General features: G+C 39.9%; 5 protein-coding genes and 3 non-coding genes across 9 annotated transcripts; 5 read left to right on the top strand and 3 right to left on the bottom strand.

Moving 5' to 3' along the window:
• The first annotated feature begins 12074 nt into the window (after positions 1-12074).
• Positions 12075-23853, top strand: med1 (mediator complex subunit 1). Its single transcript, XM_085416526.1, has 16 exons — positions 12075-12246; positions 13912-14018; positions 14614-14692; positions 14774-14828; positions 15119-15251; positions 15574-15602; positions 15770-15841; positions 16151-16225; positions 16863-17026; positions 17114-17225; positions 17387-17511; positions 17619-17746; positions 17976-18177; positions 18274-18369; positions 19153-19258; positions 19342-23853. The coding sequence occupies exons 1-16, from the start codon at positions 12126-12128 to the stop codon at positions 23165-23167; spliced, it is 5430 nt and encodes a 1809-aa protein (XP_085272652.1). The 5' UTR covers positions 12075-12125; the 3' UTR covers positions 23168-23853.
• A 15915-nt stretch (positions 23854-39768) lies between these two features.
• LOC146663686 (SH3 and cysteine-rich domain-containing protein 2-like) lies at positions 39769-75988 on the top strand. 2 transcript variants are annotated; one of them, XM_085416524.1, is made up of 11 exons: positions 39769-40164; positions 59050-59425; positions 60574-60668; positions 67138-67222; positions 67415-67527; positions 67648-67711; positions 69708-69751; positions 69916-70004; positions 72341-72392; positions 73715-73852; positions 74100-75988. In XM_085416524.1, exons 1-11 carry the CDS (start codon positions 40075-40077, stop codon positions 74196-74198), a joined length of 1245 nt encoding a protein of 414 aa, XP_085272650.1. In that variant the 5' UTR covers positions 39769-40074; the 3' UTR covers positions 74199-75988. The 2 variants fall into 2 exon arrangements, with proteins under 2 accessions (XP_085272650.1, XP_085272649.1); XM_085416523.1 differs by having other exon boundaries at positions 69708-69763.
• Positions 75989-90315: 14327 nt separating this feature from the next.
• On the bottom strand, positions 90316-92521 carry LOC146663685 (large ribosomal subunit protein eL19). Its single transcript, XM_085416522.1, has 6 exons — positions 92473-92521; positions 91389-91495; positions 91177-91299; positions 90856-90976; positions 90650-90760; positions 90316-90560 (listed from the first exon to the last, which is right to left on the bottom strand). The coding sequence occupies exons 1-6, from the start codon at positions 92475-92477 to the stop codon at positions 90434-90436; spliced, it is 594 nt and encodes a 197-aa protein (XP_085272648.1). The 5' UTR covers positions 92478-92521; the 3' UTR covers positions 90316-90433.
• A 380-nt stretch (positions 92522-92901) lies between these two features.
• gpam (glycerol-3-phosphate acyltransferase, mitochondrial) lies at positions 92902-110203 on the top strand. Its single transcript, XM_085416521.1, has 21 exons — positions 92902-93201; positions 95999-96136; positions 96315-96434; positions 96963-97036; positions 97832-97945; positions 98118-98267; positions 98365-98464; positions 99790-99926; positions 100317-100416; positions 101951-102163; positions 102396-102509; positions 102610-102695; positions 103542-103654; positions 104650-104720; positions 105180-105447; positions 105646-105803; positions 106244-106321; positions 106470-106607; positions 106733-106922; positions 107216-107274; positions 107361-110203. The coding sequence occupies exons 2-21, from the start codon at positions 96053-96055 to the stop codon at positions 107475-107477; spliced, it is 2484 nt and encodes an 827-aa protein (XP_085272647.1). The 5' UTR covers positions 92902-93201; positions 95999-96052; the 3' UTR covers positions 107478-110203.
• Positions 110204-110731: 528 nt separating this feature from the next.
• Positions 110732-115692, top strand: LOC146663683 (FERM domain-containing protein 6-like). The gene is made up of 13 exons (XM_085415299.1): positions 110732-111070; positions 111335-111425; positions 112169-112248; positions 112772-112830; positions 112975-113200; positions 113284-113439; positions 113836-113901; positions 114006-114074; positions 114198-114372; positions 114556-114708; positions 115001-115132; positions 115226-115248; positions 115332-115692. Exons 1-13 carry the CDS (start codon positions 110852-110854, stop codon positions 115371-115373), a joined length of 1491 nt encoding a protein of 496 aa, XP_085271425.1. The 5' UTR covers positions 110732-110851; the 3' UTR covers positions 115374-115692.
• A 1810-nt stretch (positions 115693-117502) lies between these two features.
• trnaq-uug (transfer RNA glutamine (anticodon UUG)) lies at positions 117503-117574 on the top strand. The gene has a single exon. It is a non-coding gene; the product is annotated as a tRNA-Gln (tRNA).
• Positions 117575-117779: 205 nt separating this feature from the next.
• trnal-cag (transfer RNA leucine (anticodon CAG)) lies at positions 117780-117862 on the bottom strand. The gene has a single exon. It is a non-coding gene; the product is annotated as a tRNA-Leu (tRNA).
• Positions 117863-118115: 253 nt separating this feature from the next.
• Positions 118116-118198, bottom strand: trnal-cag (transfer RNA leucine (anticodon CAG)). Its single transcript has one exon. It is a non-coding gene; the product is annotated as a tRNA-Leu (tRNA).
• Positions 118199-128168: the final 9970 nt, after the last annotated feature.

The following is a 128168-nucleotide window of genomic DNA, read 5'->3' as shown; positions in this document are numbered from 1 at the left end:
AATATTTGGTTTTGAAATGTTATTTTCTTCTTATCTGTGTTTTGTAATGGTTTATGACTGCAGTGAAAGAAGCGCTGAGAATGAGATTTCACATCGAATGAGACATGTCTATGTGTCATTCTTAGGCTGCGACTGCAAGGAATGAAAAAATGAAGCTAATATGGAAGTAATAAAAGCTTACATTTTATAAATGGCTCCAAAAATGAGCCATTCCTCATGGATTCCCACGTTACAGCAGAAATAAGTATGCTTGCAGCCTGCAACTTCATGACAACTGCATTCTAATCCTCCTGTTTAAAAGTTATTAACTCTTACAGGCATGCATTATTAGGAAGCTCACTTATGTGATTAATAAGTAGTAATAGTAGATGTCTGCAATATGTTACCTCACCTAATTTGACTTATTGAATGTCCTTGTGGTTTTGGTGCATTTTGGAGCATTTTAAATCTAACAATCTGATAACTAACAGGTTGTCTGTGCTTAGATCAGGGGTTTCAAACATGTGTCCCCAGGGCCAGAACTGGCCTGCTGAAAAGTCCAATTTGACCCCACTGGTAGGCTTTTCACAGTGTGAAAATTGCAGTGAAATCACCAGTTACTCCATATGTGGATTGATCTGAAAGCAGGCCTGCCTCAGCTAAGCATGACAGAACCTGACATTGTTCCCCAAAATGACAGGTCATGCCAATAGCTCTGAATAGCTGTCAAGGAATCCTGCACTCTATGCCAATAAAAAAATTCCATCCTACCCCACCATCTTCTGTTATACATGATGATACTAACCCCACAGTACTGCGATGGTTGCTCACTGGCCAGTGAAACTCTGACCTCCCTTTATTGAGCAATTTGAAACCTCCCTCATCCACAAAAATACATTTATAATGTTTTTCACCAGCATCCAAAAAGGACATGTTAGCAAGAGAAACACTGATTACAGTACAATGATAAGGACTCTCACAAACAGGTTTCTTGAAATTGAACATACCTGTGCAGTTGTTTTACTCTGTCTACAGGTTTGTTTTTTTTAATGGACACTGCGTAGCTGTTTTAGGGGCATTTGTTGTATTTTAAGGATCTGTGCAGTGGGTGGCAAACCTATTGTTTCCACATTGCTAAAGATGTCTTTATTGAATCCTCCTGTAGTTACGCTGCAGTAAGTCTAGGCTGCAGGGGGCTTTCCATGATGCGGAGCGATTCTTCTTCACTCACTATGTGTTTATTCACCACTCTGCATTTAATCATAGTTAATATTAATCTCTGGCTCTCTTCCACAGTGTGCCTATTGTCCTGTCTTCCTCCCCTCACCCTCAACCAGTCATGGCAGATGGCTGCCCCTCGTTGAACCTGGTCCTGCCAGATGTTTCTTCCTGTTTAAAGGGAGTTTTTCCTTGCCACTGCTTGCTGACAGGGGAGTCATGTGATTGTTGGCTTTTTCTCTGTATTATTGTAGGGTCTTTATCTTTCAATATAAAGCACCTTGAGGAGACAGTTGTTGTGATCTGATAAATAAATGAAATTGCACTGAAAAATTGAATTGAAATGTCAGGGATATAAAATGTATTTTTAAGATTTTGATAAATTGAATCATAAAGTGTAAAATAAGTAAAAACTTGACGTGTGAAGGTTTTGTGTTTTTGATGAACCACTGTGACGCGCTAGTCACATATCACATAGAACATAATGCTTATGCTGGACTTTTTTAAAACATATATCAGGCTGTTCATCATCTGATTTGGAAATGTGGTGGTTCATTAAAAGAGAATGAATGATTATTATGCAACTCTTTTACTATTTCAGCTCACTTGAGATCAGATTGGACTCAAGTAAGGCCCAGTAACTCAAGTGAGGTTGACACTCCTGGTCTAGCTGCACCATGCTCACAGCTTCACAACAATCTTCAACGACTGTTGCCATCTTTTATACACATACATGTTGCAGTATATATGGGGATTTTTTAAAAATGGCACATTATGAAGGATTATGGCAGCAGGCTGGCATATTTTATACTGGCTTAACATAAAATACAGTGACCATGTGCTTTGTAATGAAATAAGACATCATCCAGCTTAAAGGTGACACATGAATGTGTTTGTTTCTCCAACAAGAGAGCTCAACTGCTATAAAAGGCAACTCTTTGATCTGTTGGCTTAAAAAATGTGATGATTACAAGAAACACTGAAAATATCATTAGACTTAGCCTTTGTCTTATCTGATGATGAAGATGGAAAAGCCCATCAGCAGGCCCAGCAGCCACGTTTCAGCTGTGGTACGGTTGAAAAATCAAAACCAGTCAGAAAATGGGCAGCCATCAGAGCTGAACATCAGAGCGAATGAGGAAGTGCATCAGTAGCCACAAGGATGAATAAATCAACACTTTCCCCTAAATTAATCTCTCTCAAGTTGAAATTTTATTATAGGCGAGCTTGGACATCTCCATGGTAACAGGAATTCCACCGCCATTCCCAAGTGGATTCACAATCAGCACGTACGGACTGACAGCGTGACATGCTGTGCACACTGCGTATGCTGTACACCTGTGCACAGAAAAGGAGGCAAAAGGCACGCAAACTCACAAATGATCACACACGCGCACAGTTCCATCTCCCATCAAACTGTACAGGACGTCAGAGCTGTTGTTACGTCGCTTGAAAGTAAAAATCAATTCTTCAGTTTTACAAAAATTATTGCTCCAAAAAACTGACAGTTTAAGTTTTCTGCAGGTAGAAACAAATGCACACACACACTCTCCCAGACAGCACACAAAGAAAGAGTGCACTTTGAGTCTGCTGTTTTCTTAGTCTTTCCAGTTGGCGGCGGCCAGACGCGGCAGAGTTGGCACAGCCAGAGTCAGAGTGCCAGGGGGAATGGAGCGCCACATGGCATGTTCATGGCAGGGCCAGCTGGGGGGAGGGAAAGTGAGGGTTGTGTGTGTGTATATATACATGCATGTGTGAGTTGCATGGGGGGTGATGGAGGGGTGGTTTTGCATCTTAAATTCCACAACATCTGTTCAATAGGCAGAGCCATATATACCACTGAAGCTGGTGTGCTCACAGGCAACCATTGTAATTGGGGGGTTGGTGTGTACATGTGTGTGGGCATGTGCGCCTTCTGTGCATGCCTAGGTGTTGTAGAAGAGGGGAGATGAGGATGGGAGAAAGAGATGATGGGTAGGGATGCAGAATATTGAGGGTAAGTTTCAATTGTTCTCCTCTTGGCTCAGCAGCTTTCAATGAAATAAAGGCTGGCCCAACAAAAAAAAGGAAAAAGCACAAAAATCAAACGAGCGCTATTAAATTCCCCTCACATATGGCCGTTTTGCTCGAGGCTGATTTATGGTGTCTGACGTGAGGATCACAATTTGTAGTTCATCACAACAACTGGGTTACGAGTAATTTCAGCATCTTCTTCATACAGCCTTGATGCCAGCAAGCTAGCTGTGTACTGGCACGTGGGGAGTCATCACTCTTCTCCAACGCTGGAAGTCCACAGACAGACACTGAGTGGGCACAAGGCACTGGGGCAGCGGCTCCTCACCCAGCTCGATGAGAAGCGGGAGTCTGAATATGGCGCTTGCTTCACACATGCAAGGCGGGCACACACATGGAGACGCAGGCACACTCGTACAAGCACGCTAACATACATCTAGTCCCCCTCCTCGTCATCCCTGCTGGCACTTTGGGGAAAAAGTACCTCCTCCCACTCCCATTTATCTGCCCCCACTCCACACCCCCCACCCCCACCCGTGGCAGCCGACGTCCCTCGCAGCGTGGCGTACCATCTGTTGCCCCCCCTCCACCCCGCCCACCCCCAATCTCTCCCTCCAACACCATCCCAACCTACTCCCCCAAACTTCCTCTGCCTTCCTGCGCCATCTTAGCCGTACAACACCTCTCTAGACCAGATCTGGGAACCACCAAAACAGGAGGACTTTTACTATACGCATGCATGGATGCACCATGACTGAGGAAACACCTTCATGTACTGTTTCAAAAGGCAAATAATTACAAAGTCATTGCATAAAAAGAGAGCACACGCCACCCAGGCGGATAATTCAGCGACATAAACCTTGACATGCAACACTATACTGCAAACTACAGATGAAGTTGTACAGCAGGAGAGAACACATAGGGTTTCCTGATTGCTCTCATGAATGTTTAATCGGTGAGGCTCTAATAGGGATGAAGTCTGTAAAACCTCCTCCAGCACCTCCAGGCGAAAAGTGAAGCCATGCCAAAAGCCTAATTAAATGTTTTTTAAACCTTTCCCCTTGGAGAGGACACAGAGTAGTTTCACCCCAGAGTGTGCCTGTGCTTCAAAGAGGTGGGTTAGTATGGGCTGTATGTAGCCTACCAACTACATAAGGGCAGTCTGTGGTAAGCTTGTGCACCCAGGGTGAGAGCAACACTCACAAAAACATTTTAAGAGTCAGTCTTTCTATAATGCACCAGAACTAAACTTGTATTCATGACATTGAACTCCACTGTGTCTGAAGGGTATTGATCACATGACAAACTAGCACGTGTTGGCATTTTGCCTCTCTTGCCTTTCTAACAGAGTGCAGAACACACAAAATATTAAATGCAGTTACTGTTATAACTGCTGATATCCTACTATCCTAACCACAAGGTCACCTAATGTCCTAACAGCATTAATTTACAGTGTTATTTGATTAATTCTCTCTAACCAAAATAATTAAAAATGAAAATTCATGTAATTTTGTTAGCACCTAATGCATTGCAATGAAAGTTAATTGAAAAAATCAGTTAAAACCTTCCACTTTGTGGTATAATTTCCACAGCGTAAAGAGCTCTGGTTATCCCTGGTAAAATGCTGGCACTCGGGCTAAGGGTCATTCCAGCTGATTCCACAGATTAACGCAACAAATTCAAATTTATACGCCACATTTGCCAAATCAGAAAGTGGCATGACTCCTGACCTCAGTGACCAGTCCACCCTATTTCTACGGGAGCTGGAAAAATGGGCTGGAATTTAATATGCATGTTTCGGTAAACCATTTAGACTGACATACTGATTTGGCACAGATCTGATATTGGCTTTTTAACATAAACATTCCAGTCAGTGTGCTAACATGCTGTATTGCAGGTTCTTTGAAAGCTTTGTATGAACAATTTCTACAATGTCTGTTTTTTTAAATAAATAAAACAAAAATCCAACTGTTACATTTCTTGCACTTTTGAATTATTTTCATCATTGCAGCAACAAGCTTGGCAAACACACAAGTATTGTCTTCTCGAGTCTATAATTAGACATTCATTTTGAAAAACCAATATCTGAAAAGCCCTTTGCATGGGCGGATGTAGGGGACAAGTGTGGACAGCAGAAGGTACCTAAACAGAGGAAGATGGATAGACAAGGAAAGAGCCACTGCTGTTTGTCCATTCATCTCAGGTGTATGTAGAAGAACTCAACTATGACAACTCATCCATCAGCCACAGGGAGACTACTGAGCCTCCTGGAACGGAACCAAAAACCACCTCTATCCATCATGCTTCTCTTCTCTTCTCTTCTCTTCTCTTCTCTTCTCTTCTCTTCTCTTCTCTTCTCTTCTCTTCTCTTCTCTTCTAAAAAACAAAATCAGGTTATTTTTACTTTTGACTGAGATTGTGTCCGGTGCTGACAAGCGGCCAAAGCGCAGCTCTCGTGTGGGGTGAAAAGATTAAATATGGAAGGGGAGCCAGAGAGACAGGGCAACAAAAAGTGACAGGCCAGGAGGAAATGTACAAAACAATGACTAAGGAAAAAGCTTTAGAGCATAAAGAGTGAAATAAAAAGGAGAATGACAATAAGAGTGTGAAAAACATGTGTACATATATGAGGAAAGGAGAAAGCGGGAGCAAGGTAAGCAGCTAAACAGCAGCTGTCGACCTAATTCCTTCTTAACGCAGTGCTTGTGCTCTGATTAAGAAAGCGATCTGGCCTTTAATTTTCTCCTGACACTGGCTAATGCTCTGTATCTCAATTGCCCATCCTGGCTCTCCCTCTCACAACTATATGAACACAACAGCTTGCACCGCTTGTCGGCATCCTCCAAGCTGACTTAAAAAGTGTAAGAGATATTTTACAAAAGGAAATCTAAAACTCTCTTGCAACTGTGTTCAATCTTTAATCAAAAGGGAGTAATTGTATTATAGCAAGATAATGTTTTCCCCCAGACAGTCATAATGCACAAAATGAAGAAACATAACTTAACATGCTGATAAAAATTATGAAAGCAACAGAAGTGGAATGACGTGACAGCTAAACCATCTCATAAGGAAGGACACAGATTCAAGTACCTAAGAACAGTCGCGTGTCTTATAGTTGTTTTCTTTACAAATGTGAGTAGAAAATTTTACTCTGAAATAAACAAAACTCAGCAAATTCTAAGATTTCATGGTCATTTTATGGTTATCAGTGTCAAACCATTAGCTGGTACCCTTTGAGTCCCTTGCGCCAAGTTAGTTGTACAGGCAGCCAGATCAAAAACTGCAGTGTGAGTGGGAAGTGAGAAAATCAATTAGGAAAAAAAAAACATTCTCACATGCTGTGGGGGGGAAAAATCTCATAGTATAAACTGCTACATGTGTAAAGAGTTTTGTACCGATACTTTTTAAATGCTTCTAATTGAGGAGGAATAACTTTTTATCTCCAATTCCGCAGCTCCACCAGTTGAAGTGTGTAGGGTGCTATATGCTCCAGCAAAAAATATCTGTGTGTGGTATCAGCTCCAGTAAAAGACATATAGCATAGAGCAAACAACAACAGAGATAACTGCACGTGTTGCTCTATGCAGGAGAAACCCAACACAAAACAGCAAAATTTAAACAATGTCAAAAACAAGTAAATATGACACAAGCAAAATAAAAATAAATAAATAAATGGAAATGTTTCCTCAGTCAGAGGATTTCATCCATGACGCTTTGCATATGAACAGAGCACTGAAGTGACTGAGAGTACTGAAAATTAAAAGGTGGAAATAAACCCTAAAATTCGGTCAACACAAAAGAATAGATCTACGTTATGACACACATATTAATTTGATTAATTACATGCTTCACAGAGAGACATGTTAGAGTGTTCGAATACAAGAAAGAAACTTGTCAGCTTCCAAAACAATCCCAAATGGGACTAGGAGCTTTCTAAATTTATGTGTACGCACATTTGTGCATGCTCATATAAATGCTAAGGAGAGCAGACGGAAGAGAAGCCAGAGAATTACATGCAACCAGCATCAGAGCATAATGTGGCGAATACAAAAAAATAAAACTGACAATAAATAAATGAAGTAAAATCCCACAAATTTTGTGGAAAAGTAGTTGGTTGCATGTTGCAATCTAACAGTGATGCGTCATGTGATATCAGACACTGATTTCTCCTCAGTGTCTGATGTGAAATCAGGTGCTTTAGATTTGTTTGAAGTGAAATGACAGAGAAACGTGAAACTCCTCTTAACGGTCTCTGTTACCATAAGAAGTGACTGAGTGACGAATCAATTTCCAAGTACACACAATTAATCTGCTGGAGGTGAAAAAAAAACCAGAATAACATTTTAAAAAGACTAAAAAAAAGCTAAGTTTAGGATGAAGCTGTAAACAGTAAAGTATCATACAACCTGTAGAAATGTCAGTAAGTCATCATGATTAAAAATATTATGCATTTGAAAAGGTAAAATGATTGTAATCATTGAGAAGTAATAGAGTTGTCTCACATGATTTAGTAAAGAACACTGTTCAAGGCGGCATGTGCTTGAAACAAGTTCAATTATTCCAAACCGGCAGCCAATCAGAAGTCGAGAGAGAAAGAGGGTTTATTGAAATTGACATTTTTAATTTTGTTTTCTTTTGAAGTGGCAGAATAAACAGTGAGCTTTCACACTGTGGACAAAGGATTTACGATACGACAAACAAACATAAGAGCGGCGATAAACCTTCGTCAAACACGAGGTGTGTGTGTGCGTGCTTGGTGCAAACACACATGCCAATCGGACTGCCATGTGGAGTGTATGCGAGAGAGGTGGCGTTGCTAGGAGCACCAGGTTGTGTGCAGACAGTGGTAGCAGAGTAGAGACGGCAGCAGCAGCCTGGCAGTGGAGAAGAAAGGAGTGGAGCAATGCCAAGAAGATTCCCCCAGAGAGACCGTAGCAAGGAGAGAATGAGGCAGACAGAGAGGGAGAGAGGCACGGAGAGGGCATGCTGATATGATCATGTGTTTCCACCGAATGACGGACGAGCAGTTCACTATCCGCAGATAAACATCTGAACCCTAGTATTAGTGTACTGTGACTTCACTATGAGACTAAGAGGGTCATTAAAAAGCAAAAGCGCACTTGCTGCAGCTTTGAGGAGATATAATGTTAAGGCATTAATGCTAGGAAGTGGTGATGAGGAGAGGGAAGCTACAAGGTTGACTGGAGGGATGAGAAAGCCCCTTCATCTGGGCTCATTTTTGTCACCACTCCTCATGTCACCTATCAGTCAAAATATAAATGTTTGCCTATTTCCAACCAGGCTGCATCACTGCCTCACCTCTGCGTGTTACCCTGCTGAGCCTCTCCCTTGTTTTCTACGTGTCATCTCCTTTTCCAGTTTCTCTCTTCCTTCTTCCTCCCGCGCTCTTCCTTTCCTTATTTTGTCTTTAAACGGAGAGTCGTGTGAACAGGCTATGCAAATGAGATGGTTATTACCCCACTGCTCATCAAGCCGCACAGAGGAGACATTAATAGGCTGATGAATATGCATGTGAATTTGTTAATTAAGTTAATTATTCTGCTGAAAATGCATTCGTCTTCCAAGGACATCTTCCCCAGGATTTCAACCTGCTCCACTCATTAGTCATGCGATATTTCATACACAGAGTGAGAATGAGAGAGAGGGAGGCAGACAGTGGGAGGGAGAATGAAGGGGAGAGGAGACAATGCTGTTTTTGGAAAGTGGGTGCCATTAACATGTGGGGTTATAAAAGTATGGGGTAAAAATAATGTATTTTAATGTCATCAGCGCTCACAATGGGATGCGTCATAACTACCCATAATAACAAACCGCATCCTGCTTTCCAGATATGGCACATTATTCCCAAAAAGACCTAGTTGGAAGTTTATACATTTAGAGTTTTTTACGTCTATTTTTTGCGCTTGCTTCTACCTCACTGGTTACTTCTCCCTAATTGCTTATTAAAACCCTCTTAAATGAACTTTTTGTGCCAACTTTCCAACACATTAATTAATTGTTGTAGCCAATTAAGTGCCGTTGTGCAAATGAGCCTCATCACAAATGGTCCTATAGGGCTAACCCCTCCTTTCTCTCTCCCGCTCCTTGTCTCTTACTCTTCCCTCACCACCCTCCCCCCTCTAGTCTTCCCAGCTGCCCGAGCACTTCAAGGCACTCGGTGCCAAAGAAGCAGAAACTGTGTCCTGATAATGCTTCACTGTTTTCTGGACTGCTTCCAGCCTTCAGGCTCACTGATCTCAAACTTGTACGATAGGTGGAAAGCAAAAAGCTCAGTTGATTCCTTTTTTGTCTGGCACATTTGTACAAGAGCATCTTAATAAGGCCGCTTCTAAACCCACCGCCAAACCATATAGAAAGTGCGCTGATTGCATTGTATGCTTAATTTGTCTGATGGCTATGAATTTTCAAGGAGGCATGCATGCATCAAATAATTTATCTTTATTCATTGCAGGTAATATGAGAGTTCACCAAGAGAGGCTGTAGGGAAAAAAAGAAGGAGGGTAGTTAACTTCAAAGCGCTCAATAAGGTTGCCAAGCTGTTCACACATCTTCATCCCCTGTGTTAAAGCTGGAAACATGCAGAGGAAATCAAATACATGTGTATAAGGAGATGTTCTACACAACAACACTGTGAAAATATACAAAATGTAAAAACACTGAAAATTAGTGGTTGACATACAGTATATATATGTTCACCACCCCACACATACAGCTTATATGTAGGTGTATGCATACATATAATATGTATATTATATGTATGCATACACACATATTATGCAAATCTTTTGTGTACTGGATGTAAAATCAGGTTTCTTTTAAAATAATGACACATCTTTGCACCGAATGCGGAAAGCAGAAAAAAGCTGAATCGGATTAATGGGTATGTCTAACATTTGCCTTTAAGCATGTGCCAAGGTAAGTATCTTCTGTTGATTTAGGCTGTCTCATTAGCTTCTGCTTCTTTATTCAGTTCCACCCTGACTCAGTGATGTTGAGACCAGTGTTTTGTGGAGGTCATACCATCTGTTGCAGGACTCCTTGTTTGTCTTGCTGAAGAAAGTTCTTCGTGACTTTGGTTGTATATTCTGTGTAGTTGTCAAGCTGCGAAATGATTTTGGGGCTCTGTTAGGCTACACCCTAATGGTGCCATATGATGAACGAGCACCTAAACATTTAAAGTGTGTAGAAATGTTGCATAGCAGTGCACTTGGAGCGTATGTATGTGTTCACATGTGTGTGTGTGTGTATGTTTTATCTATTCATAAAATAATAAAATGTGATAATAAATGGATCGGAGGACTCAAAATGTGCAAAGAAGCAATGTAAATTTGGCCTAAATGTAAAATTTGTAATGTGTATTATTGTGTCAAAAATGTACTGCCAATAATGCCTCATGAGATAATACCTTTTCTGATTAATGTGACAGTTCTTAGATTTTTTTTTTTTTTTACTGCTGTTGTTGTTGTTTTACTTTGGGGTTTTCTTTAGCCACTGTGGCATTCATTTTGTAGTTGAGACAATGTGAACATTTTTCCATCATGTTAACAACATGCAGAGAAGCGTTTCTCAGCACAGGGGTTGAACTTTCTCTTCTTTTCTCATGCCTGGCTCTGCCCACTCTGCTGCCATTCGGACGTGGCACTGATACACCCACCAGGAGGATTAGGGAAGGTTTAACACCGGTGCCAGCCTCACTCCCTGTGCCACGCCATCCCTCGGCACAGAGGGAGGTCCCGCTTGGCATGGCAAGGTGAACTAGCCTCTGATTGATGGGCATGGTTTCAGCCTGCTACTGTGCTCCCTAAGGCCCGTGCCTCCTTTTCCTTTTTCCTACTGCTGTCTTGGCAGCAGTGCCCAACTCCTCTTCCATGCCAGGCAGCCAGCTAAAGCTCCTGGTGGGCACATCAATTACATAGCGGCACCTCCCCTCTTTTCTCATGTCTATCTGTGGGTCTGTCTACTGTCTCAGACGATGCCAATCTGGTCCCACTCCATTTCCACTGCTGTCTATAGCTATCTCCTGTGTTTGTGTGCATACTGCTTTATAGCCTACCCATGTTCACAAATACATCTTTGCATATGCACAAATGCACATGAATCTTATTCACGCACACACCCCGTGCTTTCCTCTTAGGCAGGTCATAATGGTTGGTGGGAAAATCCTCCCTAGAGAGCACTCTGCCACAGGCTCAGCTGTACAATAGGCTCAGGTGTGTGCCTGTAGTATGTGCTTGTGTGTGCAAGGCATGGATGCTTTTGCTCTTTAATCTTTTTTTTTTTTTTAATCTACTGCTTGATTAAACGGCCTATTTCTCTGACTGCTTTATAGTAGAGGGCAACAGTAGGAACAAACAAACAAACAAACAAACAAAAAACCATTAGTAATGTAGTGCATTATTTACATGATTATTTCATCCTTCCTTTGGATTTTGCCTGTTAGTTGCTGTTGGCAAATCATGAATCATTTACTCACAGCGACCATACGCCATCTGCAGTATTAATTTTGCCACTGTCTTACTATAAGCTGAAAAGGCTTTTATTTTTTGAAGCGATAAAGGCAGCTGTTTCGTTTCTCCTGGAAACGTTGTGATAAATAACCCAAAGTAATTGTTACAACGTGCAAAATGGTAAGTCGGAACCTTAAAATGTTTATACTATTTTAAATGTGCTCGTGTATGTTATATATACACACAAACATGCAAAAAAAATTGATACATAAAATTTAAAAAAAAAAAAAAGTCTGGAGAATACACACAAATAGAGAAAGGACTCACCCAAGAGAAAAAAAAAATCGCTGTTCCTCTCTTGCTATGACGAGTTTATAGTAGTACGGAAGCCCGGAAGGGATGCTAGGAACCTGAAGCGGGGAAGTCGAAGTGGAGCAGGGGGGTACAATGGCGGCGGGGCCTGGTGTTTCTATGCAGAGCTGCAGCCCTGCGAGGGAACTTTCTGTTTCAGTTCAGCAGGGAGGAAATCAGACTCATGGCGATCGGGTTAAAACCGAAGAAGTAACGGGTAAGAACGCGACCCGTGCTTTATTTCTCGTTGCTTTACTGATAATTTATTTTGGGACTTGGGCTATCAATGGCTAACTGCTAAATCAGCCCACTATGTTGGCGAGTACTGCTGCTTTTTGCGTATGTTTTATAGATTTGAAATCCACCTGTGGGTACCATACACACACAATAACTCCAGATTGATAAGTGCGGTTTATCTGTACAAGGATTGGTGTTATTTTTTGGTGCGCTTAAAGTCACGTTAGTTGCCTATCTGTAATCAGCTAACGGCTAACGTTAGCAACTTGCTAACGTCAACTTTCTGCAAACACTGATGATAGGTAGGTCGTGCAAAACAAGGCTCTGAAAATATAAACACCACAGAAGTTTTGCTTACCTATTCAGTGTGTAGAGCAAAAAAATGCCAGTCTGTCCATCAGTTTGGCAAACTGTGTAATAAGCTGCAACATTGTAATAGCTCATTATCGACATGTTTTGACAACACTAGACATCCTAGACTAACAGTCTGGTAAAAGGATCCCAAAACTTTTATTAAAAGTTGTTTTTTTTTTTGTTCTTTTTGTTATTTTTCCAAAGAGCTGACAAATCCTACCAACCAGCTAATGTATAAAAATCATGCCAGTCGCCTACCTACGTGAGACATCTGCCTGGAACACAAATAGTACAAGTGGGACATAGATGATGATAATGATGTTGTTGTCATGCTCTCAGGTCACTCTTGAAAATATAGAGGAAAGAAAGTATTTTTATACTTATATTTGTTACAGTACACATTTGGCTTCCAATTTGTTTGGAATACGTAAATGATGATAATGCCTACAACACTATTAGACCTTGGTCCACCAGGATTGGCTGAGATCTATCTATCTATCTATCTATCTATCTATCTATCTATCTATCTATCTATCTATCATTGATCAATGGTCTTTGATTAGTGGTCATGTCATTAAACAAATGTACTTTTTGTAAGGTTGAGGAAACCTGCAGTCAGCTGAGACTGAAGAAGTCACTTGGATGAGTGACAAACTGCTTCTCCCGCTGAAAATGCTACATTCAAACAGAATCCACTTTTTGGGATTCCTGCTGATCTACATTCAAAAACACGCACAAAACTTTTTTTTCCTCATAAAGTTACACTAAAAAAAATGTGTTTGTGTGTGTTAAGTTGATATTTTATTTCTTTAAGTTTTGTTTTGTTGTTTTTATTGCCTTAAAACATTGAAGTTACCACATGTAGCTTTACAATGTTTACCACTTCTTAGACAAATGCCACATAGAAGTTTGAACGGGAAGTTTTTGTATAGCCTTTCACACAGGTGTGGATTAACCAAAATTATTTCTAAACAGTATAGTTTGTGGTTGTGTTTTTCTCAGAATAACAAGGATAATAGAAACTCCCATAAAGATATACAATATAGCTTAACAGCAACTCAAACTGCAGCTGTTAAACTGACAAAAAAATGTGTTTGTTTGATGAAATTAGTTTTTGCCTAGAGGAATAGTAAAAACTTTGTCTTGTTCTAGTTTAAGTACTTTTATTACATAAATATGGTTATTCTGGGTGGCAAAAAAGATCATAAACCTCTTTTAAAATGCAGAACAGAATAAGTGTATGAAATTTGCTTAAAAGTTATCTAAATGCATGTATTTCTTTTTTATTTAGAAGCAGAGAAGCAGAGTCGCATGGCTGCTCTGCTGGAGAGGCTTCATGCCAAACACAATGCTTCCCGGCCATGGCAGGAGACCTGCAAGGTTGTTCGTCAGGCTATGGTGAGAGAGAGACCTTTCTACAAGTGATTTGTACAAATTTCAAAAGCATTATTTTACATCAGTAAAGGCAGGAAAGAGGCATCTGCAGCAAGGCCCTTACGATAAAATCTGTGGTGCCTTTGTGAATAGAAAGCGAAAAACATCCTCAACTCCATTTCTTGAAACAGTAATAGGCACCACCTAGTGGTGCAGTTTAGCTCTACAAAAAAACCAAGTGTTTTCATGACTTAGAAAGACTTTAAGGGGAAAGTCATACAATATATTCTACAGTGGTATAATATACCAGTTTTAGAAGGCCTTAACAACATTATAAACACACACAATACCCATCATGACCCATCTATTTACTTAACAATCCCACATCAGGTCACAATGAAACAAGTAATCACAACAGAGAACACATTTAATGTCATTAAACATATAATTGCATAAAAGGTATATTCTTCAGTAACTTAGCTTCTGGATAAGTAAAGCTGTAATGAATTTACATTCTTGAACCCAGTGGAGCAGGTGGAAAACAAATTTTAGATCTTGTTGATTAAGCACATTTTTTGTTTTATGAACTTTCTCTTTCTTTCCACATAATGTGTCCCAGGAGAAACGTGGTGTGATGAATGCAGCAGGTCACCAGCTCCTGCTCAACTGTCTGGAGACCCTGCAGAGAGCTTTGAAAGGTGAGGACGTCAGTTGATTGAAACACAAGGGAGAGCGAGTTGACCTTTTTGTTTAGAAAAACAAACTGCTTTCTTTTTCAGTCTCATCACTTCCCTCCATGACAGATCGTCTGGAATCCATTGCTCGACAAAACATGTGAGTCTCTTACAGTTACCGAGGCCGGTAAACCTAAGCACTGAAAGCAGTGGAAGCTTTCAGTGCTTAGGTTGAAAAACCTTTAGTTTAATATTTCAAATGAGAATGAGCTTCTTTATTGGTTAGGAGGGCTACATACAACACATTGCATGATGTTCTTTATTTTACAGTTTTGATGGCATTTATCCATTCCAATATACTAAAACTGTTTTAGCTAAAGCACAACAGGAAATGGAGTATAGAAACGTCATAGCATTATTTTGTCAATTTTTTTTGTCTTGTTTATGCAGGCTGGGCTCCCACCTGAGTCCCTCTGGAACGGAGTGCTACATCACAATGGACATGTTTTATGTGGAGGTGCAGCTAGACACCAGTGGCCAGCTAGTGGATGTTAAAGTGGCTCATCAAGGAGAAAGCCCCACGGTCAGTCTAATCACTATGTAGTTCCATAAATTAGTAATAGAAGGCCTTGGTAACACAGGTCTAGAGACCATTCAGTGCACCATTGCAACCTCCACCTGCTAGGAAAAAAACTAACCAATCACAAGGAGGTTTCCAATAAAGCGCAGTGCCAGGAATCTTTGGCAACCGTTTGGAATACACATATTTTCCCTTACAACCAGTGGTTGCCGTGGGTTGCCAACTGGTCTCTAGGCTTGTGTGACTGGGAGAGGCAAATTACATTAATCTAATTCCACTAGTGAAGATTCAGTAATCTTTTTTTGCATTTAATTTTTGGTCACAGAGTTGTCCTGAGCTTTTTCAGCATTTAAGGTGAGTAGAAAGCACATGTGTAATTGAAACTCTTGTGGATGATAAGAGACAAACCTGTAGTGCATGGTGTTTCATTTCTGTTAATGATTAAAAGTTAAAATTGCAGTTACCTGTTAGAGATTCCTGTTTAATAGCTGATTGAGCCACTTTTGTTTTCTTTTTAACAGGGAAAAGAACTTTGAAGAGTTTTCTAAACATCTCAAGGGACTTGTTGATTTATACAAGCTTCCTGGAGACAAGTAAGTAGGCTTGCAGGCTTTGACGTTTGGTTTAGGCTTATCTAAAAGCACGAGTAGATATTTCGTTCCACGTATAAAATTGAATTTACATGTGCTATCTTCCAGATTATGAAAATTATCTTTTCTTAAATTGTTGAATTATGAATATGTAATGTATTTAGGCTTTTTAACTGCTGAGAGACAGGAGAGCTGAAAAGAAAGCAATCAAAGACCAGATTAGTGATATTATTTTTTTTATAAGATGCATATGCCATACATCTCTGAATATTGTTTTCATATGTCTAATAATATTTCCTTTCTGTATATAAGTAAACTGAAAACCAAGATGTACATAGCACTCCAGTCTTTGGAGCTTGATCTTACAAAGATGATGCACATGTTTAGGTAAGTTCAATAAGTCTTTGATTTACTGTTTAAGTTGCCTTTGGGATCTTTGGACTTTTCATATTCATCACATTTCTGAGGACTTTGGTTGTATGCTATATGTATGTGCTTCTAGAAAATGCATGTTAAATAATAAATCCCTGAAGATTTAATCAGTTTGAACCTGTGGTACTGTTAAAAGACTAAGTACACTAAGTACATTCCTGCCTGTGGCCATCTCCCTGTACAACGCATCCACTTAACACACTGTTTGCTGCTACAGCTACACATGTTTCTTTTCCAACTATTTATTTATAAGTGACTTATGTATGTATGTATGTATGTATATATATGTATATATTGTACTATTCTTAGTTAGCGTATTGTCTGTCTTGTCTTAATGTTGGTTTAAAATGGAGCACTGTAACAAAAAATAATTCCCCCCAGGGATCAATAAAGTATTCTGATTCTGATTCTGACACTAATTTTATGAGGTGTTGGGACACCTATTGTTAAAGATCGCAAGGGTCATCTCTTATTATAAGAGACTGTATCTCTGTACATTTGCCTAAATTGTATATATTAATAATTATGACCGAAGCACTTAATTTGATCATCTCTATTTTAATGCAGTCTTCTTTGTTTTTATGTTTTTTAGGTTAGCTACCAATGCTAATACAGTAGAAACTATTCTGCATGGGAGTGTGGGCTTGCTGACAGCCAGAAGTGGTGGTCACCTTGTTTCTCTCCAGTGCTATGTGTCCCCTTATGACATATTTGAAGAGGGAACAGGCACACAGCTCAACCTAATGGACAACAATGGCAAGTGCATGCAGGGCATTGATGACCTTATCAAGAATCATCTACCAGTCACGACCTATGTAACTTACTGGATGCTTGTTGTTACAGTGCCGCGCTCTCTGGGTGTCAGTGTCTCTGTTACAATTGAAGGAACCTCCTCTGTCTATAAGCTCCCAATTGCTCCACTGATCACAGGATCCCACCCTGTTGACAACAAGGGGTAAGAACATGTTCACCAGTGTTTACAAAGTCCTCCAGTGAGCAACTCTAATCTGTGTAAAACCTGCAATTATGCTATACTGGGAATTGTTTACAAATTCACCACTCTTGCAAATATTAGGCAGTTATCATGGGTAATTGATTTTTTTCTCTTTATTTTAGGACACCTTCCTTTTCCACTGTGACCAACTCCAACTGTGTGGACCTGCCAGCTTGTTTTTTCCTTAAGATGAACCAACCCACACCCTTTTCACTCTCTTTTATCCAGAGGATGGGCAATGCTACTTGTGAGTTTACCTAATGCATGTTGTATTCACTATTCATTAACACACATAGAAAATATTATTCTTTATTTGAACGGTTTAACCTTAATCTCTGTCAATTTTTCCCCCAGCCATCCCAGTGTTTGAGACCCCACCAATCTTGTCACCTCTCTACCAGTTAATTGTCCAGAGCCAGCTCCAACGTCTTGAGGAGGGCAGCTCCCAGCCTCCACCCCCACACAACATGCACTTTTATTCTGTGAGCAGACATTACTTGCCTCCACAAATATCAGCGATGTGTTGTAAATCTCTAGAATCTTTCAACTTGCACATTATTTGGTTTAGTTAAAGGTCTGTCCACCCTCGGTGGTTACCCCCAACCTCTTCTTTTGGCTTTAGAATTGTCTCCATTACTTGTATTTATATATCACAATTATCACAATTTCTGTCATTGGAAGTATCTGAAAACTTCTATTTTGCTGTCTAAGGTGTTACCTGATCAGCAGCACTGTTACTTCCTGAATGGCGATGCTCCAGTGCAAGATGGTCGATCTCTTCAAGGAGCACTGGTGTCCAAGATCCCCTTCCGCCACCCGGCACAAGTACCATTCTTGTTGGATATCATTCGGCATCAGGCAGCCTATAACACCTTGATTGGCAGCTGTGTGAAGCGGACTTCTATCAAAGAAGGTAGGTGGCTTCTGATTTCCTGTATTTATCTTATTAACATGTGCTCTGTTTTCTATCATATTAAATTACTTATAATAAGTGTCATTGTTATTTCAGACAGTGCAGGCCTGCTGCAGTTTGAGGTGTGTCCTCTTACTGACTCAAGTTTCAGCGTTTCTTTCCAGCATCCAGTGAATGAGTCCCTGGTCTGTGGTAAGCACATACTTTTGCTCTTTTTTTTTTTTTTTTTCTTTTTTTTGGGAGGTTTCGGGGAATAAAGGTGTTTCACTAAGATAGATGCATTTAAAAAAACATCACAGCAAACATGATGTTTTGTAACAAGTGGATTTGACACAAATGTCTTTATACTACTTTTTTTTTCTCCCCAGTAGTCACTTGCTACAAATACTTGAAATCCTGATAGAGAGCTTGAAGTTGAACTTTAATTTGTTTATATTTCATATATTCATTTTTAAGTCAGAAGTTCTGACTACTGAAATTGATGTGACACTGTTGGAGTGGTTGATATTAATTAATTATGTGGGAAATTGGTCTTTTCTGATTGTATAGTGGTTTTACAGAGAACTGTTTTTTTACATGGTAAATTATCTTTGGTTGAGTATATAAAGGTTTCCCCAACTCATTGCCCAGAAACACAAAACCAACAATTGCAAAGTTTTTATAAAATTGCCATTGCGTTAAAGTTCAGCTAAACTGGTATTTATTATTTTAACTGGAGGACTCAACACATGACTGCAGCATGTTGAACCTTTATCTCAAACCTATGTTTGCTGTCTGTCTTTTCACTGTTGGCTAATATAAAATGTTGACTGAAAAAAAAATATCCTCTAAGTCACTTCAAGGTTGATTAGCAGGCAGCCACTTTACACTTTTAGCTTTGGAGTAGATTTCAGTCTAAAGGGGTTCATGTGTTAATCTGCTGGAATATCTTTTGTTTTTTGTGTAACTCTATTCTATGTGATCTTTTTCCTTTAGTGGTGATGGAGGTGATTGACTCCAGACAGGTATCCTGCAAGCTATATAAAGGAGTGTCAGATGCTCTAATCTGCACTGATGAATTCATCACCAAAGTGGTCCAGAGGTGAGATACTCACCATAACACCATAACTGTGTGGTTATGCACAGTTTAGTACATGGTTGGTAATTGTTTCCTTCCTCTTGTAGATGCATGTCCATCCCTGTAACCATGAGAGCAATTCGAAGGAAAGCAGAAACCATTCAAGCAGACACTCCAGCCCTTTCCCTAATTGCACAAACCGTGGAGACTATGGTGAAAAACAACCTTCCACCCTCTGGTAGTCCCACCTATAATATGGTAACAGCTGATGGATCTAATCCCATGGGACTGCCTGGGCTTACAGGGGGCAACACACCTACTGGAGGAGGGCCCAATTTTACAGGTCCAATCACTTCTCTGTATGGGATGTCCCGAACTGACAGGCAAGCTCAAGGAGGAGAGTGCCTAACCCCAGGAGCTGTGGCTAGCCAGCAACAGATGCAGCAACAACAGCAGCAAGGTCAAGGCCATTCAGATGACTATAGCAAAGTCACACAAAATCCCATACTAACAAGTCTGTTACAGATAACTGGAAGTGTGGGTTCTAGTCCCAGCTCCCAGAATGCACCACAGCCCCACCAAACTCCACCTCCAACATCTTCCCCTGCCAGCAACACCAAGAATCACCCCATGCTGATGAACTTGTTGAAAGACAATCCCACTCAAGATTTTGCTTCCCTGTATGGGTCTAGTCCATTAGAGAGACAGAATTCTTCTGGTTCTCCACGGACAGAAGGCATGGGCGGAACCTGCCCTGGAGGTAGCACGAAGGGAAAAAAGAAGCGCCCACGGGGGAATGAAAAGGGTGGCATGCTGCCTGGAACAGCTGCTGGTGTTGGAGGCGGTAGCTTAGGCATGAAATCTCAACAGTCATCTTCCATGCCACAGCACCACCAGCACCATCAAGTCACTCACGAGGATGATTTCCACCGTGAGCTCCTCTCTATGGATGTGGACGCATCTCAGAATTCTATCTATGATGTTAACCTGACCAGTGATGGCTTAGACACGCCCCATAGCATTACTCCTGCACCAAGCCAGTGTGGAACACCACCATCTGGTCCCAGCATGCCTTATTCACAGTCTCATGTCCAGTCTCAGCAACAGCAGCCACCAGGTACCGTACCACCTCGTATGGTCCGTCTCTCCAGCTCTGATAGTATTGGACCTGATATCACAGAAATCTTGTCAGATTTACCTGAACAAACTGGCAAAGGCAGTGGTGGGAGCCATGGGCAGCATCTAATGGGCAGCGGTGGGGAGGATGGAGGCGCACTAGGTACCCCTATCCGTGACTCTTCGAGTTCAGGTCAGGGTAGTGCAGTGTTTGACTCAGCAGATATTTTCAATACCAACAGCAATGAGAATCCCTTCACAGACCCCGCTGACCTGATTGCTGAGGCGGCCGGAACTGTTACCACTCCCACCAGTGACTCTTCTTCTACCAACTTCTTCCCTGATGCCGCGGACTTCAACCCTGACCTTCTTACCTCAGGCCATGGTTTCTCCCAGAGCTACTTTGATGACAGTTCTCCAAGTGCTGATGGAGACATGGACCTTGTCAAGAGTTTTGGGGGAGGTAGCCAGCAGAATACCCCATCAGGAACGCCTCAAAATCCTACTCCACATGGACAGAGCACTCCAGAGCCTTCACTAAAGGAGCCTTTTGATATTGGGATGGTGTTTGGAGGCAACAGTGGTAGTGGTAAACCACTTCTGGGACAAGCTCCTGATTTAGGAGACACACATGGTGGAGGGTCCCAGAGCCCCCTTTTGAGCATGGGCCTTGGAGGAGCATCTGGTGAACCAAAAGTTAAACAACAACAGGTTCTCATGCGGCCAAAAGATGAGAATGGGGGCAGCGGTGGGAGCAGTTCTGGGATGGGAATCGGGAGCAGCTCAACAGAGGGAAAACAGGTGAAGCGTAGCAGGACGCCATCCAGTGAGGGAAAATCTAAAGATAAACCTCCCAAACGCAAAAAGCTCGATCCTGATGGAAAATCCCCTTCTCACAGCTCAGGGGGACGGCCTTATACACCACCTAGTGGTGGCTCAGGCTCTGGTAGCAGCATAAGTGGAGGCGGTTCCAAGTCTCCTGGTAGCTCAGGACGGTCACAAACCCCCCCTGGAGGTGCCACACCTCCAATTCCCAAAATCACTATTCAGATCCCCAAAGGGACCATAACTGGGGGCAAAACCTCTTCCCATAGTGGATACACCTCCAGCAGTTCAGCCACAAGCAGCACAGGAGGAACTGGAGGAACCAGCAGCAGCAAAAGCCATCATTCACACTCATCGTCCTCTGGAAAGATCAAATCCAAGGAAGGCTCCATGACACAAGGCAACAGCTCCAAACCAGGGAGTGGAGGAAGTGGGCCATCCCAGTCTAAAGGCTCCTCCCAAGGGATGGGTGTTGGCAAGCCAGGATCTTCACCAATCACCAAACATGGCCTGTCTGGGCCTGGAGGTACTGGCGGAGGAATAGGAAGTAGTAATAAAGTTAAGCCTCAGGGGGGAAAGCCTCCTGGTTCACTTATGAATCCCAACATAAAGCCCAACATTTCACCTTCCCATTCTCGTTCCAGTAGCTCTGGTGAAAAATTATCCTCCCCTATGAAGATGCAGCAGTCCCAGGTTCCAGGAACTCCACCTTCTTCCAAGGCCAAATCCCCCATGGGCTCAGGAGGTGGCAGCTCCGGAGGGTCCAAGTCTTCTTCTGGTGGAGGCATGAGCTCACAGAAACCAGCTGGGGGAAGCTCTTCATCTGGTTCTTCATCTTCTTCATCATCCTCCAGTTCCTCGTCATCTTCAGGTTCAGTTGGCTTCTCAGGAGGCTCTCAGTCTCAGTATGGCAGTGGTGGAGGGGGAAGTGGTGGAGGTGGTGGAGGAGGCAGTGCAAGTGGGGCTGGAGGTGGCAGTGGTGGAGGGGCTGGCCAGAATAATGCAAATAACCCAAACGCCAAAGGAAAGTCTCCTAGCCGTAACAAGAAACCCTCTCTAACAGCAGTCATAGACAAGCTGAAGAGTGTTGGAGGAGGAGGAGTAGGGGAGGATGGTTGTGAGGTAGGGCCACCAGTAGGGGGAGCTGGTTCGTCATCTACTCCTGGCGGTGGGTCTGGAAATGTTCCCAGTGGGCCTTCAAACATGGCACCATCCAAGCATGTCTCATCCTCTCAAAGTGGTGACTATAAGCGGGAAAAGTCTGATAAAGAGGCAAAGGCAAAAGTGTCAGTGTCAGGGGGGAGCAGTGGGGATAAAAAGTTGATGGACCCAAAAACAGGTGGGGTAGGTTCGACTGCTTTGGCCAAGATTATAATTAGCAAACCAGACGGTGGCTCTCCAAGTATCAAGGCTAAAGTGACCCTACAGAAAGCAGGAGAAGGATCTGGTGACAATATGCGTCCTCAGATTTCTAGCCTGAAAGCTTCTCCACTCTTCAGTGGCTCGACTCCCAAACATGACCGCTCCTCCCCCAGTCACAGCCGCTCACCAGGATATACCCCACTTAACCAGGATAGTGAGAGCGAGTCAGGAAGCAGCTCAGTGGCTGAAAAGTCTCACCAGAACAGCCCCAGCTCGGACGATGACCAGACCATGCGCCCACTTCCTCCCCAGGACTACATGAGCTCTATTCCCCTTAGCTCAGGTGAGAAACATAAGAAACACAAGAAGGAGAAAAAGAAGCAGAAGGAGAGGGAACGGGAGAGGGACAGAGACCGAGAACGGGACAGGGACAAAGAGAAAAAGAAATCTATGTCAATGGGGCCGTCTTCTCATCCAATAAAATCGGACAGTTGGTCAAGGTCTCCCATCTCAGCTTCAGATTCATCTTTGTCCATGTTAAGTTCAGATCGGCCTTCCCGGCCGAGCCCAATGTATATGAGAAATGAAGATGATGACCTCATGGACTCAGCCCTCACCGGCAACCTTTAATTTGATGTAGAAAGTGCTTTGATTTCACTCATTTGTTGTCAAATTTTAACTCATTCCTTTTAAAACGTAAAGTAAACTTCTATTTATTTCAATCAAGCTGCAGATTAGAGCTGGATATAGGAATATTAAAGCTCTGTAGCTGATCATTGAACTGTTAAAGCTGTATTTTAGTTTTGTATTTTACTGTATGAATACCGATGTATGATGTCGGGGTGGTTAGGATGCCAGGTGTATGTGAATGTGAACACTACACATAAAAAGCCACCTCCGAATTGAGAAATTAACCATTTTTGTCTTTCCTGTGATGTCAGATGTTTTTATTTTTTTTTAGTACGTTTCCCCATTTCTTTATCCATGTAATCCATGTACATTCTGCTTCTGTCATAAAAAACAATGGGTTGCTATTATACAGTATGACATCTATTGGAAGTTATTGTAAAGACAGAAAGGTACAGCATTTACTTGCCTTGTTTTTCACAAAACCTTCAAATTTGTAGATTTTTGATACATTTTAAATTGTTAACGAGTAAATTAGTGAAGGTAAAAAGACTGTAACTGATAATGATGATGATGATGATGCTGATGGTGGAGTAAAAGAGACATGCAGTTATTTTTTATAACTGGAATTGTTTTTGAAGGTTGGAATAAAAATTTCACATGTGAACCCTATGTGGCACTAGATGGCAGCAGTGTATCAGGCTCTATTTCTGGCTGCAGAATTACAGGGTGCGTTATAATGAGTCATTTTCCCAAAGGTAATGTGTGGAGGTTAAATGGATTTTCACATCTTTATTCACAGGTATTATAAAGGATGATTTGTAGATTCAGAGTGCAACTAAAGGGTTTTTCTTTGCTCACAATGGGCTCATTTTGAGCCTCCAAATTGACAGAACTAAGAGATGTTTATACTGTCATGTTTAATATCAGCAAAAAATACTTGTGTTGAGGCAATCTTATTAGGAAACTAACCGGCATTAAGACCTAACAGTACAGATATGCCAGAATGAGTTGGTGTAGTTTTTTGATTTGGTGTTATAAAGTAGTATGACTTTGTAGCTCCAGATACATTTAAATCAAAGCAACGTCTGTGTATCACTGTATGCACAGTGGACATTTAATCTAAAGAGATTAAATGGCCACTGTGCGTTCTTTTTTTCGTCATTGCATTTTCTGCTTTGTCTTTGTGAAATGATTAGATGTAAGACATACAGTCTTTAACAAGCAGCTGAGGTGTACTCAGTAAAGCAAATATCTAATCAACCAATAAGATGGTAGCTCAACTCCATGAACTTATACATGTAGATGGCCTGCTGAAGTTCAAACTGAGCATCAGAATGAGGAAGAATAGTGACTGAAGGGACTTTGAATGTGGCACAGTTGTTGGTCTCGAGGGTTTAAAGTGAATGGTCTGAAAAAGAGGGTGGCGTAATGGTGTGGGAAATATTTTCTTGGCACGCTTTGGGCCCCTTATTATCAACTGAGCATTACTTAAACACAGCCTAGCTGAGTATTGTTGCTGACCATGTCCGTCTCTTTATAATCACAATGTACCCATTTTCTGATGGAGCTACATATAAAGCAAGGTGATCACCCAAGACTAAAGTTGTGGTCAGACCAACATCACCATCCATAGTAGCAAACTTCCAGCACAGCTCAAAAATGTGTTTGCTAAATTAGACTTTAAAAAATGGGGCAGTCTGAAATGTTGGGTTGCTGAGTACTCTGTAATAAAATTTGAAATTGTCAGGACTTTAAATTTGTATCTACATTGCACTGAAGAATGGGATTGTTCATGCCAAAGTAATCAATTAATAGAGGAGAAATATAAATAAATATTATGTGTCACATGACCAGTTCTAAACCTTCCAGTAACATTGCAGTCAAAGGAGCTTGGAAAAACTGACTGAGAACCTTCACAGACATATTCCAGTAACATTGCACGGACCTTTAGTCAACATCAGGCTTGTGCCCGAGAGACGATAAAAGACTTTGCACAGAATGAGAGGATTATGGGAAGAAAAGGAAATATGTGGATATATTCCAAGCAGTCAGAAAGTGTGAGTGACAGGGTCAACAATAGAGAAATTAGCTGTGCTGGAGAAAAAAGGCAGATCAGCAGTTTCAAAAGGTTGGCAGGGAATATAAAGTCAAAGAGCCACAAAGGGAGGAATGGAGAGAAGCTCGCAGCTGGAGGATGGCGAAAAGATGGCCTGGTAGAAATGAGAATGTTGATTATAAAAACTTTGACTGAAAATGCCACTTTAGAGGCTCAAAAAGGAGTTCAGCTCTGGGCTACTGTTCCCATAATGAGGGCACACATTCAACATATCGTTTTAGGATGCTGTTTTCTCTTTTGGTGTAAATGCAATGATTTACATTGATTCCCATGACTAAATATATAAACTGTGTTTAAGGCTATCAGCAAACTGTCTCTACAACATGTCTCTACATACACTGAATTAAATAAGGTGAAAATAAATGCATCTCACAGTTTTGTTTAGTTTTGAAGCCAAAATGTGAAAAAAAAAAAAAACACAAGTCAAATTCCTAGCAGTCATGAAGAAAAGATGCAAATAGGTGCTTCTGAAAGCTGAGACAGAAGAGGAACAGACTGTGCTGCAGCTCAATAGCAGAAAGATTTGATTCCTTTATTATTCACAAGGACATGATAAACCCCATTGGCAGTAATGACATTCAAGCAACCTCCTGCTGTGGTGTCGTAGGGTACTTAGCTGCATATGACACTCTGCATTTATCCTTTGCAAATATACAATACAAAGGATCAGATGACTTTGCTTTGGGGCCCTTCAGATGGGGCACTGGGGACATAGACAGGAATGTGAAGCCAATCAAGGTGCACATGGTTGACAATAGCGTTTTTTCTTATTCTTTTTCTAAATCATTTTTTAAAATCATAAAATAACCCTATTAATTTGTGGAAGCTATAAAGTTTAGCACTGGCTTCTGGGGGGGAAAAAAATCTTCAAAAAACAGCCCAGTCAGCAAACCCAAGGAAAAGTGAGGTAATGTTTCAGAGGATCAGCTTGCTAAAAGGTTTGTATCAAAACTTGGTTTCATGTGTCATTTGAGACATGAGGGGAGGCAAAGGTTAAAAAGATATTTTTTCCATCCATACAGGAATATGTCTTATTGATTTTGTAGAATATCAGCAAAATGATGAAGTGATTTGATTCATCAAAGTGCTGAAACTTACTGAAAGTTACTGCAGATTTGTTGGCTGCACATCTGTGATGTGAATCTCCTATTCACCACAATCCAAATGTGATCTATTGGATTGAGATCTGGTGACTGTGGAGGTCATTTGAGTACATTGAACTCATAGTCATGTTCCAGAAACCAGTTTGAGATTATTTGAGCTTTGTGACATGGTGTGTTATCCTGCTGGAAGCAGCCATCAGAAGATCGGTACAGAGTGGTCATAAAGGGACAGACGCGGTCAGCAACAATACTCAGACTGTGGTGTTTAACAAATGCTTAATCTGTACTAAAGGAGTCAAATTGTGACAAGAAACTATCCACCACACCATCAAACCACCTGGAGCCTGAACCACTGATACAAACTACAATGGAGCCACGCTTTCATCTTGTTAACACTAGATTCTTACCCTACCAACTAAACATTAAACACTGATGTAGACCAGGCAATGTTTTTCCAGTCTTTTGTTCTTAAATTTGGTGAGGCTTCAACATGCATACCATTCTTTCTCCTTTGTGATTATTATGTGGAAAAATCTCAGCAGCAGTTTCTGAAAAATTAAACCATGCTACACTTAACGTCACTAAAATCACCCTTTTTTTTTAATCCATTTTGATGCTCAGTTTGAACTTCAGCAGGTTGTCCTGACCGAATCTATATGCTTATAGTGAAAACACCAAATGTAAAAAGGCTCATTTACACCACTGAACCCTGCTCTCAAAAACTGACATAGACATAACACTAACTTTCACCACTTATTTCTCAAATCCAGATACACAAAGTTTTAAAAACATGTTTAGTGACTTCTTCTGTAAGTTTGGAGCTTTACGTCACCGTCTTGGTTGGCTGGTTGCGGTCAATAGACTTACATCAGCTAGCTTCTGTTACCTACCTAGTAACAGAACCAATAACTTGGGGGGATATAAGGACACTAAAACTAAAAATCAGCTTAAGGGGATCACTTTTGTGCTGTCCCTGGCTGCAACCAAGGTTAAATATAACCCTGGTGTCCACTTTAACACTCTGTCTCTTAAGCAGTAAGTGTTGTTTCGTTGTTTGGCTTGATGCACTGACAGGGGAAACTACACCTGGATGATTAGATACTATTTTGTGTCCCCTGGAGCTTTATTCTTTTACTCTGCAGCACCACCACCAGCCAAAAGCTTAATGACAAGATACAAATTACCTGCCAATTGTTAGCATTCTGATGTTGTTGTTAAGCTAGTGCCACTGTAGCTGATTGCAGCCTGGGGTGCTAAGAATCTTTGCAGCCCAGAAAGGATGCTGGCCAGATTTCATGTTCTGCTGATTCTCTTCACTCCTGATCCTGTAGTACTCATAATTAATTTCATTTCTAATTCCACCATTATTCTGTTCTACATAATATGATTAAAAATTCACTCTCCTCTCCTTTTGAGTTCCCACGTCTGTTTGGTTTCTTCCTGTAGCTCATCCTACACCATCCCTCTCTCCTTCAGTGGCTCTACTTTTGGTTTCTTTTGGACTCCTTGCCTGTCTTCGTGTGCTGCAGTCAGGCTCATCTGTCTCACTTGCTGTTATGCAGCACTGTGCATCATTTTCTTTTCTTCCCAGTTGTAGCAGATTCCTTCAATTTCAGGTGTGTAAGACACATAAGGTGCAGGAGATGACTTCAGCAAACTGCGGTTTACCCTCGAGCACACAAGGAAGAGCTGCAGTTCACGACTGTTGATGAGCTGTATAGCATGGAAATAACCTCCCAGCTTATCCTGTAGATAAGCAAGCAAGAGGGAGGCAGTCATTTGCCAGTTAGTTAAGCTTTATAGCTGCACACAGTCAGCTTTTGGAGGCAATGGAGGAGGAGAAGGGGTTAGAAGAGGATGAAAAGAAGTAAGAAGTCAAAGGAAAGATGGAGGAGAAGAGAGAGATTTATTTATGCTGCATCCTTAACTAGGGATGTTATTATAGCACAATAAGAGCTGCAGACAAAGTCCAGATTATACTGTTTGGAGTATGCAGCAGCTTATAGGCTGAATCATTTTATCAGTACTGAGCGTAACCCGCCAAAAAAAGAGTTTTATATTTATCAAGAATATTCTTAATTTTTCTCCATGTTGCAGTGGTTTCACTGTGCCAGTAATTTACATATTTGTGTGTGCAGAGATGTAGATCAGCATCACTGAATATTAATTGTTCTGTTGAGAAAGGGTAACTGAATGGGCTGCAAGTGAAATTGAATTTAACCGCTTTTCTTAGGCAAGTTGCTGCAACTGAAGCATGAAAGCTGTGGATTAATTTGTTGATGCGAATTCCATTATTCAAACCGCTTATGCAAGTTCATCAGCAGTTTGCAATTTCATTTTCTGTCCGATAGTAAAGTAATCATTCTTGCTTTGACCAAAAAACAACGGCGAGCAGAATCACGTTTCCTTCATGGCATAACATGCTTTGAGGGAAAAATTTATGGTTGTGTAGCTTTGCAGGTCTTTTTAAAATGCTGTGCTGAGGAAATTTTCCCTAACTGCATCAAGTTTTCAAGTAATGCTGAGGCAAACTGAAGTAAGCGGCTGTAAAACTGTGTCGCTTGTGAAACATCAGCAAAAAGGAAGGAAGTGAAGGTACATCTACAGTTCATAGCCACCGTGTCACTATGCATTTCACTGTGTGCTTTCCCTTTTTTAAGAGCTGTTTACAGTGAGAAATCAGGATGAAATATGCACATGACTCAGTTAAGTGACTGTAATACTAGTCTATACTGTCATGAGTGGCAGAAGAGGACCTAAATGTAGACTTCTGAGGCAAAAAGCAATAAACAAACAAACAAAATCAACATTTATTTAGCTGGACTATTGAGTCCATAGCAGAAAATTAATTGCAGAATCCAAAGAAGCCTAACAAACAATAAGACAAAGGCAGACAGCAACTCTGCAAACACAGAATAGCAATTGGGGCAGAGTGGAGACATCTGAGAGACACAGCTGAACTAAATCAGATAACAAGAGGTGGTGAGGTAAAACTAAAACATGGCACCGGAGACAAATGACTATCAAAATAAAAACAGGAAGTAACAAGACAGAAAAACACCACACAGAGACTCTAAGACTTGACAGGGAACAGAGGGCAGGTAAAACACAATGTAGCCTCAAGGACTTAAATCTATTTTATGATAACACAAAAAAACCCAAAATGGATAATCCAGAAACACAATTACACAAATCACAAATAAGAAAACTGTTAACAAAGGACTAAGAACAGCCCAAAAACCCAAAGCGCTGGGTCAAAGAACCCAGGACCACATAAACACACAGAATCATTAACAAGCTCTAAGAGTCAGACTCATTATACTTTTTCTCTTGTATAGTGCTTAACAAATTTGTTTGACCACCACACAGTGGAAGGCTTATATCACATCGGCCCAAAATGAAAATTTTAATGATTCTGTGATGGTTAATCCTATACTATGTGCTGAGCACATACTAATGCACTAATACTCAAATCTAACATTTATCGGTAACCACAAATGTTCAAATTTACTGTTTTACAAAATCCTAAAAAATGGTAAAGCACATTATTTTTTTTAGTAAGATACTTGTATTTCTGAATAGATGAACTAGTTTTACTGGCTAAATGTTGTGCTTGAAGTCCAGTGTGCCGTCTCAAATTTGGGTATCAACACGTGAATTCAGATTGTTTTTTGTTTAATAAATAGCAATATATGTCTTAGTTCTGAACACAAATGTTCAGAAACCTCTGAAAATGTTTGCATTTCCTGTTTTTATTACAGGTGGTCTAATAAATGAATTAAGCAAATGTTTATATGCAGCATTATATCTCTCCATCTCTTTCTCAAAACCTAAAGAGCCGTGGGCACCTGTTTAAACTAAAAGGCAGGTATTTGTGTCAGAGTGGGTCACTTGGCCCTTACACCACGTGTTTGGGAGTCTATTGTCTCTATACTCCCAGTGAGGCTGGGGTGTGAGTCAGCGAGTGGCAGTGCCAACCCTTTTTGGCATGTTGAACACAAATCTCAGTGTCATTCTGGCCAGCTGCCTATCCTCTCCACCTAGCCTTTTCTTTAGCCATCTCATCCCTGACTCGCTCACAGAATCACTGCTGCTGACAATCTGGTTTTTCTTTCAGTTGCTCTATTGCTGTGTACTGCAGACGCATAATGTACTGTGTCCTGCTCCAGAGTGAGTTCGATCGACTTTACAAGAAGACATCTTTTCAAAGTCTATCATATTAGTTATATTTTGCTCTCGTGAGAAAGAAAATATTGCTAAAATGTAAAGATATATTAAAGACTCTCTCCACTTAAAATTACGTTTATAACTTTTCACTAACATAGTGATACCAAAAGCTTGTGTTACCTACAGTTAGCGGTGCTTTTTAGGTACACAGCAAGTATATCATGTATTTTAAAAAGCTGTTGTGATTGCATCTCATAATGTCTTCTGCCAGCATTTATCAGACTCATGGCTAAAATGATAAAGATTCCTACCTTCCACTGCCAACATCACCTCAAAACGCAAAAAGGAGTTTGCATCATTATCCAAAGTAAGAAACCGAGTGGGTGTAATTGTGGACGTGACAAATTTTCACTTAGTTATGACCTTACTCAGTATGAGCAAATGACATTTTGTTATTGTTGACACACACACACACACACACACACACACACACACACACACACACACACACACACACACACACACACACACACACACACACACACACACACACACACTGTAAACACTTTCATTCCACATCTCTAAAATGTTTTCTTGAACCCTCAGCCTTAAAGCTGTAATGACCAAACAAAATAGCTTTCATATTGGGCTGGATTTTGATCTGGATCTCACAGGGAAAGAAAAACACATGTAATCATTGGCATAGAGTAAATAGAGTAAATCTTTAGGCAACAGCAGTCTGTGAAGAGACACTGTTTGGCACAGTAGAACTGCCTGTGAAGCTAAATATAGCTGCCACATTTGTTTAGCGAATTATTCCTATGCAGCATCAGCAATCGAATCTAGTTTTGTATGTCACATCTTCTTCTTCTTCTTCTCCCCCCTTTAGGGATCACCACCGTGGATGATCTGCCTCTGTCTCACTCTGTCTCTCTGTCTCACTCTGCATATCCTCCTTCAGTGCATCCATGAACCTTCTCTGATTTATTCTATCTATCCTTTGTCCAGTATATCCCCTACCCCCTCTTCTGCACATGTCTTAACCTTGTCTTCAAACTAGTCAACCTGAGCTGTCCCTCTGAAATATTGATTTGTAAACTTGTCAGTCCTGATCACTACCAATAACAATCTGAGCATCTTCAGCTCTGCCACCTTTAGCACCAAACTCCTGTCTTGTTTGCGCCACCATACATCCAAGCAGGTCTCACTACCATTTTATAAACCTTCCCTTTCCTTCTTGCTGCTATCCTTCTGACACAAATCACACCTGACACTCCACCCACTCCACCCTGCTTACATGCACTTCTTACCTCTATTGCGCACTGTCCATTGCTCTGGATGGTTGACCCCATTCGACCCTCACTATCTCTACTGCCTGCATGCTCACCTTTCTATACATCTTCCTCTCATTCACACACATGCATTCTGCGTGGGCTTTCATTCCTCTGCAAACATCATAGTCCACGGAGACTCCTGCCTGACCTCATCTGCCAACTTGTCCTTCAGCACTGTAAACAATAAGGTTCTCAGAGCCGATCTCTGATGTAATCCCAACCCCACCTTGAACCATCCATCGCTCTTACCTCACCCTGTCTCGCTGTCCTCATACATGTCCTGTACCACCCTCACATATTTCTCTGCCACTCTGGCCTTTCTCATGCAGTACCACAGCTTCACTCTTGGGACCCTATCATATGCTTTTTCTAGATCCACAAAGACACAGTGCAGCTTCTTCTGATATCCTCAATACTTCTCCATCACCACTTTCAAAGCAACAAAAGCACCAATTGAAACATTTGAAGCTGAAGTACTGAAAATGGTTTCTAAATGAAGTTATGATGATGATTATTTGACTTGTCTGCTTCTTTACAACGATACCAACATCCCCTCTGGCCAGGAGTTTGTTCAGTTAACTCAGCGGTCCCAACCTTTTTTGCGCCACGGACCGGTTTATGTCCGACAATATTTTCACGGACCGGCCTTTAAGGTGTCGCGGATAAATACAATAAAATAAAATTAGTACCGGTACCGAAAAAAGAAGATTTATTCATAACACACGTGAAAAGACCCAGGAAAACCAAGTTAACGATAAAAACGATAACAAAATAACGCTGAAAACCGATAAAAACCCTGAAAACCATACATTTCACACCTGAGCCTCAACTCTCGAGGCCCGGTACCAAACAACCCACGGTCCGAGACCCGGGGGTTGGGGACCGCTGAGTTAACTGACGGCCTACGGTTCCCAGGAGGGAGAGCATTTCACATTTTTTGGTGAAATAAAAACCAAATATTTGATGGTTCACCATCAAATTGATGACTTTCATCAGATGTAAACCTTGGGCTGAATTGGGTTTGAATTATATTTGATCCCCTGTCTTTTCACCACTATCAACACCGTTAGGTCAAATTGTAGATAATATAAGTTATTGACAATAAATACTTTACTGTATGTTTATCTATCATGTAATGGCCGTTCATTTCTTTTTCATGTCCTGCTCCCTGAGCTTGTAGTGAGCTGTCTTGCTCAGCAGGTAATATGCTTTCTTGCTCCAATTAGGTCAGAATCATTTTCACATAATCAGATTATAGTCAGACAATTTAATTTCTTGTTGTTAATAACTTCTAAAATTGTTATTAAATTATACCATAGTTAAAGACAGGTCTGCGTTTGCTCCACCTGTCACCGTGTCTGTTTGCTTCTGCCTCGTAACACAAGAAAGGATGAGTGTGAGTCTTTGATTCATCTTACAGTCAGTTACCTGAATAGTGTCGCACTGATGTTCACAACTGCTTTTTACTGCAGGGAAAATGACACATTCCTTGTGACCTCATGACAGTTGTGGTGTATAAATAAATCATACTGTTTTTAGCAAAGTTTGACATCTCTTTCTTTATATTTATATTAAAAAAATCTTTTTAGAGGACCGCATCTACAGTGTGATCATTCTGAATGAAATAAGATTTCATTCTCTACACTTGACTTGGTTCCTTCTCTCATTTCACCATCGCTACTCTCTCACCCCGAAAGTCTCACTTGGATCCTTTTTTTTTCATGATAGCTCACACTTACATATTTCATAGTTCACACCTGACCTGGTAGAGCAAACACTGGGGACTCTGTGTTTTCACATTGTCATTAAATACTGTCACTTTGTAAATAGAATGAAAATAGAGAACCACACGTGAAGTTGGAATAAAAGAAAGGAAATAGATCCACTACAAGGCAAAAAATAAAAAATAAAAAAATAAAATCCACACAGAAAAAGTGGGCCATGTATTCCATGTGGATCAAACTAGCAATGAAAAACTCTTCAAAGTGATAAATAAAAAAACAAGGCTGTTTCACACACGAGCAAACGTTTGCTTGTTATATCATGAAAGAGATTTGTCTCCTATCAGGAATTAGTAGGTTAACATTTGACCCAGATACAGCGGAGATCTGAGGTTGTTCATTACATCAAAGACTTTAAATTAAGCTTTCTCATTTAAAAAGAAAATGATCTTTAAAATAACACACTTTTTCACTGAGTGGCTTTAAGGCTGAGTTGGCCTCATGAGACAACTGAAATATGCAACTTGTCTCCTATTTTCTTATTGCAGGCTATTCAGATTCTTAATAATCTTCCAAAGCTTGTTGCACTTGGCAACTTTTTGTGCTACAGTGTCCAGCATTGTTATTTCCGTCTCTTCATGGAGAACCTTTAGACCTGTATGACATGTTTTTATTCTGTGAGCAGTTTTCTAAAGATACCAAGTCCTACATACTTCCCATTACACAAAACCATTTAAAACTACAGCATCTCTTAGAGATTAGTTTAGTTTCCAAGAAGTAAGTTTGTGTTGTGATAGCTATTTCTGCTCTCGGGCTGTGTTGGCAGCAAAGAGATTTGCACTGTGTGCAGCACACGAGATAACATGTGACTGTCCTTAGTGACCTGCACAGGCTGGCAGATACTCTCAGACTTTGCTATGTAACTGCTGAAAGTGTCTGTTAATCTATGCTTAGTCTGATCAACGAATTTAGCATTTCAATCCTATGACTGTCATCGCTTTTATAATTGTCACACTCACAGTGGTAAGGTTTTATTTAAAGGAACAAGTGGACCCAAAGGAACTAGAGATACTTTCTTTCTATATTTATACTAATATAAATATAGAAAGAAAGTATCTCTAGTTCCTTGTGGCCTTAAGGCGATGCAGTGGTTAGTACTGCCATTTCACAGCAAGAAGGTCCTGGATTTGAATCCAGCCTTGAGCCTTTCTGTGAGGAGTTTGCATGTTCTCCCCGTGTCTGGGTTGTCTCCAGGTATTCTGGCTTTGTCCTACAATCCAAAGTAATGCATGGGGTTATCTAAACCGGCTAGGGCAGGGATAGCTCAGTAGGGCAGGGATAGCTCAGTAGGTAGAGTGGTGGCCCCATGATCGGAAGGTCGGGGGTTCGATTCCCCTGAACAACTACCCTGAGGTACCCCTGAGCAAGGTACCGTCCCTACACACTGCTCCCCGGGCGCCCAGTGGCTGCCCACTGCTTCACTGAGTGAATGGGTTAAATGCAGAGAGGGATTTTCCCCACGGGGACCAATAAAGTACACTTTCTTTCTTTCTAAAGGTATTAATGTGGATTTAAATATTTGTCTGTCTCTATGTGTTAGCCTTGTGACAGACTGGGATAGTGATCATTGGGTTACAAAAAAAATCAGATAAAAAAATCCCTGCAGTCAGTCACCAGCCAGTGGTTTTTTGTGGTCCCTCACAGTTGTTGACATATTTTTTTCCCTTCTGTGACTGGGACCTAAATGGGAGGCTTATTTGAGACAATCTATCAGGTTTTCTGTTGCATCATTTAAGGCTTTTTTTAAAAGGCTTTATACAGATTTTCCTTTTTTACATATGCAATACGCTTTTGCTGCTGAGAATACAAATAAACAGACTTCAGTATGAATGAAGTGCAGCTGAACAAATACATAATGTAGTTCAATCATACTATTTATTCTTATAATTATATTTGATTTCTTTAATATGACATGGATGAGGCAGAGTGATAAAATAGATATTGGTGTTGCATTTATCTGGTGTGATTCCTTGGTTTTGAAGATAGAAGCAGCATTCAAAAACTGTGGGTGTATAATGGATGCAAGTGGGTGACAATGATAATTAATCTTTTGGTCTACACTGACATGATGGCATTGCACAGCTGCTGTAGATTCATGATGTGTTTGAACTTCACCAGGTTATGTCGACCATGTGTGCATGAAAGAATGGTGAATGAACTGGTACTTTTACAACACATTTTAAGTCAGGTAAGCAATCAAAGCACATTCTACTACAAGTTTAATTCACCCAGTTACTCATATATTCATACAGAACTTTGTGACTTCTATGTCTTTAAAAAGCACTATATAAATAAACCTTACTTACTTGAGCCACAGCTGACCCATACATTGATGCATCCAGTGGCTGGTTGGATATTTGCATCATCAAGCAGTACTTAATATAGAGGCCGGTAAGTGTATATCACTTTTTCAAAATTTAAGTTCTTTTTGCTTCTGAGACCAATAAAAACATTTTAGCTGACAAGGTCAGCAGATGACTAATGCATCCATTACAACTCAATGTTACCCAGATGAATTCTGGGGTATAATGCTTGTTTAATGCTTAATAAAAGCTGTTGGCCACATACAGAGAAACCCCCCGGCCTGAGCAATGTGTGCATTCTTTTGAAGTCGAGGGTCTAATGATAGAAAGATAAAACTTGCATCAGGAAGGTCATATGCAGCATAATCTTCCAATAATGGCATATAAGGACAATGACTAAAGAATTTTGATTGTGCTTTACAATGACAGCAACCCAGCAAACTTACAGTAATCCTCCTGAGGATTATGATAATGTTGACACTATTATCCATGAGTTCAATAAAGTCCAAAAAGTGGATTGAAGAGCAGATAAAAAACAAGGTTGAGTGGTAGGTGTTACAAGAAAAGGTGCTTTAACTGAAAACGTACCTAACAAATCTTTAATCTAAAACAGGGAGCTAGCAATGACCTGATAAAGACAGAGGGAGAAGAAAAGGCTAAATACAGATTAACACAAAGTCAGTGATAGAGAGAATGAGAACCCCGACTAAAACCAATCCAGTTCTTCATCTGTTTCTTACTATATGTAATAAATTGTACTTATTGGTGGCTGAATGGCACCACAAGCTCTGGAGGCAACAAACACAGCCCAAGCAGAGCCCAACTGAAGCATTTCAGAGCAAAACCAAAACTGTCTGGCCACCCAGTGCTGGGAAGCAGCTGAAGTCAGCTGTCTCTCCAGACTGCCTGCTGGGAAAATACAGTTTTACTCCTGGAAACAGATGAGAATCAAAGTATAGATGACAAATGATAATTTGGAAATGAGAGGGAGCGTGCAGATTGACAGATTTAAAAATGGGAGAGGAGAAGGAAGAGAGGCTAGATAGAGGGGAAGCAAAAGAGAAAATAGGGTTATGCTAATTTGAATGGATGGGGAGATTAAATAGAGGCATATCAGGTCATGTGCCTTCTAGAGACAGGGCCCTAATCCCCTTCTCCTGCTTCTTGCAGCTCTACTTCGCAAACATACAGTACAAATGCACACACTCGCACATATTCACATACACAAGATGACGTAAAAAGACTGGTGCACTGTGGAGAGCATTTTAGATGACAGTCGGGAAAATGGAGTAAGACATCTGGAACTGCAGGGAAAAGAAGAAAGAGTGAAGAAACAACATGTGTAAAATATTTTATTTTACTTTTTTCTTCTGTTACCAGTGCACGCTGTTGGTCCTTCTGGAATATTTACTTTAAGCAAACTTCACATGTGATAAGGATTTGTTTTATTTTTTATCTTTTGCAAAGTCAAGGCTTGTAATCAAACACATATTTACCTTTAAACCTGAATTAGACATCAAAAATACACGCTGAGAGACAGAGAATCAGCAAGCATATGGAAGACAGAGTATCATAAGTAGAATGAAAAAGTACTTCCTTAAGCAAATATTAAAAGATGATGCTTTAAAATAGATATCAGCAAGAATCCTGCCATGACATGACAGCAAAGGACATCAACTATGTCTAATAATAATTATTTGGCAACCAAGTGTTTTCAGTGGCTAATAAATGTAGCAAAAATATCCATACAAATGTGGACATTCAGTTGTACATACTTATTTGATGCTCAGCTGATGATATTTGCAAAACAAGAAATAGATAAAAAGCACAGATGAGTTCTGTGACATGTAAAATGATTACATATACCTATGAAGTATCAAAATGTATGCACGAAGGTCATAACCTCACTCTGTTCATTTCTAGAGCTGATACTAGCTCACACACACAGTTACGCAGAGGAGCCCTTGAGAGTCCTTATCAGCTTTTTCATGCATTTAAGATAAGATAATATGGTCTTCAATTTACATAATTTCCTGCTCCAAAATAACACAACATTGCAGCAGAAATTGACAAAGGCAGGCTCTGTCAGTGTGCTGTTAAACTGCTCAAGGCCAGCTATGATTATTTCAGACAACTGCCACTAAAAAAACTGGGACATGGTGTACAAACATCATCTTCCTCAGATAGAATATTTTGGTGAAAATAGATAAATAGGTAGAAAATATTGTATAAAAACATTTCATTGTGTATATTTTTAAATGTGCACATAAATAAAACTAGACAGGGCAGCATCGCAGCGTGATATGTTTCCCCTATGCTCATTGTCAAAGTGTTTAGTTTTCAGTACAGTATCTAAATATTAATGAATCATTAGCAGTCGGTGCCACTGCTTTGTTCTGAGTCCTTTCTATAATTAGCTTGTTTTTATGGAATACATTACACGCTGTATACAGGTTGTTGCAACAAACACAAACGACCTTGCATGATAAGAGAAGTTCTATTATTGGAATGAAAAGAACTTGTCAACTATAAAACCAGACAGTTTCACATGTAAGGCTGATAATAAGTGACAGACACACACACATAGAGGCAGGCAAGAGAGGGGAGGAGCTGTCCTTGGTGCTGAATCAGCCACCTGTGCTTTGCTGCTGGTGCTCTTTGTGAACTGTCTACGCACATAGTATTGTATTGTTTTAAAATATATTCTTATTTTCTTCTTGTTCAATTTTTTTAATTGGACTTTAATTTTAAATACATAAGATAAAATCTATAAAATCAAATACTTGCACATATTTATGAGAAATAACTTGGTATAAGAATAGTATGCAAGTACAAGATAAATCAGTCCTGGGTATGCATCAGATAATTTGCTGATTTGTATCCATACGCATGTCCAGACACCTGCTCACAAAATTTAGAAGTGCAAACCTTTTATAAACACGGTTGTATTTGCCTCCATACCTCCACTATGCTACTTTAGTGTCCCTTTAGCTTTAACCATTGTTCTTGTGGTGTACAAATAAACATTGTATTGCACGAAATTCAGCCTTATTGCCTTTCATTTTTCATCAACCCCTGCATATTGCCCCAGTAGTGAATGCAGTCTTGCTTTCAGGAAACTGAATGAGATCATATTGTACGCAACCGTTTTCAGTGGGGGAAGAAGTTTCATTTCACTAATGAAGTAATAATATTACATTTGCAGGCTTGCTACCAATATCCTGTGCATCAGGAGAAGTGTATTAGCATCGCACCGCACTTAAACATCAACAACATAATCATGCTATTTTTATATGCGATATATTGGAATTTTCTACCACGTGCAATATTGTGGAGATAATCTACTGTTTGCTGGAGCAAATTTAAACAAGTCAAAGTTGACAAAGTTTAATTCCAAATAATAAAACCACTTTTTATAAACACAGTTAGCTAAGAAATCTTTCACTGAAGGAAAATAAGCTGTCGAAACACATCATTACAATGTTGAGCGACCATTCGAGACATTTACACTATTTTATTGGCCCTTACTCTCCATTGTAGGCAAAAGCGTAACAACAATATAGACGCTGAATATCTAAATACGATGCTTATAAGGAGAATTCAACAGCTTTCACCTGAATCTGGTACTGCCCCTTCATCATCATCATTTTCCAGCCTATAGAATTCAGCTCCTCTGCTGCTTTTGGCGTAGTTTCGTTGGTCTCGACCAATCAGGACGAGCGGAGCACTTGTGACGGTGAAATCAAAGTTGTTGTAGGAGCGCGTGTGCAAGTGAGCGAGCGAGCGGAGAAAAACTGGCCGGTGTGAGAGAGAGGAGAGAGGCGGCGGAGGGAAGTGGACGAACCGGCTGGCTGCAGCTGTTGGATATTTTTCCCACCGTGTCTTCAGAGCGAAAAAAAAAGGACAGAGAGAGCTTTAAAGCGTATTCCTAGATGGCTGCTGTCCACAAGTTAGCAGTCAGAATCGGTCCAGGGTCGCTGCACGAGAGACCGTAGGGATGCTTGCACCTCTGCATGCGTAGTTTCCAGATTCCTCTGTCGCTGTGGACTTGCCAGTTTGGTTGAGTTTTCCTGAGGAAGGAAGTTTTTTTTTTTAAACAGAAAATGACAGAAATAAGCGAAAAGGAGAACGAACCTCAAAACCGGGACCTTCACCGACCACAGGCTACTGTGCCTAGTCAACAAGAATCAAAGGTAACGGAACACACCTGTGTAAAAACTGCAGGATTTTTTTTTTAAAAGCAATAATCTGTTACTGATAGAGGAATGTTTTTATATCATTTTCTTTACTGTTTTATTTAGCGGTCTTTCAGTTTAAAAGAAATAATTTTTAATATGTAAATTGGGACTAAGTGCGAGTATTTACTTTCCCACGAGGCTAATTCTGTGGCGGCTTGCATAACAACCCTAACCCGCTTTAATTCAGGTAATTAGCTTGGCCTCAGAGTTGGAGAGCAGAGATTACACAGAGGGGTGTAAGCGTTGTCTGGTATGTGTGCACAAAATATCAAAAGCTGCAAGTAAACAAAGAAGAAAGGTCCTTATTGCTTGTTTAGCTTAGGTCAGAGAAGGATGTCCACAGTCGTTTTGTGTACATGCTGTAAATATTAGAAGTACAGTGTCCCAGAAGAGGAGTCCTCCCTGCTGCCAAACATGGAATCCAGTCGCCCTTTTATAACACCTCGTGTCTAGTTAAATGGATGTGCCAACACTTCTTCTGTGCTTTATCTGCTAATGTTGGCTGTTATTTGATTAAGTACATTAATTTAGGCATTGGCAGTTTGCAGACATATGAGATTACTAGACGTACAGTGCATTAGTTATCACTAATGTACACATGGAGGCTGGGAAGAGAGACTGCAGCAGCCAGCTTTAATAGTCTGCAAATAGAATTAAACAAGTCTCCCCTTGAAGTAGGTTTAATTTTGTTCCACTCATTTGTGCTCCAGTTCTCTCACTTAAATCTATGCCCTGAGAATACCTGAACAAGGTTTGGATGCTAATGCTTGTTTTCAGGGACCCTGCTTGTTTTGAGGTTAAATTGATGAGTCCAATATCCTTGGCTAAATTCAGAACCATTGTCATCGCCATTACTACTGCTCCTGCGATTAGCCTTATTTTAATCTTGTAATATGAGTTCATTGTAGTTCTTTCTGATGTAGTGTTTTGGTTTTCAGCCTTGTATACTGCCATCTTGGCTAAACTTCCAACCTCAGTAGGATTTTCCCAAATAAGTGGGGGGAAAAGTGAAAATAGAAAATTTAAGGTCAGCTTTTTATGGCAAATGGCCTTTCGGATGCAACCCTGAAGGCTTCTGTGTCCTCCAGGATAATAATAATAATAATAATAATGTTAATATTAATATTAATAATAATAATGGTAATAATAATAATAGTAGTAGTAACTAAGAACAACTAAAATTTTTTTTAAAAAGGACATGGAAAACCCTCTTTAAAATAGGACCAAATGATCTGGAAAACAGAGTGGTGCTCACATCAAGGCATCGAAAGCATGGAGGAGACAAACATCTGATGACATGAAGACTCTAGTGACACTTAAAGTACAGGGTGGGCCATTTATATGGATACACCGTAATAAAATGGGAATGGTTGGTGATATTAAAGTCCTGTTTGTGGCACATTAGTATACGTGAGGGGGCAAACTCCTCAAGATGGGTGGTGACCATGGTGGCCATTTAGAAGTCGGCCATCTTGGATACAACTTTTGTTTTTTCAATAGGAAGAGGGCCATGTGACATATCAAACTTATTGGTAATGTCACAAGAAAAACAATGGTGTGCTTGGTTTCAATGTAACTTTATTCTTTCATGAGTTATTTACAAGTTTCTGACCATTTATAAAATGTGTTCAATGTGCTGCCCATTGTGTTGGATTGTCAATGCAACCCTCTTCACACGCTGATAGCAACACCACAGGAGAAATGCCAGCACAGGCATGCAGTATCCATAGTTTCAGGTGCTGCACATCTCGTATCTTCAAACCATAGACAATTGCCTTCAGATGACCCCAAAGATAAAAGTCTTAAGGGGGTCAGATCGGGAGACCTTGGGGGCCAATTAACTGGCCCACGATGACCAGTCCAGGAAACTGTTCATCTAGGAATGCTTGGACCTGGCACCCATAATGTGGTGGTGCACCATCTTGCTGGAAAAACTCAGGGAATGTGCCAGCTTCAGTGCATAAAGAGGGAAACACATCATCATGTAGCAATTTCAAATATCCAGTGGCCTTGAAGTTTCCATTGATGAAGAATGGACCCACTATCGTTGTACCCCATATACCACACCAAACCCTCACTTTTGTTGTTCCAACAGTCTTGGAGGGATCCATCCAATGTGGGTTAGTGTCAGACCAATAGCGGTGGTTTTGTTTGTTAACTTCACCATTTACATAAAAGTTTGCCTCATCACTGAACAAAATCTTCTGCGTGAACTGAGGGTCCTGTTCCAATTTTTGTTTTGCCCATTCTGCAAATTCTGTGCGCCGATCTGGGTCATCCTCGTTGAGATGCTGCAGTAGCTGGAGTTTGTAAGGGTGCCATTTGTGAGTAGCTAATATCCGCCGAAGGGATGTTCGACTAATGCCACTCTCCAGTGACATGCGGCGAGTGCTACGCTGTGGGCGCTTGCTGAATGAAGCTAGGACAGCCACTGATGTTTCTTCATTAGTGACAGTTTTCTTGCATCCACATTTTGGCAAATCCAACACTGAACCAGTTTCGCGAAACTTAGCAAGCAGTTTGCTAACTGTAGCATGGGAGATGGGTGGTCTCGTAGGGTGTCTTGCATTGAAATCTGCTGTAATGACCCGGTTACTGCATTCACCAGATATCAACACAATTTCAATCCGCTCCTCACGTGTTAACCTCTTCGACATGTCAATGGCTGTGAACAAAGAGAAACTTGTAAATAACTCATGAAAGAATAAAGTTACATTGAAACCAAGCACACCATTGTTTTTCTTGTGACATTACCAATAGGTTTGATGTGTCACATGGCCCTCTTCCTATTGAAAAAACAAAAGTTGTATCCAAGATGGCCGACTTCTAAATGGCCACCATGGTCACCACCCATCTTGAGGAGTTTGCCCCCTCACGTATACTAATGTGCCACAAACAGGACTTTAATATCACCAACCATTCCCATGTTATTACGGTGTATCCATTTAAATGGCCCACTCTGTATTATGGAACAACTTTATTACGCACATCTATTTACACATCAAGGCATCTGCCATTTTTCATTTTTCACTAACTAGACTTCAACCAAATTTGCTCTGACTAGTATTTCTTAAACTTGTGCCCTGGAGTGCTAATGTATACTCACCTACATTTAAATCTAGTTTATGGTCTCTGCACTGGTAATGTCACACCAAACGTGACATTACTACAGCACCGTATCCATTTATGCTGGTGCTTGAGGCACTGGACTTGCTGCAGTCTTAAAATGAAGGTGTTACCATTCAGAAGAAAGCTCTGCACCAGCTCTGGAGCAGGAGTAAAAGTTGGGAGGCAAGTTTTCCCTAGAAAGTCTTTTTAAGCTGTATACAGGGTAACAACAGCGAGCATAAACTAGGTGTCATGCTTCTGCCTGCCTTGCTCTGCAGTTTTGTCACCAAAGTTGTGTCGTTGTGAGGTGTAGTTAAATTTTTTTGTCATGTAAGGTAAAGTGGAGGGTTTCAGAAGAGTTTGTTGTGTTTGCTTGTGTTGAACCTCTGGTTTAGATTTAACAGAGGGTTGTTGCCTGCTTTGTAACTCCGAAGTTTTATTTTATTTTTAAATGGATTTGCCAATCCGTTTTTCTCCGAATTGAATCAGAGTAAATTTTCAGTGACTAAACCAGCTTAAATCCCTCACCAACATGGATCTAAATCTCCAACGACAGCTTTAATTGCAGCAAATATCACAATAACAAATCACATTATACTCGTCTTTTGTTGGTCATCACCACAGGGACCTGAAACAGGCCTGGCAGGAAGGGCTCTTTGTTGTTGTTACTTGACTACAGACGGCACAATGGATGGTGGGCAGTGAGGTGCGGCGTGAATTTATGAGACAATCAGCTAGCATATGTTTGCTGTGTCCTGCTAGTGGCTGGGTCATAATTCATGCGAATGCTTGTCCAGACAAAACAGAAATGGGAGGAAACAATCCTCTGAGCTACGTCAGCCATGTCGCCCCGTTGTTTGCAAAACCAGCTGCTGGCACCGTGACCTATTCCCATCTCACAGAAGAATAAGGAAGAGGAAAGGGGAGGGGAAAGATTAAATATGTGTTACAACTGGGGTCTCTTTAAGAGTAATCTACTTGAGAGTATCTGTAGAGATTTACTTGCTTTTTTTTCTTCTGTCACTCTGAATATTTTTACTTAAATCTTTTAATTTCATAACAGTTTCTTCCTTCTGCTCTCGCCCTGTTTCCCCCGTTCTGACTTCTAACAACCAATCTTTTTATTCTTTCTCATCTCTTTAGCAGCTCTCCCTTATGTCTCACTCATTTTCCCCTCTCTCGCTCTCTCTCTCCTCAGTGTCCCTCAGCTCTCAGAGTATTTATTGCACCGCTAAGTGGGCCCACTGGCTTTCTTGAGTGCTTCTAATAGAGCTAGTGACAGAGAATGAGTAGTTATTCCACCTCCTCCACCTACGGGCAAGGTGATTGCTCCAAAAATATTATTATTCCTCTCTACTCACTTGGAGCACATGTTGTACAAGTTTATTCGGTATTGAATTTGCTTTTGCTTTTGGCTTGTTGTGTCATGTAAATGCACTTTACATTAAGCTTAGTTTAAAATTAAGACTAAAAACAGGGAACTCGACATCCTGGCGCTGTCCAGAAGCAGCAAAATCAATCCTTCTAGCACCTCTATGAAGACCAACAACTCAACAATTATGGCACACAACAGTCTCATCGCGGCACGAGTTGTTAAAAACTGTAGTTTATCATGTCTGTAAGGTTGCACGTAGTTATAAGGCTCCAGGCTTTTTTGCCAACCTCTGTATAAAAGGCACCTTTAAGGTTTTCCACTACTGTTTTTTAGCATCACAGATTCTGGAAGCAGCTGAATTTAGCAACCAATTTAGTAACCTTTTAACAAAAGTAAGCTAGCAATTTGCTCCATATTTAGTTATTGTGCTCATTCTATAGCACATTTGATCATGCACACACAGGTATGGAGAGGTCCAAAAGTTGAAGTCCATCCCAGCTAGTTGTCATCTCAAACATAATACTCCCGAGGAACTAAAGACCCAGTCGATTACTTTACATTTGGGTGTTAATGTCTTCCCAATAACAGGAAAATCCTTAATGTTAGCATATAGCTCATAATCTAAAATTCTAATCTGATTATTATCTGATATTCCCATGTAGTATCATTATGTAGTGTTGGCTTTGGCCCATCAGCTGACCCGTCCATTCATCCATCCATGGTGACCATAGCTCAGTAGGTAGAGCAGGTTGTCTATTAATTGGAAGGTTGGTTGACTGGCTGTTCTAGTCTGCATGCCAAAGTATTCTTGTGCAAGATGCTGACCCTCAAGTTGCTCTGCAATGTGTTCATTGGAGTGTGAATGTGTGACTGTTAAATAGAAGGTGCATAGGAAGGAAAAAAGCTGCTTGTATGAATGGGTGAAAGAGGCATGTAAAGCGCTTTGTGCTCAAGTAGAATAGAAACGTGCTCTATAAGCACCAGTCCATTATTGTTATGACTGCTTATAACACAGTTACCTCTTATTTCCATCCGGGTTACTGGGGCAGCAGTTTAAGCAGAGACGTCCAGACCTCCCTCTCCTTGGACACTTCCTCTAAATTTCTGGTAAAGCACTGAGGTCTTCCAACACTAGCTGAAAAACAATTTCCCCGGCTTGTTCTAGGACTGCCCCGGGACCCCTCCCTGTAGGACACGCTGAAAATGCCTCATGCAGGACATACTTAGGAGGCATCCTTGTCAGATGCCTGAACCAATTCAGTTGGCTCCTTTCAATGTGGAGTAGTGGCTCTATTCTGAGGTGTAATGAACTCCTCACCCTTTCTTAGCCCAGAATACTCTACAGAGGAAGCTTGATTCTGCGATTGTAACCATGATCTTTCAGTATCTACCCTCTGCTTGTGACCATTAAATGTTAAATACCTAACTATTTAGTATTTAGTATTTATTTATTTATTGTCATTGTCAAGAACAATGAAATTGCGTTTGGGGCTTCCATACAACCCAAAAAAAAAGAAGAAAATAATAAACCATAAATTATAAATGCCAGTTGAATATGTAATGACTTACACAAAGTGGGTGTCGTGCAGTATTGTGCATCTGCAGATAAGACTTATTATTATTATTATTATTATTATTATTATTATTATTATTATCATTATTATCATTATTATTATATTAACTTCGTGCGGACTTCTGTCACTCTTTGTAGTTTTTTTTTTTTTTTTTTGCACTTTTTAATGGATTTTTTGGATGTGGGGGGGCTTAAAATATCCCAGGAGAAAAACACGGTGTCACAAGTACAATATGAAAAAAAAGAATGTATTTTTTTTTATATCAGAGCATGTAAACCTATTGCTGTAGAAAAATAAAATTTAAAACATGTAACTGTTCATAATATGGGTTCTTTAAAACACCACTTTTGTTAAGTAGTGGATAAAATGAGAGCTGTGCTCAGAATCAGCTGCTACATAAAGTTTAATATTCACATTAGACTTTGCGTGCAAATGCTGACAGTGCTTGGTGCCCCGGTCCATAGGGAGTTACACAGACCACCAAATTTTCAGCCAACACAGAAGACATTTTTATGGAGGTAAAGTTATAGCGCAATTTCTGTCTGACTTTGCCCTTCAGTCACTTCTCAGAGCTCTCCTCCTTCTGCTGTTCCTCTCACTAACTTGCTTATCAGCTTTTTTTCCTCCTCTTTAACTAATTAATTGTTTGCTCTCCTCTTAGAATATCACTTTCCTTTCTCTTTCATAATTACTCTGGGCAATTTAAATAAACTTGTAGTTGAAGTTCATCTGTATATCTTTCTTTTTTAGCGTTTCCTGTGCCATAGCTCCCTATTTCTGTATATGATGACTTTTTCCAAAGTTCAGAGTAGATAGATAGTTATGGGTGGTTGGAAGGATAAAGATGAATTAGGGACTGGATTTCAAGCCGGAGTTAGCAGAATTGACTGAACAAGAGGAAAAGCAAAAAAGAGAAGCGTGACAGTGATCATCATATTATCAATAGCCAGAATTTAGATGGTTAAACTAAACTATAGGTTGCACTTATTTTTGATCAAGACTTTCTTTAAAGTGTTCATTAGAAACATGAATTTTAAGATTAGCAATATTTCCACTTCATGAAACAAACCGCACATAAATGCACTGCAGCAAATTGGATAATGATGATCTTCTTCAATAACATTTTGTATAACTAAACTCCTTTTAATGAGCACTCAGTTCATACAGCCTGATTATACTGTGTAGATGATGTTTCTGGACAAAGTGTATTCCGTCTCCTTGTGTTTGTTTCAGCTGCATTCCTGCTGGAAATATCATTCAATTAAAAGTGAGTGAATGATGCATCTTCCTCCTGACAGTCTGTGATGTGTTGTTTTTTGTCTGTAAGATAGATGGATTTGTCCTTCTGACCTTTGAAAATAACTAGAGAGAAGCTTGCAGGGAAGGCAGATAAATGGTTGGGAGACACAGATATTGACAACAGCAGGATTCTCCACAAACTGCAAACTAATAAAACAACTTCTCATTCTTTACAGCCTCACTGTTATACTTATGTATCTCGCATTGTTTTGATTGATGATGAAGTCAGTAAATTACTGCCCTTGATTGGGTTCAGAAATGCTGCTGATTCAGCAGAGTCCCGTGTACAATGTCAGCGAGGAATAAGCAGGGACTTTGTTTAGTACTGACCTTAGGTTATTGCTTTAGGGATAGGGAACTTCTAGGTTATTTTCTCTTTTCAAATATAAAGCTGTTAATGTAATGAGATGGAAGAATTGAAAGTTCATAATGAATAGTTTTCATCTTCAGCTCTAAATGGCAGACTTGCCTTGACCAAATGTGGGGATATGTGTACATGTGTGATGTAAAATAAGATGAATTTATAACAATTACTTATCCTTAAGTTGCTTGTGTTGCTTGGCAACTATGATGTAACTTAGTCATCTACTGAAGAGGGTACTTCTAGTACTGCATTGACATTAAATTAATAAAAATACAGCCTTGACTTTTTCTCCAAGACTGAGACAAGTTTATCAGAGTAGGACGTTTCTCTTTCCGTGTACAACCCCAATTCCAATAAAATTGATGCGGTGTAAACAAAAACAGAATTCAATGATTTGCAAGTCCCATAAACTTGCATTTGGTCAAATTAGAACATATGAAATTTATCAAATGCTTAAACTTTGAAATTTCACTATTTCATGCCAAACAGTTTGACTCAGTTTAAATTTGATGCAGCAACATATCTTAGGACATAGTTAGGACAGGGGCAACAAAAGGCTGCAAATATGGTGGCCCTGAGAGGTCAAGTGCACTGCAGCCTAAGAAAATGCCAACAAATAGAAAAATACCGCAAAGGCACACAAAGCACAATCCAAGTTGAATAAAACACAACAGAAGCAGAAAATATCAAAACCTCACAAAATATATGGAAGTAATTTAGGGGAAATGATGTGTTGATAAGAAGTGGAGGCCTCGTTGGTGTTCAGCAATCCACACAAAACTGGATCTTGGAGATTCTAGAGCAACTTTTAAAGCAAGTGGGCAATAATTTGTTGACAGGTGTATATGCAGCTATTTTGGCTGCAACCCCAAAATTATAATGACTAGATCCTGATGCGCTCTTCCTTTCATGATCCTTGTTATGAATATTGATCTTGTACAACAAGCTAATGGAACAGGACTGTAGAGGCTTCAAAACTTGACTTTGAGTCCTTTAAGATTTCTTTAGCATTAAAGCAATCCAGCGCTAGTTGTCAATACTTCCACATGTACACAGAAAAAAAACTTTTAATGGTTCATTCAGCTTCTTTATCTTCCAGTAGCTTATGTTGCTATCACAGTATAACTTGGTTTACCACATTCAGATGAACCTGTCAGTCACAGAGGTTGTGTGTGCACTGAATCTGACAAATCACTTAAGTCCCCCTTCTTTCTTTGGACTTTGGCCTCGTAAACTGTCAAAAGTCTGAGTAATTTGTGTAAACAGAATTCAGCTTTCAAAGCAGAGCTGCCTGCAAGAGCACAAATCTGCTGCAGCGTTAACCAAGCAGAAGCTCTCACCAGCGTGATGGCTATTTTGTGTGCTTGGGCTGCGGAGTTCTGCATGTGCAGAACTTAACTACGTAAGTGGCAACGAAAACCTGTACCCGTGTAATTAAATTATTTGCTCATGATTACATTTAATCTTATGTGGGACTTTTGACACGATATAACTCCACAGTCTGCAAAGAAGATGAACAGAAATGTAGAAAATGCAGGTTTTCCAAGATCCCATCAGCCTTACTTTCCATCTAGCTGGTTTAAAAAGGCTGAATAATAGCAGAGGGGTGGTTAGACTGCATATTAATTATTGCTTTAACCAATTAGTTCTTCTTGTGGTTACTGTTTATTTAATGAACTAATTGTGCATATGCCCACCTACAATGGTGCCTTAGTGTTAAGAGGCTTATGTTTGGCCCTTTTTTTTTTTTTTTTTGCACATAAATACTGTCACATGCGATGTACCTCAGTGAAATGATAGGAAAGTATTGGAGAAAAATGATGAACATATAATTAGTAAAGAAAACTGCGTGACTTCATTGTCAGAAATGGTGTAATTTTAAAATGAAGCATCTTTTGGAAACCTGTGCTTTGGATTTCACAAGTGTCAAGAAAATTGCAGTTTTGTATTGACGTTACATCAAAGTAACACCTTGCGATAAGTGTTTTTCCTTAGCATTGTGTGAACATCAAAGAGCCATTGTGATTGTCACCTCATACTAACTACAAAGCTGCTTGTGCAGTTAAGCCCTTTAAATGGCTGGATTTGGAGATGCAAGCTGCTTTTGCTGCACAGTTTGGCAGACAGGCTTGTGGGCTCGTGGAGTCTGCTTGCATGGATTGCTAAAACATAGGACTTCAAACAATAGCCAGATATTTTGAAGCCACACACAGAGCTGTGAATGTCATGAAAATGAAAAGACGGGAGAATTTGCCTTGAGTCTGGCCTATTTCTAATCTTTACTGTCTTATTTCTTATTGGTTGATGGACACAGCCAAATGCCTAATACAGTCAAAATAACTTGAGTAATGTCTGGAAAATTTATAAGCCCTCCAATTTTAACAACTTTCTTTTCTTTGCCATGATTTCATCTTTTTTTGTGGATGTGTGAGTGTGTGTCTTTCTCCAATTTTGGCAGGTCAGCTACATAACCCTTTTACTACCACTTATAGGGTGATAATGCAGATCAGGGCAGATTACTTATCGGATTATAACCACTCTTTTAAAAAAGAAAATAATTACTAGGATGGATCCAACACCTAGCCCTGGAAACAGGTTTGATCTGTAAGCTTATTATAAAGGTTATTTTAGGGAGCTTTAAATTTATCTGCGTCTGACTCAAAATTATATCGTGATTCTTCAAGAAAATTTGTAATACTATTTCTAACATTATAGCTAAAAAATAATGAGCTTTTAGTTGATGCTTGCTCGCAGCAGCATTTATAAATGTAAGTAAATGAAAGGAAATTTCCATCCTCCTTTTCCAGTGAGATTCTGTCACTGATGACACGCTCCCTAATTAGAAGTGTGAATCTACCCAAACAAGGTGCCAGCACCAGCATTATAGTGCAATAGTAGTGACACAGCATGAGTGAAATGTAAGCACAAAAGTCACCTATGTTGTGTTTTCCTTGGGTATTTTAACTGAAAGTATGAAATGACTTCTTCATACTTTAATTTAACAATGACTAATGTAAATTAATCTTTCAGTTCTACAGGAGCTGAACAATATTATCACATAATAAAACTGAAAACTATTTTCTACCTGGGCTTTTTAAACCAGCTGCATACAGCTCTGCTTTTCCATCATGCAGCTGCATCAGTCACTTCCATTCATCGTTTGCTCTTCCTGTCATGTGGAGTGTAACTGCTCTAGCAATGCTCAGTGGAGTCATTTGGTTACTTTTGGGTGGCACGTCATCGGCTGCTAGTATCTCCTCTTCATAGTCTGGCTATGCTTGTTTTATGATTGTTGTTGTTGTTGATGTTATTGTTTTATTTTTTCCATTTTTAGCAGGTACTAAAGGTACAAAATCATTATTGGAAGATGACATGCTGATCTTGCTCTCAGACATTTCCAACCTTTTCCGGTTGTGTGCACTATAGAATGTAAGCAATGATAGCAATTATCTTGCAAGATGACACTAAAAATAAAAAATCTATACTGTTACTACTGTGTCATGGTACTGCCATAATACATACATTTTGTGATGCATCACACTGAACTGTGAAAGGTGGGAAAGTTTAAGGTCCTATGGCAGGCAGGTTGAAGATTGCAGCCCTGGTATAAATGTGAATGTGTGAGGGGAAGTGAGGGTCTCCATTGATGTCAAAAGGAGTCAGGTAGGGAGAAATAAGCAGGACACAGGCAGTAATTTATGACACATTGAGATAAAAGTAAATGCTGTTTCATCTGAATAGGACTCTTGATTATAAACAATGGGCATCAACAACAAAACCGACAATTTTACCTCTCGGAGTGTTTTTTTTGAAGTGACAGAACTTTAAGCGAAGGCTCCTTACACATATACACATGGAAAAACTAGAGTTTGGACTTGTTTGGGAAGTTTGTTCTAATCAATGTGACCTGTGCTGCGGTTTGTTCTGGGAGACATTTCCATTTGCACAAAAGGTTGTTTGAGTAGATGCATTTTTCCCTAATAAGGGCCAACTAATGGAGTGCCTAATGAGGTCACCTTTAATTCACATCTCGGGTCACTGCAAGAGCGCCAAACATCAGACCCCACTGTGTTTAATGAGACTTTGAGAATCACAAGCAGGCAGAGATCTCCTGAGAACAACACTGCAGTGGGCTTGAGATGCGCAAAGGCTACAAGACACTACAACTGTCCTCGTTTGTACAGACAGAAACGATACCAGACCACATTAAACAAGCATTTCTACATAAATAAAATGGTGTGCAGTTATAAAGTGTGACTACTGAAAAATGTATGTTTGTCAAGATAACAAGAAGACTAAAGACTAATTGAGCTACTTGGGGTTCAGTCATTCGTCAGCTCTTAGCGCTTTAATCTTATTGGCCCAAACTGAAGAGAAAGAAGAATTTAATAACCAAACCAGGCTCATAAACCTGATCTAATAAATGCCTATGGATATATTTACGACCAAATCACATAGTTTTATGTATTTGCACCCAGTTCACACTAGGACAGCTTCTTGTCAGAGGAGCCCAGCCAGATTTAAGGCAGCTAAAACTGAATGGGCGGATGTACTGAAATGCTTACAAATAATTAAATTTTTAAATTTATTTCATCTACTTCCATCCATCCATCCATCTTCATCCGCTTTGTCCGGGGCCGGGTCGCGGGGGCAGCAGCCTAAGCAAAGAGGCCCAGACCTCCCTCTCCCCAGCCACCTCCTCCAGCTTATCCGGGGGAATACCAAGGCGTTCCCAGGCCAGCCGAGAGATATAATCTCTCCAGCGTGTCCTGGGTCTGCCCCGGGGCCTCCTCCCGGTGGGACATGCCTGGAACACCTCACCCAGGAGGCGCCCAGGGGGCATCCTTGTCAGATGCCCGAACCACCTCAGCTGGCTCCTTTCGATGTGGAGCAGCAGCTGCTCTACTCTGAGCCCCTCCCGGATGGCCGAACTTCTCACCCTATCTCTAAGGGAGAGGCCAGCCACCCTTCGGAGGAAGCTCATTTCTGCCGCTTGTATCCGCGATCTCGTTCTTTCGGTCACTACCCACAGCTCGTGGCCATAGGTGAGGGTAGGGACGTAGACCGACCGGTAAATTGAGAGCTTCGCTTTTACACTCAGCTCCCTCTTCACCACGACGGACCGGTGCAGCGTCCGCATTACTGCAGCTGCAGCCCCAATCCGTCTGTCGATCTCCGGCTCCCTTCTCCCATCACTCGCGAACAAGACCCCGAGATACTTGAACTCCTCCACTTGGGGCAGGAACTCATCCCCGACCCGGAGTGGGCACTCCACCCTTTTCCGGCTGAGAACCATGGCCTCAGATTTGGAGGTGCTGATCCTCATTCCCGCTGCTTCACACTCGGCTGTGAACCGTTCCAGTGCGAGCTGGAGGCCCTCACCCGATGAAGCCAACAGAACCACATCATCTGCAAAAATCAGAGATGAGATTCTGAGGCCACCAAAGCGAAAGCCCTCCGCCACTTGGCTGCGCCTAGAAATTTCATCTACTTTCTTAGTAAAATAAATATCAGCTTTATACATGCTAGATGACCTGGGCATATTATGTAATCTGCCACCAGCTGCTGGTTCAGTTGAATAATCTGTTACTAGAAGGTTTTTACAAACAAATGATGACACCCAGCAGGGATTTTGTCTTCAAAAAAAGCTATCAAAGTTATTTTGAGGCATTACATATACCTAGCTTAAATTTCAATGTCAATAAAAACTGTTTTAAAAACTGTCAGATAATGTATCCCAATCATTTCAGATTTTAAAAAAGTGCATAAGTTCTGCTTGTTTTCTGCGAAAATAAGAATTTAAGAGCCTTTTCCCCTTTTATTAATAATTATGATGCCGTCTTCGTTGGTGCGTGAGTAATAAATACATTTAACTTTATATTTGACTAAATATTCACTTGATGCTGTGTTGCGGGGGTAATTAGCTGACAGTGATAGACTTTGCCGGTTCATCAGGATTGGAGGACAAGCTTATAGACAGATGCAGATGCTCTGTAACAATAAAAATGGAATTTAAGCTAACATCTTAGCTACCAGTCTTCCCAGATGAATAGATGTGCCCCCCAAAAATGTAAGTAAAGTATAAAAAGAAAAAGAAAAATCAGACACCGCCTCAGTGTGTGTGCAAATGCAATATAAGGTCAGCAAGCGCAAACAGCTTCATACAGAACAATAAAATTGTGAAACTGTTTGCAGCTGATGCTGAAAAAGTCGAGGAATAAGATTTAAAGTTGCATTTAATTATTTATTTATAGCACTCATCATCTAGGAAATGCAGAGACTTTAAATGCTGAAAAATGTCTTAGTGTTTTTCACAAACTTTAGACGCTCTTACACTCTGAACAAAGGTTCAGAGGATATTCCAGGAATGGCGCTATTTTCCAGAGAACTTACTGGTCAGTAGGTAGTAATTTCATACCTGTTGATCTGTAATCTAGAATCAATAGGTAATGTGTCAAAAACATTTTTAGTCTTTTGCCAGTAAGTTAAAGCTTATCTCAATTATGATAAACCTTTCTCTCTGAAGTTGATTGGTGTCAGATTTGTTAATAATTCGTCAATATTTAGGACCACGGTCATAAAATTCACATTAAAATACCATGTTTTTGTAAGGAACCAAGATAAATGATTTCTGATTTTTGTTTTTCACTTTTGTGACCTTTAACCTGCACAATGAAACTGACAAAACAAAAATAAATGTAACTAATATGGTTACATAAGTGTACACACTCTTATAAGTAGGGGTGTAGGTAATTTCAGAATTAATCCAACCTAAACACTTGTCAGTACACACCTGTCATCGGTTAAAGTGACTCTGTTTAAAGTTAAATGAATTCCAGTTGTTCTAGTTGGACTTTCATGACATTTATTTAGCTGCATCTTACAATTTCAAACGGATCTCACGTTTAAATGAGGAGGAGGGTACAAAAGAAGTTTAGATAAAGTCTTTTAAAGTTACTGTGATCCAGGGAATCAGGTGATGGCTACTTTTTGAAAAGAATCAGGAGACTCTTTTCCGTTATTGTGCCAGATTTCAGTTTTTTACTGTAAGGTATAGCAGAGGAAGAAAAGCATTGCATAAGAAAGGGTCGAAATATTGTTCCTTTTCTGCTCAGCCCCACAAAAAGCGCAGGAGCATTAACTCCATCTTGGTGGCAGCAGGATGATTTTACCTCACACAGGCATCTTGTCTGCATGCCCACACCTCCCTTCTTAATAATTAATTTATCCAAGTATTCCCTACAACAGCCTATTTATAGAAGGCTTCACCAAACATCTCTGTGCTCATTTTCAAAGTGCAGCTGAAATACAAGGCAGAGTCTAGGCGGTGGTGCGATATTTTCTTCTCTTAACGTGTTCTTTCCTCCATTTCTTGCTTCTGTTTCACTAATTCTTTCAGTTTCTTTGACTACACACATAGTTTACATGTGTTCTTTCACAGACCGCAGCCTGTTCTAATACACTACATCATAAATGCTGTGATGAAGTAATTGCTGTCAGCTGTGTAGTGTGATAGCTTTCCAGTTCTGTGATCTAAAAATAGACTTTTCACCACCTTCGGAGAGTAATTACAGACAGTAACTGTAATTAATAGGATATTGCTTTTGAATTGTTCTTTCAGAGGGTTGTTATAAGATGTATAAAATCTGTAAAACAGCAGCTGTTCTAACATTATTCAATAATAGATAATAAGAGTTATAAAGCCTAGGAGATCATGAGGATAGTGGTGCATATCCAGCAGAATGCACTGCAGACCCCTAATTTCAGAAGGTCAGGCAGCTGTAATTTTTTTAAATTACTTGATGTATAGATACATTCATTAAATAATTATTTATACCAATTTAATCAGTCAGGATGCTTGAATATTCACAGAGCATGATCAATGCCCCCTGACATGTATTATGAAGTCAGCAGAGCTTAAATCAGACTGAACCCAGTGTGCATCTCAGGTAATGATTGTTCACACTGTGTGGCTGTGATGCATAAATGCACACTGCCCATGTGCATGTGGACTGAATATTTATGGACCAGCACTGACCTGGGCCTTGAAAGTCAGTTTGATATATTCGAGTATGTGGAGAACCAAATAGTAAATGCATATGTGATTAGTGTGCTGGTTTCACAGCCTCCACTCTTCAGATGGCTTTTGAAAAGATTTTGTAACCTTGCTGCCAAAATGCGATTAGTGAGGTCAGCCCCTGATGTTTGACAATAGGGTCATACCTTGATGGGATTTAAGTCAGGCCAGTAAAAATTCTCTTCAGCAAACTGGAAAAAACGTTTTGTTATGGGCTTTGCTTAAACCCTGAGGACACTGAAGCAGGAGAAAGTATTCCTCAAACCGTTGCTGTATGCCATAGTGTTTACATTTCCCTTAGCCGCAAGGGTAAATTTGTTGTATTTGTAATGATTTGACTTATTATTTCAATGAAATACGTGTTTGAGGGAGTTATAAGTAGCTTGTTTCATGTGAAAGAAGAGAAGGATTAAATCTTGAGTGTCTGTTTTAATCATGTGCAGTCAAAAAAATGCAGAAAATGGATGTGTTGACAACTATCAGCAAATGTGGAACATGCTGTCGTTATCATTTCTTAGATAAAAGATAATCACTTTTTTTTTTTCAGGCCACATAATGTATTGCCATTTTTTTAGATGTGAAATTGATAAGACAATGGAATTCAAATTTGGATGAACAACATTATGATTTTTCTTTTTTGTTTTATTCAGGCAGATCTATAACCAGACTCTTGTCAGTATGCTGTTGTAATTTGGAGTACTAATGCCCAGATTTCATGATTACTGAACCATGTAAAGCTACGTACCAGATATGTTTGGCAGTCAACTAGCTATTCTTTCACTTTTTAAAATTGGCTCTGAATCCCAGCTTCTGTCTGTTTTTATTTAATCTCTTTAAAAGCTTGGGGAGATAAATAAAGCCATTGATTATCAGACATGTGTTGTCTAGTTTGTGCTCGAAGAAGTTGTTCCTTTTCCTTGGATGTGAAGCAAAGACAGGCATTCACTACAAAGAAGATTAACAAAGTCAGACAAGTTAAAAATCTAATAGAGAGGAACATCCATTACTGAATGGGCCACCAGTCATGCCAAGAAAAGGCCATTAAGGAAAGCATGGACTCAGTTCCCTGTAGAAAACATTTGCGAGAGGAGCTCACTAATGGGTCAACAGAGAGGACTGTTTTCATCACTCAAACTAATTGGCATCTGTGAATCTGTAGCTTGAAGAAGGAAAAAAGGAACATGCTCAATGATATTGATTGGGTTTTCTGTGAAGGAGTGCAGCTGGATGATTTCAAAGCTCAGAGACACAATAAACCTGATGAAGAGCCTCTCCACATATGAACATAAAGAGGTCCAGTGAAGCTGCAATGCTGGTCTTACTGGCTTTGAAGAAATGTCTCGCCTTTTGCTGGAAATGGTTACACAGGAAGAAAACTAATGCTTAGAAGTAACAAGAATCCAGAATTTAATATAAATTTTGATAGGCTTCAAGTTTGAGGCACTGCTCTGTATATCGCAATGGTATCTTCAACCAAGTCACAAACACAGACCGCTAATGAGCTCTGTGCAAATTGAGGAGGTCTCACGGATCCATTATGTCCTTGCTCCCATTCTCCAGGCCGTTCTCTGTATGAATCCATATCAGTTATTATTTTCCATAAATTGAGTTCCATCACTCCCAAGTCCCTGTAATTATTTGTCATTCTCAGTTCCACTTTATTGTGGCCAAAAGCGCTGGATGGCAAGCATGCAAGAAATTGAGGAAAGTGAAGCCAAAGATGAATACAGTGCTTGCCATGCATCACTGACTGCATCAAATGCATAGCTGCAGTCTGCTCAATAAAACTAATCAAACATGAATTTTAAAGGGTATTGACTTGGGTGGATTTGCAAGGGAAAGCATATTTGCCATCTAAGGAAAAGAGAATAGTGGAGTGGGGTGGGCTGAATATGGAAGATCAGAAGTCAGCCTAGTAGTGCAAGGACAGAAAGGGTACAACTATTTTTAACAGACTAATATTTAAACAAGGCACATACACTTTAGCTGGTTTCCTGTTTGTTGTATCAAAACCCACTGCTATTGTTCCTACTTTAAATCTGCTGCCACCGTACAACATACACGATCCTCAATTAAATACAAGGTGGGTGTTTTAACATTTGAAGTTGCAGTCATTGTTCTAAAAGCACTTGGAAAAAGTATAATAGTCCTTACCTAATCTTTAGTAAGGACATAGAAGTCCATATTAAAGAAGAAATGATTGAAATTATGAATACATTCAAAGATGAAATGGATTGCATTTACATTTTGAAAGAAGTTGTGTTGTCAGCAAATCTCAGCTCTAGGCATCTTTTTTAGGATGTTTTAGCTCACTGTTTTTGGTCCACCGTGTTACTGTTTTGGTTCCACACTGCTCACCACCGACCAGCAAACGACCACCAAAAGCCTAGTGGATGCTAGTGACTGGATGATCAGTATAGGACATTATCATTACAGGCACAAATATATACATATACATTAAACCCCACAAATATTTGGTTAAATGTCCCTTAGCAAGTTGCACCTCAACCAGACACTTTTGGTAGTCATCAGCAAGCTTCTGAAAGGATTCTGTCTGGATATTTGGCCACTCTTCTTTTCAGAATTGAGTAGGGTCGTAGGGTTTCCTTTCTTTGAAACTCCCTTCATTGTGGACAGTGATGCTGGTTTTCCACCACTCCCAGTTCATAGCAGGCTTGAACCTTGGTGGTTTCCTGGGTTGTTCCTAAACATCCTAACCAATTTCCTCAATCATGATAACTAATGAACCTAATAAAGACTGACCTTGTCAAATTAAAACACTGTAATCTTCAGAATCACTTACTAAATGATGTTAAGTGCATGCTTGTCTATATTTGAGACATGTATGATTTTGACCCCGTGTGGATTATCGAAAAATTAAAATTGTGTACTCAGTTCTTGTTTTAGCATGTATGCTGTGCAGTCATTCCACTCTGGGCCTTTTAGTACTTTTGTCGCTTGCTTTCTCAGTTTTCTTGAAAACAGTTATAATCTTTCGTGCTGTTGAAGCCTGACTAAATATCTTTAATGTTTTATGTTCTAGCTGCAGCGGCTGAAACGCTCCCTCTCCTTCAAATCGGTCATACGCAGCAAGAGTGTGGACAACTTTTTCCAGCGCAGCAACGGTGAATCACAGCCACCTTTATGCCTAACTGCCACATCAGCACCACCGGCATCTCCTCCCCCCATGTCTGAGTCCCCTCTGGCCTATGAACACTCTCCCTCTCTCTCTCCATCTATCAGTCCTAACCCTTCGTTGTCATCACACTCCCCGTCTGTCAGTCCTTCAATATATGGGACTTCCAAGATCCAGCCAAAGTGTCAGGCCCAGCCAGTGCAGCCAGTCAAGACCCACTGTTTCCAGGAGCATGTCTTCCGTAGGCCTACCAGCTGCCAGCGATGCAAACATACAATCCAAGGTAGGTCAGTTGTTCCACTTCAAGAACATCGTATTCACAGCAAAAAGATGCAACCATGTTGGCTCAGGGTGTAGGAATTAGATTGTTATCAATCTGTTTTCTGACATTTACCTTGATTTATAATGTTAGGGGCTTTTTTTTTGTTTTTTTGTTATTTGTATCTGTCCATGGTGGAAATAAACATGACAAAGAAAAAAGGCAAATGCCACTTGAAATTCAAAGACAAACTGATATTCTTGAGTGTTAGAATTGAATTGTAGAATTTCTTTACTGTCCCTGTCATGATAATTCATAAAATATCTGAATGATCTGTTTCAACAGATATTCTACCTTTGTGTCAATGTGTGTGAGCAAATATTCCTAAAATGGTCATCTCAGACACAAGCCACACTCAGGACAGGCAGCCAGTCGTAAGAAAGCTGGATTAAAGTCAGGAGACTGAGAGTTAAAGTGGCTTGTTTTAGACAGAGTATGATGTGGAGGAGTGCCAGGATAAATAAGGATTAGTTTGAACTGCTATCTTGCAAAGTTATCTGTCTAGATATAAAAACATGAAACTGGAAATGAGCATAATAGGTACCCTGTAATGGACTATAGCTCATTTCTTATTATTGCCCAGTCACTGTGGGCAGTTTGCAGTCTATTTGCTCATTGGTCCCAATGAAATCATCCGACAGCAGGCTTTATGGACCTCTGTACATGCTTCCACTGGGAGTTGTTTTGCCTTCTTGTTCTGTTGGCATGCTGACCTATCTCAGCAGTGCTGTTTATGTAAAATGGGATTACCAGTAACATCCACCAAACTGATGTCTTTGTGTCCCTTTGTCTTTGGATGGTCATCAGTGTAGACCAATTTAAAACCATGTCAGTTTATGCACAAAGGCCATTTCTGAAGGTGGATATACTAACTGTGCCTAATATGAAACATTAGTTTTCTGTAACATTTTGCACACAAACTACAATGTATGTGAGTGACAGAGCTGGTTTATTTTATACTTGATACAGGAACCACAAATGAGGCACACATCTGGCACACCTCATCTTTGCTACCATTAGAATACCATCGCTAGCTAACGATTGATTCAAAGCTACAGAAATATTTCCTGACAGGCTTATGGTAACATGTGTAATGTTTGGTGTTAATGCAGGAAACTCCAAGCAGGGCCTACGTTGTAAATCTTGCAAGATGGCCACCCACCTCTGGTGCTCCTCCGAGCTCTCCCAGCAGCCCTGTAATGGCAAGGTAAGGCTCTTTGCACCTTCATCAGATTGTTACACTTTAAGGATTGATTGAATGATAGCATACAATCTCAGTGGAAGTGTCTGAAATACCAAGATTTAAATATTTCACAGGTATAAAGTACTACTCAATCACTGGTTGGTTGGCTTTGTCTGAATATTATTTTCAGTGTACCTTAGTTGCTTTGCTCTTTACTGCCATCATCTCCCAACAGCTCTGCTTGATGTAGCCAAAAATTCTTGTCACTTAGTTAATTACCTTTCTATATGATGTGTTCTTGCATAGAGAATTTACTGAAAACGAGCACGTTCTCTGTAGAATGGAGACTAACACAGATTGCATTGTGCCAGCAGCTTTAAACAGCATCTGGATGCTGTAATTGTCTCTGTCACCTGGCATAGTGTTTTGTCTTGGTAATATGCTTAGCCTCAGATCCCTCCATCTTGTTAAAAGAGGATAAAAGCCTTTTTCAAACCAAACCACCAAAGACAAAAAGGTATGGGTTATAATTGGAATCTTTATTGATGATGTCTTCACAGTAGACTGAGACTAAGTGTGAAGCCCGAGGGGAATAAAAGCTGTGGATGACACCTAGAATATACATGGCCAGGTCCAAATATTTTTCACTCTGCCTCTTTGCCCTTCCTCACACATGTGCTGCTCTTCTCACATGACGTCCTCTTCTCTCCCTCTCTCTTGTCTGGATGCTACATTTCCTTCCTCCCTTCTCAACTCAGTTGGAAAATCAATATCTCTCTGTACCAGCTGGTCTGGCTAATTCAGTGTGAAATTCAGTGTGTTTGAGGCGTACAATCCCTTGAGGATATGACACGGCAGGCTTTCGCCAAGCCTTCGGCAGTGTCCTTTTCGATCACTGCGCGGTCATCAAAGCAGGGATTAGGCATTTTACTGAAACTGAATGGAGTTCAAGGCTACATCGACGTACATTAAGGGGTTCACTGACTCCGAACAAAAGCATGCCACCCAAAAGTTTTGTGTACAAAACATACTCTTCAATGTAAATTGCAGTTGGATTACAATTACAGTGTGTCAATTTCTCAGGTACAATTCATAAATGATTTAAAATTGGAGAAAAAATGTAAAGGGAACAAATTAAAGTCGGAAAAACTTACATGTGTGGCAATTCATGTAAAGTAGCCAGGTTTCCAATTTTGTATACATGTTACTAAAGTTAAGTCCCCAAAAAACAGGAGCTCTGGTGCAATCGTAAGTCCTTCCAGGCGTGAACTCCACTGTCTTTTAAGGACATTTAAAATAATAAATCTGTTTAAAAAATCACTTAACATATTCTGCGTTTTGTTTTTGTTTGTTTTTTTATTCATTTTTACACTTTAAAATGTTTCATTTATATTTATGCCCAAGTCTTCAGTGTGTTTATCTGTTCTAGGGCTGCAGCCAGAACAGTAATAACTAACAGAGCCTAACGATACCACCATGGAAATTTATAGTTACTGCTTTTTAATCCTTCTTGACTGGAAATTAATCATAAGTGATCCCAGAAGTATTATTTTTTTAATTTAATGTCATATCATTGTTATAAGAGTTACGTGACCCAGAAGAAGAAAGGAAAAAATTCAAAGCTTAACAAATGAACAGTATATTTTTTCCTTTGAAATTTATTCTCTTGGGTTTGAGTAATGAAAAAAAATCTTAAACAAGCATTATTACATGAGGAGAATGGTCAAACAAAAAAATCTGAGTGGCTTAGACCTTAGAAAGCACAAGAGAGATATTGATGACTGCGCTCTTCTTGGCTCACTCTCAACCCATTTGCTGAGTGCACCGATATATGACCAATTACTTTAAAACATCTCCAGAATCAAGCAGCTTTAAATTGGCTTGGAATCATGACAACTTTTTGCTAATCAATGCTAATTTGAATTAAAGATGAATTACAGTATTATTAGAACTAGGCCTGCTGCATTGCACAAAATCGTTGCTTCTGTGTGAAGTCTTTATACAGTTCAGAAATCTGAATCCAGTTTTGATCTTAAATAGGTGTGAACTTTCAGCTTGTCTGCTCCCCTAAAGACTAAGCCATTCCAGTAATACTGTCACAATCGTAAGATATTGTGATACTTAAACAAAAACCTGTTTTCAGTTAAAAGAAAATATGATAAGGGTTAAATACAAATAAATAAAGGCTGGGTAAAAATTTAAAACATCTGGGGTTCACAGCTGTCCTTGTCTTAGAGACAGTAGGTATGTGTAAAGTGATGGCCTGCTTGCTTTTGAAATATGGAGATGTGCATAGAGATTTAAGCTACTGAGTGATCCGGGTTCTGGATAAATAAAGTTACCGCTCACTCTTTAATGTGAAAGAAAGGTTTGTGTGCTTAAGAACATTTTCTACCTACAGTTTTGAGCACAGTTTATTTTAATTGGGAGCATTTGTTGTATAGTTGAGCCCAGTTGTCTCTCAGTAATTAGCAAAAGTGTGAGAGTGAAGCATTTGCTATATTTATTTACTGAGACGTGTGTGTGTGTGTGTGTGTGTGTGTGTGTGTGTGTGTGTGTGTGTGTGTGTGTGTGTGTGTGTGTGTGTGTGTGTGTGTGTGTGTGTGTGTGTGTGTGTGTGTCCAAATTCCTGTAAAGAACCTTGTGATAAACAGATTAAAAAAGGGATGATATTTAAAATATTCAGTGAAAGACAGCATTAATACCTGGACTTGGCTTTAGTTGCTTATCTGTGTCTCTATGCTAAAGGTACAACAATGCATAAAAAGAAGATTAATGGCATAGACTTAAAAAAACAAATTGTGAATTGAATAATTTAGGCAGTTTAGGAGATGGCACACAGATTCATTAATAATAAAAATACAAAAAGTACAAATGTAACGATTTTATTGAGAACTTATGACTTAGCCTTATTAATGCACATAAGGACAGAGATAATCTGCTAACCTGTAGTTAGTACTAGCAACAGGAAGTACTAATAAGTACTACAAATGACATAATTCTGGGAGTAAAACTATATATTACCGTTGTTAATAAGGAGGTTTGGTAATAATTGGCCTTTTTTCATCAGTGTATGATCATCTGATCTATAGAAGTCTATAGGAGACTATCCAGGGTAAGCTCATTAGCTAATGAGCAATTCAATGAGCAGTTTCACATTCAGATGTGCCCCGTAATCAGACCCAGATTCAAAACAAAACACTGGGTGACATCATGGTAGCTACATCCATCTTTTATCCTGTCTATGGTGCACTTTTATGCTGAACACAGCACGAGTCTATGACTAATAGCAGGGCACAGTGGACGAAGTCACCTCACCGAGAAGGTGTGCATCCGCAGCATTCAGCTCCTTTTTTTGTTCCTGTAATGTCTGATCAACTTTCAGAAAGTGCAGTAATGATCATTGTTTAGTTTTGTAGACCCACCGATAGCTGTGCACACTGTCAAACAGGTTTCATTTCGTTATAAAAGTCAACTAATATTTTGCCAGTCAAATGCCATCAATGGCTGTAATGTTAAAATACAGTGAGAGTAAACATTTGGTTTGCATCCCTCCCCCCGTAACTGTTACCACATGCATTCAGTCTGTAATACTTCAAATACACAAACTGCAGTACTCTCATTAGTGGGTTTGATTAGGCAGATATGTTCAGATATTTATCTCAATGTGTATTTCTGATATTGTCCCTTTTAACAAAAAGCTTCACTGTTCAGTTTTATGCAGTCATTTCTGTCTAGAGCTGAAGGTTATTTTCTGGGAACAAGCAGATTAAAAAAGAAATAAAAAATTCTGGGCAAGATCTTGTCTGTCTGGCCTGAAAATAGCCATCATCTCCTTCTGTACCTTAAAACTGGTGGTGGTCAGAGTCCGGCAGCCTCGCCTCTGTCAGTGCGCCCCAGGGTGGCTGTGGCTACAATAAATGATCACAGCTGCCAGTTTCTTTTATTATTTTTAAAATTGTAGATCCTGGAATAAATCATTTAGTGATAATTGGGGTTGGTAGATGGCAATTGTTTATCAGTAATTTCTGGTATGGTGTGCTTTGACCTTGTGAAATATTTTTGTATAGAAAAACATCTCGTGAATTTTCATGAGATTGTTTTAATCTAAAAATAAAACACAACCTTGAAAGTGTTGTGTTTTTTTTTAAGTACAACTGTGCTAAAAGTAATTCAGAGATTAAAGCGATTTACCTGATATATTATTTTCAGCATATATGTTACATCCCCCAGGAGGATGTCTCTTCTCCCTATTAACCCTTTGTTTTGTCCAGGCTCCACCTCCTCTGTCCTGATTGGATGCTGTGCAGAGTCCGGCTGATTGGTAATCAGCAGAGCACTATTTAAGGCCTGTGGAGCTGTGCTTCTGGGCCCTCCGGCCATTTTGGTTGCCATACTGGTGCAGGCTTGCATGCCTTTGTATTTTGTGTGAGCATTATTGTTTCATGTTCAGACTGCTTGTAGGGGAGAGCTGCCTTTTGTTTTGACACCCTGTTTTCTCCTGTTTATGTGTTGTTAGGTAGGTTATGGTTATAGGTTGTATATTTTGTTTCTTTGGAGTTAGGTAAGTTTCTTTTATTTCTACGTCAGGGATGTTTTGTTTGTTATGTTGGCCTTGGCTCTCCCTGACGTTACACCTCGGTCTGAACCCACGTCCCATCACCAGTATTAAATAAACCTTTTAAATTTACCATCTTGGCTCCTCCTTCTCTATCCACATTTATGTTCGTCCCTTCAACCCCCTAGACTAGCCAGGGGACGTAACAATATATCACAAAAAGATGAAAGAAGAAAAAAATCTAAGAGCTTAAATAAAGCTGAGATTCTTTAGAAACTGTTTCTATTTTGTGTCCCTTTCATGAAAAACAAGGCTTTGAAATTTATCTCTGAGTCACGTCCTGTAGCTAAACATGTTTCTCTTACTAAATAAAGAAACACAATCAGATATCAAAGGAGTACAGTATCAGATCTGTACTGGCAAGCTTCAGTTTGACAGTGACAAACCTTTGTGACGAATTAATGCAGGCACCACGTGATTAAATCTTCCTGAAGGCAGGCATATAAAAGGTACAGCAGTGTTTTTAGACATTTCTCCAACAAATCATCTAATGCTTAGTGTAGTGCTAACACACTTTGCTTGTAAACGTCATGCTAACAAAAATTAACACCTTGTCAGATGTTGACTGCCACTGGTTAGTCAGGGGGGGGTCAGTACTGAACCACTGCCTGCTCATTCATCAGGAATGCATTCCTTCATGCTACAATCCATAAAATTTAAGCCTCTGATGGAAAAATATGAACAATATTTTGCATTTATTGCGTTCAAGACACATGAACTACCTTAGTATGTGCTTTGATAAATATCCCTTCATTTTTGCCATATTTTAAGGTGCACCTTTATAGTCTGTTGTCTCACACGACATCCCAGCAGTAATATTTTGCCTTTGTTACTTTGGACCATTATGCTTTCAGTCACCAGATATGTGTGCATATCTCTGTGATGCTAGTGTCATCTGACAGAAGAGTTGTATTTGATTGCCTGCATGCAAATGTGCTGCAGCAGCAGAAGACCACAGCCGGTGCCACTCCTGGTAGTTAAGAAGAGGAAAAATGAGGCTCTCAAATAGAGTGGTTCACCAAAATTGAACAATAGAGGACTGAAAGACATTGTCTGTTCTGTTGAGCACAAACAACATGAAAGCATGGAGCTATCCTGCCTTCAGCTTTTGGTGGTTTATGGCGGTGATGGTGTGGGGGAAGTTTTCTTGGCACATTTGGGCCCCTCAGTACAAAGTGAGCGTCATTTAAACCCCACAGCCTGCCTAAGTATTGTTGCTGACCGTGTCCATCCCTATTAAGACCACAGTGTACGCATCCTTTGATGGCTGCTTCCAGCAGGATGACACACCATGTCACAAAGCTCAAATAATGTCAAAGTGGTTCCCTGAATACGACAATGAGTTTGGTCTGCGTAAATTGCTTCCAGAGCCACCACATTTGAATCCAATAGAGTACCTTTAAGCTGTCGTGTAACAAGAGATTTGTATCACAGATGAGCAGCAACTGTGGGAGGCTGTCATGTCAATACAGACCAAAATCTCTGAGGAATGTTTCCAGCACCTTGTTGAATCTAAGCCTTGAAGCGCTTCTAAAGGCAAAAGAGGTCTCGTAGGTGTAATAAAACACGTTTTGCGTTTTATTTACTGCAGTATGTTTTAGTATTTTTCACATGGGTAAAAATTAGTTTTATTTAATTTGAATAAAACTCAAAGAAAATATATAATTTGCAGTTTTGAAAAGCACAAACAAGATTCTTTTGAGTGCATTCACATTTGAACCTTTTCAATTACTCAGAGTTCATGAGTATTTTCTGTAAGTATGTATAAGTATGTTCTGCTTTTCTTTGATAAAGCCTACAAAAGCATTTTTCCACTTCAAGTAACATTTCTCCCTTTCTCTTTCCTTCTCTGCTGTCTCTCTCCTGGTATGTCAGACAGGAGCTTTTAAAAGAAACTTCAGCTCTCCTCTTCTTACCATTGATCCACTGGGTGTGGTTAGAGAGGCTCCTGCTGCGCAGGGTGAGTGATGGAAGCACAGACTGATTTATCTCAGCAGCAAATAACTAGACTCCGAGGATGACTAATCACCATGTCTGCGGCCTTTAATGCTTTATACATGAGAGGCGTGCGTGTGTGCGTGTGTCTCAGTATAGTGTCATCTATAAAACTGCACATATGATGATCTTTTCCTTTTCGTCTGGTCATATGTAGAAGCAGATAATAGCACTGTTGATCCTGTGTATGAGGCCTTGCGCTACGGAATGACACTGGCTCAGTTGAGTCAATCCAGCTTCAGCAGTATCTCAGAATCACCCTGTCATGAGGTATAAATGCACACAGGCAGACACACACACATAAAATACACTGACAACCCTCATCATTCAGAAAAATCTATGTTGATATAATTTCTTGCAAGAATATTGTTCTTCCTGTCTTTATCATAGGAAGAAAAACTGCAAGACAAACTAGAAAACCAGCCTATAGCTGAAGAGGATCACATCCCAGGAAGTAAGTTAAATATTTTCTTGAATACAGGAAATGCATTTTGTTATGTTGTCATGCTAAAATTCCTTGAGGATTATTCTTAACATAACATCAGATCTCAATAGGGGAAAACAATCATGCTGGGTATCTGTTTTAATTGTAATGAAAAGTATCAACTTACAGAGGACTTGATTCAAAAACACACTGAAAATCAAAGTGAAAAAATTGATGTTTATTTTGCCAAAATTTAATTTCAGCAACTAATTTAATTGTATAGCCTCCTCAACATTGTCAGGCATGCTTCTAATGAGATGATGGATGGTGTTCTGGAGGTTCTCCTCCCAGATCTGGACCAGGACATCACTGAGCTCCTGGACAGTCTGAGTCAGGGTGCTGTTGCCTGGGCTGTATATGTTTGTGCCTCCCTCTCAAACCATCACTGACCCACCACCAAAACTGATCATGCTGCATTATGTGTTACAGGCAGCATAACATTCTCCAGCTCTTCTCCAGACCTTTTGACATCTCTCATGTGTGCTCAGTATGAACATGCTTATTTCTTTGAAAATCACAAGGCAGTGGACCTGCTTTTATTCTATGGCAAATGCCGGTCGAGCTCCATGGGTAATGAGCACAGGGCAACTAGGATACTGGGTTCTCAGGAACAGACTTCATGAGGGTGGCCTGACTGTTTGGTCAGAAGCATTCACACCAGTGTCCTGCTGGAGGTCATTTTTTTTTAGCTCTGGCATCATCCTGTTCCTCTTTGCACAAAGGAACAGATACCGGTCTTTCTGATGGGTTAAGGACCTTCTACCACCCTGTTCAGCTCTCCTAACTGCCAGTCTCCTGGAATCTCTTCCAAGCTCTTGAGACTGCGCTGGGAGACACGGTGAACCTCCTGGAAAATGGTGCATATTAATGTGCCATCCTAGAGGAGGTGGACTACCTGTGCATACTCTGTAGGATGCAGGTATTGTCTCATGCTACCAGTAGTTTCTTATTCAGTAACAATTTCCCTTTAAAAAAAAAAGACTGGTTAAAATCTCATGCTGGACAGATATAGACATTAGTTGAGTATTTGTTCATCACTGTTGGGTAACTGGTCCAGAGTCCAGGGACGTCACTGTGCTTAGCCAAAAAATAGTCCCTTGCATAACCCACCTTCTTTTCTTTTAAAGCTATTTTTAATTTCAAGCTAACACTAAACAAATGAGACAGAGCATGTCCATGTGTGAGCTTTAGAGCTTCTGGTAGATGTAGTTTACTCTTTTTCTTTTTTAAGTTTTGACATTTTTCCTTGCTTCTGGCAGCTGGGCTCTAGTTTCAGATTGCGTTGCTTCAGACTCGTACTGATTGTTTACAAAAACAAACAACCCCCCCCCCCCCAAAGTATTCCTTGTGTAGGGTCTTTGTGTAACATTTTATGACTACATACTGACAAAAGAAAAAACATGCACCAGTACATTGGTCCTGAAAGTGATACTGTATAGGTATTGTTAATGGATTAATCTAGAATTTGTCATTAAAACAACTTTATAGAATATCTGAATACTGAGTGAAAAAATGTAATGCATAAAAACACGTTTTGAAACAATACGTTACACAGTTTGAGTATTTAAAGAACAAATGTTCAGCTCTAATACATTGTGATGTGTTTCTGGTAAAGGACAATTGCTAAATAAATGTCAAAGAGTTAAAGGACCACATTAACATAATATACAGTACAGTGTAGAGGTGGTAGTGTGTGTCTTCTGCACTTTTCCTCTTTGACTTTAGTCCCAGGAGAAGAGTTCATCTCTGTTTGTACTGCTGCCACTTTATAGTGAATGACCTTCCCTTCTGCCTTACTTGTTTGCCACAAAGTGACAAGAGCTCTCCCTCTTCCTGTGTCTTGTCTTTTCTTTCTTTCTCTTACACCACCCCTCTTTCTTGATTTTTTTTCTTTTTTTTTTTCTATGTGACCTTTCTTTGTCTCATGCATATTATCTGTCTTTGGTTTCTGTGTCTGTCTCTCCAGTGCTCACCCCTCCTGAAAGCGAGAAGGCTGATTCAGAAGAACGGGTCAGTCTAAAAGTGTGTAGTCAGCATTCCTCTGTTATTTCAGCTTCTTTTTTTTAATTATTACAAATGCATTCTGTCAAAAAATATTTTTATGTTTGATGATTCCACAAGAGAAGCATGCAAAAAAGCAATCTTGATTTTCCATCTGGTTTTTGTTTTGTTAGACTCCAAAACGAGTGGAGGTTCGCTCTATTCACACCTATGTGGCGCTCTACAAGTTTCTGCCTCAGGAGAAGAACGATTTGGAGCTGCAGTTAGTAAAATTCCTTTGTTTACTGTTTGTGTGTGTGTCATTTGTTATCAATATTGTTCAGTTCCGAGAGATGAGAAAATGTGTACCTGGACAAAATTTTACTGACATTCACCCACCATCTGCCTGCCCAGCAGGATGATTGTAGGGGGTTGCATGGTTCGGTTGGAAAGGGAGAGCTTGCTGGGAGGTCAGGAAGGACAAACAGCTGCACTGTGTGTTTAAAAAAAAAAAAGGAGTTTTTGTATGTCAGTAGATGCAGGAATCTGCTGAGTGTAGAATTACACCCAACAGTAATCTGGAGGATAATTCTGTGCAAGAAGACAGCACATCAGGAATTTCTTTACATGGACAACAGTCCACTAAGAAAGCTCAGTAATGTTATAAGTGTTCAGACATTGCTGGATTCATCAGTCTGGTAAATTTATGGCATTCACTTACATTTCACTTAAATGTTATGTTTCTTATGGCTTTATATAGACAAAGTAGTTGTGTTTCTATTAATGAATATTATCTGAAGAAACTCTAATTAACTGCATTTTTCTTGGGATTTCAGCACACATGTCTATGTTTGTACTGTACTGCATCAGCCACTCACAGTAAAAGCTCAGACAAACCGATATCTCTACTAGGTTGGGAATACCAGAACTATATGATAGACAAGTATTCTAATCTTTTTTTTTTTTTTTTTTAAATAGCAACAGTTTATTAGACATCAGAGACTGCTGACTGTGCTGTTGTAATTTTATTTGATAAGTGTGCAGACACAAGTCAGAAGTGATAAGTAAATGTTGGTTGGAATAAAATAGCCTTTTATTGCTATTGTATATGTAAGGTGGAATTATGGGTGCTTAGTGCCAACTGTGCAGGAGTTTAAAAAAAATCAGGAATAAATAGCAAACAGAAGAAATATATACAAACTAGAAGAATACATATACAAAGCAAAAGAAAGGCACACTTTGGAGAGCAAAGTGTTTGGAAGCAGTGAAAAGGACTGTCTGAGTATAGAGTCTGTGTGTGAGCGGCCTGAGTGATGAGGGTTACTCAGACCATGACTCAGATTAATGAGATGGGTGGGCTGTGGTGTGGTGTGGGGGGTTAGTGTTTTTTAACAGTCTGAATGACCCAGGGGAAGAAGCTGTTGGTGAGTCTGGAGGTGTGGGACCTGATTGACATGAGGCACCGACCAGAGGGCAGCAGGTCAAACAGGTGGTGGGCGGGGTCACCTATGATGGCCCTGGGTTTTCTGAGACAGAAGGATCTGGCGATGGCCTCCAGGGGTGGCAGAGAGCAGTCAATGATTTTTTTTATTTTTTTTGGGGGGGGCATTGTTAATTACCCTAATTACCCTTCCTGTTCTCATTTGTGGCCCCTGCGTACCAAACACCAAGGCAGTAGTAGAGCACACTCGCCACTGAGGAGCCAGTAGAAGGCCAGCAGCATCTTCCGGTCCAGGTTATTCTTTCTAAGGACACGGAGGAAGTTTAGCCACTGTTGGGCCTTAATAAGGTCAGCTCATTAAAGTTAGGTCAGCCTATTAAGATTGCTGTTGTGACTTTAATGGAAAACTGACCAAAGTACACAGTCCGGCATGAAGCCAGCTATTTCAGTTGCCTTCAGACTAATGGAAAGAAGCGTCTCAGGCTGCTGTGATATTTACAGGATTATACATAATAGAAGAGTGAACAATTACATAGTGAAGTCCATTTTCGTTATATAGCACATTAAAAAAAACCCACCAAGACACAAATGGTTGATCAAAAGTGTTCCAGTTCAGGCAAACCCTTTAACACACACGCTAGCCTGAAAATGGTCAGTGTTATTCTGCTGCTGTATACTTACTGCTATTATTAGTATTTTGAATGACATTTGAAAAACTCTAAATGGTTTACATCAATGTAAAAATACCACCTCCACCTCCAGTTCTTACTTTGTAATAAGGGTTGATAAACAGCAGAAGTATTGTATCTTGTATTTCCTGTTGTCTATAGGTGCCAATATGCGTCGAATTAGTTTTCACTGTATGCCTCTGTGTGTTAGCCCTGTGACAGACTGGCGACCTGTCCAGGGTGTACCCCACCTCTCGCCCTATGACAGCTGGGATAGGCTCCAGCACCCCCCGCGACCCTAAAAAGGATAAGCGGAAGCGAATGGATTGATGGATGTTTATCTAACACTAACTGTTTTTTTGGGGGGTTTTTTGTTTTTTTTTTGGTAAAAATAGAATAAAATTACAAGTGAACATCAAACCTGACACTATTGCTTTTAAAGTGGTAAAAATCCTCCTCAAGGGATACTCAGCTCACTGCACTCTGGTCTATATTCTATTTTCTCTGCAGGCCTGGTGACAGAATTCAAGTGACAGATGATTCCAATGAAGACTGGTGGAAGGTAGGCTTTATAAAACAGACTTTATATTGAAATGCACCGAAGTGTTATCTATTCACTAAGTCATTCGGAAGCATTACATTTTCTTTCTTTTTAACTGAGCCAGTGCTTTTGTAAATAACATATTTACTTATCCAGGGTATCTCAATATATTTATCAGAATCACACATGGGACCCTCAGCTCGACATCTGAACTTCCTTTCAAAGCAGAGCTGTTTGGTCACAGTAACAGAGTTGATAGTTGAGCCCTGAAGTAAGGCAGGTGTGACTGTTAGCAGAGCTAGTTAACATGAAGAGGAAGAGGACAGATTGCAATCTGTGTTTTAATGAGACGGCAGGCGATTTTAACCTTGACCAGCAGAAGGACAGACAAATCTTCACATAACAAAACATCAGGGAAAAGTAAAAGCTTGTCTTACCCGACACGGTGGCAGCAGAGGAACTATTTTCCTGCGGCTAATTTTAGTTAACGAAGAAGCCTCAATTAAATGAATGAAAAGATCATCAAGGGGCTCATTTAAAATTGACTGTAAATAAATATTTTTGTTGGATTTTTCTATTTTCCTTCTTAAAGAGTACAAACCAAATTACTTCAGAAAACAATATTTGTGACTTGATTTAAACGCAGTACAATTCTTCATTCAGAATGTGTTTAAACTGATTCAGGACAGTCTAGTGACTTCAGCTACAAATGCACAAACAGTGCTACTGTTATTTCAACAAAAAAAACAAAAAAAAAACATACAAACCACCTTCCAAAAGAGATACTTACACTCTGCAGAAATCTGCTGTTTCCCTTTTATATATGCTTTCAGTTTAAGCAAGGACTCAGCCAAGCCAGCAAAATGGGTAAATTTTGAGTTGTGCAACTCCAGCATTCCATTCCTGGGTTTTGTATGCTTGTGTGCCAGAGTCTCTGAAGAGAATAGCAGGGGATTAGGGTTTCACAAATACAAAAATGCTTTTTGGTCTAGTGGCTGTGTTGCTAATTAGGGAACAAAAACTCAGAAATCTCTTTTTAATTCCAGATTTCTTGCTAATTGTGACGGTTCATTCTAATTCATTTTTCTTATTGTGCTACAAATGTGATGCTTATTTGAGGGCTGCAGAGGAAGCTGCCTCTGAATAACATACTCGTGTTGGAACATAAGCGGACATGATATGAAATAATTTACCTTAAGCGAGTGAGCAAAGTTGAGTGAAAACCCAGTGAGTGAGATCTATTTTTATACTACAACCAGTGCAGACCTTTTTTTCCTCTCTGTTTAGACTAACGGGCTAAATGTTTGTGCATGTGTGTGTCCTTGGTTGGGTGTGTTTGCCAGGGGAAAAGCAGAAACAAGGTGGGATTTTTTCCGGCCAACTTTGTGCAGCGTATCCGCCCTGGTGAGAGGGTGTGGAAGGTCACTACTGGTTTCCACGGCAACCGAGACAAAGGCCAGATGACTGTGAAAGAGTCCCAGGTGAGACTGTAAAATACACACAGTTTCTCTTGCACGCTGAAAGCCTTTTCAAAATCTATGCAAATGAATGCAAAAAACTGCTGAGATTACCGAGGACTGCATGTTATGACTGTTTTTTTTTTTTGTTTTTTTTTGCCTCAGTCCAGAAACTCACATATATTTATTTATTTTTATTTCACTTGCCCTTCCACCTGCTCCATTGTCCTCTCTTCTTGCCTTTCCTCACCGTCTGACTCTCCCTCTGCAGATCTGTATCGGGAAGAACGAGGAGATTGACGGCTTCCTCCGGCTGAGCAGCGGGAAGAAGAGGGGCCTGGTTCCTGTGAAGTGTCTGCTAGAAATATGACGGTGCTGCTTTCGCCTTGACCCTCATTTTGTTACAGTGATGGAGGAATACTCAGGAGTGTTTAGCCAACACCTCACTGACCACCAACCACCCGCCTCCATCTCAAAAATGTGGCAGTGAAAGCAGTGTGAGTGGAAGATAACTCACAACTTTGCTTTTTACCGCAGTTTAAGACCTAAAGGATGCAGGGGCTTCCTTGCAATTATTTAGAGCTACTTTTCTTGTAGCACAGCTTTCCTTTTTTATACCCTCACAAATGAAATGTAGCATTATGTGGAAGAGGATAAGTGTGCAGGAAGTCTGGCTACCTCAATAGCCATCTCCATTGGCCATCTGTTTGTGAGAAAGAAGAGAGGACTTTTTAATTATGATGTCGAGGCTTGTCCAAGCCTAAAGAGACATTGTAAGCAAACTGTCTTAATGTCATTGTTTTTGTAGAGGAAACGAGACATTGTGAAAGTCTGTAGCTGTTTATTGTGGTGCGTTGTGCAAACACACTGTCTGGCTGTTTGTTTGAAACCCTGTTAAACCGCCTGGATTTGATAGATTTAGCTGAGAATTTAAACCATATTTGGATGTCCACACTGCAGCTCTATATGAGCACATTTTACATCATGATATGGATATGTGTCACTTCTGCTCCGAGTAGAAAAAGATTCAGGTATTACATAATATATAAAAGTAAGTCTTCTCGGCTACATCTTTTATTAATGACACACACAGATTCTGAGGTTTTTACATTTCAGACTGCTCTCCGGTGATTGGAATATCGTACATTTGTGCTCTTCACAGCTCTGATGTGACAAATGCTTTACGTGCACCTCGGGGAGTTTCTTTGTCAGTGTGCCCTTCAGTCGCACTTTCTTTACACACACAGATTTCATAATTCACTCTGTTCAGTGTAGCGTTAAAAACTAGAATCTGCTTTCTTCATCATATAAACACCAAGCCATGTCTATCTGTATGTAATGTCCTGTAATATTTGCGGTCATATCTAGTTGTGTACTTCAGCATGAGGATGGTGTCAATGTTAGGACTTTTTGATGTGCTTGCTTTTCCTCCTGGACAGAGCAGAGCAAAGAAATAATCCAGGATGATTTATTAAACTCTTCCAACTTTCAGTCTCTCAGACACTCAAAAGTTTATGTTATTTTAAATCAATGGCAAGTTTTAAAGAGACCAGGGTTAGGAAAAAGACTAAATCACCTCACGACACTTGGTTTATTGCTCTGTCATTTGAAAACAATAAGGCAGTCACGGACTGCCTTTGTTGTGGCAATAACTGTAAATACAATTATGACAGTATTTGTAAATAGCCTTAAAAATATTGTATATAGCGGCTCTGAATAGCACTCTGGTTAAGAGGTTTGCAGCTATCCAGGACCCAACTAAGGGCATTAATTTCAGTTACAACTTACAGGAAATTACTATTTATTGTCTTACTTACCTATGTATGCATCTCTTTGCTCAATTAACAACTACCCCTGTCAGCACAAGTCTTTTCAGATACTATGCACAACAGTTCTAGTCACTCACCTTATTTTATACTCTGCTTATTTCCAGTGTATCCACACGTGTGTCGGTGTGCTTTTGCAAGGATTTGAATTTGGACTTGCTTTTACATCTTGAATTAGTCTGTACCATGCTACTCTTAAACATTATCCTCACTGACTAGAACCAAAATTGGCTCAGGATCAGTATTACCAGGTGAATCTAAAATCTAAATGCGCACTACCAGGCTAGTTCTCTGCATGGCTAGCTGCTCTGTGACCTTCACAGCTCTCAATAAAGTTAAATGAACTCTAAAATGCTGTGTCTTTTTGTCTTTGTTATCCAATTTTGTGCTTTCAGTTTGAAGTCAGCAATAGTTGTGGAGAGTAAATATTTGGTAGTATAACCTATTTCTCTGCGACTCTTTGGTTTTATCACTAAAGGCAGAAAATTGCTGCTTTAATTTAGTGCTTTTAACTCTTGACCAAAATGTTGACTCTTCTCAGTGCACTTACATTTATCACTAAATATCAGGGACCCTTATGTTGACATAAAGATTAAATCTAGCTGTTTTTTTTAACTCATAAATGTTCACTTTTACAAGAGGGCTAGTGCTTTAGGAAGGATTTGGGTCATTTCCTGAAGAAGTAGCATGGACTGCACATGAAAAATTGATTCAGCTCTGTTGCAAAGAGGCATCAACATCACAGGCGTGTTGGACTGGTCCTCTTCCTTGTCTTGAATTTCTAGAATTTAAATGTAGCTCATCTGACTGTGTTGTTCAATAATTTATTAATAATCGAATGAATATTAGCTAAAGGTTTATAGTAAACTGTAATTGTCTTTGCTAGTGAGGCCTTGAGCAACGATTTTAAGAAAATGCTAACAAGCTTGTGTTTATAATGGATAGCCTTAGCATGCTACATTAGCTAATTTCTACAAAACACAAAGCTAAAGCCAGTGGGAATGCTGCCAATTTTGGCTGCTATTAGGAGAAGAAGGCAGGAGTAAATCCCTTTTTCTAAGTAACACTCCTATAAAATATAAGAGTGTTACTTAGAAAAAGCAACCTAACAGTCATTAGATTAGCTTACATGCTCTGGTGATCACAAGTACTTGCTGAGATATTTATTTAAAGCTGAAAGTATTCGCTATAACTTTACATTTACTGAGTAATCTTGCACATAAAATTGATACCATTCACCCAAATAGAATGTCTCCATTCATGGCCACATCACTGAAGTACATTGAGAGCTTTGATTTAAAGTGACGACTGCTTGTTCTTAAAGACCATGAATGATGTGATTAACTCCCAATAAAATTAATTGGTGACGGAGGGGCTGCTGGCCAACTATATACTAAGCAGGCATAGAGAGTGTTGTGTGTCTACGAATGTGTTACGGTTGTGCGTGTGTCCCTGCTGTAGAGCCAGGAACATTTCTCAAACCATGACCCAGTTCTGTTATCAAACTGGATCAAATGTGATTTTCATCTCTGCAGAGAAGGAGACTGAAAAGTGTGCGACTGGCAGTACATCAAGCCGCGCATACATTTCATAAAAATTGCTGACTGTGGTGCTCCGACACTGCTCTCCGCTTACTGTACCACTCTGCTCTCTCTCTCTCTTTCATTATAATGAGCTGAGGAAGTTGAAGCCTTTTTTAAAATTCTCTTTGTGTGGCTCAAGCAGCAACAACAAACCAAGGATGCACAGCTTAGTGGCCGTGTCTTCCTTAACAAATCATTTTCACTTTGCTTTCACGCAACATCCATCAACATCAATGCTGAAGTGTTCAGTTTGGGCGGCCATAATTCTACACCATGTACATAAAAGAGGTTGCTCCTAGCCCCAGAAAATGATATGAAATGGCTCATTAAATGTGTGATAGGTTATACAATCATGTCTCATCCTGTAGATTTCACACTTACTTCTATGCATCTTTAAAAAATGAGCAGCAGCAGCTGGGCAGATGCACAGCAGGGGCGATGAACACAGCACACGGGGCGTTGACGGGAAGAAGGAATATAACAATAATGCCAATTTTAGAAGAAAATCCAAGCTCAAAATAGCAATTGATAATAAAGGCAGGCAGGAGAAAAGGAATGCACTGTCAGTTGAAAATAAAGCTTTCTGGCGCTTGCTGACACCTTACAAACCCCTGCATCAAATACACAAAATAAAAATAATCTCCAATCCCTCACTTCCACTAAGTCTACAGGCGAGGATATTAACATATGAATCTGTGGAAGGTTTGCACCATGAAATTATCACTTCAGTTTATGAATTACACATTTTAACAGCCCACCTTGTGGATGTAGTTCAGCCAGTCAGCTCAAGTGGTGCACATATATTATGTAAAACTTACACAGAGTGGTTTCTTGAGCTGGGGATCAAGTGCTGAGCATCACTGGCAGCGTAGCACAAAAACAAAGTGGCCAAAGTGCTCACACCTATATTCCCTTAAAAAACAAAGTTTCTGGAAAGCTCTATGTACAGAACTGTGAAAAAGTAAGTACACCCCATGATCCATGATTCAGTAGCTTGTAGAACCACCTTTAGCAGCAATAATGTAAAGTAGTTGTTTTCTGTATGACTTCATCAGTCTCTCACTTTGCTGTAGAGGAATTTTGGCCCGCTCGTCTTTGCAGCATTGCTGCAGTTCATTGAGATGTATGGAGATGTGTTCATGCACAGCACCGCAGCATTTCAGTTGGGTTAATGTCTGGACTTTGACTGGGCCATTGCACTGCCTTGGTTCTGTTGTAGATTTGCTTGTTTGCTTAGGATCATTGTCCCATTGCGTGACGTAATTTGCTTCAGTTGTCCAGCACATGGCTTCGCATTTGATTCTGTAAATACTTTGGTATACAGAGGAAATCCAGTGATCGGAAAGTGCCCAGGTCACGTAGCTAGAAAACCAACCCAAATCATCACCCCTCCACCACCGTATTTGACAGTTGATAGTGGCCAGTAGTGGCCAGAAATCTCCACTTTGGTCTCGTCTGTCTAAAGGATGTTGTTCCTGAGGTATTGCTGTTTGTTAAGATGCAGCTTTGCAAACTTGATCCATGCTTCCATGTTTTTCAGAAAGAAGAGGATTACTCCTGACAGCAGTTCTAAATGAGCTATACTTTTTCGGTCTTCTTCTAATTCTGTCTTGAACTTTAATATTTAACATGCTAACTCAGGCCTGTAGAGACTGAGGTGTAGCTCTTTTTTTTCTTCTGAGCATTGTACTCTTTGACCTTGGGATGAATTTGTTGGGAATTCTTTTTTAGAGGGTGCAAGACACTTGCTGATGATCGGTTAATCATAGACATTTGATTAGGAGGGTCTGGCTGTTACCCTCTTAATTCCTATGGAAGCAGTAAAGGTGTACTTAATGTTTCATATAACTGCACAGAGTTTTGCATTAGACTATTTACAAAGTATCCACTGAGCAAACGCAACATGTATGTTTGCAACTAGTAGGAGTAACTTGTTTTTGACTGTTATCAGCTTTAGACTAGGATGTAGGATTCATTTGTTTATTGAAAATTCTCTTAGAAGACATTGGAACCTCCTTCACATAAACCTTTTTAACAGTTTACAGACAGCAAAAAGAGTTAGCTTACTGTATGAACCTTTAAATTAGTGTGTAAAACGCCTTCACAAACAGTGGCTTACGTTACAATTTGATCACTATTTATACTCACTCATGCACTGTTGTTACAAGCAGGGATGGGTACCGGACCGGTGCCATCAGTAACCAGACCGAAAAGCAGCGTACATTTCAGTGCTTTATTTCGGTGGGGTTTTTTTCCTGAGCTGTGATACACTTTAGATTCTAGCCAATCATTTTACGTTTCCGAAGATAGTAGGCGGGCCCAGGTACGTACGTTCTTTTAGAGCAGAGCTACAGATTAAAAATGACGAAAAAGGCGAAGCGGTCAAAAGTCTGGCTGTACTTCACAGCAAAAGATGCAAACTCAGCAGCCTGCAACAAGTGCTTTCGTGTATAATTTACGTTGAGTAGGCTCACCACGTTATTACATTAATGCATGTAAGGTGAACTAGCAAACATCATCATAGCTACATGCAGCTGTCTTCTTGTTTGATGGCAGATACTCCCTTCACCCTGGCCAAAAAGGCTAAAATGACCAAAGAAAAAGTGGAAAACAGCTAAACATGAGAGGTTTTTGGACAAAGTTTGTTTTTTCCATTGTTTAAGCACTGCTTCCAACCAAGAGTGATACCATATATGCCCTATAGCTGGAGAAAAGGCTAACATTGATATCTTTTTACAAAAAAACAGCTGAACATGAGAGGTTTTTGGACCAATTTTGTGTTCTCCATTCTTTAAGCACCGGTTTGAGCACCATTTAAGCACTGGCACCGTTTCAAAAGTACCGATTTGGCACCGGTATCGGATAAAACTAAACGATACCCATCCCTAGTTACAAATGATGGTATCTCTTGGATTTGGCTTTGCTAGGAATACAGTGTGCACCAAGTTCTGAGAAATTTCCATTTAAACATCTGCAACTGCAAAGTTGGTGATCTTTATGTTTTCTGATAGCTTGCCATTAAAAGCAGTGTGCTTGTAGTTATGTGAATAACAAAATAGGCTGCAGAATATAGCAATTTTAAATAAAAGGAGAACTATCCTTGGTTTAAGCATGTGCTTAAATCTCATCCTTTATCATATAGCAAAACTTCTTGTTCTCAAAGAAGTACACAAAATAAAAATATGTACAGCAGTCTTACAAATCATTAAAAATGTAATAACAGCATGTCTGTCGTGTGTGTTATGTTTCTCTCCTCCTGTCTGTCATATGCAGTCAACACCCCATTGTTAAAATCGTGTTTACATTCAGACCCACAGCCAACTGCACCATTAAAAATGGAGAAGGTACACGGAGGCTGCATGTTTAATGCATGGTCTCATCTCCTGGTACTGAGGCTACCTCCGCTTTTTCAGGATGCTGCTTGCACAAACACACTTTTAGTGACAGGAATGAGCATCACATGGCAAAGTCCTGAGGTAAAAGATGGCACAATGAGTTCAAGAGCTTTAAGTCTAGTGGAAAGTCTCGGAGTAGATCTCAGAGGTTGAACAGGACAGACAACGTAGGCCTGGGGGGTGACACATGAAAGCTGTCTTTGAAGCACGCTACACTGGGAATGGTAGATTTAAGGAATCACATATGCCCCTTTGCCTCTATTGACGAACTATTTCAGGGAGGCCCTGGGTGATTTACTCGTTATTCTAGTACATAATAAAAAGGAGATCAAGCAAGTTTTATGTATGAGGAATTGATTAAGCATTAAACCAGCGCACTGTGAACAGTTTCCATAATGGTCCACGGCATATAATCCCGAAATGACCGCCTACCAGCCCCTCACAGCCAGACTACAGGAATGATTATATTTATAGTTACATCGTTTAAATGTAATGATAATAAGGAATGCATAAGCTGTTTAAACTAAAAGAATTTACTATTGAAAAAGTATTTTCTGGTTGTAGGTGTGGCTACCTATCTCCCCCAGTCCTGTGAGCTGGGGTAAATATCTACGCCGGATGCCGGTTTGTGTTCCAGATGGCTGTTTCTTTGCCTATGACAGATGTTTCTCTGAATTAAGCCCATGGCACCAAATGAAAACACAACACTGTGTTCCACTCTTGCAGATCCACCCCACCTCCACACCTGCTCTCAGGCTCTTGCTCCACACTGTCACTCCACAGCTGCATGGTGTAAGAGGATTAAACTCCACAGCACTTCACCCAATGCACTCTTTAATCAGAGATCACAATCTCTTTTTTTCTCTCCCTCTCTTACCTCTCTGTGTTTAGCCTTCAGGCTGTAATGTAGCTTTGATATGACTGATGGCTTCATGACTTGTATGGAAAAGGAAAATCTTGGGAGGTCAAGCAGGACATGAGGACATGGATTGGAAGGACAGTGTTTTTATTTATCAATTTCTTTTGATCAAAAAGGTTATATTCCAACACTACAGCAGCAGCTCTGCATTAGTTACTCATTCATTTAAAATTGAGTTTCCATCTCCATAATCACTGTGTAAACACACTTTTTGTCACTTAAGTGTCCTGTTTTCCCAGTTACTTATTTCTATCCAGTTACAAAATTCTGCATTTATTTAACCATTGACATTCTGCCGTATAACATAACTATCAAAAAGCAAAAAGTGTCTCAGTGTAATCATATTTATCCCAAATCTAAAAAGGCAGGCTATTCAGTAAATTTAGAAAGTTTGACATTTAAACCAACAGAGTGGTGCCTTGAAATAAAAACCTTTTTAAATACATATTTCTGCACAACTACATTGGAGGAAATAATTATTTGATCTCCTACCAAATTTGTTTAGTCACTTACATTTTAATAGATACAGAAAATCAACTACAAATCCAGAAAAAACGCATTTCATAAAAGTTATGAATTGAATTGTGTGTCATTGAGTGAAATAAGTATTTAATAGTCCATTAAAGGGAAACTACCATAAGAAAATAGAGACTCACAAATTCAGGAGGGAATCAAATCATTATTTCCCCTCACTGTATGACCTAAAACAAAACTAGATTTTAACATAGATAGACAAAGGGAAACCAGTTAAACCAAAAAATATACTTTCATTCATTTATTTGGGAAAATATTTCAAAACATTGATTTTATTCTTCTTTGCATATTTATTTTGTTATTAGTAGAAACATGGCCTACTTTTAAAATCATGGAAAAAAAATTTTTTAATTTCTTGATATAATTTAAAATAAATTGTTCCTGTAATTATGACAGCTCAGATGCAGTAAATGCTGAAAGCATCTCTTTTGGTCTCAACAACAACGACTTGGACAGGAAGCGGCGTTCTTTCTCCTTACAGTCCTGCACAAACACCGTTGTTGATTAGTGTTCCTGTGATTGTGAACTCATAAACATGAACATTAACCAATGTGAGAAAGAAACTCAGGTGTTTCTATGTGTTCCTTTGTGACATCCCAGACTGTTATACCGCTCACTCTTGGCGTGTTCTTTGTTGGTCGACCACTTCTGTGGAGAATCAATGCATTGAATTTCTGCATTTCAGTCTGTCTGACTGTGAACTGACAGAGATCGAACTTTTTAGAGAACAAAATAAAAAAATTTCTGGAGATGGTTCTGTAAAGCCAACAACCCTTTTTCTGAAGACTAACTTGTGTTAAAGTAGGATTTTTGTTTTTTCCATGTTTATGCAGCAAACTTTCATCCACCACTAAAAACTTAATTTTTATTTAATTTTACACTATTTATTCAAACAGTCATAAAGACATGGTAAAAAAAATAAAGGACATCCTCTGTTGAATTTCAAGTTTTTACCACCATGTCTTAAAATATAATAAATAAAATAATCTTAAAATTAAGTAAAATTAAGTAAATAGAGCTGCCAATAAACAACAAGACGTGACATACTACATTTATTTATTTAACAAATTGTGAGCCAAAAGGCTGAAACAGTATATGAAAAGCTAAGTACTTTCTCCAAAAGTGGAGATTTTTGTCTATAATGCATAGAACCATGTTTGGAGTAAACCAAATGCAGCGTATCAGCACAAACACCTTCACCAACTGTGAAGCACGGTGGTGGAGGGGTCATGATTTGGGTTTGTTCTGGAGCCATAAGACCTGGGCACCTTGCAGTCACTGAATTGAACATGAATTCCTCTGTATATCCTAGAGTCAGATGTGAGACCATCTGTCTGACAACTAAAGTTTGGCCAAAATTGGGTCATGCAACAGGACAATCATCCCAATCACAGCATCAAACCTACAGCAGAAATCCATAAATGAACACCAGCAATCTGATATGGTTTCCGAAAGAGACTCAGGCACAGGCCAGGGTATTCCTTTAAGCGAAGAACAGTGCGTTTATTCACAGTGAACACAATCACCAAGTGGCTATGTACAACGTGCAGGGGAAACGGGTCCGGGTCGCCAGGGTCCGTGGGAAACAGGGTTAGGGGAAAAGGTGCTCCACACTTTCTGTACAAAAGCTCCTCCTCAGTCACTCCTCTCAGAATCCGGTTCCAAAAACGATCTAAACACAAAAGGTCGGGTTAGCGGGATAATAACAAAGGGCTTTCAAGATACAGGTTGGCAGATACACAAGTTTGACTGACGCTGATAGTTCAACGATCCAGCGAAGACTAGTGCAGACTCGCCATCTTAAGTAGTGCAGTAATCAGCTGGGATCAGCGGCCGGTGCGCTGATGAGAGCAGGTGTGTGGGCCAGCAGCGGGAGCCCGCAATGAGCGTCGCCGCGGCGAGAGAGAGAGAGAGAGAGAGAGCAAACAAACCACAAACATATTGCCTAATAGAGGGTCGACCAGCGGGGCACAGGGACCATGACACAAACCTCAATGACCGGAAGGAATGTTGTAACAAAAAGTGGGCCAAAAGACTGAAGACTGAAAGACCAAAGGCCAAAGACTGAAAAAGTCATGCAGACAGGGTGCAACCCCCCACACACACACCTTTTTTTTTCTTTTCTTTTTTTACATTGAATGTAATTTGATTACATTGCTTGAATTCTCTAAACTGGAGTCAAGAGTTGACAGATGTATTAGGTTACCAGGTGCTACTTCTTCCTCTTCACTGTGTCTATATTTCGCTACTACTAAATTTATATTATATCACAAAGTGAAGCACTGACATTGTTGATTTACAGTTTTGCCTAAGCTGTCTGTTGTGGGTTTCAAGGGCTGGATTAGAGTAGAAACTGTTTCTTTTATGTATTTATTTATTTAGTTTTTGATTAATTAACTGTTGCTCTGTAATTTTATATGTTGTTCGTAGCTATTAAAGGTTTCCAAGGCATATGAATCTTTTATGTGATAAAACATGTCAGAGTTTGGTTTTAACCAGTTGCTGTGCTTTGCTTGCAGCACTAAGACTTAAGAGCCTTTTGATCTAAGATGTTTCCTGCAGTCTTGTCATCTCAGCTGGACAGCTGTAATGTTTCTCTCAGCCAAACATGAGTGCGTTGCCACAGGTCCTCTTTATACCTCAAGTCCTAACCTCAGCCCTCTCTGCCTTTAAATGTTTTCCTAATCCAGCATGCTCTGAAATCTTAAAAGCATACTTCAAAATCCATTAAGTCACTGAGAAAAGGATTTGAAATCCACAGGACAAGTTTTCTTTGTGCTTTCTCTCTCCATGCTCTCACACACAGTGCATTTGTGCATCTGAAAATATAAATTTTTTATCTACTCCGCCTCAGCGCTTTCCTGTGCCTATATATATATATAGCATTCTGTAACGTTTGTCTGGATCTATACTTTCATCTGAAAATATAGACCCAGAAAAACGTCACACAAACATCTATTGTTTACGTTACAACAGGCTTATTACAGTCAAACCCTCAGTTTATTGCTATTCCCACAAAAGATGCTGTAAAATGTTCGGTCCTGCTACAAATAGGATAGAAAAATTGATTCCATTCAGTTTAATGTGTGTCACAGACTTTGGGGTGTGTAGCGTCACAGAGCAGGGATGAGAGGATAAGTGGGACTGCTCTGTTTTGTTAATGATGCTTTGCTTGCTATCTGTTGCAGCTTTATCCCTCTCCTTATCCAAGTCAAAAACTCTGTTATGACAAACAGAAAGACGAAAAAGGAGAAGCTATTCAGCAGGCTGAAGAATCAGCTATACGGGGAAAGAGCTGGAGATAGGGCTAGCCTTACCTGGTATGTGTTTGGAAAGCTTCTAAGAAACAAGAGGACAGGAATGACAAATAAGGATCTAGTGAGAGGGCAAAGCAGGAATGCCGGGGGAAAAGCTAACTAGATTCAAAACATAAAAGACTCAGAACTCTCTGACTTTCATCAGTCATCACTTCCAAACAAACTCTTTCCTGAACTGCAGTCATCACTTTCAAATGAATGACTAAGCTGTGCTCACTTCCATCAGTTGACATGTTCTCTAATGACTGAAACCGATTTTCTCCAGCATTCAGATTTATAAAATTTACTTTACTAATATTCCCCGGCTGGTGTTTTCTGAGTCAGCTTGTTTTGCGTTCTTATGTTTTTTCTTCTTCTTTTTCTAATGAGTCCATCTGGCCCTCCAGCTCATGAACACAAACGATTTTCATACTTGGAAAAACTTGCTCAAAAATTATTTTGATGCCTTAGGTTTTTTCTGTGTGTGAATCTCATCATTTGACCTTTTCTGCAGCAAACCTTATTCGCTCATCTGAGCCAGTGTTGTCGCTGGCCTGTTGTTCACCTCATGATTTTAACCAGTTCCCACTTCAAAGACTTCTTTTCTTCCCATCCTCAATTGCGTTTATTTCTAAAGTGGAACACGTAACATATGTTTCTTCTGTAGATACTGTATCTCCTCTGGGGGCTCCAGGTACATATTGCTAAATGGGTTTAGGGCAGCAACAAATCCCTGTTAACAGTTTTGTGTTTTTAACTAAACAGCGAATTCATTAAATTGTACAGATTTCTTTTCCAAATGTGAGAAGATGAATCATCTGAACACTCAGCAGAAAACAGTTCCATTTTGCATTTTAATCAGTTATTGATAAATGACTTTATCTGACTCATTTATCATCAAATGAAGCTTTGAGTTTACTGCAGCTCAGATTCATTTTCCTCAGTTTTGCTATTAAGCTCTGTTTTCACTTAACCTGTCCATGTTTTTTCCAGATTATAATTGACAATTATATTTGTGCCTGATTGAGTCCTAAGAAGAGACTGACTCCTAAGGGCTAGTGAGGAGCTGCAGGGAAATGACATACAAGCATACACTCAGTGACCACTTTATTAGGTATACTTTGTTATGCTAGTCTAAGGTTGGACCCATTTTTGTCATCAGAATTGCCTTAAATCTCAAAGGAATAGATTCAACAAGGTACTACAAATATTCCTTAGAGACTTTGGTTCATGTTGAATTGATAGCAATAACAAAATATCCCTCGCACCATTATACCAACAGTAGCCTGACCTGTTGATATAAGGCAGGATGGAGCCATGCTTTCACGTAGGACAGGAAACATTTTTCCATTCTTCTGCTGTCCGATCTTGTAGCCTCAGTTTCCTGTTCTTAGCTAACAAGAGTGACAACCGGTGCAATCCTCTGCTGCTGTAGCCCATCAGCTTCAAAGTCATAGTTATAACCACTGCTTATTTAACTTACTGTCACCTTCCTATCAGTTTAATGCAGTCTAGCCTTAATTCTCCTCAACAAGGCTTTTCTCCCCAAAGAAGTGCAGCTCACTGGATATTTTCTCATTCTTGGACCATTCACTGTAAACCCTAGATATGGTTATTTGGGGGAAATCCCAGCAGAAAAGCAGTTTCTGAAATAACATCCTGATCCTTGGTTTGAACTTCAGCAGGTTGTGCTTCAAAAAGATTAGCCGATTAGATATTTGCATCAACAAGCATTTGAACAGCTGTACCTAAAAACATGGCCGGTGAGTGTATAACATAATGTATATGTTTTTCTTGTAGACTAGCATTTTACTTTAATCCAGGTTTTCCACAAGATAAGAAACATACAAGGAATAAAAACAGAGAAGAAGAGTGTAAGTGTGGCACAAAGAACTAAGAAAAGGGCAGCTAATGGTTTTGTCACAACAGCAGTGGTGTCAGTTAACACCACTGAGATTTCTCTCTCATATTTGAATCTAATTTCTTATCAAATTACAGACTGCAGCCTACAGTCTGCTTGATATGATGTACCCTGACCTCTAACTGGACACCTGAGAACCCAGTCTCCGTATGTAATCCCACACTGTGCTTCACAGAGCAAGAAAACCAATAGATTAGTTAGAAGGCAAATAGAGGACATTCTCAGGTTAAAACAACTACAGTGTTCAAGGTGAGTCAGATGTCAGAGCAGTAAAATTATATAAAAGTTTTAGTAAAACTTTTCTTGCACACAAATTAAATACAGCCACTATTTTTAAAGATAAGCATGCTGGCGTTCCTGTTTCTGAAAACTGAAGAAAATGAATCATGATCTCTCCGTTGTTTGCAGGTCTGCCCTTGGTCTGATTGCGCCTAAGACATTTGGAAGTGTTTGATTAGAGCGGTCATGGATTGGAGTCTTCACACAGAAATAATTTTGAGGAGACATAAGCTGTCATATATCTGGTGTAAACGAAACAACAGAACACTTGTGATGATGCCGGCTGGCACACACCAAAAAATTCAAGGCAAACTTTTCAACCTGCTCTTTTCAGGAGCAGCATTTGACTGCTTTCTAGTAGTACTGCTAATTTGTGCACACAGGATCCCAGTAGATCATCAGCACAATCACTCTCGTCATATTATATTGCAATTTCTTTGATTCCTGGTGCATTTTGACATTGAGCTTTGTCTGGATGTCACTAAATGAGTGTGCGGCAGTGTGAAAGCGTAAAAGAGCAACCCCTGGTGTTAAGAAGACAGGCCTGAGGCGTATCTGTATAAGATCAGAGCGACTGCCTGTCTGATTGATTTATATCAGTGAGCACTGTTACAGTAATCCCTCCTATCAGTCAGCGAACGAGAATGAGAGAATTAGAGCTCCTGAATTCTTCCCTCGTGCTTTGTGTCTCTGTCAGTCTATAAACCAGAGTGATTAGGTAATAGAGTCCACTGAACATGTGGGAAGAGAAAATAAAAAATAATGTTGAAAAGGATTAAAAAGACGATGACTCGAACATTTTATATGTGACAGTGTTAATGTGTGGACTAACAGTCATTGTCTTTGTGATACAGAGGCTGACCGACAGTTTAGTATGCAGCAAAGAAGAGAACCAGTCCCACAGACGGTGGAAAGAGGGTAATCAAACAGGCGAAAGCAAAGTAATTCGTTTAGTCGTTAGATAACTGTTTTTATATTTTAAAATAATCTTACTTTAATCACTTTCATCTCCTCACTTCATTTGTTATGAAAGCCCTCCTGAACTCTTGAGTGTGCTCCATTTGTTTTGCCTGGGTTGAAGGCCAACTGTAATAAAGAGTGCTGCTTGGTTTCAGCTCATATTCCTCTCCTTATCTAATCCCATTAAGGCTCACGCTTCAGGAAATAGGAGTGCCTCCTGGTAATGAAGAAATACATTAACGGAGCTGCAAAATGGCTGTACAAAGGCGGTTTTCTCCTTCAGTAATCCCTGCGACATATTCCTGCAGAGCTCCCGTTTATTTATAAAGATCGTTTTGACTGTGCGGAGCAATTTGGTAATGACCGCATACAGCTGAAGTGCATTTTAAGCGAAAGTGTTGTGCATAACACTGCTTTGTGAGAAAATTAAACCAGGATATCAAGGTAAGCAAGTGAGTTATGCTGTATAAAAACCTTAATTCCAGCTACTCAAGGCCTTTGAAACCCAGACTGTAGATGTGAGGGCTCTTCACTGCCAGCTTCAAAAGCTTGAGTGTCCCATTGTTTATGCATGACTGTCAGTCACAGACATAGCAGCTTAAGAATAAGGAGGAGGTGGCAGAAAATTGTAAGTGACGAGTTTACATTCCAATAAAGTGTATAGGGATTATTTTTTGTTTTCCAGATTGCTGTATTTAAAATGATCTGAAATGCTGAGTGTGCTTTGGATAGTAAAAACTCCCCTTTCTCTCATGCACACACACTTGCACAGCACAGCAGCAGCCTGTCTGTCCCAGTTACCACAGGATGCATCTGTACACTTCAGTCACACCTTCTTCTGCATGCATGAAAAATGAAATCCTTCAAGGCTCAAGCAAGAAATAAGTGGATGTCTGGAGTGTCAGTAGCACAGGTTTAATGGGGCTAACGGTGGTTGTCTGAGCTTCTGCTACTTTGGTGCCTGCTTTCAGGAAAAACGAAGCAGGAAAATAATTTAAAATAAGAAGCTTTTACGGAGCAGACCATTGAGCATTTAATAATGCATGAGTTGCTTTACAAAGTTAATAGATTTTGTTATAGAATTACAGCCAGTTAATGTGAACACATTCCTTACAGGCCATCTTCAGAAAAATCCAGTATGGTGAGAGCTTCCTGTTACGTAACACTGCTCCTCACTATCAGCAGAGTCTGCATGGCATCCAACCCAAGCTTCAGATGCCCATACTCTAAGGATGAATATGACTTGAGAACATTTGCCTCAGCAAGGAAGTTACTATTTATAAATGTTCCCTTATAAAATATGTAATTTAACAGCAGCTAAATTGTTGCTACCTCTACCTTCCTAAAAATGCACAAATGCTTGCAGTGCTTTTGCTGAATGAACACAAATTCAACTGTAAGCTATATGTGGAAAAAGTGGAAGATCTTTGTTTGTTGTTACCAAGTTGCTTATCTACCATTTTTAATAATACCTTTGAGGAATACTGTGCTGTGTGATCAAGTTGCTGATTGAAAATGACTTTTTTTTTTTTCCAGTTCTCTTTCTAGTTTAATTTCCTCTGGCTAAAATGAGTAGACGTAGATGTATTTGGCACTCTGCTGCCACCTTTTGTAGTGTTCAGAGCATTACCTCAGAAGCATAGTTTGCTGTCTTTTCATAGCCATATTACAATATATATATGGCCATGTTAAAAGAAGAAAAGGGCTTCTCTCACCTCTGTTTATTCAGGTATATATAAATCATAATCAAAATGAAATATTTTCCAAAGTACTCTTTTCATGTCAAATCATTTTTAATATCAAGGCAAGAACATTACTGATGATATTTTCTCTTATCCACATTTATTCACAACCAAAAGCTGATCCTCACAAGATTTGAATACATTTTAGATTCACTTTTTTGTAGTTTCCTCCTCCTTTGATAAGTTCTTGATGATCTCTTCTTTCTTGGCCTGGAGACGCTCTTCTCTGCGTTTGCGGGCTTCTCTTGTCTTTGTGCGCCGGGCCTCGGCTTGGTCACTGCAGGACAGAAACAAATTAATTTCAGTGTATAAATGTTGCTGCGCTTGGAGTGAAATAATACAAGAAAAGAAGAAGTGGAAACGTACGCCAGGAGCTTCTTGCGAGCCTTGTCAGCCTTTAATTTGTGGATGTGCTCCATAAGGATGCGTTTGTTTTTGAAGACATTACCCTTCACTCTTAGGTAGAGACTGTGGTACCTAGAAGACACAAAACATTACTCATCTATCAATGAAACTGACATAAAACCTTATTCATGATCAGTGAGTACATCAGTGATGACATTCACTCTTACATGTGCCTGTCAATTTTTTTGGACTCCCTGTAGCGACGAAGAAGACGTCGCAGAATTCTCATGCGCCGCATCCATGACAACTTCTCCGGCATACGAGCATTGGCCGTGCCCTTTCTCTTACCTGGAAAGAAAATTATATTACTGAAATAAAACTCTTATCTTACTCCAAGTTCATACTGAAACCACCACTACTTGCAGTTTCTATAAGCAGTCCTTAACATGTACACACCGCTTGATTTTATTTTCCCAAATACGCAATTATTAGCCACATTATTAGTGAAAGCAAATTTGGGGAAAGATAACAATAACCTAACTACTCACCATAACCCGTGTGACGTCCCTTGCGGCGTGCCAGTGTGTTCTTGCGGCAGCGTGCACGGGAATGAACAGTCACAGGTTTTCTGATGATCAGTCCATCCTTTACCAGTTTTCGTATCTGCTGGCCTGTAGCCCAAATAAAATTCATTTAAATAAAAGCGTAAATTTAAGGAGCCCAGAGCCTACTACATAAATCCACAAAGGAAACAACTCACGAGAGTTTGCGTTGGCAATCTCGTTGGTCTCGTTGGGGTCCAGCCACACTTTCTTTTTACCACAGCGCAAGACACTGGAGGCCAAGCGCTTCTGGAGCCTGAGCATGCTGGGAGAGCAAAATCATTATATAAGCACTGTTGGAAATAGTTTTTATTAAACTAAATTAAAAACAAACAAACAAAAACCCCAATATTACAGCAAGAAGAAGCGTATCATTTGATTTAGTTTAATCTAGTTTAGTCCAGTGAGGATATAATTTAGTAATAGAAATTATAATTCTATTACTAATTCACCCTGGCAGTTACAGAAAACATACATGAAAAAAATATGTTACATTCTACGTTTCTGTAGTACAATCTTATTTGTTAGGATGGAATAAACTTTGCCTACCCATCACCATTCAATTAAAAAGCACCCTCGATTGTGTTCATAAGCCATTTTTACTTCATACCTAATTTTTTATGCCTATACAAGAAGGTGTGACCTTGACCAGTTGAGCGCCTAACGCCAATATATCATTTAAATTATTTTCTTCGAGTGTCATAAACTAACTGTTACATAAATGGACAAATCAGCTACTGAACTCCCATTTGAGTGTTTTTTGATGAAAGGCTGTAAAAGATTGAAACGTCATTTGCTGACTTTTAGATGTGCAGTAAACTTGTTTGTTTACTGGTTGGTTTTCCACTTGGGAGAAGAAGACTGTAGCCCAAGTACCAAAACACATGACAACAAGTAACACCTCTACCTTGCCGAGATAATTGACTTTCATTATTAAATCCGTTTTATTTCACTCAATCCATTCGTCAGCTTGTTGAAAAAAAGTCAAAACACTGCAGTCTTTACAGCTGATGCCTGGCTCAGTAGACGGGCTGTCTTCTAACATGTTGTGACATGTCTCACTATATTAGCACGGTTTGCTTACCAACAAAGGCCATCAACGCATTCTGGTAGAAATGAGCGAATTCACTCAAAGTCATCTAGACAGTTCTCCCCGCTGTTTTAAATAAAAGGAATCTCTAACACTTCCTGCACTCTGCTTGGAAATGAAAAGCTTAATTAAATTTCAAATATACAGCTTACCTCATGGCTGCTGCTAGCTTGATAGAAACGAAGGAAATAGAATGTTTGTGACACTACCATTATAGCCATTGCCATGGGTGAGACAACTGTGGCTGTAATATATAGAAATGTAAATACAGCCAATGTTTATGAAGTGACAGAATAGTTAAATAATTAACTAATAATTAATACCAAATAATTAATAATCTTAATCTTTTGGCTTTGGTTTACTGCGTCTTAAAATAAGCCACAATAACCCTATTGATGTAGCACAGTGGTACGGTCCGATAAAATGCTTGTATCAATCCGCCCACTGGAGGGCGCGTTAACCCATTGTTTCAAAGACTGCATTTTAAAAACAGCTTTAAAAAAAAAAAAAAAAAAAAAGCTTTGTCAAGATGACACATTTCCACATCAAATAAAAAATGGACAAAAAAATAGAAATACTAACGCACCTTTATATTAAGTGTTTAATGTTGTCAAATTGCAACGCAAAGTGGTCAAAGTGGCGTCGTGCTGCCCTCTTCTGGCTGGTGGCAGAATGGCGCCGCTGCTTGTACCAAAACAAAACCACCGCAAGTGGTCCTCCCTCCTGTCACACATCCCCTCCTGTCAGAGCTGTGTTGTCCGGTGTACCAAGGACAGTGGAGCTAGTGTGTTACAAAAGAAGCGTACCGAAATACTCAGCGGCCGGCTGTTTGTCGATAAGCTTACATTTTAGATATGACTCAGCGTAACACTGTTGTCAAGGTAAGTGAGAGTCCATTCTCGCGAGCGTGGCTGGAGAGCTAATGCTAACAGCTACATCGTTGCATTATTAGTAACTGTTACTAACGCCGTTCCTGTCCTGTCATAGAAACAGTAACTGTGTCGTTAATATGGACTTGTTGACACGGTTGTGAGAGATAATTACTTATCATTTAGAGCCGTTTTTCACAGTAAAACACGACATAGTCGGTCAACTTTACACTGACATTGAGTTCGAGACGACCCCCGGCAATGTGGGATTTGACATTTTTCCATGTCTCATCCGCACTGAGGTAAACCGGGCTAATGCTAATCATTTAAGATTCAGACTAGATTAAGACATCGAGTGGAGAACAGGTTAAAGTCACCCCTGTCTTGGAGACCATCGTGAGTACCGGCGTTAGCTGTAAGATGAGATGTGCCTCATGAAGCTCGGAAGCATGCCATGCAGCGTGCCACAGACGGTCACGGAAGCTGCTCACATCACGTTTTAATAACTTTACGCAACACCATCCAAATGCACAAACTGGAGACTTTTTAATAATGTCTTTCTAGGAGGTGTCGGCTGTAACTGAACAGTACCGCGTTTCCGCGGCCAAGCTAGACATGGGCATGTCTGGTTGGTGCTATTGTTGTCTGATCAGCTAGTTATCTGAACTGACCATCTGTCACAAAGAGACCTCTCCTGTTTGACCTGCTTATTGCAAGGCAGGTCTGAGCCTGTCTGCCGGATTAACCCAGTGGTTTTCAGTGTGCATGAACAGGCATGATTTTGCTAAAGGTAAATAAAACGTGATTATGTGGCAGATGGCCCAGGCCATACTTTGCCAGTGTAATTCGATAGTAGCGCCTCAGCGTGTTGTTTTTTAATAATTTCTTGATGATACTTCATTTTGAAATTACTGATTGAATCAAATATTTAACAACGTTATAACAGATAGTGGAAGTTGCTACAAACTAATGTAGATATATCCCATGAAAATTATTCAAATTAGTTTATAGGATTTGCATACGTTGAATGTTATTATCCGTGTACTCATTAAACTTTAATGCAGTGTAAGGGCTACCTTCACTTGTTATCTAATTCCCCTAAGCTCCTCATTCTTGGAGGTCTTTGTTTTTCTGGAGTACTCTCGGCCGTTGACCCCTTTGAAATCTCTGCTTCCCTCATCTGTGTGCACATCACCCACTACAACCACAACACCACAGGAGGACAATGTCACAATGTTCATTCATTCATTGAAGCTTGTTAGGCAGGAACATTTTTGTGAAGAGGCCAGTCTGCTGACAGTCAGACGTATTAGTCAGAGAAAGATGGACCGACAGTGTCCTTAACTGACACACATACTGTACAGTCTGTGTAAGCATTCATTCATAAATTGACTCATTTCCAGGCTAATCAAAGACATTCTCTTAATTACCTTTGTGGGTTCTCTTCACATCTTCTCTCTTTCCTTACTGATGTCTAGCTATCCCCTTACCTTGTTTCTTCAGGAAGGTTCAGTGGTTATGCTATGTTTGGTTCATTGTAAAATCCTCCAGCATTGTGTGTTTAGTGTAAATTTTGACTTTGTTTCAGGACGCTTACCAGTGTTATGCAGGACAACTGGTGTGTAACAAAAGCAAAGTGTCATTTGAGGCACATTAGACAAATTATGTTTAAAATGCCAAACAAAAGCTTCCCATTATGTTATTTTTAGATTGCTATTTTGTGTAGTGACCATTTCTACATAGTGACTGATAGGGACGCTCCAGCTATGTAACCGTGAGCTGATACTCATGTTAAAATGTCAGCTTGGGCAATACTGGCGTTTTACTTTTGTTTTGTTGTTGTTTGCCAATGGGCCTCTGTCAGAAATCATGGCGAACTGGTGACTTGTCAGATAGCACTGTTCAGCCAGTAAATCAGTGCGTACATAGTAGTTGATGTTGTTACTCAATCTAACTGCGGGCCTTTTGATAAAATGATAATTTTTCTGTGCCATAAACCTGCTGCTTCCCAAAGTAAAGGCTTTATTTGGTTCTGTTATTTGTTTTTTTCCATTGTCAAATATTTAATGTGTGCATTAAGCTAAACCAAAAAAAGAGCAGCGTAGTTTGGCTGCATATATCTGAGTTTGTGCATTTAATTTAAGGTTCTTGTCAGCTGGAGTTGAGTACGACAGCTGTGTCTTGAGGGCAGATGATGATCTTAATTAACATCTTTAAGAAGTGCATTGTTTGGTGTTTGAAAATGTTTGTGTTTTCTAAAATGAGGAAGTCTTTGCCCTATCTGTGGTCACACTGCTATTTAAAATGGCTTACTCGCATATCAGTTAAAGAAGTAAAACTTTGACTTCTCTGTTAACTAGTCCCACCAGACTGCATTCAGTCTGAGATGTTGGGGTGATTAATATACATTATTATCTGCTGCATCTTGTTGGTTTTTCCAGTATGACTTCCGACTTTTCTTAGAAAATCAGGTCTAACCGGAGCATGCCAGCGTTGACTGAATCTGAATAGCACAGCGATGCCTCATGTGGGAGGTGCTGACTTTTGGCTTTAAAGTTGAAAGGAAGCTGTTAACATCTGGTTGTTCACCATCATTGCTCATGCAGTCAAAATGCTGAGCAGAGGCTGCTCGTGAAGGCGATATAAGCTATGTCGCCCACTGTAGCTTAATACATTGCTGCAGTGAGTGTTGTATTTTTCCACCAGCTAGATTTAAACGCTGTGCATTTTCTTTGTGCTACTCACTAATATTCATTGATCACTTAAATTAAAAAAAATATAACTGTATTGTATTTGTGTGTGCTGTCAGCTTGCCAGCTAGTGGTGTGTGACCAGGAGGGAGAGGAAGGAGACAGCAGAGAGCATGGAGCTGTCAGATGGCTTGCTGCTGCAGGTCAGCAATGGAGAGCAGTGGTGTAACCGCTGGAAACATCCCAATGAAGACTCGGTAAGCCACAATTAATTTGTTTTCTTTTTGTTGTTGTTGTAATTTTCATTGTACATTCAGAACAGCGCCATGCATCCCCCCCAAGATCAAAGGCGATAAATCTCATATCAGCACACACGGTCCTTTCATGTGATGCTTTTGCTTCTTCCTGATCAATCTTTTTTTTATGCATTTCAAGGACCGCAGCACCAGCCCTTCAGTCCTGCGTAATGTCGCCAGCACGTGGAAGGAGGGTCTGCTGAACAGAAAGAGGCCCTTTGTGGGGCGCTGCTGTCACTCCTGTACACCACAGAGCTGGGTAAAATTACATCACGGCTAATTAACTGTGGCTTGAGTTCATTTGCTGATTTCTGGTCTTTTGTAAAGAAATTGGCCAGCATGGAATCGAATAGTTCCTGCTAACTCGATCTATCCTGGCTGTTCGGAAAAACAAGCAGTCCTCTTAAAAAAATCATAATTAAAAATAATTTTAGATAAGTCATTATTATTCATATAATCTATTCAGATCTAATTTGATTATTTAATTTGCTAATTAAATGATATGTGGATCTCAGGTTGTCTTCCTGTGTTTATATGATAAAGGTGAAAATCTGAAAAGTGGTTGCAAGGCATTTTCAAGGAATGTTTTTTTTAGACATAAAGCAATTCTTAAAACACCTCATTATTGAGTTTAGTGCAGTAATATAAAAAATTAGCTGTTAAAAGGTTCAATTCTAGTTAAATTTATTTTCTTAACGAGAATTAAAGCATAACAAGCTGTAAAGTAACGCGAAACTAAACTGATTCGAGTTACTTTCTCATTTTTTATCTTTTTTGTTCCTTACAGGAGAGACTGTTCAATCCCAGTATTCCATCTCTGGGTCTGCGAAACGTCATCTACATAAACGAGACCCACACTAGGTAAACGGAGCTTTTCACTTCCCTTCCACTTTAGGAACATTCTTCAACTGAAACTTCACGTCGTGCTTTGGCAGAACAGGAAAGTCTCTACTTGCCTTGTCAGTCCTCTGATCTCCAATCAGTCCCATTGAATGCAGTTCAGATTTAGGGTGAAATTCTTAACAACCAGTGTAAAATAACTGGATTTAAGTCAAGAGGATGACTCTCTGAAATTGTGGAAAGGTCGACAGATGAATAATTTACAGTGTTTGTCAGTGGACACCAGACACATGCACCCAGTGGCTGGCTTTTGTTGACAATACTCAGTAAGATATATGCCACCATGCTCCAAACCGAATGGGGAAAAACAGAAATAAGTTAATATCTAGTTCTATTAGCATGGAAACAGAGATGGTGATGTACCGTACTCAGCATGGTTGGGTTAGCATCGTTTGCTTTGTCCTGACACAGTCAGTATTATGTTACTTGAAAGCTCATCAAGGTATAGCAAACCTGACCTGTAACACAGCTGTTGATGATGAAGCTGTGTGTTTGGGTTATGCAGGTTATGCATTGTTCTGCAGTTCCTGGAAATGTGATATTACCATGAAAAGTCGTGCAAGTATTCCTGACTGTCCCTTATCTGGATGTTGATTCATATATTTAACTTATGTGTTTTTGTGCGAAAAGCAAGGCTCATGTTTATAACACAGCTTTCAGCATATATCTGAGTATATTTGAGAATCTCTTCTCGTATGTAAATATGTATCGTTTATGTGGTTTTATGCAAGCGTTTTTCTGTGTGTGCTCATCTAGACAGCGGGGCTGGCTGGCACGCAGACTGAGTTATGTGCTTTTCGTTGTGGAGAGAGATGTCCACAAGGACATGTTCACCAGGAACGTGGTGGATAACGTACTCAACAACAGCAGGTAAAAGTCAGGATACAGGAAATTCAGCCCACATCAAACTTTATTTTCCAATCATAGATAAATTTGTGATATGGTGGACATAAAGAAACCATTTTATTAGAGAAATGGAGACAATGCGTTGAATGTTAGAAGAGGCAGCTTTATGTTTGTGTTCTTCTTTTGTTGATTGCAGGGTGGAGGATGCTATTGTGACAGTAGCAACAGACTTGGATGCTGCAGCCAGCCAGCCTGGTCAGGAGCACAAAGCTGTCAGCAAAGTAAAGCAGAAAGCCAGGGCCTTCCTCCAAGAGATGGTTGCTAACATTTCCCCAGCCTTTATTAGGTATTTATACTTTTTAGTTTATGACAATATTGTAATGCCTTAAGCAAACCTGCTATGTTGTGTTCTGTTCTACATCTTAATTTTTCTTTTGGATTAGGCTAACTGGTTGGGTGCTTTTGAGGCTGTTTAATGGCTTCTTCTGGAGCATCCAGATCCACAAAGGACAGCTGGAAATGGTGAAGAAAGCTGCTACAGAGGTGAGGGGCAAAGACACACATGATAAACTGTCTCAGCACAATCTGCTACCCAAAATGAGTAAGACTGTTTTTTCCATTAATATTGAAAACTTGTTTCTGATTGCTGAAAACGGTAACGGCTAAACCGATAAAGCTGATGTAGTATTTCATGTACATAGTCTTCTTCACTGATTGCTGTGTCTTGATTAACTAGCGAAGCAGCCTTTATTTCTGACCACTGAAGAGGCTTTATGAATGTAAATGATTGATAGTTGTAAATATACATAAACTAGCACTAAATATACACTCCACTTTATTAGGTACACCATGCTAGTACCAGGTTGGACCCCCTTTTGACTTCAGTACTGCTTTAATTCTCTGTGGCACAGATTCAGATTTTGAACAGTGTTGACATGATAACATCATGCTGCAGATTTTTTGGCTGCACATCTGAGATACAAATCTGTCGTTCCACGACTCTGCAAAGGTGCTTCATTTGATTGAGATCTGGTGACTGTTGAGGCCATTTGAGTATAGTGAACTTGCTGTCATGTTCAGGAAACCAGTTTGAGATCATTTAAGCTTTGTTACATGGCATGATATTCACACTGGAAGATGGGTACAGTGCGGCAATAAAGGGATGGGTATGATGAGTAGCAATACTCGGAGCTAGGTTCTAGTGTTTAAATGATGCTCATTTTCTACTATGGGATCTTAAGTTTGCTACGAAAATTTGCCCCACCACCACCATTAGCCCGAACAATGCAGGATGGATCCCTACCTTATGTTGTTTATGTCTGATTTTGACCTTACCATCCAAATCTTGCAGCAGTAATCAAGTGTTCAGTTCAACTCAAAGCAGTCTGCTCATTTTTCTCTGGCCTCTGACTTCACCAAGGTATTCTTACTCAAAGAACTGCTGGATGTTTTCTCCTTTACAGGAAAATCCCAGTAGATCAGCAGTGTCTGAAATACTTAGATCAGCTCATCTGGCACCAACACTCAAGCCACGTTCAAAATCACTTAAATGACCTTTCTTCCCCATTCTGATGCTCGGTTTAAACCTCAGCAGTTCATCATGGCTGTGTTTACACACCTAAATGCATTCAGTTCCTGGGCAGTTATTGGGATTGGCTGATTAGACTTGTGAGTTAACAAGCAGTTGAACAAGTGTACCTAATAAACTGGCTGTTTAGCTGAGTGTTTATTTTCTTGCTTGTAATATTTACAAGGTGTTTTCTGTCATTGTACATTTCTCGTAGATAATAAAAGTTCTCAACATTGATCACATACAGAGTTCTTAAAAACGTGTTAGGAGAAATTGCTTATTTCTCTTTTCTTTGCAGCAAAATGTGCCGATGGTCTTCCTCCCAGTTCACAAATCCCACATCGACTACCTGCTCATCACGTTGATTCTGTTCTGTCATAACATCAAAGCCCCGCACATCGCTGCTGGAAACAACTTAAGCATCCCCATCCTCAGGTAAACATAAGGCCTTGTGTGAAGATTGATCTGGAAATAAGGTGTATGTTTAACTCAAACAATAAAGAATTCCCTGGAAATATGTTCGATAGTTAAATCTTTTTTTTTATCCTGCTTCAACTAGCATTTGGTTCAGCACTGATCCTTTTGTACTACATGGGTATTTACAACATGGGTCCCTGAAGTGTCAGGATGAGTCATCTTTATATTTTAAGTGCTTCGGTATCAAACTGTCCTCCTTTTTCATCATAGTCACACCTTAATCCAAATTAGTACCTTGAGGAAATCACTGATTAAAACTGTATTTGCTGACAGCTGTGGAGTTTGTGCTCGCTGTTGCTGCCCATTGAAAAGCTTGGAAACTACTTTATAAAACTTCTTTGTTTTCAGCACCCTGATCCGTAAACTTGGAGGTTTCTTCATACGACGAAGAATGGAAGAGTCTGCAGATGGAAAGAAAGACATTTTGTACCGATCTCTTTTGCACGCAGTAAGTCTGCAGAGCGGGTTTTCTTCATGTTTTCTGCTCTGTGTGTTCTTTTCTATTGAATAATGAGAGAGTGAAATGTTTTTGTTATTTAAGCCATGTCTTTGTTTCCAGTTTTACTTTGTAATTAGCATTATATCTTCCAAAGAACTTATTTTGACTCTGCTACAGTCCTGTCATTTGTAAGCCCAAACTAAATGTTTGGGTAGATATGCTCCTTTCCTTTATTGTAGTGACCCATGTGTCAACAGTTTTGCTCTCTAAACATATTGGGTCGGCTTATACGTCATCTAACCTTTTATTTACCAGTTGTAACCCAGTATTGGTCATTATAGGTTTTTCTGTATCACATGACGAGTAGATGTTCAGGCTTGTGTTGCAGATTCATAGGTTTTTGTTAGTGTTTCGCCATCATAAACTACTTGGAAGATTTTCAGTGTGTTTTCTACAAAGTAGCGTGGAAACTTAGGTGGTTTATTTAATTGCATGGGTTGATCTGAGTGGCAGATTTTCTTTGTATCTTCAGAAGGGGTTGGCAATAAGTAACAGTGTATTGTGCTTGTAAGATAGGTTCGTATTGTGTCCTTAAGATAAGAATTATCAGCCCAAGACATGAGCAGCTAGTAGAAATGATGAGCTGAAATTCAATCCTGTTATACAAACCATATTTTACCTCTTTTTCTTAAGATGAGATAAGATAACCTTTATTAGTCCCACACGTGGGAAATTTGTTTTGTCACAGCAGGAAGTGGACAGTGCAAAAGTTATGAAGCAAAAATTAGAATACAATAAGAATAAATACAGTACACAACTGTACAGAATAGAACACAATAAAATACTATATACAGTAGAATAAAATAGAATAAAATATACAATAGAATAAAAATAAAATACAAATGCTGTATACAACTGAGTAAAAATACAACGACGCCAGAAAAGAGTATTGCACTTAGTGTTATTGCACATGTCAAAGAGTGCACAAGTTGCAGCTGTAATGATTGAAAGTGGTCAAAGTAATTTAATTTGCTAAAAAGTGAGATTTTAATCTGGCACGCATGTGTCACTTGCCAGAATGGAATTAGCTTTCACAGGCAAGCTGTAGAAAAAGGTCACATGCTGCTCTAACTCCAGTTGCTCCCATGAAAGCTGAACCTAGACGTCCCGGCTTACTTTGAATGCCACGGCCTAGAGTTTATTTCAGGACAAAGCTTCTATTCTCAAAAGTGTCTGCATAGCTAAGACAGCTGTGTACACACTGTACTCAGGAGGATATCATTATACAGCAAAGCTACCTCAGCATGCACCCGATTTCCTACACTTTGAGTCTCATGTTTAACCTGCATACTACAGCACTGGCATGGCCTTGACTTTACTTGACTGTCAGCTTGTAATTAAGTGAATTTCCTGCTTCGGGACGTCAGCAAATTACATTTTCACCAAAAATACTGCGACCTTTACATGTATTATTTTCTCATTTGTCTGACACACACCTTTTCTGTATTCACCTGATCATTTCCCTGTTTCGTCATTGTCGTAGTACACAGAGGAATTGTTGCGGCAGCAGCAGTTTTTGGAGGTCTTTCTGGAGGGGACTCGGTCGCGCAGTGGTAAGCCATCTCCAGCACGTGCAGGCATGCTGTCTATCGTGGTTGACACAATGTGCACGGGGGCCATCGGAGACGTGCTGGTGGTGCCAGTTGGCATCTCCTATGACCGCATTATTGAGGGAAACTACAATAGTGAGCAGCTGGTGAGTGTCTGGATGACGTCGGTGGCAACAAAGGTGTTTTTGTTTTTTGTTTTTTAATCATGCACAGAAAAAGAAAAATACACAGAAAAATAAATTAGTTGGATTTTGAATTTGTGACTGACAAAAATGTATGTATTTCTGGTGGTAGAGCCAAGCATGTTTTGACACAAACTGCTTCAGCTGTGTCCTTATAGCTATATTTTTGGTAACTTTCAAATCTGTCTTGTTCTAGGGCAAGCCGAAGAAGAACGAAAGCTGGTGGGGAATAGCATGTGGTGTGTTCAGGATGTTGAGGAAGAACTACGGTTGTGTCCGTGTTGATTTCAACCAGCCCTTCTCCCTGAAGGTGATTAATCACACTAAAAAGAGCTGAAAACCTTCCATGTTTGTTTTTTATATTGAATATGTATTTATGAATACGTATGTCACATTTATGTCAATTATAGGAGTACTTGGACACCCAGAGAAGCCGTCATAGTCCACCACCTGTATCTCTGGAACATGCTTTGATGCCCACCATTATTTCTGCAGAGTTAGTACAAATATACACACACGCTCACTCCATAGTCTCACATGTCATGACCTTCCTGGACAATCTTCATGTCCAAGCTCTACACCTCCCTCCTGCTACTTCATGGCAGGCTCTGTGACATTTGAGAACGGGTCGTTAGTTAGCCCTGGCAGGGGTCAGATCAGTTCAAAGCTGTCTCTTCATAGTAAAAACGAGCGATAAAGCACTGTCGCTGGGATGACTGCAGTCTGCCCCAGCTGGTCTACAGTCAGTTTCAAAACTTGTGCCAACAGTGGTGATTAACAACCTTCTCAACTCTTTGGAGACAAATATTATGGAAGACTCTTTTCAACACTCGCGTGAAATAGTGGCATATCACGTTTTGCTAATGGCACGGATGGATGAGACATGCAATGACTTTGGCAAAAGCCAGGAAGTAAACGAGTAAGATAACCACCCTGAGATCACGTTAGATAAATGATGACAAATAATTGGTAAGCTATTAACTTGAGATCTTGAACTTGAGTACTTTTTAACGGCAGGGGCAGATTGTTTGTAGAGAAGTCAGACACAGGGCACTCTCATGCCACTTTGTTCCTCTTTTGTCTATTTATTCGTCTATGTTTATTTAGGTTTTAAATACTGTATCCCCGTGTAGTGGTTGTATATTCTAATGTGTATTGCATTTTACAGTACCCAATATTATTATATTCTAACATTATTGGGGGTTACACTGCAAGCTCCCAAAAATAGGAGTGAAAGATGAGCTGGTGTGTGTTTGGACATGACAACTGCCATCTTAAATTATACATACTGTGTGTGTGACACAGTAAAAAACACATTGGCTTGTTGTTATTATCCTTCCAGGCCTGATGCTCAGCTGTTTGATGGACAGGAGGAAGAGCAGGTGAACAGAGAGCTGCCCGAGGACATCTCTAGACGACAGCTTATCAACAACCTGGCCAAGCACGTTCTCTTTAGTAAGAAAATCACAACCCGCAGATGGTGGGTTTACTACATGCACGATGACTAGGAATCATAATTTAAAGTCTTCAGTAAGCACCGGTCCCTTAAATAAGCACATAAGTCTCCTTTTCATCCTGTGCTAAAGGTGCACCTGCTCACAAAGGCAGCACTCATGAAATACAGCACAGCATCAGTCCATCCGCTTTACATCACTCGGGGTGTTTTGCCCTGGGATAGCACTCCAGAAACCGGTTCTCCCCAGCTCATTCAGCTGCATTCTCCTACACTAGCTTTTTTTTTTTTTTTTAAACCAACAGCCTATCACAGAACCACCAGCTGGATGGCATGTTGTTTTTAGCCAATAAGGTGAAGGGGAGGATGGAAGCACAGGGGAGGGGGAAGAATGCAGTACCAGCTTAGCTGTTCATAAATGTCCTGCACCTCTATGCTTGATTACTACTTTAGGTGATCTGTAGTAACCCTTGTCTTTACACACTCCCTCACATACTCTTTCTTTCTGCCTTTGAGTGCTATCAATATAATCAGCTCTTTTAGGCCTATTTAATATTTTATTTGTAGTAAGTCAAACTCTGATGAATTAATTAAAATTATATATAACAAAACACAGGTATATAGCTTTTTTACATCCTTTCTCCCCAGCCTATTAAATCAGACAGCCACCCACCTTGAGTTGGGTTCTGTCTGAGGCTTCTTTATGTTAAGACTTTTTCTTTTTTTTTTTTGTGTCCACACTTAATCACGCTCAAGGTTGAATCGTCTCTGTAATACTCTGTAAACTTTCCTGACTTGATATCTGCTATGATTGGATGCTATACATATATACACATATAAAAAGGAACTGAACACAGCTTAGTTTGGGGCTTACAGCACTGTAGTCTTGCTTTAAGGGTGTCTCAATGAATTACAAGTACTTCTGCTACTTCTGCTTTTTTTGTTCTCTTTCTGTTGTGTGTTGCTTATTATACCCTTTTGTATCTCCTCCTCATAGCGGCCAATAAATCGTCAGCAATCATGTCGACCCACATTGTGGCCTGTCTACTGCTGTATAGACACAGACAGGTATGTGTAGCTGTTGCCTCCTCTCTCCTCGTGTTCTGTCACTGCCAGATACACCAGCTCACATTTTTTTAAAATCCTGCTATTATTACCCCGTCTGGTATGTTTGTTTTTTTTCCCCTTGTTCCTCTTCCGTTTAGCAGGTATGCACCTTCCTGGGCATGACACTTAAGTCATAAATATAGGAATAGATAACTCTGTTAGAAAATCGTATTTCTTCCTGCATTCTCTTTCATCGCCTCTTGCATTAATTGTGAGACTCTGACCTCTACAGACACACTAATGTCATGACAACTGCTCAGTGCTGCATACAACCCCAAAAGCCCTTTTGTAGTTTTTTTCTTTGTTTCTCGACTTTTATTATTTTGAAGTGGGCTTATTAAAATTCACCAATATACTTTTTTTTTTTTTTTAAGTTTCTGATGTTGTTGTTGTTGTTTTTTCCTGCTCATTTTGTGTCAGGGGGTGGTGTTGTCCAAGCTAGTGGAAGACTTCTTCAACATGAAGGAGGAGATCCTGTCACGAGACTTTGACTTGGGCTTTTCGGGGAACTCAGAGGACGTGGTCATGCGTGCTCTCCACCTCCTGGGGAACTGCCTCAATGTGACCAGCAGTTCTAATCGCAATGGAGAGTTTACCATCGCACCTAGTCAAACTGTACCTGCGCTTTTTGAGCTCAACTTCTACAGCAACGGCCTTTTCCATGTATTCATTTCTGATGCAATCATTGGTAAGTTATGCCAACAGTATTATGTGCTGTTTTGGTTCATCATTGTGGTTATTATTTAAGAAAAATATACTGAACATGTAAGCTTGAATAATACATTTTTTTAAATAGTTGGTTTAAATTGCTGTTTGAAGGTAAACAAGTGACAGTAGATCTAAGTTCAGCAGTCCTAAACACACAGGTTTTCCTGTACCTCTCCAGCCTGTAGTGTCCTGTCGCTGCAGCGAGAGCTGGTCATGGAATCAGAGTCTGCTCGCCAGCCTGGCAATCCCAGTAGTCATCTTCTAAGTCAAGAGAGACTCATCCGCAAGGCCGCTGGTCTCTCCCACTTCCTTATCAATGAGGTGGCTGTAGCACCAGTAAGTCCTGCATATTCCATCTTTATCACTCCAAATGTCTGCGCACATTTTACATACGCGTCTATGATATTATGACTACTGCTGTCATCCACCTCGTGTCCACTGCCTCATTTCTTCAGCAGTGGACATGTTTACAATCAGAGTCCTTTTATATATGCCAGACATTGTTTTGCGCAATTGTGACAAGATAATTAATCTTGACTTCATCTCTGTGTGGTTATAGTCTCATTGATCATCTGAATATAAGACATTCCTGTCACCGTAATTAGTAACTCTAACCTAGGCTCTAAATGAAGATTATTTACAATGTTTGCATATTAGTTTACACTAGTAATGATGGAACAAGTTTGTTGACAAGTAGTTGTTTATAAAATTACATTTTCAACTCCTATGTGGTTTCATGTTTTAGCGTGTCTACATCTCTCCTGTCTGTCCCACAGCCTTGCCAGACTATTTACCAGGTTTTCCATGACACAGTAACCAGGCTGATCCAGTATGGAGTTCTTTATGTGGCAGAGGTGAGTTTACAGGCCGTCAGCCGCTGGACAAAAATAACAGATCATGGCGGTTAATGTCAGAAGTTGAATGTTTTAGGAAGGACTCTTAGCGATAGTTGCTATTGGGTAATGAAACTTTCAGATCCTCTGATCTGTTTTTGTGCGTCAGGAGGACCAGGAGGAACTGAGCCCAAGCCCCACAGATGAGCCGTGGCCCAAAAAGTTTGCTGAGCCCCTTTCCTGGAGGAGTGACGAAGAGGATGAGGACAGCGATTTTGGAGAGGAGCAGAGAGATCGCTACCTTAAGGTATACTTAGACCATTTGGAATTTTGCAGCCAACACAATCGCCACAGCATTCACATCCAAACATCCACTGTTCACCATCAAAAATGACTTTATTTGACTTTTGGTCTGTTTGTGTTGTCTTTCAGGTGAGTGTTTCTGCAGAGCACCAGGAGTTCTTTGTCTTCCTTCAGCGGCTGCTCAGCCCGGTGCTGGAGGCCTACAGCGGGGCTGCGATCTTCGTCCACAGTCTGAGCCAGCCCATGGTCGAGTCCGACTACACCCAGAGGCTCTTCAGATACCTGCTCACACGCACAGAAAGAGGAGTGGCTGGTTATGGTAATATCCTAATATCGCCCACATACTGCACAATGTATTTAAAAAATAATTTAAAACTTCTCTAGTGTTACATCGCACTTGGAATTGAGAAAATTGCTAAAAATGAGAAAATGGTTTTTCCAGTCATGATTTTTTTTTTAGGTGCTGGGAATAAAGTCCAAAAGTATAAGTAGTATTCACATGAAAAATAAGAAATTACTATCAGATTAAAGAAGGATTTAGCTAGTGAAAATTTTTAAAAGTAAGATCCTGTCTCTGTTTTATGTATTTCAAGCACTTCTCTTTTCATTCAGGTGAAAGTGCAACTCATTATCTGGTTAAGAACACCGTGAGGACTTTCAAGGAGCTCGGGGTAAGCATGTGTGCATTTTTATGTGTGTATTTGGGTGATGTGCAGAGTCATCCAGCTAAACCTCCTGTTTTCTGTTTATTCTCCAGGTCCTAAAGGAGAGGAGAGAAAACAAGGTGACAACTCTGGAGCTAAGCAGCACCTTTCTACCTCAGGAAAATCGGAACAAACTCCTGCAGTACATCTTAGGTTTCACTCTGCTGTGACCGCGACGCGCGTCACCCAGCTCGGACCCCAGGCTCCTTCCAATAAAGGGCTTCTACTGGTTACTTCTAAACAGTCCCAGGTGCTACTCTGTGGAAAGCTTTACCAGGAAGTGCCTTCACGTAAAAGCAGCTAACTATCAGCTGTAGTCGGAAGAGACTTGAAGCCAGTCTTCCCTTTCTTCTTCTTTTTTTTCTTTTTTCTTTTTGTTTCAGTCCCTGACTTCCTGTGTTAGAACCGCGCAGTTGATTTAACACGTGTATTGAAGGGGTCCCTCTAGGAATCGTTCGTTGTGAACTTTGCAGGAGAAGTCAAAAGGTTTTAATATGGGGAAAAAAAATTTAACCGTGCAGTCTGAACAAAGCAAAGCTGCCTTTTGTCTATACAAGTGAACAAGTAAAATATGCATATAAAATAACTGTAAACATAACCAACAACAGAGGCATTTTTATGTTAACTCTTTGTGCTTGTTTATAAAGTTGCCGTATTCTCTCCAGTGCACTCTAATATCTTACAGTTTAAAATGTGTTGCCTGTACATAGAACGTAGAACAACTTCATTTATAGTGCACTGAAATTATTACACTCTGGTGTAATTAAAGAGAAGAGTTTGCTGTACTCAGAGAGATACAGTGCACCTGCAAATTGTGTACATATCCAAGGTTTCAGTGGCAAAATGTATGAATTTAAATTTCCATACGGTGAAGGTCAGTTATTTCTAGTTGCTGTTTTTTTTTTTTTAGATAAAAACAATCAGTGTGCAGTTTGGCCCATGAACAATATTTACTTAGCGAATGCAATATGTACCTGTTGAAAGTCTGGCGTAGTCAAGGCCTAAAACAATGTCCACCTACAGTTAAGTGCATTCAAACCACTAATATCTAAGTGCATTCACTTAAACTTTTCATATGAAAAGTGACTTTGATCTCTTTTCTTTTTGCAGAACACCTCACTTTTCGATGAATGTTACACAGCACAGCACTTAAAGTAATGAATACCAGCCATCACACCCACTTTTATTCTAATAACAACACGCTCAGACACTCTGTGACATGCCTTTCAGGGAAAGCAGATATTTGGGATTACCACCTCTTTTTTTTTTTCTTCTTCTATCATAAACACGCTGTATAGCCTTTATAGCATTGCTGCTGAAAGAGCAATAGTTGGGCATTTGTGAGTTGAAATTGCTGCATAGTGTGGTAAAATAGTGCAGTTCTTTTGAACAGTTGGCTAATTATGAGTGCAGTATAGTGTTCTCTTTACAGACCTCTGTAAGGTCAAAAACAAACAGGAAACAGAAAAAAATGCAGTCATCCAAAACCTCCGGGTTAAATTCTTCTTCTTTCATGTTAGATATAGCAATGGAATTTTAAATTCCATCATTAGTTACATTCTTTAATAAAATCAATCTTACACTGACTTAAATTATGATAGTTTACTCTAGTAACTAGATATTACCTATTCTTCTTCTTATTATTATTATTATTGTTATAGTTGCATTTACACATTTAAGTGTTTCAGTGTTGGAATCAAAAAGTCAGATTATGCCTGACTGAAATTTTAAAAACATGAACAAAAAGCAGAGTGGCTGAAGTTAAAGTACGATGGTGAAACAACACAGCATTGTGCATTTGGCTGTGAGTTTCTAATTATGTTGTAAAGTAACTTGATAACACAAAGTCGATCAAGTCAATATTTAGTGTGTCTTTCAGTTTCAGTTTGCAGTGAACATGAATATAAACGTACACCGCTCCTCTTCTTGATGGCAAGAAAAAGAGGAAGCAGCAAGTTTGAAAGGAAGCGTAATGAATTGCCATCATTATTGAATGATCGTGAGGACATTGTTGATGCGTCAGGGCAATACAAGAATTGGGTCCTTTAAATAAATATTTCTATTGGGAAATACGTGTGATAGTTCAACACTTCTTGTTACAGGTCATTGTAATGTTTATTTTTCATATTTTTCTAAACTTGTAAATGAAAAAAAGTTACATATTGGTGAAAGACACCTAAAGCATGTGGAAGAACAGAAGAGTATGTTACTGCAACAAGAATGTGCTCTGAGAGTGTCACGAGCTTTCTAGCATTTCTGAGCCCTCGGTCTGTACAAGTCTCCTCACCAGGGGACCCATCTGCCATGATACGTACTGTACTGCATGTTTCCTCTGGTCGCCTTTAATCATCGGCACTTCAATGTGAACTCTGCTCAACCTGATAATAATGGTCTTTTACAGCCTTACCGCTGTGTATGTCGTGTAAGTTGTGTTGATGAAAGCGAGCTGTATGTGTAGAAGATTAATTGTGTTACCTCTTGAATGTTATCTAAAAAGGTCATTGTGGTATTGTCGAATACTCGATGGACGTGGTACAGATTTATAGTTTTTAATGAACTGCTTGTGGGATACTGAAGCTGCATTAACCACATCCCACTACTCTGTATAACGTAGGATAAATGCCTGTATCTGGGAAGCAGGTGCCTTTTTAATGCACTGTAGTATTCTTTTCTTGTTTGTTTTTCTTGTTTGTTTGTTTTTGTGCATGTTAATAATTTTGGGAATCCAAAAGAACACTGTAGATGGTAACTTGGAAAAAAAAATTCACAAGTTGAGAGAACATGTTAGGATCACCAGCTACTAAAAATATGTCACTTTTCTTTTTGCTTTATCAAAGCAAAGCACAATTGGCATTGTTAGATTTTGTTTTTAAATAAATTAATGATAGATTAGTGATGGTGTTCCCTTTTTATGTCTTCTATTATATCTAAAAAGCATTTTGTGATTATTTTTCTGGTGTGTGAAAGGGGTAAAAGGTTATTATAGTTAACTAATGCTTAAATAAAAGTGAGTTAGGAATGGTAACTGCAATGAAAAATTAAATAAGAATAAACTATAGTCATGTTAAAGAGAGAATACACCATATTTCAGTTTCAAAGTTCAACAGGTCAATTATTTAAATACAACCTCAGATGAACAACAGCGTGAATTATTACACTGTGCATGAAACACTAAGTACATCCCATCACTCAGTAGCTTGTAGAACAAACTATTATTACCAGGACAGATTTTAAAAAGCTGACTATATTCAGTACATACGGGAACATAAACCCAAAGATAAACAAGCAGACACAGTGCTTCTAACAGTAGCTTCTGACATGACAATTTCTCTCTGCAAAACATTAATATCTTTCAGTTTTCTGTAGTATTTGGAGTGAAAATAACTCCCAGTATGTCCAAAAGAAGTAAAAGGTGATCAAATGATGCAAACACATTATTAGCACATTAGAGCTAATTTTGTTTATTTATTTCTAAAGAGATCAAACTGCTAAATAAATAAATAAATAAATAAATACATTAAATTCTCTGGTTGCAGATCTGGTAATGTGGCAACTTTTGATGCATCTGTCTGTTTGTACAGACATCATTATGTGTCAGGCTGAGGAAGGAGGGAGGCTTGCTTTGTTAGGCCCATGGGAGGCTGTGAGGAGGATATATAGTGGATCGAGACCATGCGAAGCCTTAGTGGCAATGAGGACCAAACAGAGGCGACAGGTGTGCGTTCTTCTACCGAACAAGCAGCACCTGGATTGTGCTGTCACGGTGAGTGACCACAGGGCCTTTCTGTAGCATATTTTCTTGTTTGGTATTTTACTGTGACACGTCACATGGGCACACAGAAACCTAAATTACATTCATGTTAAGATTGCATTGATCTGTCAGTAGGGTATATTTATTTTTAAAACAGTGGAAGAGCTAAAACTGTATTTTATTAGAAAAAAACATATTTGCAAGAAAGCCAAAACACTGAAAGCATGGACTCTCAGTATGTTTTATGTTTTCTTTCTTCTTCCTGTGTGTTTATAGGTAAAAGCCAGAGGCCGTGAGGTGTTGAACAGTGTGTTGAAGCATCTTGGTGTCAGTGATCTCCAAGTGTTTGGTCTAGCTGTTATGAAAGGTCAGTTAGTTTCTGCGCGGGAGTTCAGGAGCAAATGTTTTTTATTCATTAACTGTGGAACGCTGAGATTCTGGGAGGCTGCTGATAGTGAGTGAACCTGCTGTAAGATATGATAAATGGAAAGCCATCTCCTATCAGCCGTAAACAACATAACTGAGGGATAACACGTGTTAAATGGACTCATTGTGTTGATTTCATGCAGCGCTGTCAAACATATGGTTTGCAGGACAAATATGGCCAAAACTGAGTTACTTTACTTGAGCGTGCAAGTTATGTCGAATTTTTTCTTCCTATTTTTCCACTCTTTCCTGTGCAGCATGAAGTGTTGTGTCAGGAGCTAACCTACCTCAACTGTTAATTTTGCCGCCCTACCGAGAAGTGTGAAATATGCTCAGTTTCATGGCTGTTCATAGATGTGGTTCTTTGATTAAGACAGTTGCAGTTCTTTTTAATGACAGCAGATTTATTGAATGTGGAAAAACTGAGACATGTTGTTCAAATTGCGCTCACTATCTAAGACACACCAGCTAGTTTGTGATCCCATAAGTGTGAATGTTTTAAAAATGTATTTGTTCTTCTTCAGAGCAAACGCAATGGAAATAAAAGGCCTTTGTACTGCTAGGTTGTTAGTCAATACTTTTACTTTTCTGGGCCACATGGTCTGAAACTGAGCTGTATGTAGACCCTAAACTGAGCCTGACATCTCTGATTGAATGTGTGCTTTTTTTTCTCCTTTTTTTAAGATAATGATTACCTGTTTCTTGATTTGGACCAAAAGCTGAGCAAGTACTTTGGGAAACGATGGAACAAAGGATATGTAATGGTTAGTTTTCCATTTCTTTTTTTGATGTAGTGTTTGCACTGTTGAAACAGAAATCACCAGATCTACAAACAGCCCCATGCTGTAATGGGAACACTCTAAAAGCTGAATTTAGTGATCTCACTTAAAATTTCATGTTTTCCTGGCAGTCATGATGATTTGCATATCAATGATCTCAAGTAGATCTTGTGGCTCATTGTTATGCACTGGTGCTGATTTCAGTAGTTGTGCAACTTTGCTGTTTACAAGACTGGGGAAACCTGCAACAGATAAGACTGAAGGCGTTGCTTGTATGAGTACTAAGATGTTTCTCCCAGTGAAAACACTGTATCCAGATAAAGTCCACCAATGGACGACTAACATGTCAAACATGTTAGAAAGATCTGACTTATTTTAAAAGTTCTTTTATGTCCACGTTTTCTTTTTCTTTTTTTAATGATTTATCATATTGGTCAAATATTAACTAGACTGTGTGATAGCAGAAACGATAAACTGAGTACTCTCTTTACTCATCCCACCTTTCCAGGTCCCGTTTATCTTATTTCTAAGAGTCCAGTATTATGTAGAAAGTGGGCTGCTAATTTTGTAAGTTTGTTTTCCATTACCTTCTTTTTCCAAGATTAATAATTTCCACTATAAGTGTTGTTGAAGTTTATGAAAATGTTTGTGGAAAAGTAGACACCTGACAGACTTCATAACAGGAAAAGAAAACCTCCCTGTTTCTTGCAGGAGCACCACAGTGCAGCAGCTCTACTACACTGAGCTGAGGCAGAAGGTGCTGCGTTCACAGAGCCACCATCAGGAGGCTTTGTTCTTCCAGCTGGCAGCCTCTGCCCTCCAAGCTGACGTTGGCGATCTGGCACAGGGAGAGGAGACTGAGGAGGACGGAGAAGAGAAGAAGCAGGAGAAAAAACACAGATGCTACTTTCTCCCTGAAGATTACTTCCCCTCATGGGTAAAAAAAAGAAAGAAAAAGAAGTGTAGTCTAACCTTGACAGAAATACTCTTATATATATATCTGTGTGTTCATCTTCTCAGCTCATAAAGCGCAGAGGGAGAGAGTACTTACTTCAGCACAGCCCAGTGCTGCATGGTGAGCTGAGGGGGGTGTCCCGCAGGCAAGCCATCCTGCACTTTATAAAGGAAGCCAACGAGCTGCAGGATGGACCTGTCACATTCTACAGGATGAGAGAGGTCAGACAGTGTTACAGTTAAACAAGGGCGAACTCTGTGTGAGGATGTCTGTTTCTTAATTAGTTTAAGAGAGACTAACTAAGAAACTTCTGTCCTGAGATGTTGAATATGGAGCTACCAGGCAGTTAAAAGGAAAAGGAAAAGAGGTCACATATATCAGACACTCCATAAACGCGTACATTTCAGAAAATCTTCAGAAAAATATCCTACAGGGTGTGAAAACTGTTACAGATCTCGTAAAAAGCCCCAGTAATAATTCTTTGGCATGCTCTTGCATTATTTGTCTCCCTTGGTCATTTTAGAGAACTCTTTTTGAGTCATGTTTGTTATGTGAGCCCATGGCTTTAAAAAACAACAACAAAAAAACTGCTTTATCAACTATTATTTTACACACAGGAGGACAAACAGCCGAGGAGTTTAATCCTCCTCGGTGTGACAGTGAAAGGAGTCCATATTTGCCAGGTGAGTCGTTTTCAATGACAGTCTCACACATAATTTTAAATAAAGTTTATGAACTTATTTTCACATGTACATATAGATTCTTGATCTGAATTTGTGTTTTTAAGGAGGTGGAAGGGAAACAATCTTTGTTGTACGATTTCTCCTGGACAGGTATTGATCGCTTTACCTTTCAGGTTAGGTTCTAAAGACTGGACTATAATCAAAATATACATACAATACAGGTCACATTGACCTGCGTGTAGCTTTAACCGTAACACACGAGATCATCCTCTTTATGTATGGCTCTTACTTTTCAGGGCAACAGGTTTGAAATCACTGCTGTGGGCTCTTTGTGCCTTCCTAAACTGGTTTATTACACTAAATCAGCTTTCCACTCTAAACACATCCTGAGGCACCTCCGTGACAGTCACCAACTCCACATGAACATCAGAGATGCAGTCAGTTCCATCCAACAGCTGGAAAACATGGGTAGTACGTAAGGCTTTACTTTACCACAACCTATCTAAGACACGACTGAGTCAGTTGTCTTGGTCTGAAACCAATATCATGTAATAATAATAACAATAAGTCTTTTAAGTGATTTTAAAAGATTTGAGATCACAGTCTCTTACACAGTCACACTCCAAAGGTGTTCTCTTTTCTGTCTATCTTCAGCCAAAGAAGCCTACATCTGCGACACAGCGTGCCTAAGAAAGAGTCTCCAGTGCAGCAACCTCACATCTTCAATGTCTGACTGCAGTGATGCTCTGGAAACAGCTACTGCCTGGTTTAAAGAGGAAAAGGAAGAGGACGGAGGCTCTACAACAGGTCTGCTATTGGGAGGAAATGATTGTGTAGATGGTGCAACATTTGCCTCTCAAACAAATTGTGCATTTATGTTTGGAAACTGGTAAAAACACGTTTAATTCTACCCAGCAATGGTTTACAGCAGTAGGTCTGCAGACCTAATTAAGGAAGAAAACAGCTGATGTTGCTGAAGTGACCAAGAGGGAAAGTTTAAAAGCTCATTAGGCAAATGAACGCAGAACTACTTTCTTAACTTACCTGTTGTACTTTTGCCTTGAACTCAAAATCAGTTGTTTGTTTATACTGATGCCAGGGTCTGAGCTGTGGTTGGACGAATCAGAGGAGTTGTTTGTTGATGATCCAGCTGAGGTGTCCTGGCTGGCTGAGCTGCTCCGTGGTGTGTCTGTCGACGCTCCTTTGATGTTACCCTCTTTTTGCTGGGCAGGTTAGTCCAAAAACCACTAAGACCATTCTAAAATAACAGTTGAATCATGTGTTAGTTCTGTGTAGCATGTGATATTGTGTCCTCTTTTATCAGCTGTCACCATGGAAATGAAACAGGTGAGCAAACTGCAGGTCTGTCTGTTTGAACATTTCCAGCACGATCCTGCATCAAAGCCAACATCTTTCTCTGTGATCTTCAGGTTCTGTGGAAAAAAACGGATGAAGGGATATCTGTGGACTAATTGAGATTCAGAGGATGCAGGGATTCATCACCCGTTCTTCATCTCAAGACAAGGAGACACCTGTTGGAGTTTGTTGTTATGGAGCTAAAATGCTGAAAGGATACAGCTGAGCGTTATATTTTGTTTGCTTAGAGGAAACCTCATTAAATGTGCTAAAACAGAAGCCATATAGTGACCTGAGTAGTTATAACTTGCTTTAAACTATACAGCCTAAAGTTGCAGTAATTACACTTCAGAAATCGAAAGAGGTATAATAGTGTTTTAATACATATTTACAAACTAAACGTATTAAAATATCAATAACATAATAAATACAACACTTGGGACATTTTTGTCATTCTTTGAACAGTGCTATTACAATCAGTGCTGACTTCTGTTCATTTGCCATTATTAATGTTACCATTAAAAAATTGTTCTGTTTTATGATTCAGGTGAAATTATGTTGTCAGGCTTCCACAGTGTGGCAGTATTTCCAAACAATCAGAGTCCATGCCATCATGTGAGAGGTCTAAGATGCTGTGTTAAGGGTGCACTCTCCCCTGGAGGTGTGGGTTCAAGGCACACTCCTGTTGTTGCGTTAAACCAAACATATATAAATGAGCTTTTCTGAAAATAAAGTAAAGATCTGTGTACAATATGAGAAGGTTGGTAGCAAAATCGGAGAGCAATGCACTGTGTAGGACACATGGAAGTACAGTGCCGAGGACTAATCTCCTTCAAAAACACAATGATAAAACCCTAATACTAAGCACTCAGAAGATTGTTTCACTGTCAGTGTTGACAGCTCTGCACATTGGCTGCTGTGTGAATCCTGTCTAGGGTTCTCCTTGGCTCTCTGTTCAAAGGGGCTCTCATGCTCTGGGGGGCCTCTGGATATTTGGGGCCCAGGTCTCCTCCATGCCTGCTTCATGTCTTTGGGAGCAGGCTGTGGCTCCCCACACCTACCTGTTAAATAGTTAAATTGAGTAACCTAATGAACACAAGTGTGCTCACACACACAAGTGTACAAACAGGTACCCACAGACACACTATCTTGGTCGGCTGCTGCCTCTAAACATGTATCATTAATACTGTGTGCTGCTCAGTGTTTTTTCTCTCTCTTCTTTTCTATTTTTATCTCCCTCTTCTTCTGTTAACTTTCTCCTCAACTCCACTCCCCTCTTTCTTTCTTCTCCCCTGTTCCCTCCATCTTGTCTGATCTGAGTCTACTAACTCAAAAAAAAAAAAAAATCCTAATCAAATTCTAATAAAATATGACTATAAAGTGGACCACTATAACAAAAGCCGTAATGGTCCACTCGGCAAATCTGTTGGGCCTTTTGTTTTGCCTTCTGACAATATTTCTGATTGCTACATTGAAAAAAAGAAAAAAAGACAACAAAAATACTATATCAGCATTTTACCATTAAAATATATTTTAATCACTTATTAAAACTAGAGTGTTTTAGTTTGCTTTCATCCAAAGCATCTTACAGTGTTATGCAGAATTTCATTTGATGAGATCACATTGTGTGGCTTCCAAAATCTGTGTGTAAACCCTCTGTGGTGTGGGTTTCATGGTGTAATGATTAGCACTCTGGACTTTGAATCGAGTGATCTGAGTTCAAATCTCTGTGGGACCTCATGCATGTTATTTATTAACTTTCCTTTCCTTCTTCACATCACCTGCTACATGTTCAGTGGCAGTTGATTCATTTAGGTGGTGAGAGGATCCACTTGTTATTACCATAAAACGTCCAATGACAGTTGTATTCTAGTCCTGAGCTAGTATTCACTGACAGCAGTTGTATAGAGGTATTTTAGCATGAGTATGAGTATTACATGTCATTCAAACACTTACTGTCATAAAATAAAACAGTTTCCTCTACAATATCTTGAACAAAGGTAACATCTTCACTAGCTGTTGGCTGTTACCTTCTCGACTTAAGCTGTTTTGTGAATTGTTCAGTCTTTGGCGTAAGCTCATTCGAATGCTTTTTTTTTTGTTTAGTTAGGATGGCCAAGTGTTCTAAGGCACTGTGTTAAAGTTGGAGTTCAAATCCAACTCCTGACAGTTGGATTTTATCTTCGATAAAGAAAAGGTTTTGTCCAAATCTTCCAAAATCTGTCTGTAAACCCTTTGCTTCGTGGGTCCCATGGTGTAATGGCTAGCACTCTGGACTTTGAATCCAGTAATCCGAGTTCAAATCTCGGTGGGGCCCAAATATCCTTGTATCTTGCACAAGGATATTTGGCATGTAGATTAAAGCATCCCATCACCAACCTGGTAGGTGACCTCCACTATGGAACCCCCAACACTAACTGAATCAGATTTCAAGTTCATAACTTATCAAAGCAGTTGCCATTTGGTGGCAACTCCTTTATTGAAGGAAGACATCACATAACATTTCAGTCTTAAGCAAGTAATGTCAGGAGTGGGATTTGAACCCACGCCTCCAGGAGAGACTGCGACCTGAACGCAGCGCCTTAGACCGCTCGGCCATCCTGACACATTTGTGCTTGTTGATACAGAATCCACATGACAGGCTAGCAGATCAAGACACCTTTACAACTGATCAGATTGGCAGACTATTACACCTCTGCTTTACCAACACATATTCAGCTGAGATTCAAGAAGTCACTTTGATGAGACTTTTCTTCAACTATCTGATAAATAAATGTGACCATTTGGTGGCAACACCTTTATCGAAGGATGACATCACATAACATGACATTTCAGTCTTACTTTTAATAAGCAAGGGATGTCAGGAGTGGGATTTGAACCCACGCCTCTGGGAGAGACTGCGATCTGAACACAGCGCCTTAGACCACTCGGCCATCCTGACATCCTAAGCAGATCACTCACTCACCCTCTCCGTTTCTTGCTGTGCTGAATTGTAGCATGAACGAATGCCGGCTGCATTTGAAGGAGTCGACGAATTGGGACAGCCTTTGTTGCCTGGCTGTGACTTATTTGGCTTTCAAATGCGGCCTCCGAAGGATGCAGCCGACGTTTTGGGACACAGCTACAGGGGTGAGTTGGCAACCAATGTTAATTTGCATTACCGCCCCCTGGCTCACAGCTCAGTGGACGTTTAAATATACATAAAAATATATATTTGATACATAAAATAAAATAAAAATAAATAAATGTTCCCTTTAGAAATCTTTTTTTTGCTCTATTTTGCTCCATAAAAATAGTTGTTTTTCTTTTTCAATCACTCATCTTAGCAGTAGGATATACATGAAAAAAGAAATATATTAAGTTTGAGTGAAAATGTACATCCTTTGCACTCTCTGGGCAACTGACTCAGTGACTCAAATCACTCATAAGACCCGATTCACTTTGGTGAGTGACTCATTGAAACTCGATTCAATAAAAAGAATTGAATTTACCATCACTACATGTGACGGTACAGAGCAGGGGAAGGCGGGGCTTGTTCCCTCCTAACCAGTAGGGGTGTTAAATATACTCTTTGGGGTTTTATTCTTATATTGATATTATTTACCTTTTATTTTTGATCTACTTTACCTCAACTCAGTGATTAACAGAGTAACGATGAATCACAATTAACAATAACAATGTTGTAGTGCATTACTGAGTCATGTAAACTCACTGGGTTACACAACCAATAAAGAATGCTTATTCTCAAATAATTGCAAATCCTCAGCCTCAGTAGCGGTTTTTGATACGGGCGACACGGGCAGTTGCCCGGGGAGGCATCGTGGTGGGGGGCGGCATCACGGGTATCGGCAAAAAATAAATAAAAAAATTGCTCGTACTCATGCTGCCCCGACATCAGCCAGCGCATAATGAGAATGGCATAGGCACTGACTGGTTTTCTATCGCCCTTTTGCTGGGAGTAAGGGCGCCCTCCACTTGTGAAGTGCGCCTGTTGCTTGTTGCACAGGGAGGAGAGGGCGGGACGGCGGGGGATTCTCTAGCTGTCTGGAGCGGCATCTAATAACCAACCCGTAAAATAAAAAAAATAAAAACAAAACAACAAACATGTGAACTAAGGTGTAGGTCTATTAGGTTATGTTGTGGTGATCCTCGAGTTGGGGGATTTGTGTTCATACTGGAGTGCAAAATTAAAACCAATGGAAGATGGACAAGTAAGGTTCAAAGCCATCAGGTGCTCAGTTTAGAAAAAATAGAGAAGAAGAGGAGGAGAAACGAGCAAAAGATACAGGTAAGCAGATGTGTCATTGGATAATGGCAGGTCATGTATCCTGAAACAATCAGAATCAGAATACTTTATTAATCCCTAAGGAAATAATGTGGATTACAGTTGCTCCAAAAAGAAATGGTAAAAATAGTAACAGTAACAGACAAACAAACTTCAAACATTATGTTACAGATTTTAATATTAATTAGTCAGTGTCAATTGTTGATTTGTCCTGTTCTCATTGTATGACGAATTATGATGGCTGTGTGGTTGTCATGGCTACTGAACGGACCCACGCGCAGACTGTTCTTTCAAGGAAACAAAAGGGGATTTATTTACAATAGGGATCACCTTAGTGCAAAATATATGTACAGTGAGTTGGGAGGGGGTCCAGGGCTCCAGGGAGAGAAGGGGGGGGGAATCCACACACACGCTTCCTCTTCCACTCAGTCACCGCCACCGCTCCTCCGCACACACGCACTCCTCTTCAGCCGCACTCGCTCCAACACTCCACACACTGCCCCACTTGGACAGGTCCGGTGATTCGGTCCAGAATCTACAGACAGAAGGTCAAAGGTTAGTTCCACAACATAAAACACGTGTAAGCGATTCTTCTTTGAATATGCCGCGAGCACGAACTCAGGTGGTTCGACGTTCCAGCGGTGAGCTGCTCTGTGCCACTGCCTTAAATAGCAGCTGGGGAAATCAGCCAGATCAGCCGCAGGTGGACACCATCCACAGGGGTGCGTGGGCCAAGAGTGAGAGCCCGTAATGAGCTCCACCCAGGCAGAGAGGAGGAGGAGAGACAAAAAACTAAAACTAACAACAACAAAACCTGTAGCCAGCGTGGGCCAACCAGAGAGACACGGGGACCGTGACAGTGGTAGCCGTTTGCATACAATGCATACTCCCTCTCTTTGTGTGTGTGTGTGTTTCTCTGGGGAATTTCGACAACAGTTTTATGTTAATGTACAATCCTTACGGTAATATGTTTTATGTGTGTGTGTGTGTGTGTGTGTGTGTGGGGGGGGGGGCGCCAGAGTGAGTGTTCGCCCAGGGCGCCAAACAGGTTAGGAGCACCACTGCTCAGCCCGCAGGCAAAAAGAGCCAGGTCAGGCAGATGATGCATTTCCCCGCAGACACATTGAGGGGCGACAACGGTCAGCCGGCTGGCTACTCACCTTGCTCATTGGCATGCTTTTGCCCCCTCTCCATGGGTGCTGAGAATTGTTGCAGTTTCTGAGGTTTGCATTCGAGGGTGTAGCCACGAAGACTAGTGCTGCTCTTGCTCCTCGCACCTTTGTGAAATGTACTGAGGCAGCGTTAGAGAGAGTGGCATCCGCATCTTAACCTATCTAAACAACTGGGCCACCGCTCCAGAGAGCAGGTGGCAACACTGTTGTCGTTGGTTCTGTCACACACTAGGCACTGGGTTTTTCTGTCAAGTTTCAAAAAAACGTGCTAGTCCTGAATCAGCAGATTTCTTTTTATTGGTTTAGAAATACGCTCGCTTTCAAGCCGCGAACGTTTGTTTGAGCACAGAGGGGCAGCATTTCATTGCTGCCTTGCTCAGTTTCAGCTGGGACCCAGATTGCATTTCCAAATGATATGATGATGCTTGTTAGGCATGATGGCAGCTATGATCATTGTGTTGCCACTAGGACTTTCAAATTTCACAAGGTTACATTCACACAAAGTTGGTTTTTTTTTTTCTCATAATACTATTTATTAGCTATGCATCCCATTTTGCCTTTGAATACATTTTAGATTTTCATATACATCTATATTTTGTTTTGTTTTTTACAACTAGAGCAATGTCACTGGCCACACCGAATGACAGCCCTGAATTCCAAAAGTTTCCAGAGGAAAAACAAAAATATACTCAACTGATCAAGCTAGAAGTGGCTTATAATCATTAACTGTATATAAAAAGAGACTGATGTCATCCATTAGTTCAATTCTATTTAGAAATCTTAAGCTGAGCAGTTCCACAGTTGCCCTGACCTCTTTATCACCCAAAGCTTCTTTGCAACCACAGGAGTTGCCGTATATGACTATAATAGATAAACAATATCTATTATAGTCATATACACATCAAGGTCTTTCATTAATACGTAGTTACATCAGTTAAGTTGACCTTTCCAGAAAACTTAATTTACAGAATGTAAGATAATGTATGCAAATCTTCACTAATACATAAAATAATGTTATTAAAACCTTAAGTGTAAGACCACTACATAACAGCACTAAAGAATTCCTCTGAAGCAACACCAATCTGCTCTTCAGCAGGGATAAGCACCACATATCTGTACAGAAAAAAAATCATTTTTACACATTTATGTTGTCATGTTTTTATCTCTTTAGCACCTCCTCTCACTCTCTCTATAAATCACAGTTAAAATACATTGTTTGGTTTTTGTGTGTTTTTAACATAGTGTAAGCTGATGAACTTTCTCTGCAAGAAGTTGTCATAATTTATGTTATTAGTACATTACATTCACTGCCCCGGAAAATGAAATAAAACCCCACGTCATGCACTGTCTCTGCAGTACAGTGTACATTTTTAGGACATCCTCAGGTCTCAGACAAAAAGTCATCAGGTCTCAGGTCTCAGAAATTCAGGTGTGAGGTCTCAAAAAAGTCAGGTCTCAAAGAGGTCAGGTCTAAGGTGTCAGGTCTCAGAACACAAGCTATCAGACGGAGAGAAGCCTCCTTTGATATTAAGAACAAAATGTATTGTCCCATAATAATCCTATTTAATCTGATCAGCATTTAGCATTTGACAAGAAAATTGCTGATGAATATAAACCTTGAGCAAAAGGACCTCTAGTGGTCAATCCCTGTACAGGTAAACGCTGCATTTCTGTTAATGACCAGTAAGAGCTTTAAATTTGTTTTTAAAATCAGAGCAACCCATAAAAATAGATCAAAGACTTAAAAATAAACTATAAAATAAACTTATCAGGGAAAAAAAGGAAAAACTAAAACCCTGGTTTCTAATCCCCAATGTTACTTAAGTGCAATCTTAAAATCAACAGGTTTTATCCTGTGCACACAGTGCCACGGCCACTCAGCACAGTCACATTTGAAACAACAATAATCTGTTAAAAGCTACATAAATTATAACCCACTAAGTTTTAGCACTTACCCTGGTATAGAAAATGAAACAAACACACACCATTATTTATTGATTTATTTTTTTTATTAAGTAATGTTTTTTCAGTTGAAGCCATTTAAAGTCTATTTAATAATGCTGTGTTAGAACAGGCACTTTAAAGCTCTTTGTACTGTAAGCTTAAAACCCCACAGTATTAGAGAGAAAACCCCAGCAATCAAACGATCCCCTATGAGCAAGCACTAAGGCGACGGTGGGAAGGAAAAACTCCCTTTTAAGAGGAAGAAACCTTCAGCAGAACCAGACTCAGGGAGGGGCAGCCTTCTGCTGTGACTGGCTGGGGGCATAATTGTGATGTAATTTTATGCTAAGGATACTGAATTTCATGTTTGTTTGTTAGAATTAGTGAATTACCATGATGACTATTTTAAGTAAAACTAAAAGTGCAAGTGCACCAATTACTGAAGTCATCCAAGAAATTATATCTAACCATCTTCTGATTGTAGGAATTAGGCCTGAATTAGCTCCATGGGGAAACCTACGCTGAATAATTGCTGAAAAATGATTGAACAATGAGGTAAATGGTGCTCCACAAATATTAAGGATGTGCCTGGTGACAAAAATGACTCCTTGGCCCGCAAGCATAACTGGAGCTGTAATAAGGGAATTAAAACCTGGAAGATTTCTGTGAAGTCTGGAAACAGCAGAGTCTCCGTCCTCTCTTTGAAGAGTTCCTTGGACAATATTTGGTTCATTCTCTTCAGATCTGTTATCTGAAGCTGCAGGGAGACCAACATTGAATAAATCAATGCTGTAACTCTCACTGGTGGGAGAATCTTCATGTCCAAAGTTGTTTATAGAACAGTGGTTTTAGGAACGTTAGCTGTTTCAGAGGTCTCACTAGTGGGTGTGGTAACTGAGGTAAATGGTGCTCGACCAATATTAAGCAGGTGCCTAGAGATAAAAGCTTCTCTAAGGCCCACAGGCACATCTGGAACTCTACAAGAGGAATAGAGATTTGGAATATTTGAGGTAAATGGTGCTCGACCAATATTAAGGAGGTGCCTAGAGATAAAATCTTCCCTAAGGCCCACAGGCACATCTGGAACTCTACAAGAGGAATAGAGATTTGGAATAATTGAGGTAAATGGTCTTCGACCAATATTAAGGAGGTGCCTGGTGATGAAATCTTCTCTAAGGCCCACAGGCACATCTGGAACTCTACAAGAGGAATCGAGATTTGGAGCATTTGTTTGAAGTCTGGAAGAAATAGTTTCTTCTTCCTTTGTTTGAAGACTGCCTGGGACAACATTTTGTTCATTATCTTCGGGTCCTTTATCTGAAGGTTCAGGAAGAATGGCATTTAATAAATCAGTGTTGTAACTCTCGCTGGCTGAAGACTTTTCATCTTCAGCGTTGTTCATATTAACACTGGTTGTAGGAATCTTAGTTGTTTCACTGGAGGGTGACTGTTCGTATTCAAAGTTGTTTACAGAAACACTCGGTGAAGGAACCTCAGTTGTTTCAGAGGTGGGTGACTTTTCCGTTTCACTAGTGGGTGAGGTAAATGGAGCTCGACCAATATTAAAAATGTGCCTGGTGACAAAAATGACTCCTCGCCCAACCGACTCAACTGGAGCTGTAATAATGGAAGACAGAGCTGAAAGATTTGTTTGAACTCTGGAAAAAAAAGTTTCTTTCTCCTCTCTTTGAAAACTTCCTTGGTCAGCGTTTTGTTCATTCTCTTCAGATTTGTTCATATCTGAAGGTTTGGGGAGGACGCCATTGAATAAATCAGTGCTGTAATTCTCACTGGTGGGAGACTCTTCATGTTCAAAGTTGTTTATACTGGTTTTAGGAGCCTCATCTATTTCAGAGGTGGTTGCCTGTTCATTTTCATAGGCGTTTACAGAAACACTGGTTTTAGGAACCTCAGACTGTTCATCTCTAGAAATAGATATCGGTAAGAAGAACCCATCAGGCTCTAAATAATATCTGTCAAGCACCTCAAAGCCGTCAGTATCTGAAGAATTTGTACGACTGAACACTGAGCGCCACATATTTGTAAACAGAGGAGATAGGGTTCAGTAGAGATAAACTATATGCTCTAACCTTTAGACGATTGTTAGAAGACTATAGAATCAGCGTTAATTTTGTTAAAATGTGTTTTCAACACTAGGTGTAGTAGAGTGCCTTACCTTGGGGGTAAATATGAGCTCGCGTTCTAAGGCGCGAGCTCATATTTATAGCCTCACGGCACTGTGACGTCAAGGCACACGTGCCGTGACGTCACAGTACGCTTACTCTTTGAAATTCATTCGGTCACAAAACGTCTTGAACCTTCACCTCCCTGAACGTTAGTATTAACCATTAAGCTAACCTTAATATTAACCTGCTGTTCTCGAGGAATGGCAACCCAGACAGGAAAAAACCCGGGGTGCTTCCGCCCTTGGGATTACGCCCCCGCTGTCTCACCGTCGATTAACAAACAACACACTCCCCTTTTTTAATTATTTACTTTTTGTGTTCAAGTTTTACGGCTTGCTCTCACTAGGGTTGCCAACCGTCCCTTAAAATACGGAATCGTCCCGTATTTCGAAACAAAAGTACACGTCCCGTATTGAGCTAATAAGGGACGCACTTTGTCCCGTAATACAGTGAGAATCAAAAGTAGTCTATAAATGTTTATGGAATTAACACTTTGTTTGAAAACATAATTCCCAGCCCCTCTCCTGCTTTGTGACCAATGAGCTGACAGCACACTTATGACAATTCGAGTATGACAATTCAGATTACCGCTCATCTCATTGGTCGAGGAAAGGTCGCTTGCGGAGAAAATACCGGAAGACAACAGATGACCACAACAAGAAGCATGGCCAACAGGGGAACAAACGCCGACTCTGCGGTGCAAGTCTCGGATGACAGTACACCTAAAGCTGGGCAAACACTGTGCGATTTTTTTCAGTCACGTTATTCAGCTCCTGCTCAAACTGCACGATTGACTCGCAGGGGTTAGAAGTTCGTATGTCACGATGTACTCTCACACTATACGGCCCGCTGTCTCACCGTCGATTAACAAACAACACACTCCCCTTTTTTAATTATTTACTTTTTGTGTTCAAGTTTTACGGCTTGCTCTCACGTAGAAAGCTCTGTTAACGTGGAATGAAATTATACTGGTCGGAGGTATTAAAGGTAACTTCTTAGTGTTTTTATTCAGAAATGTAAGATTGTGGGAAGCCGAGTTAGCTTAAAGCACATTGGCTACTAGCATATTAGCTAAATAAATAACGGAGGCTTGTATTAACCCCTTGTATTAACCCCTTGTATTAACCCCTAACCCACGCGCGTGAGTTTTTGTGTTGCATTTTGTGCATACGCGCGTTTCGCGTCTACCGCTCGAGTTGGAAAAATCTGAACTCCAGCGTCAAATCGCGCCGCGACAACCAATCAGGAGCCTGGTGACGTGGCTGTTACCTAGGTCAAAGGGGCAGATCCAGCCAAAGCCTTTCATACTTCAATGGAGGGGAAGGCTAATCAATGCGGTAGCAAACAACTCGGAGCTGTACAACACCAGCTGCTTTCAGTACCGAGACAGGAATAAAAAGGACCGAGCTTGGAGGAAGATATGTGAAGAGATCGGGCAACCTGGTAAGTTCATTCATTTCTCTTTTGAAAGTTTTCACTGACCCGGGGAAGCCGCACAAAAGCTAGCAAGCCACCGCTATTTTCCCACTGATGTACAAATACCGTTCTGCTTTTATGCATGTTATCATTTAGGAATATATTTTATTGTTTATTAATAAACAGCACACAGTGGTCCCGCTGTTCATCCGTCACTGCTTTGCTTTTTCGCTGATTTTTTATTGCACAGTACAGCATTGCATTCTGCAGCCTGATTGACAAATCTCCTGCGCTTGCCAAATTTATCACGTTTGGTTTTGATAACCATCGCGTCCAATAGAAAAAACAGCACAAAAACACCCATAACTATGAGCCTCATTCGGAAATAGACACCTGCACCGTGAGGGAAAAAGGCGCACGAAAGTGGCGGGCAGATGAAGACAAACCGCGGCATAATAATACTTTTACGTTTTGCAATCTACAAAGGTTTGCACTTTGAGAATCAATTGTGAGAACTGTGACCAGGGGCTAGTTATTCTGAGAACCCCTGCAATAAATGAGGGACCACTGTCTACTCTACGATTATTATATCCAACCTGTTAACATTTAATACTGTATTGATAGAACCAACTGATTCTGCAGCAGAGCATCCCCAGTCCCTGAGCTCCTGCTGCTGCACCCACAGATATGTACAGCAAGCACTGATACCTTTTTAGTCGGTGGGATTCCCTTGTGATCACCTTTACTAAATATCTACAACCAATCTGATTATATCCTGTTATTGTTTTTTTTTTTTTTCAATGTTGAAATTAAAATCTAGTAGCAGCCTTCTCATTTCTTTGTGTTTTGTGCTGTTTTACAGGCCCACAGAGGAGGACGGCTCCGAGGCAGATGAGGGACGGGTCCCAGGACGGTCCATCGGCGGTGGAGCTGGCCATCCTGGAGTCCCTGAAGAGGCCACACCAGTCTCCAATGGAGCATTTCCTCCTCAGCCTTGTTCCTGCTCTGGAGAGCAGCTGGTCCTTTTTATTCCTGTCTCTCTGTAAATTCTTATATTTTATATATTTATGTTTAATGTTTTTCTGTTTGAGACTTTTAATATTATTTTAAATAAATGTTTATAATGACTAATGTCTCAGTTCTACTACACAGCAAATGTTGGCACACGACTTGACACATGTAGAATTTATTTCATATTGTACTAATGACAAAATATACTGATACAGTGGGATGCAGAAGTTTGGGCAACCTTGTTAATAGACATTATTTTCCTGTATAAATCGTTGGTTGTTACAATAAAAAATGTCAGTTAAATATCATACAGGAGACACACACAGTGATATTTGAGAAGTGAAAAGAAGTTTACTGGATTTACAGAAAGTGTGCAATAATTGTTTAAACAAAATCAAGCAGGTGCATCAATTTGGGCACCACAAAAAAGAAATGAAATGAATATTTAGTGTATATCAATGTGTGTGTCTCCTATATGATATATGGGGTGCCTTTGTCTGGATGTGCTTCCCATCCAGAGCTGCACAGCACAGAGGAAAGTTCCAGCGCTCCTGGAATCCCTCTGTGATGGACCGCCAGTCTCCAGGTGAAGGCACAGCCATGAAGTCGTCCACTAGACAGTCCCAGATGGACGTCGCTGCCTGGGGGGTGATCTGACACACCGACTCTGAAACTGAACGCGATGGTCCTGAAGGAGTCCCCGGTGACAAGGAACCTGGACAAAATTGTTCAAAATCAGTATTATGTGTACTGCAGTTACAAAATACATTATTCAAATTCCAAAATACTTTTGTGATGTCAGATTTAAATCACAAAACATGAATCTTACATAAAACCTTTTGTAATTATAAGGATAATTACAAAATGTATATTAGATAATATCTAAAACAGTTGTGT

This window comes from Rhamphochromis longiceps, linkage group LG8 (assembly GCF_057381845.1).
Source record: "Rhamphochromis longiceps isolate RC_006_pf linkage group LG8, R_longiceps_female_GT1.1, whole genome shotgun sequence".
NCBI classification, from domain to species: Eukaryota; Metazoa; Chordata; class Actinopteri; order Cichliformes; family Cichlidae; genus Rhamphochromis; species Rhamphochromis longiceps.
The sequence above is the reverse complement of the archived record's forward strand: the minus strand, read 5'-3'. Positions and strand labels throughout refer to the sequence as shown.

Excerpts from the sequence above, each read along its gene's own strand:
- med1 (XM_085416526.1), top strand. The coding sequence starts at position 12,126 with ATGGCGGCGGGGCCTGGTGTTTCTATGCAGAGCTGCAGCCCTGCGAGG. Across the intron at positions 14,019-14,613 it reads AGGTTGTTCGTCAGGCTATG|GAGAAACGTGGTGTGATGAA; the intron begins GTGAGAGAGAGA and ends AATGTGTCCCAG. Across the intron at positions 17,226-17,386 it reads CACCCTGTTGACAACAAGGG|GACACCTTCCTTTTCCACTG; the intron begins GTAAGAACATGT and ends TCTTTATTTTAG.
- LOC146663686 (XM_085416523.1), top strand. The coding sequence starts at position 40,075 with ATGACAGAAATAAGCGAAAAGGAGAACGAACCTCAAAACCGGGACCTT. Across the intron at positions 59,426-60,573 it reads ATGCAAACATACAATCCAAG|GAAACTCCAAGCAGGGCCTA; the intron begins GTAGGTCAGTTG and ends GTGTTAATGCAG. Across the intron at positions 67,528-67,647 it reads CAGAATCACCCTGTCATGAG|GAAGAAAAACTGCAAGACAA; the intron begins GTATAAATGCAC and ends TCTTTATCATAG.
- LOC146663685 (XM_085416522.1), bottom strand. Across the intron at positions 91,300-91,388 it reads GATTGCCAACGCAAACTCTC|GCCAGCAGATACGAAAACTG; the intron begins GTGAGTTGTTTC and ends TTTGGGCTACAG. Across the intron at positions 90,761-90,855 it reads AAAAAAATTGACAGGCACAT|GTACCACAGTCTCTACCTAA; the intron begins GTAAGAGTGAAT and ends TGTGTCTTCTAG.
- gpam (XM_085416521.1), top strand. The coding sequence starts at position 96,053 with ATGGAGCTGTCAGATGGCTTGCTGCTGCAGGTCAGCAATGGAGAGCAG. Across the intron at positions 97,037-97,831 it reads ATAAACGAGACCCACACTAG|ACAGCGGGGCTGGCTGGCAC; the intron begins GTAAACGGAGCT and ends GTGCTCATCTAG. Across the intron at positions 106,608-106,732 it reads AGAGAGATCGCTACCTTAAG|GTGAGTGTTTCTGCAGAGCA; the intron begins GTATACTTAGAC and ends GTTGTCTTTCAG.
- LOC146663683 (XM_085415299.1), top strand. The coding sequence starts at position 110,852 with ATGTGGCAACTTTTGATGCATCTGTCTGTTTGTACAGACATCATTATG. Across the intron at positions 113,440-113,835 it reads CATTCTACAGGATGAGAGAG|GAGGACAAACAGCCGAGGAG; the intron begins GTCAGACAGTGT and ends TTTTACACACAG. Across the intron at positions 114,075-114,197 it reads TTGATCGCTTTACCTTTCAG|GGCAACAGGTTTGAAATCAC; the intron begins GTTAGGTTCTAA and ends CTTACTTTTCAG.